Source organism: Homo sapiens, chromosome 3 (assembly GCF_000001405.40).
Source record: "Homo sapiens chromosome 3, GRCh38.p14 Primary Assembly".
NCBI classification, from domain to species: domain Eukaryota; kingdom Metazoa; phylum Chordata; class Mammalia; order Primates; family Hominidae; genus Homo; species Homo sapiens.
The window spans coordinates 46,324,633-46,435,150 of record NC_000003.12 but is presented as its reverse complement, the minus strand read 5'-3'; the positions used below and the strand labels follow the sequence as shown (position 1 = coordinate 46,435,150).

Here is a 110,518-nt window from a genome sequence, read left to right as displayed (position 1 = left end):
GAGAAATGAAGAAGGAATAATTTTCCTGCTTTTCCATTGGTTCTTTGGACATAACAGGCAAAAGTGTCAATCAGGGTGAGACTGTTCCTTCAAGGGCAGAGATCAGACAAGTGTCCTGAAACTCTGCCTCCATTGTGGGGGCAACCATTTGGCCATGTTCCCCACTGTCAGTGAGATGAATAGCTCTGCTGCTGCCTGCAAAAGCCTCTGAAACCTGTCAGGAAAGGACATTAATTAAGGTCCCATAATGCTAGGATGAAGCTCTTTTCCTATTTGCTACTTTGAATTATGGCCTGATATGTTGTCCATCCTCACTAACATGAGAAGATTAGTCAGTGAGCAACATCTGATGGGGTAGCCACAGCAGTGATAATGCCAGCACTCTTAAACATGACATTTGAACAGTATGAACTTTCTTGTCTAAATAAGATACTAAAGTGAAATTGAGGCCCACCTATGAAATTCTCCTGTTCCAGGTTGAAAAGAAATGGAACATCGCTGTGTCTCTCTGTTCACGCTAGGTTATATTGCTGTAGCAAATGGCCTCCAAATCAAAATCTTAGTGGCTAACATGACAAAAATGTGTTTCTCTCTTGTGTCCATCTCCATCATGGGTCAGCAATGGATCTGTGGCTCATGTCTTTATTCTGAGACCCAGGCTGAACCAGCAGCCCCAATTTTGGGCATGTTGGGCTTGAGGCAGAGGGGAAAATATAAGAGACAGAGGCAGCTGCTCTGCCTATGGAGTGCTATTCTTTTATTCCTTTATTTTCTTAATAAACTGCTTTAACTTAAAAAAAAGAGACAAAAGCATCATACAATAATACTTACAGTGTCTGCTTGGCAGAGGCCATATCATCTTTATCATTTCATTGGCCAGAGAATTCACATGGCCACAACATCAGTGAAGTCGCCCAGGAGGAAGGGGCAGTGATAGAGGACTGGGGTTAGTGCAACAGTGCAAGGAAAAATCTTCAGAGCATTTCATAGTGCCCAGCCAGAAGGCCATCACAGGAATGTCCCACCCACCCACAAAGGCTTCTCTGCAGTCCTAGAGAGGTGTCCTTTGCCCAGGTCCCACCCCCTTCCCAGAGCATGGCCTGGTAGGTGTGGCTGGATCTCAGTCCCTGTGTGCCACTCACCAGGATGGTTGGGCCTCTGCCTGCACAGCTGCACAGGCCACCCCAGAAACAGAAGATTGACTAGATGCAGGATGCTTCCTGTGATATTTCACAATTTATCCTGCATTAATGATATTTTCCCATACAGAGAACCATGCAGTAGTTCCCAAGGTTGGGTTCCCTGAGGGGGAATCATTCATATTTGATTTCAGAAACCCTCCCTTCAGGCCATTGCTAACTTTTGCTGTAACACCAGTCACTCTCTGAGGTTCAGTAACAGCTTCATCTTCCTCACCCTGTGCCACAACTTTAAGACTGGTTTGGGCACATCCTCTTATCATTTTTGTGTATGTCTCCTGGGGTCTCTAAGTCCCAAATCTTTCCTTAAAAAGTTATTTCTGTAGAGCACCTGATTCTGTCATTGTTCAGGTTGCCACTATGTAACCCACATGGACCTAGGGAAACTGAACAAAGGGGGCAAACGTGGGAATAAAAGACAAGAGACAAAAGAGTATATTTGGAAGAAGCGGTCAGGGGGCACTTTGCCTCTAGTGGACAAGGGCCCTGAGCTTTACACAACCCTCCGTAGTGATTAGACAAAAGAGATAGTGAGAAGGGGGGTGTGGAAGAAGGGATCAGCTGCTCAGTCCACAGTAGGCTTGCAAGACTGCATTCTCCAGATGTCCCAGTAGATAACCTCAAGGAGCCTGGTGCCAGGAAGTGATTGCCCTCAGCAAACCTTCTGGCAGTGGGAGCAGTCGTGAGTTTGCCCACATCCTGCATTCATGATAAACAGTTTGCTGTTTTATCATATAGCCTCCAGTGGAATGATGAGTTGGTCAGTCCCACGAGCCTTAGGCTCCCTAAATATCCCCCTTTCTGTTTATGAATTAATTGAAAGAATGTAAGGCCAGGGTGGGCAGCTCTCATTTTCCGATTGGTGGTCCATCCAATTTTACAGGCTATGAACAGAAGACAGAGACAAAACAATATTATTCCAAGAACTACATGTAAGATGTTAATGTAGTGCCTTAGATAAGTCCAAGGATTGAGGCTCTCCAGGCCTTGCTGGAATTTGGTCCAGTCTTCTAAAGAAGGCTGAAACTCTTGAATTTGCCTATGTAAATCAAGAATTTTGTTTTGTAATTCACCAATATCAAAGGTGATGTTAGATGTGAAAGCTCCCTGCAAATGGGCTTTCACAACGTCCCACAGATACTCACTTTGGTTATATTCTAAGTTGGTTACACAAATATGAGTGTGATTAAAATGACAATGCAATCAAGCTTTGTGCTTTTCCCCTAACCATAGAACTGTGGATTTCAACATTACCACTTTATTGGGAGAACCCACCCTCAGTATTTCAACATAGGTTCCTTCTATTTTCCATAAGTGTTGGCCAGCTGAGAAATAAAGAGAGACAGTACAAAGAGAGGAATTTTACAGCTGGGCCACCAGGGGTGACATCACATATCGGGGGAACCCACCCCCAATATTTCACGTAGGTTCGTTCTATTTTCCATAAGTGTCGGCTGGCTGAGAAATAAAGAGAAAGAGTACAAAGAGAGGAATTTTACAGCTGGGCCTCCAGGGGTGACATCACATATTGGTAGGACCGTGATGCCCACCTGAGCCGCAAAACCAGCAGGTTTTTATTAAGGATTTCAAAAGGGGAGGGGGTGTAAGAACAGGGAGTAGGTCACAAAGATCACATGCTTCAAAGGGCAAAAAGGAGAACAAAGATCACATGCTCCTGAGGAAACAGGACAGGAGAAAAATCATAAACTCCTGATAAGGGTCTATGTTCAGTGGTGCACGTATTGTCTTGATAAACATCTTAACAGAAAACAGGGTTTGAGAGCAGAAAACTGGTCTGACCAAAAATTTACTACAGCAGAGTTTTTCCCCACTCTAGTAAGCCTGAGGGTTCTGCAGGAGACCAGGGCGTATCTCAGTCCTTATCTCAACTGCACAAGACAGACATTCCCAGAGCGGCCATTTATAGACCTCCCCTCAGGAATGCATTCTTTTCCGAGGGTATTAATATTAATATTCCTTGCTAGGAAAAGAATTTAGCGATATGTTTCCTACTTGCACATCCATTTATAGGCTCTCTGCAAAAAGAAAAATATGGCTCTTTTTGCCCGACCCTGCAGGCAGTCAGACCTTATGGTTGTCTTCCCTTGTTCCATAAAAATCACCGTTATTCTGTTCTTTTTCAAGGTGCACTGATTTCATATTGTTCAAACACACGTTTTACAATCAATTTGTACAGTTAACACAATTATAACAGTGGTCCTGAGGTGATGCACATCCTCAGCTTACGAAGGTAACAGGATTAAGAGATTAAAGACAGGCATAAGAAATTGTAAAAGTATTATTTGAGAACTGATAAATATCCGTATTAAGATGAAATCTTCACAATTTACGTTCCTCTGCTGTGGCTCCAGCTGGTCCCTCTCTTCGGGGTCCCTGACTTCCCATAACACCACTTCAGTTTGTAACTCAGTGTTAATTTTATTCTGAAGTAGCCATGCTTGGTCGGCTGTGTGTGTCCAGTTCTCCATGTACTGAGCTGTTTGAATAGAATTATGCAAAGCTACAGAGGACATCACAACAGAAGTTATTAGTGCGACCAAGGAAACAATAGCTAAAATTATTATGTCTAAGGCTCTACAGACATGATGAGTAAGCTCAGTTAGAAGAAGTTTCACAAAATGCAAAGCAGGTGTGGCAGCCCAAGCCTCGGACAGATTAACAGGAATACATAGCCCAGGGATGTGGCCTAAAATCATCAAAGTAGAGATATTATGTGTTTGCAATGTGCTATGATTAATGCAGTGATATAATTGGTAAGATTTACAGGTCAATTGGGTATTGTTTACCTGGAGCTGGTCCTTCTTAGCTGTCAAAAAGACATAAGGATACACCATGGAATACTATGCAGCCATAAAAAAGGATGAGTTCATGTCCTTTGCAGGGACATGGATGAAGCTGGAAACCATCATTCTCAGCAAACTAATACAGGAACAGAAAATAAAACACTGCATGTTCTCATTCATAGGTGGAAATTGAACAATGAGAACACTTGGACACAGGGCAGGGAACATCACATACCAGGGCCTGTTGGGAGGCGGTGCTGGGGGAGGGAGAGCATTAGGAGAAATACCTAATGTAAATGATGAGTTGATGGGTGCAGCAAACCAACATGGCACATGTATACCTATGTAACAAACCTGCAAGTTGTGCACATGTACCCTAGAACTTAAAGTGTATATCTATCTATATCTATAACTATATCTATATCTATATCCATATCTATATCTATATCTATAAACACAAACTGTAAGTTGAGTAGTGATATTCTTTACAAATATAACATTAGAACTGTGTTGTGACTCCAGTTGGCCTTCTCTCCGTCTTTGCACTCAGGCTCAGCTGGCTCATGGCTCGTACCGGGGGGACCCTGTCCATGGTTGGCCACCCTGGGTTCCTCTAGTCTCCCGTTCCATGGTTGCACACACCTTGAGGGCACCCACACGGCTTGTCCATCTCCTGTAAAAACACAAGCATACTCTCTTCCCCACGTCAGTAAATCCACCAGACCTTTCCATTTTCCTTCTTCCAGGGATTTCCATAACACTTTTGGATAAATTTTCCTCTTTTCTTCTAACACTTGCCAATGTCTTTCTGCTGGAGTCTTACCATCCATACCAGGAGTCAAAAAATTTAAAGTAAATAAGGCTAAATGTAGTTTTTATTGAGGTGGTAGTTGGCCTCCTATACCCGCTTTTTGTCTTTTCAACATGCATTGTAATGTTTGATGTGCCTGCTCTATAATGCCTTGTCCTCTAGGATTATAAGGAATTCCTGTTTTATGGGTTATAGCCCAAAGCTGCAAGAAATTTTTAAAAGCATGACTAGTATAAGCGGGTCCATTGTCAGTTTTTAATTGTTTAGATATCCCCATATGAGCAAATGATGACAGACAGTGTCGCTGTACATGACCAGCTGTCTCACCTGTTTGGCATGTAGCAGGCAGCATATGAGAATAAGTGTCTATAGTCACATGAACATAGCTCAGCTTATCAAAGGTTGCTGTGTGTGTAACATCCATTTGCCAGATTTCATTTGGAGCCAAACCTCGTGGATTACATCCTTCTATAGGTGTGGCTCGAGGGATATACTGCATAATATAATACAAACCTGTAGGAACATGTGAGTAAGGGCGGAAGTATTTTGGTGCAGAAGCACATGAGATGGTTGAGCTTGCTGAAACACAGAGGCAATCAGTTTGTCTGTTTTCTCATTACTTAGAGATAGCGGCCCAGGAAGTTGTGTGTGAGAAGGAATATGAGAAATATGAAAAGGAGCTGCACTAGAACAAATAACTTGTTGAAGTCTTAAAAATAAATTAGCAGTTCTGGGTTTAGTGTACTTTTAATTGTAGCAGTTTCTATGTGACCGGCTACATTTACGACATAAACTGAACACAGACAATGTTGATAGGATCTGAAGCTGTGAGCTGTAAAACCTGAATGACTGCAATTAGCTCTGAGCATTGAGCCTAAACGCCAGAGGTCATTATTGTTTGAGTATGTTTTAGTCCATAGATAGCAGCACGACTTTTGGAAGAGCTTCTAATAGAGCTATGACACTCACTGCATGGCCCAAGGATCCATTCCTTGGAATCTGTGAGGCCAAGAACTCCAGGTCAGAGAACAAAAGGCTTGCCGCCATCTTGGGAGCTCTAAGAACAAAGACCTGCTGGTAACACTGACACATCAGCTCCCGTATCCATAAACCTATAAAATTTATTTCCTTTAATTTGTACTACACAGGTGGGTCTATTAGAGGCTATGGGTCGGGATAGATAGATTTCCCGTGTAGCTGTGCTCCCAAACCCTTTATTTCCTTGTTTCTCCTTTCATGGAGAAGGGTGTAATTTGCAGGGAATAAGTAATAATTGCACTATGTATTCTCTCGGTTCAAAAACCCGAAGATCTCGTGACAATAAAACTACTTGAATTTCTCCTTCATAATCAGAGTCAACAACTTCTGCGACTACAGTAATGCCTTCGCAAGTTAAGGTGGCTTTTGCCTAAAATTAGTCCCATATATCCTGCTGGTAAAGGTCCCCAAATGCCAGTGAGAATCTTGGTGGGTTTGTCTTCCCCACCTTATGTAACCCTTTCTCTGGCTGGGAGATCTAATCCTGCACTTCCTGGAGTTCCTCGGGTGAGGGACTCAATATGCCTCTGGGAACCCATGCCTGAAACAGGGTTGAGGTCTGAATTGGGAATGCCCTCATTGTTTGTGAGGCCCGGGTACAGGCCCCCATCTCATTTCCCAACAGGGGGGTGCCATTCTGATGAAATTTTGAGCAGCACTGATTAGCCGAGTTATTTCCTTTGTCATAGCGAGGACAAAGTCCTGGTGTTCTTTCCGCTGGGGGCCGGGGGGAAAAGCATTGTAAGATCCTTTCTGTCCTGAGATCTGGTGGCATTCCTTTTTAAAATGTCCAGTTTTTCCACAATTATAACATTTTCCCATTTTAGGGTTTGACCCTTGGCTCTTTTTAGATTTGTCAACAGCTAAATTAGCCATTGCTTCAGCTAACATTGCAGATCGATAAAGCTCAGTTGCTACATCTTAACAAGCTCTGAGAAAATTTCCCAAGTTTTTGTACACCTAACCGGTGCCAGTGCACATTTACAATCTGCATTTGCATTCTCAAAAGCTAGAGTAAAGGTTAGCATTTCTGCAGCCAAGGTATGAGGAATCTGATGCCTCACTGCCTCTTGTAATCTTGCAAGAAATTGTGCGTAGGGTTCCTGTGACCCTTGCATGATATGTAAAAATGATAGTACTGGGACTCCCTCTTCAGGAATTATGGCCCAGGCACATTTAGCAGCCTGTGTGCACTGCTGATAAGCAGCATTTGTGAGTGCTAGTTGATGTACCAGGTCAGAATAAGGGCCATTACCCAATAGCCTATCCTCTGTAATGTCTCCATTTCCAGCAGCATGGTTCTGTCTAGCCTGGTCTGCACCCTGTTCTTGCCAGTTTAAATTCCATGTCAGATATGCGCTAGCAGACAAGCAAGTTCATGCCAAGTGTTTCACATCAAAGGGTAAAAGACACATAGCACCAAACATAGATTCTAGCAATCCTAAAGTGAATGGGCTCTGTATGCCATTATTTACCACACTCACTTTTAATTCCTTTAACAACTTAAACTCTAGTGGAATGTGTTCATGATTAAGCTGCTGTGGATTATTTGGATCAGGCCTTACGGAAATAGGAAAAGTGCAAGGTCCTAAGGGCTCTCCAGCCGTGGTGGCAGAGCGTAAAATTCTTTGTATTGGGGTCTCTGTTTCTGCCACCGAAGGAGGCGGTACAGATGTTTCTGCAACTGGAGGGGGCGGTATAGGCCAATTTTTATCCTCCCTCTCCTATTACTTATTTTCAACTGGAGCTGTGGGTGGGACAACAGATTCTTTCAGTTTTTTACATTCAGCCTGCTGTCCCGCAGAATAACAAGGAGATAATGGCAGAAGTACAGTACGAACTAAACTCCAAGTGGAGAAAACTGAAGAATCAACTTGAAAACCTTTTTGATGAGCCTGTTTTCATCCTTCTGCTCTATCCCAATTTTCTACATCAAGAGTCCCTGCCTGTGGAAACCATGGGTTATGCATAATGACTTCCTGTAGCATCGTAGTTAATGTGAGAACTAACCTGAGCACCAGTTTGTTTCAACAAAACTTTAAGCAACTGCACATAATGTTTTTCTTCAACAGACCAATTCTGCCCCATGTTACCCTGATTCAGAAAACTTCCCATTCCCAGTACTACTTTAAGGCACTGCTCCCAGTAGCTCTTTAGGGCACTGACCTTATATCTGCTGCCGGCAGACTTGTCCCGGGATCCCCATTCACCTTGTCAATTTCAATTCCTCTGCTCCAGCAGATCTTCTTCATTCACATCCTCATAGTCCCTGTGTTCGGACGCCACTTGTAGAGCACCTGATTCTGTCGCTGTTCAGGGCGCCACTATGTAACCCACACGGACCTAGGGGGACTGAACAAAGTGGGGTGAAAGCGGGAATAAAAGACATGAGACAAAAGAGCATATTTGGAAGAAGGGGTCAGCGGGCAGTTTGCCTCTAGTGGACAAGGGCCCTGAGCTTTACACAGCCCTCCATATTTATTAGGCAAAAGAGATAGCAGGAAGAGGGGCATGGAAGAAGGGGTCAGCTGCTGGGTCCAGAGTAGGCTTGCAAGACTGCATTCTCCAGATGTCCCAGTAGATAACCTCAAGGAGCTCGGTGCCAGGAAGTGATTGCCCTCAGCAAACCTTCTGGCAGTGGGAGCAGTCGTGAGTTTGCCCACATCCTGCATTCATGATAAATAGCTTGCTATTTGATCATAAAGCCTCCAGTGGAATGCTGAGTTGGTTACGTCCCACAGGCCTTTGGCTCCCTATTTACCCCTTCCAGGTTATTAGCCATGACTTTCCCTCTTTGTTTCTCTTTTCTATACTTTCCATGCATTCTACAGAATAAAGTATCCTGGGGCTTTAAAGTAATCTAATTCCTACTGAATCCAAAATAATCTGATTTAATCCTTGAATTTTCAAACAATTTCAATGAATTTCGTTTTTCACCAGGGTTTGGACCTCCCCCATAATAAAATCCCTTATTTCTTTTTGCCACTTCAGTCATAAAATCCAACCTACCATTTTCCATTGAAAGCTGAGTCTTTCTTATTTACATAAAAATTGTTGGATGTATCTATGGACAAACCAGGGGAAATTAAGTGTGTGGTGGGGAAGTGTTAAGAGGGCCTCAGAGTGGCTGCCGACCAGCTCCATGCATCCCTAGGTGAGTCCCCATCCATTCTCTCCCTCATTCTTAATGTGTTTCCAAACAGGTGAGGAACAATGAAAACCAAGTCGGACATTCTAGTGCTAATTATATAGAGAGAATTTATGTAAAATGTGATAAATGCAAAATATTTCATCAGAAGGAGTATTAATGTTAAATAACCTCAACTCACTAGTAATTAGGCAATCATTTTCATTGATTAGCACAATTTAAAATTCAAGTTGCTAATGATATTCAGTATTGTGAGGATGTAATGAAACAGATAGTCTTATTCAGTATCGGCAGGACCGTATTATTATACATACCCTTAGAAGGACAGTTTAGCAACATCTCTCAACATTTTAGGTGAGAAATTTATCTGCAGCTGGTGCCTCGGTGCTGATGCTGGGGGATACTGGTGAGCATGGCGCAGCATTGGATGGGGGGCTCCAGGCTTCAGGCTCCATGCTTCAGACTGCAGGACCTGGAGCTGCTTCCTGCATCACAGCAGGGCTGCTACAGTGTGCTCTGGTGCAGAACTGGCAGGGGTGCCTGCAGGCCTCTTCCCCAGCATGTGTGTTCACTTTTTTTTTTTTTTTGAGGCAGGATCTCACTCTGTTGCCCAGGATGGAGTGCACCGGAGCGATCACAGTTCACTGCAGGTTCAACTTCCCCGGTTCAGGTGATCCTCCCACCTCAGCCTCCTGATAGCTGGGACTATAGGTGCAGGTCATGCGGTGTCTCATGCCTGTAATCCCAGCACCTTGGGAAGCTGAGGTGGGTGGATTACTTGAGTCCAGGAATTTGAGAGCAGCGTGGGCAACATGGCAAAACTCCATGTCTACAAAAAATACAAAATAATTAGCCATGCATTCACTTCTGAGGGAAAAGTCATGGACTTTGTGGTGCTGTGAACCCCATGTCACTCATACCAGAAAGAACATTGTGTGCTTTGGGGTCTTGGGAAAGCTGACTGACCACCTGAGGTGATGCATACTTATTTTTTTATTTATTTTTATTTTACTATTATTATTTTTTGAGACAGAATCTCACTCTGTTGCCCAGGATGGAATGCAGTGGTGCGACCTCGGCTCACTGCAACCTCCGCCTCCTGGGTTCAAGCGATTCTCCTGCCTCAGTCTCTCCAGTAGCTGGGATTACAGGTGCCTGCCACCATGCCGAGCTTAATATTTGTAGTTTTAGTAGAGACGGGGTTTCACCATGACTGCCAGGCTGGTCTTAAACTCCTGACCTCAAGTGATCCACCTGTCTCCACCTCCCAAAATGCTGGAATTATAGGCTTGAGCCACTGCGCCCAGCCAATGCATACATTTTTCCTCAGGAGATTAGCTTTTACCAGCAAAGGGCGTTCAGAATCAGTTAGCTGACCATTGTTTTCTGAAGTAATCACAGGCCAGTCCCTAGTGGGAGAAAGAAGTGGCCTCTGTAGCAGGACACCTGGAGCTCAGCCCCAGCTCTGCTGTGTGGCTGTGTGACCTTGGGTAAGTCCCTTAACTTTGCTGGGCTCAGCTTTCTTTGTAGGCAAAATCAGGGGCTTGAGCTTGTTCTCTCTACAGCTCTCCTACAGATTGAGTCTGTCTGCAATCACAAGGAGCAGGAGAGGAAGAGACTTAAAATGTGTTATTGTGGTCAGCAGCTATGGGCTGAATGTTTATGTCCCCTCCCAGCCATTCTACTCTTTAGCTTAGAGCTATTCTCCACATGGGACCCAGTGGGTCCATGAGGTCAAACTATTTTAATGATGATACTCAGAAGTTATTTATCTCTCTCCTTATTTTACGAGTAGAATTTTCCAAAGGTTATTTGGCATTTGACAGTCTAACAGATTGGATGGAGAACAAGACAGAGAATCCAGCTTCTGGCCAGAAGTGGTGGCTCACACCTGTAATCTCAGCACTTTGGGAGACCGAGGCAGGAGGATCACTTGAGCTTAGGAGCTCGAGACCACCCTGGCCAGCATGGCAAGATCCCATCTCTACCAAAAAATATAGAAATTAGCTCGCATGGTGATGTGCGCCTGTGGTCTCAGCTACTTGGGAGGCTGAGGTGGGACGATTCCAAGGATCACTGTTGTTGCTAATTTTTTTTCTTTTAAAAAATACAGATATTTTTAATAAAAGTATGTTAATTATGTTAACCTGTAATGGGCTTATTATTTCAAAATCAATTAACAATGTAAATATTTAAAACTTCTGTGTTAAAATTTCTAATAGTATAAATAGCAGTAGATTTAGCCCACTCTAAGGGAGATGGTTGTGCTTTAGTCAGGAGTAGGCCGAGGCAGCCTTCTGGTGCAGCATGACTCAGTGGGTTTGGAGGCAGGCACACAACTCCACACATTATGTAACCATGCCATGTGAGGTGCATTAGGTGACCACTCATATGAGCACGTGCTTGGCTCAAAGCCACTATTGTCTGTAAAAGGTAAAATTACCCTGCTGACACTACATATGGCTTGCACCCAGAGAGAGAATAAAGCCATGTCGAAACCGCCTACTCGAGTGTTTTTCCAGTTACCTGCCACCCACCCACCAACTCCCCTTGGACTTTAGTTTGGGCTAGAACCTGACAATTGGCATCACGAACAGGATCCTAAGGTAAGTGAGCCTTCGGTCCCTGCTGATTCCAGGTTGGCCATGTGACCACAACATGGGTTGTGGTACCCGGTGGTAGCCGTGCTGTGAGGGTGGGCCTGAGTGGAAACCTGGGTGGCAGTAGATGGGTCCCCCATGAGCATGGAGAAGGCGCTGAAGCAGCTGGAAGTGCAGAGCACCAAGAAGGAGAGAGCCTTTGCTGGCAGAGTTGGATGGGCATTTTTAACTGTGCTAAGAAAAGTACACACCCAGTCCCTGAGGGATGCAGACTGGAGGTCTGGCTACACCGATCTGGAAAATAATTAGAGGCTGCCATGAATGGGGACCTCCAGGTGCAGGCAGGATGCCTGGAGGTGTGGCTTCAGAGCTTGGAAAAGGAATTAGAGGCTACCATGAATGCAGGCCTGGGTCCATCATCTTGTCTGGAGATCCCCACTCAGTTTCATACCAAGGAGGAAGAACCCCTGTTGCGGGCTCACCCGGTGGTCTGACAGAAGGTAGATCATGAACAGCCACTGGGGCTCCAAGGGTGGACTCAGGGACTCCCCACCATAATGCAACACATTTCGTATATTGCCTGTACCCCAACTGAGTTGCAGGAATTAGGCAAGCAGTGTTGCCAGTGTCCAGGGGAACCCCTGCCTGCCTGGATGCTTCGTCTGTGGAACAAGGGAGCAGATGGTATCTCCCATTCCACCTCTGAGATGGACAAGCTGGCCTCCACCATGACTCACCCCTCTCTCTGTCAGCGGCTGCAAGTGAGCAGGTGGTTAGTGGCAGCGCAAGGAGACCACACCCTGACTGAGTGGCTACAGGCAGCCATATGAACTGTGTGGAATAATGCTGGTGAAATGCCCAAAACTGTGAGTAAATGGCAGTCATATGCCAATTTGGTGTAAGTCATTCGGGAGATGGGTATGCGGCAGGCTATGTTTGTCCTGAATACCTGAGGGCCAGATGATAAATGTTTCACCTCCCACATGAGGGATCTCATGTTGGGTTTGATGCTCCTGAGCCCCTTTGGCTCCCTAGCTGCTGTCCTCACCCCATACGTAGGGCACCGCATACATGAAGTAACCACTGCCATGGCGGCTCTCAGGGAAGCAGAAGGCCTTCAGGGGGATTGGAGGGTCCACACCATAAAGAAGGGGAAGTTACCCCACCCACAGGGGGCTCCCCCATAAAAAAAGGGGGCCCCAACGAGTGACACGCTCACAGATGTGGATAGATTTGATTTTGGCTGGGGTTGACTGAGAGAAAATTGATAAGCAGCCCAATGAAATACTCCTAACTTTGCGGAGACAGTTGTATGCAGGGCAGCAATTCCGGAAAATGCCCAAAGGGGAGAAAGGCATTGCTGTGTGACCTGGTCCTACCCAGCTCAGAGACTACTTGCTGCAGCCAGGTGGAAATGTAGAGCCTTTTCTGTTCAACTAGGGAACTGGCCAAAGGTGTCTGGCTTGGGGGGACACCAGATGACCAGAGGCCACATGTGGAATTGGCAATCCACTGGTCCCCCACCAATGTACAGTGGGTGCTGGTGCTGGTAGATACTGGCATAGATTGTAGCCTTGTTTATGGGAACCCAGTTAAGTTTTTGGGCAAATCTGCATATATTAAAGGTTACGGAGGCCAGTCAGTGAAAGTGAAACCTGTATCTCTGTACCTTGGCATTGGCCACTTGGCTCCTTGCTTATACACTGTGTATGTCTCTCCCATACCTGAATACATTCTGGAGGTGGATATTTTACATGGCTTGGAAGCTGTGCCATCTATCATGGATTTGATGAACCACTCGACAATGGAATTAGGACAGTACCACTATGTGGTGGACTTGGCCAATGCATTCTTCTCAGTTGACCTTGCTCTAGAGAGCCAGGAACAGTTTGCCTTGATGACAATGGACTTTCACAGTGTTGCTGCAGGGCTATGTGCATAGCTCCACCATATGTCATGGTCTTGTTGCCATGGATTTAACAGCCTGAAAATGTCCAAAGGGAGTCCACTTGTTCCATTACGTTGATGATATTATGTTAACCTCTGATTCTCTTGCAGATTTAGAAGCAGTGGCACCCCTCTTGTGGCAACATTTGGCAGCATGCAGTTGGGCCATCAACAAATCCAAGGTCCGAGGGCCTGGATTACCTGCTAAATTCTTGGGAGTTATCTGGTCGGGTAAGATGAAGGCCATACAAGAGGCTATCATTGACAAAATTTAGGCATATCCCTGGCCCACCACGGTGAGGCAGCTGCAAACTTTTGTGAGCCTCCTGGGATATTGGTGGACATTCCTGCCTCATTTAGCTCAAATGATAAAACCATTGTATCAGTTAACAAAGAAGGGAGCAATCTGGGATTGGGCTGATGTGGCTGAGACTGGCTTCCTGGCAGCCAAGTGGGCTATTCAGCAGGCACGAGCCCTGTGGGTATTTGACAAGGGGTGCCCATTTGAACTGGATATGCATGTGACCACAGATGGTTTTAGTTTGGGCCTGTGGCAGCACACAGAGTGCCTGAGAATGCCAGGAGGCTTTTGGTCCCAACTATGGAAAGGAGCTGAGCTCTGGTATTCCTTGATAGAGAAATAGCTAGCAGCTGTATATGCTGCCCTTCAGGCTTGTGAGAAGTGATAGGATGGGCTACAGTCACAGTGTGGATGACTTACCTGACAGCGGGATGGGTGCATTCATGTGTAATGACCCCCCAGACTGGGATGGTGCAGACATCCACTTTGGCAAAGTGAGGCACTTACTTGGAGCAACAGAGTACGCTGAGCACAAGCCCATTAGCAGCAGAGTTGCAAGAGGTCTTGGGACCTGCAGTCCTAATGCAAGAGAAGGCCATGGGGCCTGAGGCACCCCTTGACCCTGAGCCACTGCCATTTAAGGAAGGGCGTCCCTCTATTCCTGATGGGGCATGGCACACAGATGGGTCTAGTCGAGGTGCTACTCCTGCTTGGACCAGTGTTGCAGTCCAACTTAGTACCAAAACCATATGGTTTGAAACCAGATGTGGACAAAGTAGTCAATGGGCTGAATTTAAAGCAGTATGGATGGTGATCAACAAGGCGGAGACACCTATGGTAATCCGTACCGATAGCTGGGCAGTCTATGGAGGCCTAACTTTGTGTTTAACTACTTGGAAAATACAGAATTGGCTAGTTGGCCACCAACCCATTTGGGGCCACCAACCCATGTAGCAAGACCTCTGGGAAATGGGTCATTGCAAAGATGTAACTATTTATCATTTGTCAGGCCATATGCCTCTGGCCACCCCCAGCAATGACGAGGCAGAAGCCTTGGCCAAGGTCCGATGGTTAGAGTTGGCATCTACATGAGATGTGGCCTTGTAGCTACACCGGAAACTGGGACATGCAGGGGGTAAACTGATGCAACAAGTCAATAAATGTTGGGGTCTGTCTCTGCCCATGCAAGACATTTGGGAGGCTTGTCAGAAATGCCCGGCATGTGCTCAGGCATACCCTAAATGGAGGCAGCTGTCCAGTGCTACACAAGTGACAACAGGGCAAGTGCCCTTGACCAGGTGGCAAGTAGACTACATTGGGCTGCTGCCGAAGTCACAAGGGTATACTCATGCGCTAACAGCTGTGGACACAGCCACAGGCCTGTTGTTTGCCTATCCTTGCAGGGTGGCCAACCAACAGCACACCATCCAGACCCTGCAACACTTATGTGCTCTATATGGTTGCCCTTTGGTCATTGAGAGTGATGGGGGACACATTTTACTGGACAACAGGCACAACAATGGACATAAAGTAGGGATTCCATGTACCGCACAACTTGCAAGCTGTGGGTATGATTGAGTGATATAGCGAGCTCTTGAAGAATGGGTTTTACTTGCATGTCACACTCCTGTCTTTGCAGGGCTGAAGTTCCAGGCTGGACCTGATGCTCCAAACCTTGAATGAATGGCCATGGAAAAGCAGCCCAGCCCAGGTGGAGGCTTTGTTACATGGGCCACCACCCCTATTCAGTTGCAGATACACACCAAGGGTAACCGCCTCTGACCAGGTATGGGGATGAACAGTAACCTGTTGTTGCCTGCCCCAACGTCCCTGAAGGCAGGGGAACAGAAAACCTGGCTGTGGCCATAGCCCCTCCAAGCCCCCGGCTGCTGGTGGTTGTCCATCGTAGCTCCCTGTGGGGAGGGCCTACAGTATGACTTGTATGTCACTCTTTGGGTGTTCAATGAATGGTCCCCGAAGTTAACTGTTTGTAGGAAAACGGCCAGGGAAGAAACTTTCCTCCAGGGTTCAAATGTACTGTCTGTGTGGCCTACTACAAGCTCCCCTGTGACTTTCGCATGAATACAGGACCCAAAGGAACCATGGGGAGCTGAAAAGGTGTGGTACTATTGCCCAGGGCAGAACCCCTTGGGGGCTGCATTGTTATCCAGGGATGAAAGGTTAGCCTGTATTTTACCTGAGGGATGTGATTTTCCTCTGTTAGTACCTATGCCTACTCTGTCATTCCAACTGTAGGTTAACATGCTCCAACTGCATTGTGGACTGGGCCCACACCTACACTGAAGTGACCAATGTTTCCAACTGTTGGATCTGCACCGCCCTTCTAGCAGCTGCAGATGGCTTGCCTTAGCACATACATTCAGCATCTGCAGAGAACCAGACATGGCTGGAGACTTGGGGTCCCATGGCTGATGCCTGGAACGCAACGTGGCAAGTTTTGGACAAAGGATGCCACAAGACCCACAGCACAGCCATTCCCTGGCTGGCCCATAGCATTTATGATGGGTGGGGCTGGCTAGTGAGGTAACGTGCAGTACCCCTGGCCCAGGCACTGTGGTGCATATAGCAACACTGGGGTAATAGCACTGTGGGATGGGTACCCGTCACAGTGTGTGTAAGCATAATACATGTCACCACACCAAAGGTATGGTGGAAGACGCGGCCCCACCAAGGGGCCTCGATGGACTGTGTGCCCCCTGGGAGTTTATGGGTCTGTGGGGACACAGGGTGGCCTTACCTATAAGCAAACTGGACTGGACATTATACCTGAGGGTGGCCTCATGTACCTGCCACTGTTCTCACATTGCCCAGATGCCTGCATAACTGGGAGGTGCTACACTCTCGGTTTTTGCAAGTGTAATGAGCACCCTGGTGGTTTTACCCCTTGACAGGCACTAGCCCTGGAGTGTGTGTCACAACTGTAGAAGCCAAGTTACTGCTCTTGCAGAGCATGCTGCTCAGGCTCTGAATTACACCTGAGTGGCCCTCTTCCCATTAATGGATGAGGTTGATCAGATCAGAAAGGTGGTGTTGCGAAACCGAATGGTCTTAGACATAGTAACTGCTGCCTAAGGAGGCACCTGTGCCCTTTTAGGAACACAATGTTGTACCTTTATCCCTGACAATTGGCAGAACATAACAGCAGCCCTGCAAGGGGTCTCACAGGAGATTAAGGTAGTCAAGAGCCTTACTGATGACCCCCTGCAGAGATGGTAGACATCCCTGGGCTCTGGCCTACGCTGGGCCCTGATAGTCATAAGTAGCATAGCTGGAATCCTAGTCGTGAGCTGTTGCTCTCCGTATTGTTGCTGTGGATTATGGATTCAGGGCTCCACCCTACGGGCACATGTCCCTACCTGGAGGATGCCCCTGGCCTAGGGGTGGAGTGTAAGGAAGATGGCTGCGCTTTAGTCAGGAGCAGGCTGAGGCCACTTTTTGGTGCACCATGACTCAGTGGGTTTGGAGCGTAGGCACACGACTCCGCACATTATGAACCATGCCACTTGAGGTGCATTAGGTGACCACTCACGTGAGCTCGTGATTGCTTCAGAGCCTCTATTGTCTGTAAAAGGTATAATTACCCTGCTGACACTGGACATATGGCTCGTGCCCAGAGAGAGGATAAGGCCATGTTCAAACTGCCTATGATTCCTCGGGTGTTTTTTCAGCTACCCCTCACCCACCCACCAACTCCCTTCGGACTTCAGTTTGGGCTAGAACCTTACACCCACATAAACTAAAGCTGTATGGGGTCCTCAGTTTTCAAGCACATAAAAGTATTCTGTATCCAAAAAGTTTGTGAACCACTGCCCTAGAGAAACTTTCCATGGCGTGCAAGATGTATGTAAGAATGCCCAGTAGAGACATAATAAGAAACCAGAAAAAGTGGAAATCTCAATGCCTGTCATCAAGAGAGATAAATGCAGCGTGGTCTATTTCTGTTCTCCTCACATTGCCCAGATGCCTGCTTAACTGGGAGGCGTTATGTTCTCAGTTTTTGCAAGTGTCATAAAGGAGTGAATGGAGCATTACCTGTCATTATAGACACTGCAAAATGAGCTAGTAGCAGGATTTTTACCACAGGTACCCATAAGCAACATGTGGCATGGTTCACCATGGTTTTACATTGTTGTGTAAATAACTTAAAATTATGTGAATAATGTAAAAGCATGGTGAACAATGCCATGTTTTGCTTATGGGTACCTGCGGTAAAAAGCAAAAATCATGACCCTGAAGGGGTGAGCAGGCCTACAGGTGCTGGGCAGGCACTGTCTTGCAAAGAGCACAAAATGTGCAGGTCCCTCTGGGAGTGTTATAGTGGGTAGCTAGTCAGAAAGAGCAGGGCAGGAGAGGGCTCCCCATACCCCACACACCAGGAGTGTCAGGTGACCATCAGGTGATGGTCTGGCGGTTGTTGACTGTCTTTCTAAAGTAATAATTGGTCACACCCGGCAACAGGGAAAAGCCGGCTCCTAATAGATAGAAAACACTCGAAACTGGTGAGCAGTAGTTTCCCTATAAGATCTCAGGAGTTGAGCCAGTGGGCTCAGGCAGGCACATGGGACAGCCCACCCCAAGGGAAGAACCAGGGGAGAAATAACGCAAGACCCCGAAAGCATGCTGACGTATAAAACCCCAAGTCAAAAGGTCAAACCACGCACTTGCTTTTTAAGTCGTCCACTTGGCCCTCTTCCAAGTGTACTTTCCTTCCTTTTGTTCCTATTCTAAAGCTTTTAAATAAACTTTTACTCCTGTGCTAAAACTTGCCTCAGTCTCTCCTTCTGTCTTATGTCCCTCAATTGAATTCTTTCTTCTGAGGAGGCAGGAATTGAGGTTGTTGCAGACCTGCGTGGATTTGCTGCCAGTAGCAGGAGCAGAGGACTAGGCCTTGGAGACGGTGAGGGGGCCACTCCCTCCCTATCCCCAGGCATCGGTAAGATCTGAGACAGACTGCTCTTCCCTTGGAGTGTATTGCTGACCTTGCCAACTGAAAATAAACAGCTTCTGATAGTCTTTACTAACAGATAATAGAAAAGAAAAATTGCCATCTGCACACCAGGTGCCAGGAGAAGGGTTGATTAGCTGCAGAAATGAAACAACACCTGATCCTGCAGCTGCAGCTGGAGCCCCCGCCTGATTAAGTTTACACTGGTCCACTGTCATTTTCCAACACCTATTTGTCTTCTGCACAAACCAGATAGGTGAGCTGAATGGAGAGAGGTGGACATCATCATCCTTCATCTTTCAAGTTCTTGCTACAATTCCTCCAGACGTGCAGTGTTGTTTTGTTTAGTATCTTGGCAGGTAGAGGGAGTTCCAAAGGCTTCCACTTGGCCTTCACTCTATGGATCAGAGAATCAATATGGGGATTCTTCCCCGATGCAGAGTATCTCTATTCCAATTATGCTTTCTGTTAAGAAGATTGTTTCTTTCTGTTTCTCCAGTTGATGGGGGCACTGGGCTTATAGTTCTCTGTGGGAGGAGTTCTAATTACAGATTGGATTTCTTTAGTAGATGTGAGATTATTCACATTTTATATTATTTTTCCATGTCAATTTTCTTTATTTTTCTTTGTCTTTTTAAAAGATGGGGTCTCACTATATTTCCCAGGCTGGTCTCAAACCGCTTGGCTCAAGTGATCCTCTCACCTTCGCCTCCCAGAGTGTTGGGACTACAAGCATGAGCCACTGCTCTCAGCTCAATTCTGCATTCTGGAACTGGGGGAATAACTATAGGATAAGTTCAGGGACCCTCTAGACTCACAGTGAAACAGACCTGAGCTCAAACTCTAGTGACCCCTGACCTCTATGAAGCCCTACTTTGGCTGGTAGACCACAAAGATATTTTGGGTCTCTTAGAACTGGTGTCAGCGTAGAGCCAGTGTCCTGGAATCTCCAAATAGCCTAATTATTTCCTTTTCCTCCATGGCTTTCCCTGGTAAATGGCCCTAAGTTGCTTTGGGGAAGGCTGGGAAAAAAGATTATCAGAATAAAATGCCGGAAATGTAACAGGGTCCTTCCTCAAGGGGAGCCAGCTTACCTTTCATTCAAGGGGTTCTAGGTCTATAAACTATGTCAAATCTGGGAATTGATTGAATTGACTCTCAGTTCTGGTGACTAAAGTTAGACTTCTGTTCACTAGAGATAGAACTCTTCTGCTTATACAGATCAGGTAAAAATTTAGTAGACCGTCCTTCTATTTCAATTCCAGGGACACCATGATCAACCAGCCAATGCCAAAGACCTCTGGGGGTCAGACTATTCTGAGGACTGCTTTGGCTCCACCGTCCACAGTGGCAACCACACCCACTTGGTCTTTTGTAAGTGTTACCACGTGGCCTGTCCTTCCTCAGAATCCCACCATCCCCCCTGTATTTAGAAACTCCAGTTTTGTAGCATTGCTCACTACAGCTCCTGATCTACAGAGAAGAGCCACCACTTAGAGATTTTTTTTTTTTTTTAAAGATGCGGGACATGGATGAAGCTGGAAACCATCATTCTCAGCAAACTATCACAAGGACAAAAAACCAAACACCCCATGTTCTCACTCATAGGTGGGAATTGAACAATAAGAACACATGGACACAGGAAGGGGGACATCACACACCGGGGGCGGGGGGAGGGATAGCATTAGGAGATATACCTAATGTTAAATGACGAGTTAATGGGTGCAGCACACCAACATGGCACATGTATACATATGTAACAAACCTGCACTTTGTGCACGTGTACCCTAAAACTTAAAGTATAATAAAACAAATAAAAAATAAAAAAAAATAAAGATGCTGGAGCTCATTTACACTTCCCAGTGTGGCAAGGGTGTGTCCTCTAGACCTGCGCTGGGTGGGTGAGTGAGTCTTAATGATCCAGTAGATCCACTAGCACTGCCATCTCCCTAAGCACTTAGATATTTTCTTCTATGTGACACCACTGAAGTTCTGGCATTCCTACTTCAATGAGTGTAGGCCACCTTTGGGTTGATTTTTATTCAACCGACAAGCAAAGTGTTAGAGCCATCCACGGCTCCTCAGGCTAAAGCACTGACTCCTTCCAAACTCTGGAGGGGCTGCTCAGATGGAAACTGGGATTCCCAAGTGTGGCAGTCCTGCTGTGGCAGTTTAGGGAAGAGGAAAGGCCTGGCCGGGGCTGCCACCCACCACACTGTCACACTTCCTGACTGCCTGCTAAACAGAGTCCTGGGATCATTTATCTTTGCTCTAGTTCTGACTGCCGAAAAATATTTAGTTTTTAAAAATGAATAAATACCTTAAAGTTAAGGTGGTCAGATTTCGGGGAAAAAAAAGAAAACAAAGGGAAAAACAAAACAAAACAAAAAACAGGATACTAGGATGCCCAGGTAAGTCTGAATTTCAGATAAATAACAAATACTGCAATTGTCGTATATGGGTTGTACTTATACTAAATAACTATTAGCTGCTTAACTGAAATTTAAATTTAACTGGGCATCTTATTTTGTTTTTTCAACTTCAAATTGTATTGTTTTTCCATTCAGTATATCAACTGTTTCCTGTTTTAAAACTAGTTCCGGGCCAGGTGCAGTGGCTCACGCCTGTAATCCCAGCACTTTGGGAGGCCGAGGTGGGTGGATCACCTGAGGTCAGGAGTTTGAGACCAGCCTGACCAACATGGTGAAACCCTGTCTCTACTAAAAAATACAAACAAAAAAAAAAATTAGTCAGGCATGGTGGCAGGCGCCTGTAATCTCAGCTATTCAGGAGGCTGAGGCAGGAGAATTGCTTGAACCCAGGAGGCAGAGGTTGCAGTGAGCCGAGATCACACCTTTGCACTCCAGCCTGGGCAACAGCGCAAGACTCCATCTCAAAAAACAAACAAACAAACAAAAACTAGTTCCATTTGTACCCACGAGTACACAGAATTGAGATGAAAAGGAGACAGCTCATGAGATTTCAATCTCTCTCTCATATGTCCCTAGTTAGAATTACCTCAATGTAACAGGAATTGTTTTTTGTATTAGAAAGTAATTTACAGACAAAATAGAAACACCAGTTTTTCTTGAATAGACTAGCCATATTTTGCTTTTCATGGTTTGTTAGTTTTCTAATGCAGTCACTTATGGAAAAGTGGAAAAGCATGTGCTATTTTTATCTTTAGGAAACTGTGTTCTTGGTCTGACATGGGAGGAAGACCTTGTTAGCTGTCAATGTTCCAAGTATATTACACTACTTAAGTGTTCAGGCCATTGTGGCTGGTGTCATTCAGCACACACTTTTGCTTTTCATTAACCATTTCAGTCTCAGCCACCATACGAGTTTATGGATCTTTATTCTCTATATGCTCCATGTTTTCATTTGGAAAATCCTGATAAGATTGTTCTTTGAGTTCATTGCTGTGTCTGTAAACATGGGAAGATGATGCCATTTCCTCTGAGATTCCTGTCCTACCTATCGGAGGAGGAGAAGTGGATGGAGAGTCCGGACCTACTTCTGCAAATGTGTGAAGAGAATTTCTGTCCCTTCTTCTCTTTTTCTTCAACCTTTCTCATCCTTTTTTAATATAGACTGGATCACTCTCTTCCCTGGTCTCTCCCTTGACTTGCCCTGGTGATTTTATTTGCCATGGCAGGTCATTCCCGATGAGACTGTGCTCCCTGTGGGGGCACCCCCAGCAGCCTCCTTCTGCTCCCTGTTCGGTGATGGGGGTGACAAGTTGTGCCCATGGGCATCCCGTTTTAGCTGCCAATTCTACTTGGGAGAAGAAACAGAGGCCCAGGCACTGGATCTCCTCCGGCAAATGCTCAAAGTATATTTCCAAGACAAGTCACACCAACGTAATGGAGTGCCTGGAGCCTGAGGGGGATTTTAAAAAATAGCCTTTTTGAGGTATAGTCAACACATAATAAATCACGTATACAACTTGTTACGTTTTTGACATATGTATATACCAATGAAACCATCACCACAGTCAAAATAGCAGACATATCCACTGTCCCCCCGAATTTCCTTGTTCCCCTTTGCAATCTATTCCTCTCCTCTCCCCTCCAACATCTCCAGCAACCACTGATTTGCTGTCGCTATGGATTTGTTTGCATTTTCTAGAATTTTATATAAATAGAATCACAAAATAAGTACTTTTAAAAAATATCTGGCTTCCGGCTGGGCACGGTGACTCATGCCTGTAATCCCAGCACTTTAGGAGGCCGAGGCAGGTGGATCACCTGAGGTCAGGAGTGTGAGAGCAGCTGGCCAACATGGCAAAACCCCGTCTCTACTAAAATTACAAAAATTAGTCAGTTGCTCTTGTGCATGACTGTAGTCACAGCTACTTGGGAGGCTGAGGCATGAGAATTGCTTGAACTCAGGAGGCAGAGGTTGCAGTCAGCCAAGATCACACCATTGCATTCCAGGCTGGGTGACAGAGCGAGACTCTGTCTCAAAAATAAATAAATAAATAAATAATTAAAAATAAAATTAAAATCTGGCCTCCTTCATTCAGCATTTTGAGATTTCGTGCATGCTCCTGTGTGTATCAATAGCTCGTTTCTTTTTGTGGATGAGCAGTATTCCATTAGATACACAGGCCAGTATTTGTTTATCCATTCACCTGTTGATAGACAGACTTTTTCTAGTTTGAGGCTATATAAATAAGGCTGTCATGAACATTTGGGTCCAAATCTTTGTATGGACATACATGCTCATTTCTCTTGGGTAAATACTGAGGAGTGAAATGGATAGTAGGTATAGGCTTTGCTTTTGGTGACACTGCCAATTTTTCCAAAGTGATTATACCATTTTACATTCCCACCAGCAGGGTATGAAAGTTCCAGTTGCTCCACAACCTTTTAGAAGCTAGAAAAATTGCCATTTAAAATGTCACCATCAGTTTCTTTCTTTCTTTTCTTTTATGATAGTGACCGGCATTCGCCTTTGGAATGTAGGGATCCTTTGTTCTAGGAAGGACCCTTGAGTGACTTCTTGCAGTTTTATCTATTACTTGTGCCCATTCCAGCTCACCTTGAGGTCAGACCCATAGCCCTATTATGACTCTGAAAGAGCAGAGCCAGCTACAAGCCCTCAATGAGTGGCATAAGGTGCCAGAGAAGAGTCTGTCATCATGGGCTCAGCAAAACTGAAATCCCTGGCATATATCATTTTATTCCTCTTCCTAATTTCTCTCCAACTGACGCTGCTTCATATTTCCTCTCTGCCTCCCTCCACTGCGCTTCCCACCCTCACATCTCCAAACCTCTCTACTTTCCTGAATAATTCACCCCAACTCTAAATTCCACATTGTCTTCAGCACAAAGCCAAACCCTTACTTAGCTGAGTTTCTTCTCCCTGGAACAGTGGTTCTCAGAAGGAGGGCCTTGGGTCAGCAGTATCTGCATCCCCTGGGGAATTTGTTAGAAATGCATATTCTGAGGTCACACTCCAGACCTCCTGAACCACAAACTCCGGGATGGGGCCCAGAACTCTGTGTTTTAGCACAGGGCTTGTGATGTGAGCTGGCATTTGAGAGCCACTGCCATGGAGTGTGGTTTGGAGCCAGTTATTGTTGTATAAGCATGTCCCTTGGGGGTCTCATCCGCTATCCTAATAGGCTCTTTGAATGTTTCATCTAACACAAATAAGGGGTCTTTGGTTATGGGGTGGCATATGGAGAATTCTCATGTTTGGAAAATCAGATTTTCTCCACCTCATTTCATCAATATAGAGCAAATTTCCTTCCACCACTGTTGAGTAGGACATTAAGGACCCCTTTTAATTGGCCAGAGACTTGGGTTTTAATGAGTCAGACATCTCTATGTGTCCCTATGTGAGATGCTGTGCCCATGGGTATCATCGTTTTTGCCTAGGAAGGAAAGTGCCTCCTGTGAAGGAAAGACAGGGTTCCACTGCTTTCCTGTAAGGTTTAGTGCCGTGAACGTGTGCCTGATGCCAGGAGGGGAGGAGTGTGGGCTGGTGCCCTGCAGTGCGGCAGCAGTGGGCGGCCTGGGTAGGTTTTTAGCAAGCATCAGTGCCAAGCCTCCAGCTCTCTTTAGTGCAAGCAAGATGCTGGGCCAGCAGGAGGAGGCAGCCAGCCCAGGCCCTATGTCTGCAGGACTCAGCCGGGAGTGGTGATTGTCCCCTGGCAGCAAGGCCCTGGTAGCTTTGAGGCCTCAAAGGGCCAGAAGCAAGATTATAAAGAGACCAGTGAGTGTGGAGTCCAATTCTGAACACCAGGAACAGGAAAATGTTTTTAGGATCAAGGATGCATCATCCTTACGGATCTGGGGGGTCTCCGGGGAGGTAGCTCACATGTTGAGGTGACCTTCTGCTGATGTGGCAGGTGGGAGCCTGTGTTCTACTAACTCAGCCACAGAAAGGAAGTGGGACAACCTTTTGTAGTTATGTGCTGGTGAGGCCTGAGGTATGTGTTATACTTAAAAGGACAAAGCATTCATTTTGTTAGACATTTCTAAACATAATTTCTCATTTGCTTTTGTTAAGTCTCCTAAGATTCCATAGTCTTGATAAAGTACGAGAAAATACCAGAAACCTTGGGTTAGGGGAAGCTGGGGGCCTAGGGGTGTGGCAAGTAAGCAAGAGAATTTAGAGAACTTCGACAGAACAAGTTACCTTACCTCTTTTTCCCACAGCTTCCAGCTAGCTAGTTCTTCTCATCACCGGCGAGGCAATGAGCCTGAAAAGTTACTCCCATATAAATGGGCTGTCTATAATTTGGAATGTAGTTAAATTGGTTTTAAAATCAACTTACAAATTATTTTAAAATACATTAAATAGATGTTTTAAAATACATTTATTTCATGTCGTTTGTCCCCAGGGTTTGGAGTTTGATGTTCTGGACCAAGCGTAGGCTCTGAGCAAATGCTACCAGGGCTGGAGAATCAGTTCTGCCACTTCCTAGTTATGTGATCTTAGACAAATTTCCGCGCCTTAGTTTTCTTCTCAGAGAAATGAGACTAGTCCTATCCACACTATGGACAAGTGGTAGGAGGCGAAGGAGCTCACGTTTGTAAAGAGCCTTGCACGGTGCCTGAGACAAATTCAGTGCTTAGCAAATGTTAGCTCACCTCTCCCTTTTCTTCCTGTATCCGATTTTGTATACAAATGTGTAGAAAATTTACATGAAATAATGCAGAAAGATGAAAATCCATGTTTATTCTTCTTGCATTTGGTGGATGCTAGTTTACACTTCGGTGGAATGGTCAGGTTCTTCCCTCGATGTGCCTTGTGCAGACTGCCCCCTGGGTTGAAGTGGGGTGTTACTACGCAGATGGAAACAGCGGCAGAGGTATTTGCTAAATGTCCCATCAAGAAACGCATACAGGAGAGGGTTGATGCAGCAGTGGGTGGTGGCGATGAGTTTAGTGATGTGAACACTTTTGTCCAGATTGTAGCTGCTCTTGCAGTCACTCAGGGAGAAGTGTTCTTTGAAAGTGGACAGGAAAAATGCAATATTGTAGGGCGCCCACATCAGAAGGAAGACTACCATTATGGCAAAAACAAGCTTGAAAAGGCTATACCTCTGCTCCCTGAACCTTAGTGTTTTTCTCATTTGCACATAGAGAAATGTAAAAATAAATAGGGGGAGGACAAGAACCGAAATGTTCATTTTTAAAGTCAGAAAATGCTTCCAGAATGTCTCATCAGCTGGCAGGAAGGGAGTTCTGCTAAATGCACACTTGTATTTCTGGTCTTCCATCTGAGGTTTATAAACCACGAATTCAGGCAAAGTGGCCAGAATGGCTGTTACCCATGCCAGGACACTTGTAATGATGCCACAGGGCACCCTCCTCCTGGCTGAGAAAAAGTTTCCCTTGTGCAAAAACACTAGGTACCTTTGCACAGTCAGAAGGCAATTGAAAAATGTCTCACTGTACAGGCCCACGAAGTACAGTCCAATGAGAATTTTACACATGGGATCGCCCCCAGCATGAGCCCAGAAGGGCAGGGTAAGCAAGAAACACAAGTTAGAAACTGCCAAGTTTAGAAGATAGATATTTTCCACGCGTTTGAGTCCTTTATATTTTACCAGGATAAGCACAACCAGGAGATTGTCCAGGACACCGATCACAAACACAGCAGAGCAGAGTGATGGCACCAGCTGGGCTGAGAGTGCCTGGGCGTCATACTTGTCACATTGCTCTGCCTCATCGCTCTCCAGTTCACCTTCTATGAGGACATCATATTCATCCTCTGGTGCCAGCGTGTAATTGGCCATCTTCAGACTGCCCTGTGGAGAAATGGGAGATGATTTTCCCCTCCGACAGCTGCCTTATCCTGGAGGAAACAACAAACTGGACCTGGATTCATACAGCCCCACTTTCCCTTTCTGGAGCTACATTTTAGCCAGAGTAATTCCCTATTTCAGAAGACTGAAATAAACATTTCTTTAACGTGTGCCCACTTCCCCAGAGCAGCACCATTCCCAATCTAGTTGTTAAGCATGTAAGTGCTTAGCAGTGTGCCAGGTGCCACGGGAAATAAAGCTGGCATGACACCGCCTTGGTAGAACTTACCTTCTTTTAGCAGAAACAGGACTTGCCTACATGAACACAATATGTAAGAAAATATATAATTAAAGAGAACCAAGTACGATGGCTTACTTTTAAGAAACGGGTGTAGATCATAATTTCTGCATTTTAAAAAGTTTGCTCACCCCCCGAAGCAGCTTCCTGTGACAGCTGAGACGTTTTTCTCTCGAAGGGTATAAATAAATGTTTGCAAAAGTGAAACCATGCTCAGCATCAACATGGCCATAAGGGGTTAAATACATAGATGACACACAGATGACTTACCACTGGGCTGAGCTCCTGCAGGGGAAGGGCGCAGCCTCCAGACCCAGCATCCGGGAGCTGTGGGAATGGCCCCGGACAGTGGATGCCCTCCTTTTGATCAGACTGCTCCTGACCCTGAGGGGCACGAGAAACCACTGTTGATTCCCCTGGTGGCTCTACCCGCCCCACTCACCGAGCTCAGGGACCAACTGAAATAAAGTACTCAAAAGCTCCCCCAGGCCTCCAGAGGATCTCTGAAGCGTCTGAAAGCAACCGGGAAGTTGTTTCCTCCTCCCTCTGGCCCTGTACCCCGCCTTTGATTTCCCTGTGACCTTTGACAGCCGTCTTCTGGCCTTCTGAGATAAGGGAACTGTGTCACTGCCGCTCTGAGTGGTAGCAAGGAAGTGATGTCAAGGTGCTGAGAACTGCCAAGACGCTCTGGCTTGTGGCATGTGACACTCTGAGTAGGTAACAGGTACCAGCTACTGTCAGCAGGGAGGAAGGTATGTGGTGACCACGAGTCCAGACCTGAGGGTCCTGACCCTCTAATGCGGCCTCTCACCAGTGTTCGCAGAAACCCACCCGCTGATTCAATACGGGGACCAGGAACCTGCCATGACAGTCACGGTGTGTTTGGGTTTTTATTGTCATTTTTGAGGGGCACTGTGTGCTTTGGTTAAGACTGAGGCCTCAAAAGAGAATTTTAGGAAAATGGAAGCCACAGGGTGATGTCAGCTGGGAAAAGGCCAGGGGCAGAGGTGGGGTCTCAGCGGCAGTGAGCATAGGGCTGCCCTGGGTGTCAACACTGAGGAAAGCAAAGGGGTTTGCAAGCAGCCAGAAGTGATTGGTGCTGTGACTCATGGGGGAGCTGACCCCACTCGGAAAAGGAGAACCCAGAGGAGGAAAATCCCGTGGTGATGACACAGAGGCGACATCAAGTTGGGTGGGAGAGAATGTGAGGAGGACAAGTTTAACCCCAAACTGAGGCTGGGGGCTAGGGTAGGTTTGAGTCCAGAGAGAAGGAAATTGAGAGAACAGCCCAGATTTGGAATGGTGGGAGGAGGCTGTGGGGAGGGGAGGCTGTGGGAAGAGAGTGGGACGGGGAGGGCACGGTCTGGAAGAAGGACGAACCGAGAAGAGGAACTTGAAAATAATGAAAAAATCTAGATGAGCTTCTCTTGGGTCAACGACTCAGCAGCTGTGACTAACCTAATTTGGGGATCAGACCTATTTGCTTAGAATTTATATATTGATTAAATGACATCCTTTTCCCACCAAAGATGTGTCTGAGGTAGGATTGAATACAAAATTTGTACCTGTCAAAATAGAAATAGAAAATTAAGAAACTAGCCTGGCACTGAGGCGCATTCCTACAGCCCCAGCTACTCAGAAGTATGAGGTGGGAGGGTCGCTTGAGCCCAGGAGTTTGAGGCCAGCCTGGGCAACATAGTGAGATCCCGGATCTATAAACAATATAAAAATTAGCCAGATGCAGTGGCAAGTGCCTGTAATCCCAGACATTCCAGAGGCCAAGGTGGGATGTTCACGTGAGCCCAGGAGTTGGAGGCTGCGGTGAGCCATGATCATGCCACTCTGCACTCTGGCCTGGGTGGCAGAGCGAGACACTGTCTCTGGAAAAAAAAAAGAAGAAGGAGGAGGAGGGGCGGGGAGAGGAAGGGAGGAGAGAGAACTATTAAGAGAAAAATAAACACAGAAAGAGCCCAGACAAATATGTGATTGAGCATTAAATTTAACTCCACGTGTGCCGACAGACAAGGCAGAAAGAGAAACACAATGATGTTTGATGGCAGAGGAGTTGGTGCTGGTGGGAACCTAAGCTGTAAGTGCCCTCTCCTCTCTTGTGTGGGTCTCCTGTGAGTGAGTGAGTGGGGGTCATGGTGCCCTGGGACACTCTTCCCACCCCCTACAGCCTGGGATCAGCAGTGGCCCCTCCTCCTGGGTCTCTCCACCTCCTGCAGCTGGGCAGGACACTCAGGATCTTGAATGAGTAGGTGCGGGCAGCTTTACTCTCGATACTCATGGATCAGTTCCAGGAAAAGGAAGGAAAGTCAAGTCAGACTTTGAAACTTGCAAAACGCTGGGAGTACGCACACTCTTCCTCATTAGTAGAGGACAAAAACAGCAGTCAGGCACCTCATGTACCGCATGTCACAGAGTCATGTGAGATGTGAAATTTCCCAAGTAAAAACACAGAATCATGTGAGGTGTGAAATTTCCCAAAGAAAAATGTTTTGTAAATTCAGGATCACCCTGGCTTACTAATATTAGCATGACCTTCACTTTCAGTATTATTTTATTTTTGCCTGATTCCCAGCATTCTGCCTATCCACACTCAGGCCATGAGGTCCTTGAAACTTCTACATAGGAAGGAAGGAAGAGTTTAGAAGGCTGCAGTTGAGGCGAAAGGAAAGTTCTCTTTATTATTCTCATATCTGAAGCCATAATAGGGCCTCCTTGTTTGTGAAACGACATCACATTCTGCAGCCTTGGCAAGTGGTCCACAAAGCTTACCTCTGAAGGTCTGAGTTCCTCTTTATCACTATAATTTGACCCCAGTTTTAGTCGAAGGAACTATCACTGTATACTCTCATTCCCCACTACGTGTAGATCACTCATTTACTTAATTCAATTATTCAGCAAGTATTTCTAGAGTGCCTAGCCTGTGCCTAGCTCTGTTCCAGGTGCTGGGGATGCACCAATGGACAAAATAGGCAAAAATCCTGACCTTCACAGAGCTCAAGTAAATTGTAGATTAGTAGGAGAGAAGTGCTATGGAGAAGGCGAAGCAGGGAAGGACAGCAAGAGAGGCCAAGGTGGCTCAGGGATCACATTTTAAATAGTGTAGTCAGAAAAAGCCTTGCTGAGAGCTGGCTGTGGTGGCTCATGCCTGTAATCCCAGCACTTTGGGAGGCTGAGGTGGGTGGATCACTTGAGGTCAGGAGTTTGAGAACAGCCTGGCCGACATGGCAAAACTTCATCTCTACTAAAAATACAAAAATTAGCCAGGAGGGGTGGCGATGGGTGCCCGTAATCCCAGCTACTCGGGAGGCTGAAGCAGGAGAATCACTCGAACCCAGGAGGTGGAGGTTGCCGTGAGCCAAGATTGTGCCACTGCACTCCGGCCTGGGTGACAGAGTGAGACTCCATCTTAAAAAAAAAAAAAAAAAAAAAAAAAGAGAGAGAGAGAGAGAGAGAGAGAGAGAGAAAGCCTTGCTGAGAAGATGGGCACTAAAGCCACAAATGGTTGGGTCCAATAGTTCATGATCATTGTCTCATTCTTTCTTGTCACTAAGTTCTTATATCAGGGAGGTTGAAAACACACACTGGGTGATAACCTTAGCAATAATTTTACCGAAGACGCAGACATATTCTTCTTAATATATTGACCCTCAATAAAAAAGGCAAAGGATGTGAGGCTCCAGTTACTGATTTATCGCCTTTCAGCTCTTCATTCACTCTTCTGTGTTCTGCTTTGTGAGTCTAGAGCTGGACCCCATAAACATTTCTCCTTTGCCAGTTGCTGTAGAAGGCATAAGAGGGTCGCAGTAAGAGGCAGAGTTTTTTCTTTCTGGTTCTGGGATTTGTTTTTATTTTGTTTTTGTTCTTTTGGCTGATTTGCCAGTGCTGGGTGGAGACCCTGCAGTGCCCACTCCTCAGTGAATTTTGCCGACACCACGACAGTGGCTTCCTGCTGACTTTTGCTGGCACCCTACTGGGTAGCTTCCTAGTAAATTTTGCTGGCACTCCAAGAGCGTCTTCCTCGCCAGAGGCATGCCCACATTCTTGGGAATCTCACTGGTACCCCTTCGGGCAGTTTCCTGCTCAGCAGCCCCAACCTGCCACAACTCTGCAAACTTCTTGGGCATCCATTGGGTTGCAGCCACACCCCCTCCAACAAGGGTGGATCAGCTGGGGAGGGAGGGCATTTTTTGAGTTCGCCCCTTCCTTGGCTGCTGTGCCTTAGCTTAGAGGTTATGGCTGCTCTCTACATCTGCCATTCCTGCATTCTTCAGCATTCTCCTTACCCCCTTTAGTAGTTCATACCCTTTTATAAGTTAATAACTCATTATATTTAATGTTCATGTGTGGTTTCTGTCTTGACTGTATGCTGATTGATACACACAACATTAAATTTAGTTCAGGGAAGGGATGGGGAAATGCTAGGATGATGCCTTTTTTAGAGATCTAACTTGATCTTGAGAAATAGGTATTAGATCAAAGAGCTAAAAACAGAAATCCCATTACTGGGTATACACCCAGAGGAATATAAATCATTCTACCATGAAGACACACGCATGTGAATGTTCATTGCAGCACTATTCACAGTAGCAAAGACATGGAATAAACCTAAATGCCCATCAATGACAGATTAGATAAAGAAAGTGTGGTACATATACACCATGGAATACTATGCAGCCATGAAAAGAACGAGATCATGTTTTTTTGTGGAAACACGAATGGAGCTGGAGGCTATTACCCTTAGCAAACTAACACAGGAACAGAAAACCAAATACCTTGTATTCTCACTTATAAGTGGGAGCTAAATGATGAGAACACATGAACTCAAAGAAGGGAACAACAGACACCGGGGTCTACTTGAGACTGGAGGGCGGGAGGAGGGAGAGGAGCAGAAAAGATACCTATTGAGTACTGGGCTTGATAGCTGAGTGATGAAATAATTTGTACAACAAACCCTCATGACAAAAGGTTACCTACGTAACAAGCTTTCACATGTACCCCAGAACCTAAAATAAAAGTTCAAAAAATTATTGTTTAAATGCATAATAACAAATTTGGAAAATTTCAAAAAAAGAGAAATAGGTATTAGAATGTTTAGACTGATGATAATTTAATCTGTCCCTTACTATGGCTTCTTCAAATATAATCTTTCTTAGATTATCAATTAGTCAATCCATCTATCTAATTTTTATTAGCAAATAAAATGTTACAGAAAATTTGTATAGAGAAAAACTATGATAGTGATAATCTCACATAATAGCCATTATAAGTTTTAAATACCACTGCTTCTTAATGGGAAATGTAGAAAAACTACTTTTAGAAAACAATCAATTTTCTTCTGAATTAGTTGTTTGATATTGAGTAGTAGATCAAAGAGGTAAATAATGGCATATAATTTTAAGGCTTCGGAGACCATCTTATCCTGCCCCCAGATTTTCTTTCCCATAATTGGCTGATCCCTAAAATTCCACCTCAGTACCCAATAATTAGTAGCTGTGATACCTGGGAGGGCAGATAATATTTCTAAAATACAGCTGTGTTGATAATCCACCCTGGAAATACAGATTTTATATGTACTTACTGGGAGTGAAATAGTGTTGACTATTCCCTAAAGCAGTCTTTCTCAATGCATGTTGAGTTTATTCCGCAGTATGCTAAAAAGTGTAAAAAAAAGGATGGGAGGCTATTGCTCATTTAAGTTTGAAAAATTGCTGGACTAAAAAACTAAAGCAAGTTTCTTTACTACAGGACTTCTCAGAGCCCTTCATATACTAATAGGCATTATGATCCTTCATGAGGAAGAAAGGGTATGGAGTGTTTCCCAAAATGTTTTGATCATGAAACCCCTTTTAAAATTTTCATACAGGTACTTATAGGCTAAAAGTTCAGTGAGTATATTCTGAGAAATGCTTCCTTAGACATACAAATACTACTGTGTGGTCTAGTAATAATAAATAAATAAATATATTATTAATTAAATTAATAAATTAATATTATTAATTAAATTAATAATAAATAAATATTACTGTGTGGTCTAGTGCACCTCCTGCCCCAGCTCTGAGGGAGCCTAATTGACTGAGGGGCCCAGCTGCTGCACTCTGAGACCCATGTCTGCGTTCATGCCAAGGCTGTGCCCTCCGTGGGCTGCTCCCACTCCATGACACTATTAGGGACACTATGATAGGCCCATCCCTTGGAGAGGGACTCCTCTGATGGGTGCCTTTGGCACATGCTTCAGCCAAACCTTGCGTCATTCCCCATCTCCTTCACTTGGAGTCAGACCTGCTTGTGATCTCATGGCTTTCCCAGCTTCTCCTGGCTCCCTTTGCAGTCCTGCAAATGTCACAGACATTTCCTCTATTATACTTCTTGTATGCCAGACCCCACCTTGGGTTCTGTATCTTGAAAGATTTGGACTAACATAGTCTTGGAAGGAAGGGCATCATTTTCTAGAGTCTTGAGTCCTTTGCTTACCATGAAGTAATACACTTTGCAGCATTTCGATCCCTTTCTTCTTACCTCCCATTTTCCTGTGGCCTGCGTGGACCAATCCTTTTGGAACACATAAAGCCACTTAATTCCATCATATTCCCATTCTGTCATGTTTGGCCAACTCCTCAGCTCATATGACTTTTTCTATTCCTCGTTCTTTGATTTGTGCTTCCTCTGCCCTAATCTCACCTCCCAATATTCCACTTTCTCCCACGCTTTTCCTCTGTGTCTCTGGAACCTGAATTCTGACAATTTCCCTGACATCTTTGATTTATGCCAAAAACATTCGCACCATCTCCTGTCCCTTGAGGATACTCCTTCCCTCTCACATCTGTCTCAGATTTGGGAGTCAGAAGGTGACATCCTTGGCCTCGGTGCCATTTTTTGGCTATTAATTCCCTTCTAGATATAAAGGAGACTGCTGTGGGCTCCACTTCTCCAACTACATTGCTCTCTGCTCCACCTCACTGCTATCATCCACTGACTGCCTGGTTGCCCCTATTTTATTCAAGACTTGTGCACATGGATAAGGGGCTTCTATTCACCCCAGTTTCCCACATCATCCTGGTGGCTTAGTTGTCCATGTGGACCCCCATCTGGTGCCCAAGTCTCAGCTCATTAACTCAACTCCCTGGCCTTCGGTTTCACTCCACTAGTGCCCAGCTGAGGTTTGTTAACATTGATTTACCACTGAATTCTCACAATAAAATTTCTCACTTTTCTGATGACAACTTTTACTCCTTTGGTTTCTCTCACTCCATTTATTCTTTGTGTAATATGTGTTGTTCATCAAGCCTTCCAGCCTCTGACTATCAGCCCCTCCCACGATCACATCCCTCTTTATCTAGCTGAGATCCAGTAGTCTGCCACTTAGTCATTCTCTTGTCAACACCCTGACCTCTCTTGAAGCCCCAGCCTTAGATAAATTATCCTCTACATTTTTTCTTTGAGTGTGTGTTTCCGAGAACAGCTGTTTAAAACCACTTAGCAGCCGGGCTCAAGCTTGTAATCCCAGCACTTTGGGAGGCCGAGGTGGGCAGATTACTTGAGCCCAGGAGTTCAAGACCAGCTTGGGCAACATGGCGAGACCCTGTCTCTACAAATGTACAAAATATAGCTGGGAGTGGTGGTGTGTGTCTGTAGTCCCAGGCCCGGGAGGCTGGGGTGGGAGGATTGCTTGAGCCCGGGAGGCAGAGATTGCATTGAGCTGTGATTGTGCTACTACTACTACACTCCAGCCTGTGTGACAGAGTGAGACCCTGTTTCAAAAAAATAAAAATAAGTAAAACCGCTTAGCTATGTGGACAAGATACATTGGTAATTTAAGATCTTCAACTAGCTTCCAGAGATTCTTCTAGATTCCCTGATAGCTGTTCTGAGTGTGACAAATTGTCACTTTATCCAATTTTTCCATCAACTATTTCAAGCTACCTAAAGCTTCCAGTCTCTTCACCCCCGTTCTAATGACTCCCATTTACTCTCAGGAAATGATCTCATCTTCTGCTTTTCTCAGAACTCCTCAACTCCTCAGGCCCCAACTTCAAATGCAACTGTGGTATGTCTACATTTTTCCTCTCTCCATGGACAGAGTTGCTCCTCTAACACCAAAGGCTAATCTCTCCCCCTGCACTCTGGATCTCATTCCGTTTAACCTTCATCATTTTTTCCCACATTTTCTTTGAGTCCCAACTTTTTCCTCTCTATTAGATTATTCAGAATTTTTAAATGCTCAGATCTGTCCCTTAAATAAAGATTACAAACCCACTTTGACCTCAAACATTGGTCAGACCATTTACTGTCTCTTCTCCCCCTCTTCCAGGCAGTTTCACTAGTTGTCCAAACTCTGTTTCTACTTCATCACTGCTCATTCCCTACTCTACACCCTGCAGCCTGGCTTCTGCCCCCACCATTCCACTGAGATTGGTCTCCCTGGGTTCACCCACACATCCTTGTTTAAATGTAATCAGCTGCTGGGGCAGCTAATGCATCAAGTGCCCATGAACAGGAAGTGTCCAGGATCTCCCGGCTCTCCATTACTACAGACAATAACAACAACAAGACGCAGACATCAGTCCAGCCCACAAACACCATTACATTTAGAGATTCCCAAGCTGAAGTGGTGCTTAAGATTTTTTGACACCTGTTAAAATGTTATAGAATCTAAAAACATTAATACAGGACTTTGCAGTGAAGATGACAGTGTAGTGTAGATGAAGATGAGTAAAGCAGGATAGCAGACTCTTCCCTCCTCTAATATCTCAATGACCAAAAACTAGTTTTAAAACTATAACATCTGCTGGCAGCAACTGAACAAGAAATAGGGCACAATCTTACATCAAAACGTTGAAACATGGTGCTTTAGAGATATGCCTAAACCCAATCCTACTGGGTTTCCCAATCCTATGGAATAAAGAAGGAAAATAAAGAAATCCTGAGAATTGTCTAATACTCTCCAATCAGGAGACAAGTGGCCTTGGGGGGTGAATATGCATTCCTAGAAAGAAAAGAAAAATATTTCTTCAGTTTGACTTGAAAAAATGGAAAAAATTAAAAAAGAAAAAAAGACAAGAAAAAAGAATTTAAAAAACCCTATTGAGTTAAAGCTCCTACATTACAGAGGGTAGAAGGGTTTCTAGGACTTTTCATAGACCAGGACAATGTGCTGAGTTAGGACAATAAGACAAATTCCAAAAGAGTAAGACACCCTTGTATATACCGAATTGGCTCTGGTATAAAATTTGTTGCTTTTTTTGGATTTTGATTTTTTATAAAAACAATTTTAATAAAGTAATGATTTCATCAAATCTTTAAGGGTTATACTAGTGCGTGGAGCTTCTTAGAGGTATACAGAGGTTTATTAGCTCTGCCAGCTATCACTCAAGGTGATCCATTTCCTTGTGTGCCTTGCAGTTTCAATGTGAGTGTGTCTTGACTGGGGATTATTTTCTCTGCAGTAGCTTTTCATGGCTTGAAGTGGGAGCACTCCTTTCCAGAGGAGTTTTGAGTTTGTTTCAGCCGGGAACATTGAGGGCATCAATGGCCTGATATGAATTTTCCGCGCCTGGGTTTTGGGGTCTTCCATTTTGAGGGTATTATAAACCTGTGCATGAAGCACAGGATTTGTAGTCTCAGAGATTTTTCCCATACCACTTAAAGCCTAGGCAAAAATAGATAAGTGTTTGTGTTTTCCTCTGCCTGTGGGTGAATTTCTTCTAGTCCCCCTTTTCCCAAGTGCTAGATTTACATCAGGATCTCTCAGTTCCGGCTCCACATACCCCATAGGCTTCAGCCTTGCTGTCTGCCCCGTGTCGGAGTTACACGGACATGGCCTTTTTGATGCATGTGGGCTTTGATTTGTCTGCACCAGACAGTGACCGAAATGATCTCTTTCCATTGAGTAGCGTTTCAATGACCGTTTGTTGTAAAATGTGGTTCCTTTATTCATCTCATAGATATTTAGTGCCCACTGTCTTATAAATCTTCCTTTTGCCCTTCCATATCCATTCTCCACTCTCTACCCAGCTTTATTCTGGGGGATGCTCACCTTATTAACAGCAGGCTCCCCTGTCTTTCAGTTTTCAGTTGTGTTTGGCTGATGGGGAATTTTAGGCAGAAGATTGGAGAGCAAGGTCAGGGGAGTCAGGCCCTGGCTCCCTCCTGATGGGGTCTAGTGGGCTGATGTGTCCCTTGACGTAAGGGCAGCTCTTGTCAGGCAGCTCCCTCCCCTTGCCCTGTCTGGCCTTGCAGTGGGAATAGTGCCCTGCTCTCACTGGCACCAGGCACTGCACTGTGTATTGTGGCCTCCCTATACCTTGTCCAAATTTTTGTATAGAATCCTTCATTAAACTCACCTCAGTTGCCCTACTTAAGTGTGCCGTTTGGCTTCTGCCAAGCTCCTGAAGGACACCTCTCCCAAGTCCCAGGAACTTTGCCAGACCCTGGGGAGAAAATAGTGAACAAAGTGGAACCGTCCTCTGTCCTCGTGGCACTGGCATTCTAGAGGGAGATTCAGGTACGGAACTGACTATAATTCAGGGAGTCATGTGCCAAGCTGGGGGAGCACACAGGAGCAGTGGGAGCTGTCCCAAGAGCACCCGGCCTGGCTCACGAGAGGCAGGGGAAGGATTCCCAGGGTAGGTGTTACCTCAGTCAAGGGCGCATGGATGGGAGCCGGCCAGGTGAGGTGTGGGCCTCTTGCCCCCACTCCTCCTTTCCTCCTAATGTCTGCTTTTCAGGTTCTTGAGGGACCACCTACTTGTCAGAGATGGGGCAAGAAAAGAGAGAGTGATAGAATTCAAGGTGGTGACATTTTATTATTTATTAGCACCTGTGACTGAGTCTTAGTGAAAGAGAAAATTGAAACCAAATGCCAGACTATTTTAGGCTGGATTCCTGGGAATCCAGGGCTCAGGCTCTCTGAGAAGGAGAGTTGTATGCAGCAGACTTGTGGGGAGGGCTTCCAGGAGACACAATTGGAAAGGAGAGAACAAGACAGGACCAGGCAGAGGGAGAAGCTGCCCACGTGGTCACAGAGGAGGCCTCAGTTATTCCTACAAGGAATTAGGAATTGAGGGGAGGGCGCTAGGCCTCTGCAATCCAACATTAGCCAGTCATTGGCTCAGCCATCCCTGGGAAGGGGGCATTGCCTGGGCAGGCAGCTCCAGTTCCCAGAAAGGGGAGTAGATCTGAGTTCCAGCACCTCTGTTCCCATCTATGGGAGTGGGAGCATGGAGAGATGCATTGGCTTGAAAAGGGCATCTGGGCAGAGTCTCACAGTATCCACTGTACAGGTGGAAGGTTCTGAATTTCCTGCAAATTTCATTTACTCTGAATGATAGAAAATGGAAACAGAAATTTCTAAAGCCACAATGTCACAAGACCGTGGAACCCACATGTGGGCACACTGAAGGAGGAAGTCACGTGCACAGGAGGCCACACTGCCCACTCACTCCCTTAAACTATGCTGCTGGGGACTCATCCATCATCATTGGAGTGTGAAGTGCCCAGTTTTCACAGGGTCAGTCGAGTTGGGCAGACACTGGTCTGATATGAATCATCTTAAATAGATAAGAAACGTTTCTTTTATGAATAGAGGTAAAAATTAATACACAAAGTAGCATCCTCATTTAAAAAATATTCCCTTTAGTAAAATTAAATGACACATTGTAACTGTGCAGGAAAGGGTTTGGTCCTGGTCTTCAGTCTGGGTGGTGAGGCCCCTAAGCTGGGGACTGTGAAGGCCCTGCTTCTTCCTGCTCACGTCTCCCCCAAGGACAGTCCCAGAGTCTCCACAGAGGCTCCAGAGCCTCTTCCTTCCCAGGACCCACAACCTCCTAGCACTTGACTGGAGCCAGCTCCTACATCTGCACAGAGTCCACGGTTCCCATCTCAGCCACACCTTCTGGAAAGGGTCTTGGAAAGGGCCCCTTCCCTATCTGGTAAACCAGGACCTTCAACTTCAGAGGCTGGTCCTGTCCTCTCAGGAGAGCCCAGGGCTTGGGGGCAGAACCAGGACCTTCAACTTCAGAGGCTGGTCCTGTCCTCTCAGGAGAGCCCAGGGCTTGGGGGCAGAAGTTGTGCTTTTCTAGGCGGAAGGAGGGAACATTACTTTGTATTCCTTTGCCATGAGTGGGCAGAGGAGGAGACCAGGCAGGAGTTACAAAGTCTTTCTGCATTCCGATTGCATCACAGGGTTCCATGGATGTTTTTTCCACTCTTACCTTACTCTATGTCTCTGCAACATTTGACGTTGCTGACACTTCCTCTTACTCCCACAGCCCTCTCTCCCACAGCCAATCCCCCGGATTTGGCTCTTTCTTGGCACATCTCCTCACTGTTCTTTAGGGCTCCCTTTGCTGCCTGCATTCCTCCGGGTTCTGCTTGAGCTATTGAGTCCACCCCTACGGCATCCACTGCCTGTGACCCCAGATGTCGATCTCTACTCAGTCACTCTGCTGAGTTCAGTGTCAGCACATCCAGCTTCCCCTGACACTGCCACCTGGAGGTCCCCCAGGATATCCAACTCAGCCTGTCCTGAAAACCAAACTAATTGACCCACATCCTAAAACCAGTGCTCCCCATTTCAATGGGCCAAGACCCAAGCCTTGATCATATGCCTCCCTAAAAGTCCTGATAATCCAAGTCCTCCCTTGAGCCCTCAGAGCCATTAACTTCTCTCCAGTCAGGGCTTTCCTACCTTGGAAGAGGCCTCTGCTATATTCTGGAGAGAGCATTGCCAAACCTCCACCTAGGGGCTCTCCTCCATTCTTGCCTTCTTCCAATACAGTCTCCACATCGCCAGGGGCAATCCGAAGTTCAAAATAGGAATCTACTCCCTATCTTGAAACTCCTCTCCACCCATGCCATGGGCCCACACTCCTCAGTGCCCACGGTGTGCAAGGCCATCCCCACCTGTCCTCTCCTTCCCAGGTTCCAGCCCCATTTCTTTCTGCTCCCTTCTCACTTTCTGCTCTCAAGATGCCACTTACCATTTCCTGAAGTTTCTTTCTTCCTACATTTTCTCACACACCGTTTCCACAGAAATTCCTCCATTCCTGTCACGTACACTTTTCCTTGTAATTTCTCCTGTGTGAGAGACCCCACCCCATTCCAGATACAAACAAGCTGGGAAAGACACTGAGAAGTGCTGGAATCTCAGGACGTCTCGCTGGCTGGGGGATGTGAGACATGTTCTCCAGGTGTGCACGCGCCACTGGGGAGGCTTGAGAGAGTGGTGTTCTGGCCCCTGGTGGGACTCACGATGGGCATTTGGGAAGGCAGTGGAAATGGTAGAGTGACAGGAATGAGTGGGTGAAGAAAGAGAGAGTGCTTGTGGACAGCCTGACTCTCCTGTGGCCATGCTAAGAATCCTGAATGTTCCACAAGTCTGGAGTAAGTCGCCGAAATCTGCCAGGAGCCTGTAGCAGCCCCTGACATGCCCCAGAGCCCTCCTTGATGAGGATACAGTAAGGAGGAAGCACTAGAGCAGGGCTCCTCAGCCACAGCCCTGTTGATGTTCTGGATGGGTAGGTTTTTGTTGCTGGGGATTGTCCTGAGTGTTCCAGGATGTTGAGGTGCATTCCTGACCTTCACCCACTAGATGCCAGCAGCACTGTGCCCTCAGCTGGGACAACTAAAATGTCTCCAGATAACACTGATGTCTCCTGGTGGAACTGTCATCCTCTGCTGAGAACTGAAACGCTGGAATTAGTAACTGTGGGGTGGGAGAAGGGAAAAAGATTGGCTGGGGAGCACTGAACAGAAAAGGAATCCTACGCATCTTGCATTTGACTGAAAAATCACGGGGCTGGATTGAACATGTTAGGAAGGATTAAATGGGTTCTAGAAAAAGTGCAGTTCAGGAGGGAAAATGTTGTTTGGTTATAAAATGGTTTCATTTGTGCCGATTTAACCCTGAGATATCAGAAGGCTCATTCTTGGTTCTCAGGTTTTAGCTGAGCCACACCACCTGCAGGAAGCCAGCTCTGATAGCCCAGCATGGGGCCTGGAAGCCCTCCTATGTGTTCTGGAGCACGTGTCACTCTATGTTGCAATTGCCTCTTGACCTCTCTGGCTCCTATCTGCATACTCTTACCTCATTCCTTGAATACAAGAATTTGTGCGCTGTTGTAACCCTAGCACCAGCATACTTGCTTCTCAATAAATATCTGTTGAATGAATGAATAATTTTCAGTGCAATTCCCTTGAATTAGTGACACTTTTCCCTATAATTTTTTACTAAATTCTTGGTGGAAAAAAAATTTTTTTTTCTTCTTCTTTTTTTTTCTTTTCTTTTCTTTTCTTTTTTTTTTGTGGCTCTGTTGCCCAGGCAGGAGTGCAGTAGTGTGATCTTGGCTCACTGCAGCAACCTGTCAGGCCTCTGAGTCCAAGCTAAGCCATCATATCCTCTGTGACCTGCACATATACATCCAGATTGCCTGAAGCAACTGAAGAACCACAAAAGAAGTGAAAATAGGCCGCTCCTGCCTTAACTGATGACATTCCACCATTGTAATTTGTTCCTGCCCCACCCCAACTGATCAATTGACCTTGTGACATTCCTTCTGGACAGTGAGTCTCAGGAACTCCCCACCGAGCACCTTGTGACCCCTGCCCTTGCCTGCAAGAGGACAACCCCCTTTAACTGTAATTTTCCATTACCTACCCAAATCCTATAGAACCACCCCAACCCTAACTCCCATTGCTGACTCCTTTTTCAGACTCAGTCTGCCTGCACCTACATGATTAAAAAGCTTTATTGCTCACACAAAGCCTGTTTGGTGGTCTCTTCATATGGATGCGCATAACATTTGGTGCCGAAGACCCCGGACAGGGTGACTCCTTCGGGAGATTGGTCCCCTCTCCTCACCCTCACTCCATGAGAAGATCCACCTACGACCTCAGGTCCTCAGACCAGCCCAAGGAACATCTCACCAATTTCAAACCGGGTAAGCGGTCTCCTCACTCTCTTCTTCAGCCTCTCTCCCTACCCTTCAATCTCCCTGTCCTTCAAATTCCAGTTCTTTTTCCTCTCTAGTAGAGACAAAGGAGACACATTTTATCCATGAACTCAAAAACTCCAACATGGATCATGGATTTGGGAAGACAGCCTTCCTTTGGTGTCTGATCATCATGGGGACACCTACCTTGATCTTTCACCCACATTCCATTTGGTGTCTGATCACCGGGGGGATGCCTGCCTTGGTCATTCACCCACATTCCCTTGGTGGTAAGTCAATTGCTGGGACACCAGCTTTGGCTGCTAACCCACATGACAGCCCAGGGCTGCTCACCTCCCCCCTTCTCCATGTCTCTACCTTTCTCTTTAAACTTACCTCTTTCACTATGGGCAACCTTCCACGCTTCATTCCCCCTTCTTCTCCCTTAGCCTGTGTTCTTAAAACTTAAAACACCTTTGACTAACACCTGACCTCTCCAAGTTGGCACCAGAGTGGGGTAATTTTAAGGGGCTTATAAGCCTGGCCATCAATACCCACAACAGTTATGGAGGCAAGGGAAACAGGCCCTTGAAAAGAAGGTAATGTGGAGTGGGTAGCTCCCATATTGATTAAGAAGGGCATGGACTTGGACAACATTCTTTTATGCACTCTTTTAAAAACCTAAACATCTTATTTTCTTCTGTAATACTGCTTGGCCCCAATACAAACTTGACAATAGTTCCAAGTGGCCAGAGAATGACACTTTCGATTTATCCATCCTACAAGATCTAGATAATTTTTGTCGTAAAATGGGCAAATGGTCTGAGGTGCCTGACGTCCAGGCATTCTTTACACATCAGTCCCTCTCTAGTCTCTGCTCCCAATGTGACTCATCCCAAATCTTTCCTCTTTCTCTCCTGTCTGTTCCTTCAGTCTCCACCCCAAGCTCTGAGTCCTTTGAATCCTCCTTTTCTACGGACCCATCTGATTTCTCCCCTCCTCCCCAGGCTGTTCCTCGCTAGGCCTAGCCAGGTCCCAATTCTTCCCCAGCCTCTGCTCCCCTACCCTATAAACCTTTGGTCACCTTCTCTCCTCACACCTGGTCTGGCTTACAGTTTCGTTCCACAACTAGCCCTCCCCCACCGGCCCAACAATTTCCTCTTAGAGAGGTGGCTAGAGCTAAAGGCATAGTCAAGGTTAATGCTCCTTTTTCTTTAGCTGACCTCTCCCAAATCAGTTAGCGTTTAGGCTCTTTTTCATCAAATATGAAAACCCAGCTGAGTCCATGGCCTGTTTGGCAACAACCCTTAGACACTTTACCTCTCTAGACCCAGAGGTGCCAGAAGGCCGTCTTATTCTCAATATGCATTTTATTACCCAATCTGCTCCTGACATTAGAAAAAGCTCCAAAAATTAGATTCCAGCCCTCAAACCCCACAACAGGATTTAATTACCCTCGCCTTAAGGTGTACAATAATAGAAAAGAGGCAGCCAAGTGACAACATATTTCTGAGTTGCAATTACTTGCCTCCGCTGTAAGAGAAACCCCAGCCACATCTCCAGCACACAAGAACTTCAAAACACCTAAACTGCAGGGGCCAGGCATTTCTCCAGGACCTCCTCCCCCAGGATCTTCCTTCAAGTGCCGGAAATCTGGCCACTGGGCCAAGGAATGTCCCATCTGTGCGAGACCCCACTGGAAATCAGACTGTTCAACTTGCCTGGCAACCACTCCCAGAGCCCCTGGAACTCTGGCCCAAGGCTCTCTGACTGACTCCTTCCCAGATCTTCTCAGCTTAGCAGCTGAAGACTGACACTGCCTGATCACCTCAGAAGCCTCCTGGACCATCACAGATGCTTTGGGTAACTCTTACAGTGGAGGGTAAGTCTGTCCCCTTCTTAATCAATACGGAGGCTACCCACTCCACATTACTTTCTTTTCAAGGGCCTGTTTCCCTTGCCTCCATAACTGTTGTGGGTATTGTCGGCGAGGCTTCTAAACCGCTTAAAACTCCCCCACTCTGGTGCCAACTTGGACAACATTCTTTTATGCACTTTTTTAGTTATCCCCACCTGTCCAGCTTCCTTAATAGGCTGAGACATTTTAACCAAATTATCTGCTTCCCTGAGTATTCCTGGGCTGCAGCCACATCTCTTTGCTGCACTTTTACCCAACTCAAGACCTGTTTCACATCCTCCCCTTGTATCTCCCCACCTTAATCCACAAGTATAAGATACCTCTACTCCTACCTTGGCAACCGATCATGCACCCCTTATCATCCCATTAAAATGTAATCACCCTTACCCCGCTCAATGCCAATATCCCATCCCACAGCAGGCTTTAAAAGGGTTAAAGCCTGTTATCACCTGCCTGTTTCAACATGGCCTCTTAAAGCCTACAAATTCTCCTTACAACTCCCCTATCCTACCCGTCCAGAAACCGGACAAGTCTTACAGGTTTGTTCAGGATCTTCGTCTTGTTGATCAAATCGTCCTTCCCATCCATCCTATAGTGCCAAACCCGTACACCCTCCTATCTTCAATACACCCTTCCACAACTCTATTCTGTTATCGACCTCAAAGATGCCTTCTTTACTATCCCCTTGCATCCCTCCTCCCAGCCTCTTTTTGCCTTACTTGGACTGACTCTGACACCCACCAGTCCCAACAACTCACCTGGATTTTTCTACCCCAAGGCTTCAGGGACAGCCCACATTACTTTGGCCAGGCCCTTTCTCATGATCTGCTTTCTTTTCACCCATCTACCTCCCACCTTATTCAATATGTTGATGATCTTCTTCTTTGCAGCCCCTCTTACCAATCTTCCCAGCAGGACACTAGCCTGCTTCTTCAACATCTTTACTCAAAGGGGTACAAAGTATTGCCCTCTGAGGCACAAATTTCTTCCCCTAGCATTACCTATCTTGGTATAATGCTCCATCAACATACACATACCCTTCCTGCAGACTCTGTTCAGTTAATCTCCCAGACCCCAACCCCCACCACCAAACAACAACTCCCTTCCTTCTTAGGCATTGTTGGATATTTCCAACTTTGGATACCGGGCTTTGCTATCCTAATCAAACCACTTTACTAGCTCACAAAGGGTAATTTAACTAATCCCATAGACCATAAGTCTTTTCCCCATTCTTCCTTTCACTCTCTCAAAAAGGACCTGGAGACAGCTCCCACACTAGCACTCCCCGACTCGTCCCATCCTTTTTCCTTACACACAGCTGAAATACAAGGCTGTGCTGCTAGAGTCCTCACACAGGATCCAGGCCCACGACCTGTTGCCTTTATCTTCCAGTCCTCCAGCAGGCTAGACAGGAAATTCGCCAGGCTGCTAATCTTCTCTTGCCTCCTCCAAACTCCCAGCCATGTGAAGATACCTTAGCTGGGCAATCAGTCCTTGTCAAGTCTGACCCCTCACACTCTACAGCTTTGATGGACTGGACCCTACCTGGTCATTTATAGCACCCCAACTGCCATCCGTCTGCACGACCCTCCCCATTGGATTCACTGTTCCAGAATAAAGCTGTGCCCATCAGACAGCCAGCCTGATCTCTCCTCTTCCTTCTGGAAGTCGCAAGTACTCACCCCTACTTCCCTTAAACTCACTCGCATTTCTGAAGAACAATAATAACCCTTATGAGCCTAATACATCTCTTCATTCTATTAAGTCTATTTATCCTTACCCTACTTTTTGCAACAGAGCTCTACGCAGTCACCCCCACTATTTGGACTGTGCCCCCAAAATTTGTCATCTCCACTATCTTCTGTCTAGTCATACTCCTATTCACCATTCTCAATGACTCATAAATGCCCTGCCCCTGTTTACACTGCCAGTTTACACTTTTCCTCCAAACCATCATAGTGGATATCTCCTGGTACTATCCCCAATCCGCCACTCTTGACTCCCTCTTGGAGTGGACAGATGATCTTTGCTGACAGGGCACCCTCCAATACTTTCACCCTGATGAAGTTCTATTCTTTACTTTTATACTCACTCTTATTCTCGTTCCCATTCTTATGCCACCCTCTACCTCTCCTCAGCTATCTCCACCACACTATCAATCTCACTCACTCTCTCCTAGCCATTTCTAATCCTTCTTAACAAACAATTGCTTCCTTTGCATTTCTCTTTCCTCCAAAACTGCTGAGGCCTTGACTTACTCACTGCTGAGAAAGGAGAACTCTGTATATTTTTAAATGAAGAGTGTTGTTTTTACCTAAATCAATCTGGCCTGGCATATGACAACATAAAAAAAACTCAAGGATGGAGACCAAAAACTCACCAACCAAGCAAATAATTATGCTGAACCCCCTTGGGCACTCTCTAATTGGATGTCCTGGGTCCTCCCAGTTCTTAGTCCTTTAATGCCTGTTTTTCTCCTTCTCTTATTCAGACCTTGTGTCTTCCGTTTAGTTTCTCAATTCATACAAAACTGCATCCAGGCCATTACCAATCATTCTATATGAGAATTGCTCTTTCTAACAACCCCACAATATCACCCCTTACCACAAAATCTTTCTTCAGTTTAATCTCTCCCACTCTCTAGGTTCCTGTGTCACCCCTAATCCTGCTTGAAGCAGCCCTGAGAAACATCACCCATTATCTCTCCATACCACCCCCAAAAATTTTCGCTGCCCCAACATTTCATCACTATTTTGTTTTGTTTTTCTTATTAATATAAGAAGACAGGAATGTCAGGCCTCTGAGCCCGAGCTAAGCCATCATATCCCCTGTGACCTGCGCTTATACATCCAGATGGCCTGAAGCAACTGAAGAACCACAAAGAAGTGAAAATACCCAGTTCCTGCCTTAACTGATGACATTCCACCATTGTAATTTGTTCCTGCCCCACCCTAACTGATCAGTTGACCTTGTGACATTCCTTCTCCTGGACAATAAATCTCAGGAGCTCCCCACTGAGCACCTTGTGACCCCCGCCTGTACCCGCAAGAGGACAACCCCCTTTAACTGTAATTTTCCACTACCTACACAAATCCTATAAAACCGCCCCATCCCTATCTCCCTTTGCTGACTCTTTTTTCAGACTCAGTCTGCCTGCACCCACATGATTAAAAAGCTTAATTGCTCACACAAAGCCTGTTTGGTGGTCTCTTAACATGAATGCACGTAACACAACCACCTTCAGGGCTCAAGAAATCCTCCTTCTCTGCCTCCTGAGTAGCTGGGACTGCAGGTGCACACCACCACCCCCAGTTAATTTTTGTATTTTTTGTAGAGACGGGGTTTTGCCATGTTGCTCAGGCTGGTCTTGAACTCTTGAGCTCAAGCAATCCACTTGCCTCTAGCACCTAAAGTGTGGAGGGAGAACTACTTCATTCTGAGAATGTGGGAAAAGTGGGGACTTTGTGTCCATGTTACTTCAGGCACAAGTTGCAAGAAGAAGAGGATGGCTCAGGTTTGCCTAGCAATAAAGGACAGTGCTGGAAGACTGGTGGCATTGGTCATAGGAAAGAAGGAACTACCGGACATGTGGACTTGGAAAACACATGACCCAGGGCAGTTCTGTGATGGGACATCTTCCTTGGATGGTCATGGGTCTCCTTTCCAGGGCACTGCGTCTGTAGGGCTGCATCATGCTCACGATTTCTGGAAGCTAGGATCCGATTGACTCATCTTGGGTAGTACACACTTAGAATTCATAGTAGGAAGGGGGTATCTTTCATTTGTGTCCACCACAATGGTCCTTGAAGAAAGCTCTTTTTCCTCCACTTCCCTTATCTCTTCTCTCTTCTCTTCTTTTCTCTTTTCTTTCTTTATCTCTCTCTCAATTTTATTATGAAAATATTCAAATATTACATGGGCAGAAAATAGTATTAATATGTTAAATCTCCATATTCCCATCACTCAGTTTTAACAATTACAAACATATGACCAACACTGTTTCCTCTATGCTCCTCTCCCTTCCCTCTGCCTCTCACCCCACTGGATTATTTTAAAAAGAGTCTAAACATCATATAACTTAATCCACTAGTATTTTAGAGTGTATCCTTAAGAGATAAGGACTCTTTAGAAATAGCTACAAAAGCATTATTGTACCCCAAATTAAAGCATAATTAACATAATATTATATCTAGTCAGTGTTCAAATTTCTCCAGTTTTCTCAAAGATGTGCTTTCTCATTGGTTTGTTCTAACCTGGACATAAACAAGACCAGTGCTCTGCATTGCACTGTTAATGTGCAACAATTCCTTTCCCCCTGTCCCACCTTGGCCCCACCTTTTCCTGTAGAACTTTCTATATTCTGGATTTGGCTGGCTGTCTACCCTTGCTTTCTCACCATCTCACTGTCTCTGCCATAGTCCAGGCCTGGTCAGGCAGGGAGCTTGTGATTCCTCCTGCCCCTTCTCTGAGTCACTTCCCTTTGGTCTATGGACAGAAGGCTTTTTCTGAAAAAGCAAGTCTGATCATGCTGATACCAGTGGATTAGGGGAGGTCCCTAAACACTGGTGAGACGTTGACTGCACCTGGTGTCCAGGCTGTTGACGCTGTCACAAGAAGGAATTCAAGGACGAGTCAGAGAAAAGTGAAAGTAGAGAGATTTATTGCAGAGCAAAATGCACACACTCAAGAAATGGGAGTGTGGTCGGGTGGGGTGGCTCATTCCTGTAATCCTAGCACTTTGGAAGGTGGAGGCAGGCTGATCACCTGAGTCCAGGAGTTCAAGACCAGCCTGGGGAACATGGCAAGACCCTGTCTCTACAAAAAAAAATACAAAATATTAGCCAGGTGTGGTGGTGCACGTCTGTCCTCCCAGCTACTTGGGGGGCTGAGGTTGGAGGATTGCTTGAGCCTGGGAGGCAGAGGTTGCAGCGAGCCAACAAAGTGAGACCCTGTCTCAAAAATAAAATAAAATATGGTGAAACCCCATCTCTACTGAAAATACAAAAAATTAGCTAGGCGTTGTGGTGGGCGCCTGTAGTCCCTGCTGCTCAGGAGGCTGAGGCAGGAGAATGGCCTGAACCCTGGAGGCAGAGCTTGCAGTGAGCTGAGACTGCGCCACTGCACTCCAGCCTGGGTGACAGAACCAGACTCCATCTAAAAAATAAATAAATAAATAATAAATAAATAAATAAATAATAAAGGGAAGTGCAGGCATACTCAAGAGAGAGAGAGTTGCGCCCAGTAGGGTTTGGGGCTTCTACATTATGGGTTTCTTTAACCAAAGGATGGAATATTCATGAAGTTTCCTGAAAAAGGTAAAGATTTCTCAGAGCTGTGGTGCCACCCATTTTTACACCAAACATGAGTGTTCCAGGAAATGGAATGGCCCTGGTGGGTGTGTGATTTGGTATGTTATTGAGCATATAATGAGGTTCCAGGCAAAACCTAGGAGAAACTCAGCACCATATTGGATCCAGTTGCTTTTAACCAGCCTTGGCTCACACCCTGGTTCTCAGGTTCTTATTGACCCCTGGATTATGCAGCTATTTCAACAGTTTCCTTTTTTACTAGTCAAACTGCTGCCTGGAATCTTCCATTCTCCTGTGACCACCCTTATTATTCCTGTCTCAATACTACCATCTTGTTTAACACAGTTAGGGGGTGCCTGTGGCCTGTAGAATAAAAACTACACTTGACAGCTTGACATAGACATTGCAAACAGTAAGCATTCAATAAATGCTGAATTAACACGTGAATGGGGACTGTGGAGTGATAAATAGCTAATGCACTCGGGTACTGTGCTGGGGAGACTCCTTGTTCCCCTTCACCATATGCTTTGCTTCTGCTCCAGTGGAGGGCAGAGCAGAGGGGAGGGCTAGAAGGAGTACCTCCCAATCTTCTTGTCACTCCATACTGCCCACTGCTCCTGATCTCCTGCAGGAGGAATGCATGCACGCAGCCAGACACACACACCCACACTCACACCAGTGTCTGTCTGTCTGTCTATCTATCTATCTATCTATCTATCTATCTATCTATCTATCTATCTATCTATCTATCATCTATGTACCCTATCCATCTATCTACCTATCTATCATCTATCTCAAGTCAGCTGTGCTACTTTAGGCACCTGGACTATACCTTGCTTTATTTCACCTCTGCACATTTGCATAAGAGTTCCTACTCCTATGCTCCACTCAGTAGCTTCTAACTAATCCTTATTCAACTGCAGCAATGCTCTCTAGGATTTTTTCCTCCAGACCCCCATCCTTGGATTGGATAACTCATCCTCATCTGGCTCTCAGAGCCTTATCCCGACACTGTTCACAGTAACATAGGCATTAAAAAGAAATTTTTTTCTTTTTAACCTTGGTAAGGTTTTCCTTTTAATGAAAAGCAGCCCCCAAATCATTTCTTTTCTAGCAAAGAGCAACCTGTAAAATTGGGCTGCAGACATAGATAAGCAATCTGGAAGCTTGCAAGAGTGAATGCCGGCAGCTGTGCCAATAGGAAAAGACTATCTGGGGGCCAGGCATGTTCAACATGGATTCTTCATCTTCCCTTTTCTTTGTCAACCACGTGTACAGTAAGGAACAGACAACATGGCACCAGCCAGGTATAGACCCCGTCTGCGTAATAAAAGATTAGGATGGGATGGCCAGCTTCTTTGTATGCTATGTAAACATCACACCTGGTCTGACCAATCTCTCGGGTCCTAAGTAAATCAGACACCACTTCCTCAAGCTCGTCTATAAAATGCCTTGCATTTCACCACAAAACAGGAAGATCCACTCAGGTGCCCCTCTCTCTGTGCAGGCAAGAGAGCTATTCTTTTTTCTCTTTCTTTTGCCTATTAAACCTCTGCTCTTAAACTCACTTCTTGTGTGCCTGAGTCCTTGATTCCCTTGGCGTGAGACCACAAACCTCAGGTATTCACCCCAGACAATGATGCCACTTCAACAGTACTTTTCAAACTTTGCCTTTTTGCTTGCTTTTCTCTCTAAATAGTGAATTTCATAAGGACAGGGACTCTCTTTCATGGCATGAGTTGGCATCTGGCACATAGCTGGCCCTCCTTCAATGTTTGCTGAATCAATGAATGAATGCTGAATGTTGAGCTGCAGATGGTTAGTGCACAACTGAACTAGAGGGGAAGTAAGAACCCCCTTAGGGGTTTCTTTTGTTTCTGTTTCTGCTTGAAGGAGGACAGAAGCTCTGCCCAGTTTCCTCTCCTTCTCAGAGGACGGCTGGAGGAAACACTTCCCATCCCTCTCTTACCCCTGGCCATCCCTGGCCTCCACAGTAGGAGAGTGGCGGTGGGGTTTATTGGTTGCTCTCCTTTGCATAGGCACAGCTGAGGATGAGGGCCCCGGAAGTAGACTGAGGCGCGTGGTATGAAATCCTACTTGTTTCCTGTGCCTAAGCCACCCCTGCCCATGGGGCTTTGCCAGAACTTCTCATTGGGTTTTGCTTACCTAGCTCTTAACACGTTAATTCCTACTTGCTCTTCCTTGAGTGTAAGCTTCTGTCAGAGTCCAGAAGGAAGGGGTGGGGAATTGGCCTGCTGCCCTCACTCTCTCAGTTTGCTTTGAGCTATGGAGTCTACATCTGACCAGAATTATTGGTAGCAGGTTAATCCACCCTAAAAGGCTTTCAAAAGGAGCTACAGAAGACCAAGCAAATTGAACACAGTGCCATAAAGTTGTGAGGCCCTTTCCATCCATTACTTACAAAATCATGCTGTTGATTTCATACCCATGAGCCCCTGGCTGACTCTGGTCGGCCAGTGCTTCTCTCTCACTGCAGAGAGTGAGCTGGATTGCCCGCTATGTCTAAGTGCACTGTTTGGGGGAGCACATCCTAATCTGAAGAAGAAATAGCCATTATTAGCAAATTATTAAAGTGGCTAACTGTTACCAGAGCTTTTATGTGCCAGGCACTGTGTTAAGCCCTCAACATGCAATTTCTCATTTATCCTCTGAACAAACCTGTAAGGCAGATACTATTATTAGCCCCAATTACAGATTAGAAAGCTGAGGCTTGGAAACAGTAAGCAACTTGCATAGTAATTCAAATCTAGGAAACACTGATGCCAAAGTTCAAATTATATTAATATTTATTATTTATAATATGCCAGACTCACACTGTCTCCTACAGTAGCCATTGGCCACATTTAAATTAAATCATGGAAAACATTCAGTTCCTCAGTCACACTGGCCACATTTCACCCTGGCCTGGTGGCTACCATTTTGGATGATGCAGATACAAAGCATTCCCGTCATTACAAAAAAATTATATTGGATCTCCCTGGTCTAGATAATTTATACCCCAACACAACCCTGTCAGGTTGCTATTAGTAATGAAGCAGCATCATTTGTATGGGGTAATACACAAGGTTCGTTGCCTCATGCCAAGGAAATCAAGGATGCTAACACATGAGCAGTGAGTTTAAGAGCGGAAGTGTAATAGGCAAAAGAGAAAAGGTCTCTCGTGCAGGAGGGGGTTCCGAGTGGATCTCCCAGTTTCACGGTAAAATGCATGGGGTTTTATAGACTAACTTGAGGAGGCGGTGTCTGATTTACACAGGGCCCAAAAGACTGGTTGGACCAGGTATGCCATTTACATAGCACGGGAAGAAGCTGGCCATCTCACCCTAATCTTTTATTATGCAGAAGGGTTCTCTACCTGGCCCGTGCCATGTTGCCTGTTCCTTTACTGTACACTTGGTTGACAAAGAAAAGGGAAGATGGAGAATCCATGTTGAACATGCCTGGCCCCCAGATAGCCTTTTCCTATTGGCACAGCTGCCGGCATTCACCCGTGCAAGCTTCCAGCTTGCTTATCTATGTCTGCAGCTCAATTTTACAGGCTTCTCTTTGTTAGCAAACAAATGATTTTGGGGCTGCTTTTTGTTAAAAGGCAAATCTTACCGAGGACTCTCTGACCCTCACTAACCACCTAAATAATTTCTTTTTAGCTCCTGTATCAGTAACACCCCAAATTACTACTGGAAATCCTTTTAGATCCTGAGAGCCAGAGACGTTAAGTCACTTGCCCAAGCTCCCACAGCCCCAAGGCTGGAACTCGAGTCAGTCTGACTTTCAAGTCCCTGCCCTCTTCTCTGCTGGGCTCTGCTTTTTGGCACAGGAAGATTGAGTTAGCCAATCAACAGAGTCCTTATTTGATTATATGTCAGGAAACCATTAGGATTCTCCTAAAAAGGATTTTTGAATAGTCTTTGGTAATGGCAGTAAACCTAAGTAGAGGAATTTTAAAGTGAACATAGACAATATTGAAATTCTCCCATTAGTTTCTTATTTTTAATCTTAATTACATTTTATTATATTCAGCGGTATGCAGTTTCAAAAGGAGGAATTGTCTTGACTCAAAACCAAAAAGATTAAGTTATCAGATATCTGCTCTTCAGTAAATAGTAGGAGGTGTTTGTGTGTGTGTACATGTGTTTAAACCATATGCCAGGATGTATAAGAGTTGACAATTTAAATCTAAATTCTAATTCTCTGCAGAATTATCATTGCCTGATCAGGGCTGGCATGAGTTCCCAGTTCTTCAGGAATAATGCTTTCATGGAAAGAGTTAAGAAGGATGGCTCACTGCAGGGATAAGGAAATGGGGGGAGAAGAATCCTTTAGCCACATAAGCAAAATCTATATTTATTTGAGAAACATCTCAGACAGGCCCTTTTCTATACAAGAGACTTCTTCTCTATTGAATTTGAAGTTGCCAAGCTCAGCATGGGCGCCAGACATCCCACTTCTGTTTACTTTTCACTTGGAAAGGAAGGGTGAAAACATAACCCAAAACCAAAAATGAAAGTGAAATACTTGGAGCCTCAAATACAGATCTTTGGTATTGCCAATGAAGTCTAGATTCACATGCTTTAAAAAAACCAGCTTGGGGAATGTTCTGTTATGAAAGTTGAGACTCTTCCTGGTGCACATGCCACCCCAGGCCAGGCAAAGTCTTGCTCAGACAACAGCCCTTGCTGTCAGTCCAACAGGCTTTAGGCAGTATTTCTCAGACTTGGCTACACTTAGAATCACCTGGGGAGCTTCTACAGTGGGGAACCACAGGGCAGCAATGCAGGCAGATCGAATCAGAACTATTTGAGGTTGGATTTAACCTCACTATTTGTAAAACTCCCTGAGTGACTCCAATATGTTGGCTTTTGTGAATTTATTAGCACACAGGTGCTGATCGTGAAGGGAGTCACGAGTGCTCCTACTTTCCCTACTCAAAGGCTCATCGCTGGCGTGCCACTGGGAAGCACCATCAAAACATGCCGCTGTTGGAGCCCACTCCAGACCCACGACATCAGAGTCTCTGGGGCTTAGGGCAGGCAATGCTCTTCATTTATAAAGCAAAGGGGTTGGGCTCACTGGTCCTCAACAACCTTTTTGTTTTCAAACCATAGGATTCCATAAGAGGGTTTGATGTAAACGAGGTGATAATGTAACTGAGTATTCCCTTTTTTCTAAGTAAAAGGGAATAAGTTACAATTATTTTTTAAATTATTTTCTCTTTTCTCCTTTCCTCTTGTACCCCACTTTCTACTTAGCCCTTTAGAAATGCAAATCTCACCTTTTACTTCCCCTTCACCAGACATTCTTTACAGGGCAAGTTCATCTAACTATATGCTCCAAGACAGAACTTTCTAGAGAGTTAACAGCTGATTTACAGACCAAAGCATGATCTCCATGGAACTCTCACCCTTCAGGGGGTTGCCATGGAACTCACCCTCCAGAAAGGCAGGTTGAAGGCATGCCCACTATCCACTCCCACCTAGAGAGTTTTAGGCCACTTTTTCAACTTATTTCTGCCTATGAAAGTGCCAATTCAACTGCCTGGATAGATCAGGCACCATGCCAGTGTGCAGACCCCCTGCCCTTGCTCACTTCCTCCCCTGCCTTTTCAAAGTGCCTGCTTTCTGCTCCAAAAGCAAAGCAGTGCATTTACTATTTATTTATTTATTTATTTATTTATTTATTTATTTATTTTGAGACAGAGTCTCACTCTGTCACCCAGGCTGGAGTGCAGTGGCTAGATGTCAGCTCACTGCAACTTCCACCTCCCAGGTTCAAGCGATTCTCCTGCCTCAGCCTCCCGAGTAGCTGGGATTACAAGCACCCGCCACCACGTCTGGCTAATTTTTTGTATTTTTAGTAGAGGCAGGGGTTTCACTATATTGGCCAGGCCGGTCTTGAACTCCTGACCTTAAGTGATCTGCCCTCCTCGGTCTCCCAAAGTGCTGGGATTACAGGTGTGAGCCACCACGCCTGGCGAAGCAGTGCATTTAGAGGCAGGAGGCTGCACCTCTTCCCTGAAGGAGGTTTGGAATAAATCATTTTCTTTATATCTGACCTCGCTCTTGTTAATTGGATTCTGCAAGCAATGAGTGACTAATCTGCGGTTCAGTTACAATAACAATAATAGAGAAAGGAGAGTGCGAATGATAAAGAAATTTACCATGGTGTATATGTGCCACATTTTCTTAATCCAGTCTATCATTGTTGGACATTTGGGTTGGTTCCAAGTCTTTGCTATGTTCATGTCCTTTGTAGGGACATGGATGAAATTGGAAACCATCATTCTCAGTAAACTATCGCAAGAACAAAAAACCAAACACCGCATATTCTCACTCATAGGTGGGAATTGAACAATGAGATCACATGGACATAGGAAGGGGAATATCACACTTTGGGGACTGTGGTGGGGTGGGGGGAGGGGGGAGGGATAGCATTGGGAGATATACCTAATGCTAGATGACGAGTTAGTGGGTGCAGCGCACCAGCATGGCACATGTATACATATGTAACTAACCTGCACAATGTGCACATGTACCCTAAAACTTAAAGTATAATAAAAAAAATAGAAGTAAAAAAAAAAAAAAAAAGAAATTTACCAACATCAAATCACATTTGATTATTTCAAACACTTGGTACCCACAATCATCAGATATACAGGATTATAGAGAGAAACAAGGGAGGAGCTTGAAGCATTTTATGCAATATGAAAAATGCTTAGTCACAAAACATTTTCTGATCTTGTTGCAAGCTCATGAGAGCAGCACACTGCAGAGATTGGTCTGGGTGTTGGAACCTTCATTCCACGACAGGCATCAACCTGTACCCCGAATGGAGACTCCTCTCGGTTTTCAGAAATGATGAATGTGAGCTGTGCACTACCTACCCTGAGCCGCTGTGGAAATACCTCTTTTTCACAACTGGGATGGTGCCGGCAGAGACAAACATTAAAGAGCTGAATGTGAAAAGCCTCCTCGTGTGTCTTCTCCATGGCCAAGTCTGGAAGTTGAACACCCTTGCTGGTTTGCCAATGTGGCCTCGCGGGGGCAGTATGACCCAAGGCTTGCCATGGCTTCCTAGCTTGTAAAAGATTCACACTCTTCCATGAATGCTTTAAAAAAACTAGTGACCACCCAGAGAAACAAAAATAAGTCCCCAAAACATGACAGAATCACAATGACACAAAACGGATTATCAAACCACGTAGTAACAATAAGGAGGCAAATAGAAGTCAGTCTTGTAAAATTGCTTATAGAAAATTAGGAAGGAAATATATATTATATGCATGCATATTAATATAAAGATATATGTCATATGACAATATATATTAATTATATAAAAATATGTATTTGTATACAGAATCTTAAATATTAAGGGTTGACTCTGTTTTGGAAAAATACAAGCAACTTTTACAGTGAATTTTATTTCAAAGTATAGGAGCTATCGAAATGTTTTCACGTTTTTGCCTCTTCTGTTCAGCCTTATCCCCGAGGGTTGTGGAAAATCTCCACGTACTCTGACAATAAGTAAGTGGATGTGTTAACAAGCTACAAGGAACTGCAGTTAGAAAGTTCATGATTTGTTGGCCGGGCACAGTGGCTCATGCCTGTAATCCCAGCACTTCGGTGGGAGGCCGAGGCGGGCAGATCACGAGGTCAGGAGATCGAGAGCATCCTGGCTAATACGGTGAAACCCTGTCTCTACTAAAAATACAAAAAATTACCCAGGCGTGGTGGTGCATGCCTGTAGTCCCAGCTACTCAGGAGGCTGAGGCAGGAGAATTGCTTGAACCCGGGAGGCAGTGGTTGCAGTGAGCCGAGATCGCACCATTGCACTCCAGCCTGGGCAACAGAGCGAGACTCCATCTCAAAAAAAAAAAGGAAAGTTCATGATTTGTTTTCTGGTTCACATTTCTGCTTCTAGCCCCCAGGGTAGTTGGTGGTAATTCTTATGTTTTCATTATAAGTGTTAACACTTGAGCAGTTATGTTTGCATTTGGAGCTCTATCTCTCCCCGTGATAGAAAATAAATGATTTGTAAATTTAATCATAACAGTTGAAATGCCATTGCATCTTAATTTATTCAGAGCGATTTAAACTAAGAACCCCTGGAGTACAAAATGTAAACAGAATCCCAGTTTATGAATTTTCACATTACTCTTCCTAAGGACAGTCACCTCTACTTTGACTTTATCCATGGCATGCAATCTCCTCTTTGATAGAGACCTCTGGGTGGAGACAGAAGGTACGTTCACCCCAGAGTTGGTGAATAAAGTCAGATCCTGAAGGTCGTGAGTTGAAACTCCAAGGAGTAAAGGCATGGGCCTGGGGAGGTAATGGGGACGGGCTCTGGAAAGGCTGGCAACACTGCAAATAGCTTTTCTTCGTGCTAACGTTGGAAGACATTTAATAAGATGGAAAAGGAAAAACGAGCAATTGACATGACTGCATGTATGTCAGCCACAAAAGCTGATACCTTCAAACCTCCCTGCCGCACTGCCTTCCTCCTATGGGATGGATCTCCCTTCTCCATGGCCCCTTCCTTCTACCCTAACCCCAGCCCCCTCCTGCCCTTCCTTGGTTCATTCTACCTTTTACCCTAACAGATGAAAGGCAATCCTTCAAGTCTTGGTAGGGACAAGCTGCCCTTCTAGTCAGATCAAGCTGTTCTGTCTTCTGCTCATTTCATGCACCTCCAAATAGGACCACGGGCAGCTTTTGCATCTGCTGCCCATGACCTGTGCTGGGAGATGAGTGTGCAGTGACTGAAAACCAGCATGTTCAAAATGTGAACGTGACCCAGACGGGTCCCCTCCACCTGTAGCACCTGTCCTCTCTCAGGGTAAGAGACTCGTGCACATAAATCCAAATGTACATGATTGTCATGACTGCAATTAGAGCCAAGTTTTGGGGAGGGATTTTAAATGAAAGAAAAGCATCCTCATTCTCACATATGATGTGCCTACAACTCAGGGCTGCGGGTAAGTGACCAGGCCATGACGTTGCATATCTTCTTCATTTTCAAACATAGACAACTAACTTATGGCACCAATTCTCTTTTTTAAAACATGGCAATTCTTTTGAGTAGTGGAATTAAAATTTGAATTTTAAAAGTTTTCAAGTCAATTGCTCAGCAACCAGCAACCTTACTCTTAGAGGTACCATCTCTAAATACAAACTATTCTGGCAATTTGTCTCAGGAAAAGGGTCAATTTTAAAAATTATTTAAAAGAAAATACAAAAATACAATTATCTCTCTCTTTGTATACATCACACACACATGCACACACACTAAGGAAGAAAACAGCTGCTTATAAAATGCTCTGGCAGTTTTATGTGCTATTCTCTAAATGTACACTTGACTGAAAGAGCAAGAATATAATGAATTATTTTAGAAGGTGTTTTTTATTAGATGCATATTTTCTTTCAAGCAATTTGTAACTTTCACATACATAAGAATATGCAAATACTAAGATGTCAGAATGTCTTTGACTTGGCCCAGAGGGTAGGGTCCTATGCTACTGTTGCACTCTCCACAACTTAAGAGCAAAAGGAAAGACATTTCCCTTCGTTGCTTCCTGCTGACAGCCACAATGCTCACCGTTCATATTCAGAGGCTGAGAAAGTCAGTAGCACCTCTTATTATTCTGACACCTTCATTCCCTGAGTAGTTCTCACCACTTACTATTCCCTCACCTTACCTGTACTATGATGGTTTTAGCCATCCCCCAAATTCAAAACAGTCTCAAGTATGTGCACAATCATATGAGACAGAACAGAAAAAAACCTCTCTCTCTCCCTTTGAAATGAATATACCCAAACACTAAGGGGTATATTCATTTCAAAGGGAGGGAGAGACGATTTTTTCTGTTGCTTCTGGTTTGTCTGGAGAAGGCATCTGGAATAAGTACCTAAGGCGCCCCCCCCACCCCCATTCAGTCTGAAATACGGAGGCTGGTAAATTGTACTTTTGTGGGTTTTAAGGCTCAAGGCAGCTTATTTCCAAATGAATATGTCCCTTCCCCCCTTTGCCTATTGACGGTTAAATGCAGAAAATGATACCTACACTTGTGTGCACTGGGCAGGCAGCATCTTAGTTTTTCAGGCTTCCCTCACCTCTATGGGACCCCTTTGCTCAATGCTTTGCTCAGTGCTATCCCTGAATGAGTAACTAAGAGTTTGATGCTTATTGAATGTGTAGTATGTGCTAAATGCTGCCTGTGGTTGCCTCATAGAATCCTCCCAACAACCCATGAAATGACTACTAGGTAATCAATCCTCACCTAGATCTCATGTGTGAGCTGAAGTATGTTCCTAGACCTCATACCTCGTGTATTCATAAATCTAGTCTCCTCCTGGAGACCCCTCAGTATTTCAGCTGGGATGGGAAGGAAATCTATGAAGTCAGAAGCATTCAGTGAAAGACAGCCTGGAGTCTGGGTGAGACTGTGTTCAAGCTCTGCAAACCAGACCCATCCTTTTACACCAATCCATCTTCTTCTTGACCTAAACCTCCTCCTCCTCCTTCTGTGCTTGATGTCTTTTCAAGGGTTTCTCCAATCTGCTTGAAGACTAGGGATTCTCTCTGACTCCTCTCTGACCCTCACTTCCAACCCAAATCCACCCCAGTTCTGCTGACTCTGCATCCTCATATGCTGCACGAATACCTCCCTCCTTCCCATCCTTACGAATACCTCCCTCCTTCCCATCCTCACGCCTTGAGCTTAGCAGAGGCCATCCTCACCCTGACCTGAGGGCTGTTGGTGGTCTCCTTGCCCTAAATGCTCATCCTTCCTGACCCTCCTTTGGCCACAGAGTAAACCTTCTGCAACACCAACCAGGATCTCCCTGCTCAGCTCATGACTTAGACGGAGCAATGCCGTCAAGGTTCTTCATGATCTAGCCTTGTCCTTCCTCCCCATGTCTTCCCAACCAGCTCTGTCTCCTTCTACAGCCAAGCTTGCCCATGCAGTGCTTGCAGTGAGGCTTCTGTCTTTGCCAGCAATAGATGATCCAACTCAAATTCCTTCTCATTTAAGAAGCTTCCCCAGCTCTCCCAGGCCACAAGTCTCTCGCCTGGTTCTAAGTCAGTGAAACTTATTAACCATACCTTGGAGGGGAAATCACACATGAAAAGTGTCATTTCTTTACTAATCATATTCATGTCTTTTCTCCCCATAGCAAGACAAAGACCTGTTTTAAACACATTTACAACCTATATGTTGCCTTGTACTAGGTAAAAAGTTGTACATTTCTGAAATAATTTTGGTATTTCTGTTCAGATCACTAAACTCAAGAATCAGCAATTCTCTGAGGCTTTCTTTTAAATATACATAAGGAACTTTCGGAGTGAAGGGAGAGTTTGTCAATAACTTGATGCATGTGAAGGGGAGATAAAAAGGTTGCTATTTTTCATCAACATATTTTGATTTGGCTTTCTATAATTGATGGGCTTAAAAGATCTAATCTACTTTAAACAGATGCCAAATAAATGGATGAATCTTAGACCCTCTATAACAGTAACTTCCTTTTAAAAAAGACCTCTCCCACCCCACCCCCAGCCCAGGCTGTGTATGAAAACTAAGCCATGTGCACAACTCTGACTGGGTCACCAGCCCACTTGAGTCCGTGTCACAAGCCCACAGATATTTCCTGCTCCCCAGTGGATCGGGTGTAAACTGAGCTTGCTCGCTCGGGAGCCTCTTGCTGGAAAATAGAACAGCATTTGCAGAAGCGTTTGGCAATGTGCTTTTGGAAGAAGACTAAGAGGTAGTTTCTGAACTTCTCCCCGACAAAGGCATAGATGATGGGGTTGATGCAGCAGTGCGTCATCCCAAGAGTCTCTGTCACCTGCATAGCTTGGTCCAACCTGTTAGAGCTACTGCAATTATTCAGGCCAAAGAATTCCTGGAAGGTGTTCAGGAGAAGGACAATGTTGTAGGGAGCCCAGAAGAGAAAATAAACAATCATGATGGTGAAGATAAGCCTCACAGCCCTGTGCCTCTTCTTCTCATTTCGACACCGAAGCAGAGTTTTTAGGATTCCCGAGTAGCAGATGACCATGACAAGCAGCGGCAGGACCAGCCCCAAGATGACTATCTTTAATGTCTGGAAATTCTTCCAGAATTGATACTGACTGTATGGAAAATGAGAGCTGCAGGTGTAATGAAGACCTTCTTTTTGAGATCTGGTAAAGATGATTCCTGGGAGAGACGCAAACACAGCCACCACCCAAGTGATCACACTTGTCACCACCCCAAAGGTGACCGTCCTGGCTTTTAAAGCAAACACAGCATGGACGACAGCCAGGTACCTATCGATTGTCAGGAGGATGATGAAGAAGATTCCAGAGAAGAAGCCTATAAAATAGAGCCCTGTCAAGAGTTGACACATTGTATTTCCAAAGTCCCACTGGGCGGCAGCATAGTGAGCCCAGAAGGGGACAGTAAGAAGGAAAAACAGGTCAGAGATGGCCAGGTTGAGCAGGTAGATGTCAGTCATGCTCTTCAGCCTTTTGCAGTTTATCAGGATGAGGATGACCAGCATGTTGCCCACAAAACCAAAGATGAACACCAGTGAGTAGAGCGGAGGCAGGAGGCGGGCTGCGATTTGCTTCACATTGATTTTTTGGCAGGGCTCCGATGTATAATAATTGATGTCATAGATTGGACTTGACACTTGATAATCCATCTTGTTCCACCCTGTGCATAAATAAAAAGTGATCTTTTATAAAGTCCTAGAATGTATTTAGTTGCCCTCCATGAATGCAAACTGTTTTATACATCAATAGGTTTTTAATTGCCTACATAGATGTCTACATTGAATTAACTCTCTTTTTGGCCAAGCAATGAAGTTTTGTAGTGAAGGGAAGGTTTGCTGCTAGCTTCCCTGTCCACTAGATGGAGAGCTTGGCTCTGTTGGGGGAATTCATGAAAGCACCATCTCACCAAATAAAATCTTGTGCTCTATAGCACCATGGAGTGAATGAAGCTTTGACAACAATTTTAAGAAACTGGGTCAAGCATGGTGCAGCTCAGCCTTTTTGTTGTTGTTGTTGTTGTTGTGAGACAGGGTCTCACTCTGTCGCCCAGGCTGGAGTGCAGTGGCACGATCATGGCTCACTGCAGCCTGGACCATCCCGGGCTCAAGCAATCCTCTCACCTCACCCCTCCAAGTGGCTGGGGACTACAGGCGCCACCACACCAAGCTAATTTTGTTTATTTTTATAGATACAAGATCACACTATGTTGCCCAGGCTGGTCTCGAACTCCTGGGCTCAAGCGATCCTCCTGCCTCAGCCTCCTAGAATGCTGGGATTACAGGCATGAGCCACCATGCCCGGCTGCAACTCAGTCTTAACATTTTTATTGACGCTAGAGTTAGCCCACAAAGAACATGCACTATGAGCAAGCCAGTAATAATTAAGAGGCCTCGAGGGCACATACTGGATGCCAATCACTGTTCTAAGCATCATACCCATTCATTCATTTAATCCTTAGGGCAACCTTATGAGGCAGGAAATATTTTTCACATTTTGCAGACAAGGACCTTGAAGCACAGAGAGGGTGAGTAACTTGCTCAAAGCCACACAGCTAGTAAGCAACCGATTTTGAATGCGGGAAGCCTGCACTCTTAACTACCATGCTACCCTCCCTCTCAGTCCTCGAAAAGAGAATTAAAAGGCAAGACCATCAGATGTTTGGTGACATGATGTAGTCAGAGTGAAATGGCCGGGTGCCCAAGTCCCAGGGAAGGTCATAGATGACAACAGCCAATTGTAAAATCCTCACATTTTCTGTGAAGTTTGTGTTTGTAGTTTCTGAGTTGCCACAATTAAGAGTTGTCATACATACCCAAGAAATAATATAATAAAAAATGTTTCGTCTGCCACCACAGATGAATGTCATGCATTCTGGGTAGTTTAGTCTTATAACCAGCTGTCTTGCCTAGTCTATTTAAGTTCAGCTGCTCTAGCTGAGAATTTTCTCTTATTAAACCCTGTGAGTCTCAAACTCCCTGCACCTTAGACTAGGCAGCTGAGAGAAGCCCCTAGAAAAGCTCATTTTTAATTTTGAACCATAAAGAATTATATACTAACTGTGCCATGAAACTGATATATTAGAGGAAAATTTTATTTGGCGTTTGTAATTTAATATTAATTTTGACCATTTTTAGGCTTCCCTCTTGTCTGGAGGAAAAAGAAAAAAGAGAACCAGACTTAGACACAACTTCTTGTGGGCACATATTCAGAAGGCATCTCACTGGAGAGGGTTTAGTTCTCCTTAGCAGAAGATAAGATTTCAAGATTTCAGCTAAGACTCATCTCTCTGCAAATCTTTCTTTTGAGAGGTAAGGATTGTTAGTTATTAAAATACTATTGCTCCCTTTAAAGTCTTTCACTCACAATCATGTTTTGTATCTTTGATGTTATAACCGTCTGAAACTCATTCCAAACTGTGACCCTTTCCTTATCTTAAAGATTATATTTTAAGATAATTGTATGAGCACTTGGTGTTTGCCAAATGTCTTCTATGGGTTTCCTGTAAAGTCTTTTACTCATCTCAGAAGCTAACTAACAGGCCAAGCAGCTGAGAGGTTACTTACCGGGGAGAGTTTCTTGTAGGGGAACGGATGTCTCAGCTCTTCTGGCCAGATGAGCTGTGCAAATCAATCATATAGACAGTATAAAAGTAGGAAATGCTGTTTCTTTTGAAGGAGGGTGGAGTTAAATCATTAAGTGTATTGAAGGCGAAAAGAATCAGAGAACAGTTCTTCTTTTTAAGTTGAGCTTAAAATAAGCTAGAGAATAGATCTCTGGTCTGAAGGTTTATTTACGGGCTTTTCTCACTGGATTATTTTGTTTTTGTTCTCTGCTCATCCCACTACACAGAATCTGTTAGAAAATATAAAGAATAAAGGATATCAGAGCTAGAAGAACATTTACATTCATCTAGTCAAAAGCCCACATTTTAGTAAAAGAAATTACTATCCAAGAAGCAAATGATTTGTACAAGATCACAGGGCTTTTCAACAGTAAGGCTAAAAGGTTAAGAAAATTCTGATTATCTTAAGAGTTGCTATTAATTAAAGCCAACTTAAACCAACTTTAAATGTAGAGGGGGATCCTGGACTTCACATTAACCCTGTGTCCCCTTTTTCTCCACTCTCCCCGTATCCCCTATCCCACCCCAACCCCCACACAGATGCTCACCACCCAATATTATTGTTCTCTGTAAACGGAAACAACCTGTTGTCTAAAGAGTTTTAACTATGGGCTCACGGGTGAGCTAAACAGGTTTCCCATCTTTTTCTGGACCCAGGATCTTAGTGGGGATTTTCACTCTGTTCACTATTTTGTTGCCCTTCAAACCAGTAAGCATTTATGAGGACTCACACTATGCCAGATACATAGGTGGCAGGATTCTTCACTCCAGATATAATCTATCTGAAGCTATGAGAAATTTTCCACATGACATAAGTATATGGTCAAGTTCAGGTTCTTTATGACTATACTATATACAGTCATATCAAGCTCTCTTGGCGGTTGGTGACATCTGAAAATCTCAAGTATTGTCAGCAGAGCTGAGAAGACAGCAGAGAGCTACTCCCGAGCCACAAGATGCCCTCTGGGCTTCCGTGACCTTGGCTCTAGAATAAAAAGCTTTGGCTTGTGATCTCTAAGAAGGCAAATGAGACCCCAAACAGCAAAATTACGTGCCCCCAATCCTACAGAGGCAGACTAACCCAGGGGCTAAGCCAGTGGCCTCTGTAGTCAGACTGCCAAGCTTGAAACCTGTCTTACCCTCAGCTTTCTCGTCTGGGTATTGGGCTGAATGACAGTAGTCATTTCATGAGTTGTTGGGAGGATTCTATGAGGCATCCACGGCCAGCATCTAGCACATACTATGCACTCAGTAAACATCAAACTCTTAGTTACTCTTTCAGCAGTCCTTTGTCAGAGAGAGTTTATTTGATCAAATCCTAATAAAATTGGTTCACCGGAGTCTCTGTCTATAGCAGATTAGTTTCAGCAAACTAGAAGCTGAAAAGGTAAAGCTAATTGCTGGTGCTTGGAGAATAGAAAGAAATGACTGCTTGGGAAAAGCCAGAACAGTATAGAAATAGCCCAGCGATCAAGACACCCCCACCCCCGCCCCATATAGGGACATATGTCTGTGCTACAACAGAGCTCAGTAACATAATCATAACAAGGACAGCGAATCATCGAGAAAATGTTCTAGTTCATCCCATATGTGCAATTCAAAAGGCATTGATTAAGAACTGCAGTCATGCTGCTGGGTTTAACCTCCAGCTTCATTACTGCTACTTGGCTCTGACCAAATTATTGAAGCTCTGTGCCTTAGTTTTCTTAACTGTAGAGTGGAGGTTTTAAAAAAACCCAAATACAAACTTACTCAATATGCCTGTGGTGGAGAGGGAATGATAACAAGTGTAGAGCCTTTTGGGCACCCACCCTCGGGGGACTGTTTAAGCAGGGAAATATAAAGTGTGCTTTTGAAAGAGTTCAAAAATAGGTAACAAATAAATTAATATAAAATTTTATAGAAAATAGATAGCATAAATACAACTTTGGTTTTTCGAAAGATAGATAGCCTTGTATTCACTGGTAATCCACTTGTGCAGAACCCCCGGAGGCTGCCGGACCAACACTGTATTTCTGTTTGTGGCAATTGCTGGTTCTTACTTTCACCATGCAGAGCTGAGGCTTTGCCATGTTCTGTTTGTCTGTCATTAGGGTATTGGAGGATGTGAAGACATACTCACCCCCAGAGGGCAATGTGGGCTAGCGGAGCAGGCTCGGAGTCACACACGCTGTGCTGCTGACTTGCTGTGTGACCTCGGCAAGATACTTCCACTGCCCAAGCTTCCATTTCCTCATCTGTTAAATGACGTGCTAGACCTGGGGCAGCTTCCACCCTAAATACTACATGATTCTATGGCCAAGTTAGTTTGAAAAATATAGGCTAGATGGGAAACAAGGTGAGGATTCACAGGCTGAAACAAGGAAGCACAGCTTTGCAGTGTGCGTTACTCCACTTTTGTGTTTCTGGTCCAGAGGTGTGTTCTAGTAACCACTCAGGACAGGGGGGTTCAGCCCAAGGATTCACAAGAAAGTGGGGACCCATGGGAAATTCTTCAGCATTTAAATGAAATGTTGTTCTGGATACAATAATGACAACAAGCTAGCAGCTTATCATGCTGTGACTTAGTTGCTTGGTGTCTGCTACTCTTTCTACTTTGTCCCTCTCAGTTTGCATGGCTCTTGTTCTCTTTTTATTATTAAGTACATTCGGACACCCCATAGGAAATGAACTTTTGATCACTTTGTCACTCTAGACTCCATGCCCATATTGGAGGGTGTTTCGTGCCATCCCTCCTTTTTGGGGCCTTTTTGTCTTTAAACAGCTGCCCCATGTCTAGTCACTGCACCTATGTTCCAAGCATTGCTTTGCTGTCTCCTTGCTCACACCATTTCTGGACCATATTTTCAGAGCATCGTCAACAGGATGGGGAGAATGTTAATTATTCACTTTGGGTGCAAGGGCCAACTACATGAGCACAGTGAGCAGAAACCCTGCCATACAGCAGCTGTTGTGAAAATCCCTGGGGCCTGAGTTGACTCCTGGTCAATATCAGTCAACAGTGAGACGGGCTGTAAAAAGAGCAAATGAATCTTTTATTTTTAAAAACAAATGTCTAGGCCAAGTGCGGTGGCTCATGCCTATAATCCCAGCACTTTGGGAAGCCAAGGCGAGTGGATAACTTGAGGTCAGGAGTTTGAGACCAACCTGGCCAGCATGGTGAAACCCCATCTCTACTAAAAATACACAAAATTAGCTGGATGTGGTGGTGCGCCCCTATAGTCCCAGCTACTCAGGAGGCTGAAGTGGGAGAATCTCTTGAACCCAGGAGATGGAGGTTGCAGTGAACCAAGATTGGGCCATTGCACTCCAACCTGGGTGACAGCAAGCTGTGTCTCAAAACCAAACCAAACAAACAAAATGTCTAATTATAAAACCAACACATGCTCATTGTATAAAATTGGGAAAAACAGAAAAAAGGAAAAACTTAGGTACATTCTCACAGTATCAAAACAATGTCTTTTAAAACATGATGTTTCAATCCTGACTTTTCCCATGCACTTTTCGATTAATTGTTCTCATGCATATACCATTCTGTAGGCGGCTTCTTTTTTTTTTTTTTTTAGCTAAAGATTATAGTGTAGACATTTTCCTATATTATTAAAAAATTCTTTATAAGTGTAGTTCTTTATTATTTTTATTGAGGAAGAACACACTTAGTGGTACAGCTTGGTGAGTTTTGATATGCACACATGCATGTAACTACCACTCCGGATCAAGATGATAAGGAACATCCCTATCACTTCAGAAGGTGCCTTTTGCTCCACCCAGAGGTAAGGGCCACTCTGTCTTCATAGAGATTAAATAAGCCTGTCTTTAACTTCTATAAATGGATTAAAGATACTGTCCTCTTTCCTGTCTGGCTTCATTCATTCAACAAAATAGCCTTAACTATATTTAACAGAGCTCCGTCATTGACAGTCGGGCTCTTCCCGTTGTTCAGTAGACAGTCGGGCTCTTCTCGGTTGTTCAGTCATGTGAGCAGTGTCACACTGATTGTCACCATCAGTGCTCTGACATCCCTGTCAAGAAGTACACTCTTCCTGTCCCTAGAGCCACCTTTAGCAGGAGAGCCAGGGAGTCCCCCTGATCCTCACAGAAATAGGAAGAATCTACCCCCATCCAGTGCCACGCTTTGTTACCCATGTGCCTCAACAATGACACTTGAGTCTTATGACACCCACCAGGTGACAGCCTCTTTACCTTCTGCCTCAGACACCTATCATCGTGGGTGGGTTGGGAACTCACCATGCTGTTGTCTCCATCCCTGCCTCTGTCCTGTAGACCTTTCCCAGGGTAACCCACTTCCCAGCCCATGAACCACATCCCCCATAGGGATTTGTGCAATTCATCAAACCAAGTGGACATGTGCAGGCTGTCTACCTCATGGATTCATTAGATAGGCTCAAACCTGGTGGGAGCCCCTTAGCTCAGCTGAGAAGTCTTCTCTATGCATTTAGGGGATTTCTTTCAGATCGGTGTCTAGGCGTGAGGCTAGTGCCATGTAGGTACAGTAACAGATGTCTAAGCTAACAGTTCAACAATACAATAGACTCACTGTGATCTTAAGTGAGTCAGATCATACCTGGAGCTCTATACTCAGCTCTGCACATAACACGAGATTATGTAGGGCTTTTCTGGTTGTCCCAGAACTAGCAACTATGGCCTAAGGCTGAAGGCAAAGAAGTGTTATGCACTCACAGTTCCAAAGAAAACCACTGACACCTGGGCTCAGACACCTCTCCCAGGGCTTACTAGAAGATGACAGCACCAGCCCTGTATCCACACCCATCACATCAACTCCTCTCACTCCAGTCTGTATACGGAGGCAATTAGGATAATGAATGGATTGTAGAAGTGGGCAGGATTGGTGGGGAAGCGAGTGAGGGCATCTCTCCTCAAAGCCAAAGAAAGGGGCTCTGAAGAAACCATATGAGGAATGGGGACTTGCAAAAGGAGAGGCCAGCATGGGTGGGGCCCCCACTGGGCAGCAGACAAGCTGAGCAGGGGGAGTGGGGATTGGAGAGAGTTAATAGGGGTAGAGATAGGGTGTGTAAGTGAGGCTGCAAGGATCAAGAGTGCCCCTGGGTCAAGTGGCTACCACAGGAGGGAACTGGGCAGGAACTGTCACATTGGGTCCTACTTTCTGGGTGAGATGAGCCCAGCACCCAGAAAATGGTGGGTTGGAAGAAGTCAAATCAAAGAGAGATCTCACATATCTAGATCCATTTGGAGCCCCCACCATATCTAGGCCCTTGGATGTGACCACACAGTGTGCCTGCCACTCTGGGGCATCTTGACCAACACAGAGTGGACTGTGGCAGTGGCCAGTTAGCTAAAGAGGTTCAGGCACACCTTGGTGAGATTGTGAGTTCAGCTTCAGACCACCACAGTAAAGCAAATATCTCAAAAATAACCTTTTTGGTTTCCCAGTGCATATAAAAGTTGTGTTTATCCTATACTGTAGTCTATTAAGTATGCAATAGTATTATGTCAGAAAAACCAATGTGCATACCTTAATTAAAAATATTGTATTGCTAAAAATGCTAACCATCATCTGAGCCTTCAGCAAGTCATAGTGTTTTTGCTGAAGAGGATGGCGGTCTTGTTTTGATGTTGATGGCTGCTTACTGATCAGGGTGGTGGTTGCTAAAGCTGGGGGTGGCTGTGGCAATTTCTTAAAATAAGATGACAATGCAATTTGCCACCTTGGTCGACTCTTCCCTTCACAAAAGATTTCTCCATACCATGTGATGCTATTTGATAGCATTTTACCCACTTCTTTCAAAATTGGAGTCAATCCTCTCAAACCCTGCCACTGCTTTATTAACTAAATTTATGTAATATTCTAAATCGATTGTTGTCATTTTAACCGTGTTCACAGCATCTTCACCAGGAGGAGATTCCATCTCAAGAGACCACTTTCACTGCTCATATGTAAGAAGCAACTCTTCATCTGTTCAAGTTTGATCATGAGAGTGCGGCAATTCAGTCACAACTTCAGGCTCCACTTCTAGTTCTAGTTCTCTTGCTGTTTCCACCACATCTACAGCGACTTCCTCCACTGAAGACGTGAACCCCTGAAAGTCATCTATGGGGGTTGGAATCAATGTCTTTCACACTCCTGTTAATGTTGGTATTTTGACCTCCTCCCATGAATTACAAATGTTCCTAATGGCATCTAGAATAATGACTACTTTCCAGAAGCTTTTCAATTTGCTTTGCTCAGATCCATCAATGGAATCACTATCAATGGTAGCTATATAAACTATATAAGGCTATATATATATATATAGCTATTTCTTAATAGCCTTATGAAATATATTTCTTAATAAGACTTGAAAGTCTTGGTCCATGGACTGCAGAATGGATGTTTGTGTTAGCAGGGATGAAAACAACATGAATATTCTCGTACATCTCCAACACAGCTCTTGATCGACATGGTGCAGAGCAGTAATATTTTGAAAGGAATCTTTTTTTCTGAGCAATAGTTCTCAATAGTGGGCTTGAAATATTCAGTAAACCATGCTGTAAACAGATGTGTTGTCATCCAGGCTTTATTGTTCCATTTATGGAGCACAGATAGAGTAGATTTCGCATAATTCTTAATGACACCAGGATTTACAAAATAGTAAATGAACATTTACTTCAACTTAAAGTCATCAGCTGCATTCACCTCTAAAAAGAGAGTCAGCCTGTCCTGTGGAGCTTTGCAGCTTGCCTTGACATCTCCTCTCTAGCTGTGAAAGTCCTGGATGGCATCTTCTTCCAACATAAGACTGTTTTGTCTACACTGAAAATCTGTTGTTTCGTGTAGACACTTTCATCAATTATCTTATCTAGATTTTCTGGATAACTTGCCACAGCTTCTCCCTTTGCACTTGCTGCTTCATCTTGCATTTTTATGTTATGGAGATGTTGTCTTTCATTAAACCTCACAAACCAACCTCCGCTAGCTTCAAACTTTTCTTCTGCAGCTTCCTCACCTCTCTCCGCCTTCATAGCATTGAAGAGAGTTAGAGTCTTGCTCTGGATTAGGCTTTGACTTAAGGAAATGTTGTGGCTGGTTGGATCTTTTCTCCAGACCACTCAAACTTTCTCCATATTAGCAATATGGCTGCTTTGTTTTCTCTTCATTTGCATGTTCCCTGGAGTAGAGCTTAAATATCCTTCAAGAACTTTTCCTGTGAAGTCGCAATTTGGCTAACTGGTGCAGAGGTGAGCTTTTGGCCTTGACTTTCAATATGTCCTCCTTACTAAGCTTAATCATTTCTAGATTTTGATTTAAAGTGAGAGACGTGGGACTTTTCCCTTCACTTGAACACTTAGAGGCCATTGTAGGGTTATTAATTGGCTTAATTTCAATATTATTGTGTCTTGGGCTGGGCACAGTGGCTCATGCCTGTAATCCCAGCCCTTTGGGAAGCTGAGGCAGGTGGATTGTTTGAGTCTAGGAGTTTAAGGCCAGCCTGGGCAACATGGCAAAACCCTGTCTCTCCTAAAAATACAAAAAAAAAATTAGCCGGGTGTGATGGTGCACACCTGTAGTCCCAGCTTGGGAGGCTGAAGTGGGAGAATCACCTGAGCCTGGGGAGGCAGAGGTTGCAGTGAGCTGAAATCACATCATTGCACTCCAGCCTGGGCAATCAGAGTGCGACTCTGCCTCAAAAAAAAAATATATATATATATATATATAATTGTTATAAATATATATATATATAATTGTTATATATACATTATTGTGTCTCAGGAACAGGCAGTCCATGGAGCAGTCAGAACACACACAACATTTATTGATTGTTTGCCATCTTACATGGGTGCACTTCATGGTGCCCCAAAACAACTACAATAGTGACATCAAAGATCACTGATCACAGATTACCATAACAGATATAGAAATAATGACAAAGTTTGAAATATTGGGAGAATTACCAAAATGTGACACAGAGATGTAAAACAAGCACATGCTGTTGGAAAAACAGCACCAATAGACTTGCTCGAGGCAGGGTTGCCACAAACCTTCAATTTGTAAACAACAACAACAACAACAAAAACAATATCTGTAAAGCACAATAAGACAAGGTATGTCTATATTTGCCCTTTTTCCTAACACTCCTCTCCCACTTCTCAATGCTAGTCCATGCCTAGAAGAGGGAGGTACAAGAATTCCCCACAAGGTAGACCACTAGGCACGTGCTGTGGAGGATGGAGCAGGAGGGGACATAGGGACAGAATGCACCCCCTCCTCTAGGCAGGGCCCTCCAGAATCCAGTCAACCCTAAGGCCCCATTGAAACAATGACTGGAGAGAAATGAAATAATTTCATATTGTGAGCTGATTACATTAGGATGTGTTATAAGGGATAGTATGAAATAAGATGTTAGTCCATGCCCTTACCCTTGCTTGCTGAGCTGCTGGGCCTGCAGAGCCTTTCAGGTGCTGGGAGGGAGAGGTTTTTCCCAGCATAACCCTCGGCTCACATCTCACTGTGGCTCCAGGCTGGGGCTGCCAAGGCCGGACCTTGCATTACAGGACTCTGTTTACACACACACACACACACACACACACACACACACACACACACACACAGAGTGCCGAAGTGGCAATGTCTGAAGAAATTTCCAGCCTCATTCCTCCCATGCCTGGAACCAATCTCTTCTCCTCAATTCATGCACTGTCTTCCAGAGGTCAGCTCACCAGCCCATACTCCTTCTGTCACAGTGTGGCCCCTCTGGGTGGCCCTTGGTGGTTTTTCCTGTGGGCTAATCTCACCTGAAGCCTTTTCAATTTGTCAGGGAAGTTTTCATAATGAGCAAAAACAAAAGAGGAAGGAAGGATGGGCTCTTGAAGGTTTACTTTCTGGAGGCTTCGGGGCCTCTTTGCAAAATGCTCCAACCTCCCCAGCTGCTGGGGATATCACAGATCAAGGGAGGTGGCATGGGGTGGGCTATGCCAAGACCCTTCCTTACCAAAAAGTCTTCAGACACTCATCCCTCAGAATGATGATGAGGGATCATCATCTTCCACCTGCTTAACTCGAACAGCCTACTCAAATGTCCCCAGAATAAACGAGACTTGAGGATTCCACTTTAGAAAGAGAGATGGTTGGCATTTTTTTTTTTTTTGAGATGGAGTCTGGCTCTGTTGCCCAGGCTGGAGTGCAGTGGCCCGATCTCGGCTCACTGCAAGCTCCGCCTCCTGGATTCATGCCATTCTCCTGCCTCAGCCTCCCGGATGGCTGGCAATTTTTAAATGGCAGTTTCTTTGGCAGCAATAAAATCCTGCTGTGGCTGTTATTCCTATGATGCAAGACTGTCATTGCATTAGTCACTCTGTCCTCCAGGCTCTCAGCACTTTTCACAGATGCCTCTGTTCCTGCTCTGCACAGCGCACTGTGACTGTGCACAGGACCTTCTCTACCCCTCCCACTCCACAGCTGGCCCTGGACTTGGAGGTGTAAAGGACACTGGCATTAACATCTGTCTTTCTGTTTCCAACCCAGTCTGGCATAGGTAGACCCTCCGGGATGCTTGTCATATTGAATTCCATGATTGAAAATAAATGGATAGTTTTCCAGATTCTATATATGAAGTCACTATATACCACATGTCTTAATCGGTTTTTGTGCTTCTTAACAAACAACCCCTAAAACTCAGTGGCTTATCACAGCAAACACAGACTTCTTGCTCATGTTATATGTGGCTGCAGCTCCCTGTGTCTTCTCATTCACCAGGGCGCACGGGCTGACGGGTGTGATCTGGAATGGGCCTTCCTGTGGCTGAGCAAGAGGCTCCGCTTGGATGAGGCAGATGTCACTTCTGCTCACATTCCAGCAGCAGAGCCAGTGGTGGAGGGCGTGGGGTGTGTGGCCTGTAGGGCGCACTGCAAGTCACACCACAAGGGCAGGTGTGTGTAATCACACAGGGGAAGAAGTGAAAAGTTGTGAACACAACACAATCTTCCACACCACAGTGTAAAAAAACAGCCAGTTGTTTTTAAATCTTTTATCAACATAGTTATAGCATTGATTTATTTTCCAAATCATAGTTGTTAAAAACAGTATTTACATTTCATCACCATCAACTTAACATTTTATGCATTCATTAGGATCATACAAATATATGAAGGTGAAAGTTCTGCTCTGTCCCCACTTCTTTCTGAAACCTTCTTTAGCCATGTGGCCTGAAAGTAGAGCCATAGTCCAGCTTGGGAGTCTAGTTCCCAAGTTGCCTGGTTCTAGAAGCCCAGTGTTTCTTGCTTGCATCAGATCAGAAACACACTGGGCAACATAAGAACATTCTTAACTTGGCTCGACTAAGAGGAAAGTCTTTGCTTACTTCAGGGAGCTTCTCCACCTTCCATTCTTTACCAATAGGGTTTAAAAGCTTTGATTAGAAGCCAACTTGATTTAGGAGTTCCCACTGGCAAAATAGGGAACAATATGAGCATCAAGGACATCTGCGAAGCACTGAAACACTCGAATGTGATTAAACGCATGACTTCATAATGATACAAAACAAAACACAAAAGGCTTTTGGCAGCAAGCCTGAGAGAATGGAGATCCAGCTGAGATGACAGCGATGGAGCGTATACTGTGATTCAAACGACATCATTACTTAGATGCTGCATGCACATAGGCTAATGTGCCCACAGATCACACACTTCCAACTCCTGCCAATCAACAACTATTGGGTTGACTCAGCAGTCTCCCAAACATACCACCTGCTCAAAATTCTTAAGCTCAAAGCTAGAATTATCTCTGTGACTAATACAGCATTTTCACGTTTGACATGATAGTAACTCAAACTAACTCTTTACCACATTTACAAGTTGCAGTTTTCAGCTTTAATTTTATTTTTACTATTTAAAAAAAGTCTGAACTCTATGCCTGTATTCAAAAATGAGGAACTGGAAGGTAGTTTGGAAAATACTGTTTTCCAACCCAGCTGGAGTCTCTCTCCTCTCAGCCTTCCTGCCTGGTAACGTAGACACCAAGATTCACACTGTGAATCACACATCTGTGAAGCCAGACGTGTGATTTCCAAAGCAGAGATCTGTCATTTCTGTCTCTAGGCTCCTTCTTTGTCCTGAAGACTGGCTTCAGGGGCTCTGCCAATTGACTTTCCTTTTCCACGACCATCGAGGAGTCCTTGTGTAGTCACTTTCACATTCTTTCCTGGTCTCACTCCTGGACCTCCACACACTGGTTTTTGGAGTGGGGCAATCCTACAGCCAAGAGCTATGTGAAAAAGGCTGTGGGGAAAAGAGAAGAGTGAGGGGAGTGGCAAGGCAGGGAAAAGCAAGCACAAAACAAACCAGCTCAGATCCAGACAAGAAGCTTTACTGGGTTCTGATGCAGCCTTCCTGGCTCTCTCCACTTAGTTGATTTCGGAAATAGTTCTGCAGTGGTTCCACACGATCCCCGTCCTTTGCTCCTGGTGAAGGAACTCATCATTCTCCACCCCCTTCTCATAATCACTACCTCCTGGAGAGATCAAGCAAGAGCCTATATATATTGCATATACATATATTAGCATATCATAGATAATGCATCTTTTATAAACAAAAATTTTCTGAATTTTTAGACAGGGGGATGTGGCCTAAGAAGCATCTGAACAATGGAGCATGATATTTCATAGATTTCAAATGTAAGGTGCATGGGTGCCATAGATAAACTGTAATAAAGCAAAAATATGTCATGCACTTATGCAAAAGAGAATCATCGGACTCCACCAAAACTCCCAGGTTATTGCAGTTCCCAAACTCTCCCTGACCTGGTGAACCCTTCAAGGTTAAATACACGTGGCAGATGGGGCTAAGGACCAGTATCATCTCCTGGCTGAATGCGTGAGCCCTTTGCTCACCTTTGTCTTTGTCCAGGCTCAGCCATGCTCATGTCTCCCTCCTTCTCCTCTCAGCCCTGACCCCACTATCCCTCACTCCCATTCATCTGTGCCTGTCACATTCTCTTCTTCACCTCCAGCTGGCCCTTGATTTCAAGACATTGACAGAATCAGAGATTGAGTGAAGAAATTATGAAGACTAGAAAAAGAGGATTAGCACAAGGTAATGAGGCATTTTTCAGGAGCTGAGATGAGCTTTCTGGAGAGTCAAAGTCTCTACCCACAGTTTTTCTGGATTATTCCCTGAGCACATGTTGGATATGCATTGGGTGACATAGTCTGTATTAGTACACACAGCCCTGAGGTTCCTGGGCACCTGCTTTACAGGTTTCTATTGTTCAACAAACCCTTGAAGTTTGTTGTTATATACAGATTGTTATCTCCCTTTATAAACAACAATCAAACTGCTCCTCGTTTTATAAACCAGCCGAGACTTCCTGCTCCCCAGTGGAAGGCGTGTTTGTTGAAGTCACTCCATCCACTGTCTCCCTGTAGAAAACTGGACATTGTTTGCAGAAGCGCTTGGTGATGTGCTTTCGGAAGAACACCGAGAGATACCTTCTGAACTTCTCCCCAACGAAGGCATAGATGATGGGATTGATGCAGCAGTGAGTCATCCCAAGAGTCTCTGTCACCTGCGTGGCTTGGTCCAGTTGACTGGTGCTTTCACAGTTACTCAGGCCGAAGAATTCCTGGAAGGTGTTCAGGAGAATGACAATATTATAGGGAGTCCAGAAGAGAAAGTAAACAATCATGATGGTGAAGATGACTCTCACTGCCCTATGCCTCTTCTTCTCGTTTCGACACCGAAGCAGGGTTTTCAGGATTCCCGAGTAGCAGATGACCATGATGAGCAGCGGCAGGACCAGCCCCAAAATGTTCCTCATTATTGTGTGGAAATTATTCCATCCTCGTGGAAAATAAGGGCCACAGACATAAACAGAATCTTCTTTCTGGCATTTAGTAAAGATGATTCCTGGGACAGAAGCAAACACAGCCACCAACCAGGTGATCACACTTGTCACCACCCCAAAGGTGACCGTCCTGGCTTTTAAAGCAAACACAGCATGGACAATAGCCAGGTATCTATCGATTGTCAGGAGGATGATGAAGAAGATTCCGCCAAAATAACCGATGTGATACAGCCCTGTGAATAATTTGCACATTGCATTCCCAAAGACCCACTCATTTGCAGCAGAGTGAGCCCACAATGGGAGAGTAATAAGAAAAAGCAGATCAGAGATGGCCAGGTTGAGCAGGTAAATGTCAGTCAAGCACTTCAGCTTTTTGCAGTTTATTAAGATGAGGACGACCAGCATGTTGCCCACAAAACCAAAGATGAACACCAGCGAGTAGAGCGGAGGCAGGAGTTGGGCCCCAATTTGCTTCACGTCAAATTTATGACAGGGAGCACCGTAATCATAATCAAAAAAGGTGGTGACTTCTTCACCGCTCTCGTTGGTATTTCTGATAAACCGAGAACGAGATGTGGACAGCATGTTGTGGATGTACTGGGGAAATGCGTCCTTGTTCAATCCACTTTCTCTGTTCTGTAAACAAAGAACAAAATGATGACCACACAACACAAACACCGCAATCCATGATCTTCCAAATAGTCTGGCACCACATAAGCAACTTCCCAGTCTTTGCCCTCTCCCTTGCAGCCATCTCCCTGAAAGCATGTGTGCCAGTTCCTGATTTGCCTTTCATTCCTAGTGGCAGACATCAATGATTTACCCAACAGCCATTTTCCGACACCCTTTATCTTCCCCAGCAAACCAGATTCTCATTTTCAGGCTAAAAGCGCTGGGCGTTTGTTTTCTCTGGCTCCTTTGCAGGTGGTGCATAGGTCTGTGACTCATTGCTGGACCATAATATGAAAAGGGAGTCTGCTGGGGGCTTCTGAGAAAGCTCTTCTTCCCTGATAAGACAGACACAAGAGAACCCTCCACCTGCCCCTCCTGCTCTGGCAGCATGCCTAGTGAGGGCATGGTGCCATGAATGGAAGACCTAGAGAACCATGAGAAGCCAGGCAGAATCCTATTATCACTGAGTCCTAAACCCACCCTTGAACTATTCACCTTCTGCCTTCTTTTTTTTTTTTTTTTGGAGACGGAGTCTCGCTGTGTCTCCAGGCTATAGTGCAGTGGCCATGATCTCAGCTCACTGCAACCTCCACCTCCTGGGTTCAAGTGATTCTCCTGCCTCAGCCTCCTGAGTAGATGGGACTATAGGCGTGCACCACCATGCCCCGCTAATTTTTGTATTTTTAGTAGAGATGGGGATTCACCATGTTGGCCAGGATGGTCTCGGTCTCTTGACCTCCTGATGCACCCGCCTTGGCCTCTCAAATTGCTGGGAGAAAAACAAGCCCCTGTTTTAAAGCCATTATGAACTGCATTTTCTGTTCTCTGAAGTCAAAAACGTTCTAACTGATGATTCTCTCAGCTTTCTGCCTCCATCATCCTGCCAAAACTTCTCTTGTTAAGATTGCAGTGACAACCCAATTTTTCAAATGCCCTGGTTTTATTCCAATTCCACCCTCTTCAAGTATTTGATCCTTCTGCTAACTTCCTCCATTTACAATTCTTTTTGGCTTCCAGATGGGAGGGGCTGTGCTACCGCTTTTTATTCATGTTCTTTGCTGGCATCTCCTCCCCGTGCCCACACCTTAAGATTCCCCAGGCACCACACTTAGCTCTCACCTCTTTAATTTTTTGCCTCTTTATCCTTGCTACAAAGTTCTTCCTGAATTGTATTGTCTAAACTCATGGTTCCTACTCCCTTCTATGCTACTGTTTTCTAAAGCTCTGTCTTCAAGCTCCAGCTTTCCCCTAAGCCTTAGAGTTGAATTTCCCATTGCCTGATGCATATCTCCCCATGCATGTATTCACTGCATCAACACTTATTGAACACCTACTATGAACCATACTCAGTTTTAGGCACTGAAGTGAGCAAAGTGGGTATCATGCAGGGACCTCAAATTCAACCCACCCCAAATGGGGCACTGCTGAAAACTCCTTCCGATTGTGGATTCCTCCATTGCCTAAGAAGCAAAATTGGGCATTGCCCTGGGTTGCTTCTCCTTCTGAAAATTAGGAGCCAGTTTTTGGAGCCAAACAAACCTGGATTTGAATCCTTATAGGCAGTGTAATCTGGGGCCAATTACTCCTTCAAGTGCCGATTTCTTTATGCATAAAATATTAACTATGCTGAGTTGCTGTGAAGATCAATGGAGTAAGGACTTAGGACAGCATCTGACACAGAGAAATGCCCTGTATTATTATCATGTCATTTGAGTTCCACCTCATAGATGCCTCTCAGATTCATCCCCTCTGCACTGCTTTCAACTGTCACTTTCTTGCTTCACACACTCCTCACTCCTGGCTTTGTTGTAGTCTTTCCTTTGCTCATGGCTCATCTCAAGCCATGTTCCCTCTCAACCTATCTTCTCTTAAGTTGAAATTGAATAGTCACTCTTAGCTTAAAACCTCCAGTAGCCCTATGACTTATATGTGGTGGGCTTCAAAGATAATGTCCAGACTGCCCAGCACAACATCTTTTCTGAGTTTGCCTCTTTTCAGCCTCACCTCCAGTCCCTTCTCCAATCCCAAATCCTGTGCTTCAGTCACAGCCATCTTCTCTTCATTTTCCCTAAACTCACCATTTCCTTCATGCTTCAGTGGTTTTGCAGGTCCTTGCCCCTCTGCCCAAAATGATTGGTGAGCTTCTATTCACCCTTCAATACCTCCTGCTCAAATCCCCCTTCTCTGTGAAGCCTAATCTGTATCCTCTGTCATATTACTCTTATCACATAACACTGCATGCATCTAGATAAGCACTTATTATGTTATCTGCTACACACAGCATGTTCCTCAAGATCAAGGACTGGATTATGCTTCTATTTTCAGCTCTTATGATAGTACCTGGCTAAAGGAGGCACCAATAAATGTTCACTGAATGAGTACATAAAACTCTTTATAATAAGAACTATAAGCCCTAACATCATCAGGACTTGATTCTCAAGAATTTTTTTTCTGGCAGTGACTGTGAATTTCTTTTCCACCCACCTGTATACTTTATCCTTCCATTTCTCTTGCAATTGACACTTTTCACAAGTCTTGTATTTCATATCACTGAGCCAGATTCTTGAAATCTGGAGAAGCTAAATAAGACCTCTGATCAAAGTTGGAAAAAAATGCATCTGCCTAAAGAATCACAACTGTGGTCATTAATTGAGTGCTCCTGAAGCTCAGATGCTATGTTAAATGCTGTGCACACATTACTTAATTTCATTTTTACAACTGGCTAGCATGTAGCTTCTACTACAGTGAACAATGAGCAAGATGCCTGAAATGTGCTGTCCTAGGTGTCATTTCAAGTGTCAGAACATGTCACCCAGAACTGATAGAAATCTATCTTTCAGAAAATAAATTCCTTACTTCTGCCTCTGTGGATCTCCTGAGTTGAGGCAAGGGACACATTTTGGTTCAGAGCTTGGATGGTCCTATATTTAGACTAACAGTTCCAGCTCTTTAACGTCCTTGGGTGCTCAGAGGGGCAGAGTGAGCCCCTGGGTGTGTGGACTGGTGACTGAGCAGAGTGGCTGTCCTGGCCTCGCTTGCTGCCCACTCTCCCCCATCACCTGCTGCACGCTGCTCTTCCTCAGGGTTTCTCTAACATCTCCTGGTGCACATGCCATCCCCACCCCTGCCTCTCATCTTGATCATTCCCCCCAAGTGTGCAGGCTTTGCAGTTCCCCAGGGTGTACCCAGACCCGGCATTTCCAGCTTTGAGGTGCGTTGAGCCTATGAATCAGAAAGTAATGGAAAAAATGCCTACAACTCACCAGCTTGTGGCTTGTCTCAGGCAGTCCTGGTATGTCAGGCTTCTCAGCAACTGAACCAAACAGATCTAGAGGTAGAAACTTGGCATGCAGAAGTAGGAAATAAAGTTTCCTGCAGAAAGTGAAGGCGGAGATACAGGGCAACTAATGGTAAAGATTTGAAAAAAAAAATCAGAAAAATATAGTTCTTCTTTTCCAGTCAGGAACATTGTACATTGGGTTGAGGTCTCCAGAATAGGATTAATTTTGAAATCTTGCTTATGCAACCTTGAGTGTGAGTCAGGCAAACCCTGTACATCTGCTCCTGTTTCTAACGACTCTGAGCTTCTTTATCTTGTGGGTCTTTATACCTGGAACATTTCCACTCTCTGCTCTCCTACTAGTGATAATTTGCATGATATGAGCACAACAGAATGTTTCATGTTCCAGAGAATAAAGGGTATTGGTGATAGTGGAGGAAGTATAATGAGGTTTTACTGCGATCATGTGTGCTGGTTTCAGTGGTATCATGGATTCAGAATCTGGTTAGAAATTTCATTTAGATAAGACTTTAAAATTTTTTTTTATTTAATTCACATAATAATTGTATATATTTATGGGACACAATGTGATGTTTTGCTACATGTATACATTGTGCAATGATCAAATCAGGGTAATTACATATCCATCCTCTGAAACATTTATCATTTCTTTTGAAATAATAATGATATTGAAAACCCTCTCTTCTAGCTATTTATATATACAGAATTCATTATTAACTACCGTCACCCTACTTGGAGCAGAGCACCAGCACTTGTTTCTCCTATCTCATGGTAACTTTGTACCCGTTGATCAACTGCTGCCCATTCTCACCTCCTCTCTTTCCTCCCCAGTCTCTGGTAACCACTGCTCTACTGTCTTTTTCTAAGATAGCAACTTTTTTTTTTTTTTTAAATTGGGTTTCATTCTGTCACCCAGACCGGAGTGCACTGGCACAGTCTCAGCTCACTGCTACCTCCACCTTCTGAGTTCAAGCCATCCTCCCACCTCAGCCTCCTGAGTAGCTAGGATTACAGGTGTGTGCCATCATGCCCGGCTAAGCAACTTATTTAAAAAAAAATTCCACATAAGAGTGAGATCACGTGGTATTTGTCTATCTGTGTGTGGCTTATTTCACTTAACATCCTCTAGGTTCATCCACATTATCACAAATTACAGGATTTCAAACTTTTTAATGAAAAGGAAATGCTAAATTATCTCTTGTGTCAGGAACGTCCTTAGCAAGAAGAACCTCAGTTATTTTAAATGCCCCTCCTTGGAAAGACGTTTTGTTAAAAGATAATGTAAATTTTGCAATGGGGACATCAGACTAGGAGCATTCCTAAGATTGTGCAGAGAACATGGTGTCATCTAAGTTGGCCCCTGGCACTTTCTGGAATCCAGCAGACACCGGAGGCAGGATCTCATGCTGTGGACTTGGCAAGTTTCTAAGTTTCCATTTCCCAAATATGAAATATGAATAACAAGACTGGGGGTCTATGAGGGTAAATGGACCTAAAGCAGCTAGAGCAGGGTCTGGCAGGCACTCCACAGGTAACAAACAGAACAGAACAGTCTGAGCCCTGCAGAGTGCCAGAGGTTGAAGGATGCATCCACTGCTAGAGCCAACAACAATCAAATGCTCAGGGCAGTCCAGGTGTCCTTTCCAGATTTCAAGAAGTTGGCTTTTTTGCTGTTGTTGTTGTTGTTGTTGTTGTTGTGTTATGTTGTGTTTTTGCTTTCTTTTGCGACAAGATCTTGCTCTGTTGCCTAGGCTGGAGTGCGGTGGCATGATCATGCTTCACTGCAGTCTCAACCTCAAGCAATCCTCTCATCTCAGCCTCCCAAGTAGCTGAGACTACAGGTGCATGCCACCATGCCTGACTATTTTTTGTAGAGATGGGGTTTTGTCATGTTGCCCGGGCTGGTCTCGAACTCCTGGGCTCAGGCAATCTGCCTGCCTCAGCCTCCTGAAGGGCTGGGATTACAGGTGTGAGCTCCTACACCCAGCCCAGATTTCAGTCAGTTGTAACCATGTGTCCTGTGTAAGACCTGGTATATGTGCTAAGTAAGACCTGAGACTTGAAGGGTCTCAGGTTTTTTCTTGGAAGACAGCTCATTGCCTGTTCAGGAACATAGCAAGTTCCCCAGTTGTCTCTCAATGTGTCTCTGGGCCGGAATTGGAGCATATCTCTGAGATTTCAATAATAAGACAGGTCATCCCTGACCTGGTAACACTGAGCTTGCTGCCACTTCTGGAATCTCCTGACCCTGGCATCTTGCCACCTGTTCCTATGATTCAACCCAGGATGGGGAAGAGCAAGAGCCAGAAATTTTGCTCTGGCTGATTAGGACCGCTCTCCAATTTTGTCTTCACATTGTGATCTTTGTCTCCAGCCCTGTAATTTCATAAACAAGGAGAGGCACAGAGGTAGATAGTTGCAGAGCCAGGATTCAAACCTTTGGCTTATACTGACACAGAGGGCAGGATAACAGAGGGCACCCTCCGCTGAGATTTTGAAGAGACAGTATAGAATGAAAATATTTTTGGAGGGGTGAGCAGGCTTAAAAGAAGCAACAGGGATGGTGAGGTGGTCTGTCATCCCTATGCTTTGTGGGAGACCAGAATTTGACACCCTAAAATGTACCTCTTTTGCATAAGGATTGTTGAGCTGAAGGCAATTAAGAAGCAGATGAAGGAAAGCTCTTTTCCCTCCCTTTATTTGTCTAAAAGCAGGATATAGACTTACAAAGACAAAACGGATCTGCACCCCCCTCCACACCTTCTGCCAGGGTGAACAAAGGTTCACCACTGAAGACAAATTTAAATCCTTGTGGACCTGGAGATGGCACCAGAGGAATCTTCATTAACAAGTATTACTAACCAGCCTTTACCTCCATTTATTCCTTTTGCCTTCCTACAAGTCACTGTCCCTAGAGGCTCAAAGTTCATTTTCTTTGTCTTGTCATATCTCTAAAATGTTACTGAACTTTGTTGAAGATGCTATATGAGCTGGAATTCAAAGTCACCTTTTTAAGAATTATTCATTCCCTGGATAGCTCCTATGTACGTATAAAATATGTACGTTAATAAACTTTTCTCGTGTTAATCTGTCTTTTGTTACAGGGGTCCATTCCAAGAACTTATGAGCATTGAGGAAAAAATTATTTTTTTCTTCCTTAACAGCTAGAAGGATCAAAAGAATAAACAATACCACTTGAGTGCTACAGACAGCTGGAATTGAGAGCTGCAGGTTGATGGCTCAGCCACTGCTAGAAGTTCAGCAAAGCAGTAGGACAGCAGGGGCAGAAAGTATCCTAACCTCCTTCTCCCACTCTGACCTCCTACCAGTGCTTCCCAGTGACTGAACCAGATGGGAAGAGGGAATAATGGACAGTCTAGGCAATGTAGCCCCTAAAATCAGCATCCTGGGACTCAGAGTGGATCTGGGGGAGTGTGGCAAATAACCACACAACCGTCAAGTCAAACAAATTTTTTTCTTGCAACTTTCTTCTTACCTCGTCCATATATTAATAGATAGTTAGAAAATTGGGAATCTTGATCAGTACATCTTAGAATTCTTTATGCACACGGAGAGAGTTAAAAAGGATGTTTTTTCATGAGTTTGAGAATTCTGTATCTACCCATTGGCACTGGGTTCATGGTTTCTAAGGTTCCCAGTCTCAATGATGAGTATGGCCCTTCGAGCAGGCTTGAAGGAAAGTATGTCACAAGCCACTGAGCTCTGATGTGCCTGCTGACCAAGCAGGATTACATAGAAGGCAGGGCTGTGGTCACCTCAAGGTGACATGGGGCAAGGAAGAGGAGAAGCTCAATTTTTCTGCAAGCCAATGATATGAGAATAGTTTATGCTCCCCAAATAACAAAAGAAGACCCAGAATGCTGGCCCTAAGATGTTTAAGATCTTGTTTATTTTTACACTCAAGGTCAGCAGTTGAGTTGGGGATTAGGCCATTGAAACTGAAAGTTAGAGTTGTACTCAGAACCTCTCTGCCACTCCATGGATGGCAAGAACATGTGAGAGAAAGCATAGCTAGAGAGAATTGGTGGTGGGGCAAGAAGACAGAAAAGGTTTTTCAACAGCCTGAAGTACTTTAACGATGCCCTTAGCAATTTCCTAAGTAATGGGCAATAGATTTGTTCAGTTAGTGCCTTTAGAAAATAGAGAAATTCTTGCCTCTTGTCAACACAGATGCTTTTGGTTCATTGCGGTTTTTATGGTTTGCATGCTTCCTGTGACCTACTAAAATAGATTAGTGAGTTCTAGGATTTTACATCTTCAATTCTGGTTAAACATGATCTGGACCAATATGATGCCCACAGAAAAAGCAGTAATTATGTTCCTACCTATCCTGGTCAAGTCTTCATAATAAAAATGAAGCAAACTATTACCACTGTTTTTGTCACAAATGAAAAAGTAACACAACAGGGCATAGAGTCACAGCAAGAAAGCCCAGCAACTGCAAATGATTCTTGGAAAGGAAGTGTCAACTAGCAGAGGGCAGATAAGAATTTCTCCTCCATCTTCTAAGTTCAACTTTGTCTCCAGATGAACCAGGAGTAGACAAGAATGTATGATTAGAAATAGAAATTAAAAGAACAAAATGGTAATTTTGACTTAGAGTGTAAATGCAGCAGATTAGATGTCATACCTTTAGGCCAAACAAACTGTAGGAGAAAAAAGGGGAAATCAGAATCTTTAATACATGTACTTGCTAAAAAGCTGTCTCAAGTGACGGAAAGAAATTCATTTGAACCCTATAGTAGGAATTCTTTTGTAGCCTAGATGTTTTAAATGTCTCTGTGATTAAGATCTCAGTATAGATGCCTCAGAGGTAGCCTGCTCTAGGGAGGAATCTGTGGCTGGGGATAGGCCAAGACAGGTATTTAGAAGGCATTTATAGATGTCCCCAAGACTTGGCAACAGCAGGTTGGGAGCCGAGTCTGGGAGTGAGAAGCTAAGATTCATACTCCCCACCAGCATATTCCCTGACACTAAGCTTGGTGAGTAGAAGGAGCAATAGAGGGAGTACTTGCAGGAAGAAGTTTAATGAATATCATTGTGGCTTCTGAGGTGTCCCAGGGAGGGGCACCATGCTATAGAAAACATCAGGAAACCCAGACTGTGCTCATTGTTGGTACAGATGGCATGAGAGGAAACCCACAGAGCTGATGTGGCAGAGGTTCTGATTGGTGAACATGATTAGACTTACCCTGGGTGGGCATGAGTGATGGAGACAATGAGATGGACCCTGACCTACCATGACTGATTGGAGTTGAGCCCAACTGATGGTGACTTTTGCGGGGACCATAAACCTCTGATGGTGGGAAAGAATAAGTGTGTGGAGGACAACTCCTTTGTAATGCAACTTAGGTGTATATATTTCTATTTAAAAAGTAATGCATGCTGAAAGCAAAAGTTGACTCTTTAAAAGATCAACAAAGTTGACAAACCTTTAGCTATGCTAAGACAGAAGAAGAAGACAAAAAGAATACAGAGAAGACACAAATAACTAAGATCAGGTAAGGTGGGGACATTATCAACTTTACAAAAATTAAAAGATTATAAGATAATACTATGAAAAAATGCACACCAATAAATTAAATAACCTAGATTAAATGAACAAATTTCTAAAATACATAAATTGCTAAAAAGTTACTCAAGAAGAAATAGAAAATCTGAAAAGATCTGTAAAAATTAAAGAGATCAAATTGGTAATCAGAAACCTCCCAACACAGAAAAATGTTAAGAACCAGACGGCTTCACTGGTAAGTTCTACCAAACATTTAAAGAAAAATTAATATCACTCCTTCTCAAACGTTTAAAAAATGAAAGAGGAGAAAACACTCCCTCATTCATTCTAAGAAGACAGCATTACCATTATAGCAAAGCCAGACAAATAAACCACAAAAAACCTGTGGACTGATATTGCTTATGAATATAGATGCAAAAACTCTAAACAAAATACTAGCAAACTAAATCCAATGGCATATTAAAAGGGTTATACACCATGACCAAGTGAAATTTATATAAAGAATGCAAATGTAGTACAACATAAAAAATCAACCAATGTAACATCAACACTAATAGAATGAAGGAAAAAAAATCTCACATGATAATCTCAACTGACACAGAAAAAGCATTTGACAAATTAAATACCCTTTATATCAAAAACACTCCAAGAAGTAGGAGTAGGAAGGAACTTCCTCAACATGATAAAAGATATTTGTAAAAAACCCACAGCTAACATTATACTCAATGGTTAAAGACTGAAAAATTTCTCTCTAACATCAGGAAAAAGACAAGAATGCCCATTTCACCATGGTTATTCAACATCATACTGGAAGTTCTAGCCAGGGAAATTAGGCAAGAAAAGGAAATAAAAGGCATCCAAATGAGAAAGAAAGAAGCAAAACTATCTTTATTCACAGATGACATGATATGTAGAAAATCCCAAATAATCCTCAAAAAAACTATCAAAGTTAACAAGCAAATTCAGCAAAATTGCAAGGTATAAGATTGTTGGGAACAGGCCCCCCAAAATCTGGCCATAAACTGGCCCCAAAACTGGCCATAAAAACCGCTGCAGCACCGTGACATGTTCATGATGGCCATAATGCCCACGCTGGAAGGTTGTGGGCTTACCGGAATGAGGGCAAGGAACACCTGTCCCACACAGGGCAGAAAACCGCTTAAAGGCATTCTTAAACCACAAACAATAGCATGAGTGATCTATGACTTAAGGACATGCTCCTGCTGCAGATAACTAGCCCAACCCATCCCTTTATTTCAGCCCTTCCCTTCGTTTCCCATAAGGGATACTTTTAGTTAATCTAATATCTATAGAAACAATGCTAATGACTGGCTTGCTGTTAATAAATATGTGGGTAAATCTCTGTTTGAAGCTCTCAGCTCTGAAGGCTGTGAGACGCCTGATTTCCCACTTTACACCTCTATATTTCTGTGTTTGTGTCTTTAATTCCTCTAGTGCTTCTAGGTTAGGGTCTCCCCAACTGAGCTGGTCTCAGCATAAGATCAACACAAAGAATCAGTTGAGTTTCTATACACCTGCAATGAACATCCAACAGGAAATTGAGAAAATAATTTTATTTACAATAGCATAAAAAAATGCAATACCTAGGAATAAATTTCACCAAAATTTAAAGGTGAAAGACTTGTACCCCAAAACTACAAAACACTGCTGAAAGAAATTAAAGAAGACCTAAATAAAGAGAAAGAAAGCTCATATTCATGTATTAGAATACTTAAAATTGTTGAGATGGCAATGTTACTGAAAGCTACCTACAGTGTCAATGCAATCTCTAACAAAATTTTAATTTTGTAGAATAGAAAAGTCAATCCTCATATCCCTATTAAATTGCAAGAGGCCCTGACAATCTTTAAAAAAGAAAAAGAAGAATATTGCAGTACTCACACTTTCTAGTTTCAAAACTTACTACAAATCTACAGTAATCAAGATAGTGTGATACTGATACAAGGATAGACATGTAGATCAATGGAATAGAATTTAGATTCCAGAAATAAACTCATACATTTATTATCAATTGACTTTCAACAAAGGTGTCAATACTATTATTAAATGAGGAGATGATAGACTCTTCACAAATGGTGCTGGCACAGCTGAATATCCACATGCAAATGAGTAAAGTTGGACCTCTTCCTCACATCATATGCAAAAATTAACTAAAAATGAATCAGCGACCTAAGTAAATGAGTCAAAACTATAAAACTCTTAGAAGAAAATAGAGGGGTAAACCTTCATTACCTCTGATTTGGTTATAAATTCTTAGAGGTGACATCAAAAGCATGAGCAATAAAAGAAATAAATTGATAAATATGCTTCATCAAAATAAACAACTTTTGGGCATCAAAGGACATTATCAATAAAGTGAAAAGACAGCCAGTAAAATGAGAAAAAACATTTGCAAATCATATATCTGATAAGGGCCTAGTATGCAGAATATTTAAAGAATGCATGCATGTCAACAACAAAGACAATCTAGTTTTAAAATGGGCAAAACATACACGAAGAGGCATTTCTCCAAAGATGATATATAAATGACCAAAAAGTACATGAAAAGGTACTCAACATCAATGTTCATAAGGAAAATGCAAAGAAAACCACAATGATATATCACTTTACACTCATTAGAATGGCTATAACAAAAATAGAAAATAACAAGTGTTGTTGAGGATATGGAGAAATTGGAACTTGCTTACATTGCTAGTAGGAATATAAAATGGGGCATCAGATTTGGAAAACAGTTTAATGGTTCCTAAAAAAAAATGCTAAACATAGGATTAGCATATAACCCTGCAATTTCATCTTAGATATATACATAAAAGAATTGAAAATAGGTAACCAAATTCTTGTACACAAATATACATAGCAGCACTATTCACAATAGTTGAGAGATGGAAACAACCCAAATGTCCATAAACCAAAAAATGGATAACAAATTGTGGTCTGTATACAGTTATTCATAAAAAGAAATGAAGTACTGATACATGCTGCAATGTGGATTAGCCTCAAAAACATGCTTGGTGAAAGAAGCCAGACATAAAAGGTACATATTGTGCCTCCATTTTTATGGAATATCCAGAATAAATAAATCCCTAGAGACAGAAAGCAGGTTGGTGGTTGCTAGGAGCTAAGAGAGGAAATAATGGGGAGTAACTGCTTAATGGGTACAAGGTTTTATTTTGGAGTGATGAAAATGTTTTGGAAGTAGAGCTAGTGGTTGTACAATATTGTGAATATAATAAATGCCACTAAATTTTTCATTTCATGTTATGTGAATTCCACCTCAATAAAAATGCATTTACCATAGAAAAATCAAACATAGAAAGTAAAAATTAAGGGGTGCATAATCATTTATAATTTCATGACCCCAAAACAACATGTTAGTATTTTAGGTTACTTCTATCTGCCCCATCTTCCCCCAATTTATAGGTTTGTTTTTGCTGTTAGTATTGTTTATATGGCATTGTAGGCTTATTATATATATCCTTTTGTACCTTTTTGTTTTTCTACTAGCAACCCCAAATTTTTCCATGCTGTAAATTATTCATAAACATAATTTTAATGGCTGCTGCATACTGGTCAAATGGTTCATAGATTTGTCATTCAACAAATGAGTACTCAGGAGTCTATACCATTTTACATCCATTGTTTGTCCAGAAGACATGACAATGGGTATAAAAAGGTGAATAAAACATACCCAGCTGATATGGTTTGACTGTGTCCCCACCCAAATTTCATCTTGAATTGTAGTTCCCATAATTACCACATGTCATGGGAGGAATCTGGTGGGAGGTAATTGAATCATGGAGGCAGATTTTTCCCGTGCTGTTCTTTTGATAGTGAATAAGTATCACAAGATCTGATGGTTTTATAAAGGGCAGTTCCCCTGCACACGTTCTCTTGCCTACCACCATGTAAGACGTGCCTTTGCTCCTCCTTTGCCTCCCTCATGATTGTGAGGCCTCCAGCCATGTGGAATTGTGAGTCCATTAAACCTCTTTTCTCTTTATAAATTACCCAGTCTCAGGTATGTCTTTACTAGCAGCATGAAAACAGACTAATACGCCAGCCTTGGCCCCAAGAAACTTTTGTGTTCCAAGGTGTTAGTCCAAACTACACCATTTTGTAAGCCCCCTGCTATTTCGCAGACCCTGGTCAAAGTGAAACATTCCATGGGGGTTCAGGCTGTGAGAAACATCCTGTCTAACTACCTGATTCCAAGGCACAGGAACATCCTTATCATACCCTGCCAGGCAAAGGCCCACCTGAAGGAACATCCCTACCACATTCTGCTGGGAAAAAGTGCAAGAAGCATCACACTCTATGGAAGCAAGGACCAAACTGCCTCATCATGGGAACGTCTTATCAACATCTTCTTGGGCAGCAAGCCATACTGCTCAGACCCCACCCACCCAGGCCTATAAGTACCCCCAGACCTATAAGTACCCCAGCCTATAAGCAGTGGGGGGCTCTGGCATTAAGCTGGTCCCCACCTTTGCAGGTTTTTCTAATATACCTGTATTGCTGTAGAACCGCTCTCTCTCTCTCTCTGTCTCTCTTTCTCTCTCTATGTCTCTCTTTAACCCTTACCTTCTCTTTAAAAAACTTAACACAATGTAGGAGAGAGATGTTAAACAAACAAAACACATTAAATATAGAACTACAAATTTTTATAAGTATTTGGACAAAATGATAGGATCTTATTAAATCAAATTTGTACTGAAGAATCAGAGTAGACATCTTTGAAAAAATATTTTAACAGGTATCTAAAATACGAAGAACAAATATGAATTGACTAGACAAAGGGAGTTAATGATGATGGTGGTGGTGATGATGATGATGGTGACAGTGATGGTAATGTAGTGGATGGTGACATGACATGCCATGATAATGATGAATTTGGTAATGCAGACACTTATAAATACTATAGGCACTGTTAGATTGCTTTACATATATAGGTCACATTTAATGCTTATGAAAACTTTATGAGCTCAAAACTATTATATCATATTTTCTCTTGGGATTAAGAGATTAAGTTATTCTCCCTAAATCAACTCAGTGCTGGGATCCAAGCTCAAGCAGTCTTGCTCTACACCTTTGCTCTTAATTACTGCATAAAGAATTCCAGGTAAAGTTAACAGTGCATGCGAAGGCCAGGAAATAGAAAAAACTAATCTTAAAAATTATGTGTGTATTTTATTTTTTTAATGGACAACTTAAATCTACAGAAATATTCAAAGGATAATGATAGAATATCTGTGTACCTGCTGCCCAACTTTAACAAATCTTATTTTGCCATATTCGCTTCATTGTGTAAAAAGTAAAAATTTGGAGCTGCAACTAAAATTTCCTTGTGTACCCGCTCCCACTCCCCATTTCTCCTTCTTTCTCTCTCTTTCCCTCTCCACTGTCAACACTTGTTCTAAATTGGGTGTTTATTATTCACATGTTTTATTTATTTATTTTTTACTATATGTGTAATATTGTTAATGTGCTTTAAATAAAAATAAGACATACTGCTTGTACCATTTACAACTTACTTTATGATTCAAAGATTTATCCCAGTAGTATAATTGTCCCTTTTGGGCAAATTCCTAAAAGTAGGAGTACTAGGTCAAAGAACATGTTCACTTAAAATTTTTATGCATAATAGAGAAGCCCAGTGATAAGACTACTTTTGAAATAGTCCTAGTGAAAAATGTTTTCATCTGGTGAGATGGAGCATACTTTATGCAATATTCCATTTCATGAATAAACCAAAACTTTTAAAAAGCCATCTTCTGCTGCTGGTAGACATAGTAATTGATTCCAATTTTCCAGTACCTAACAATGCAACAATGGCCTCTCTTTAGATATTTATGCAGAATTTCTCTAGGGCATACTCCTAGGAGTAGAAATGTTGGGCTATAGGGTAGGTGCTATAGTTTGAAAATGTCTCCCAAAAAGTATGTATTAGAAACTTAATTACCATTGCAATAGTATTAAGAGGTGTGACCTTTTAGAGGTGATTAGGCCATGAGGGTCTTGCCCTCATTAATAGAGTAATGCTGATTATAAAAGGGATTGATGCTGTGAATTTGCTTTTGCTCTCTCTTGCCCTCTCTTTGCCCTTCTGCCATGGCATGACACAGCAAGAAGGCTCTCTGCAGAGGCTGGCCCTTCAATCTTGGACTTCTCAGCCTCTAGAACCATTAGAAATACATTTCTATTATTTATAAATTACCTAGTCTCAGGTATTCTTTGGTAGCAGCACAGAACAGATGAAAATGGAAGGTGTATCACTAACTTTTACTAGATACTGACTAATTTCTCTCCAAAGTGATGACCAACTAACTGTCCCATTAGCAGTTTCTATTACTCCAACTCAGTACTAGGTATTATCAGACTTGAATGGATTTTAGTCTAATGAGTGGAAAGTAGTATTTTACTTTGATTTTAATTTGCAGTTCCCTGACTACTAATGAAATTTGTTGGAGAAGATTATTAATTCTGGATGCTACCTTTAAAAAAATATTCATGGTAGGCCAGGCACGGTGGCTCATGCCTGTAATCCCAGCACTTTGGGAGGCTGAGGAAGGTGGATCACGAGGTCAGGGGTTTGAGCTCAGCCTGACCAACATGGTGAAACCCCGTGTCTACTAAAAATACAAAAATTAGCCAGGCATGGTGGCACACACCTGTAATCCCAGCTACTCAGGAGGCTGAGGCAGGAGAATTGCTTGAACCTGGGAGGTGAAGTTTGCAGTAAGCCGAGATTGCACCACTGCACTCCAGCCTGGGTGACAGAGCAAGACTCCATCTCAAAAAAAAAGAAAAAATTCATGGCAAATATATTCTCATTGTGGCCTATTTTAACTTTATTCATGGTGTCTTTGATGGATAGTTTTTTATTTTAATGCACCTTATTAAAATCTCTCTTTATTTTTATTTATTTATTTTTTTGAGGTGGAGTCTCTCTCTGTCACCCAGGCTGGAGTGCAGTGGCACAATCTCAGCTCACTGCAACCTCTGCCTCCTGGGTTCGAGCGATTTCCAGCTAATTTTTGTATTTTTAGTAGAGACATGTTTCACCCTATTGGCCAGGCTTGTCTTGAACTCCTGACCTCAAGTGATCCACCTGCCTCAGCTTCCCAAAGTACTAGGATTACAGGTGTGAGCCACCATGCTTGGCCTAAAATATCTCTTTATGATTAGTGTTTTTGCATCCTGTTTTTAAAAATCATTTTCTAACTTAAGGTCATAAAAATTGTCTTCTAAAATATTAAAATTTTGCTTTTCATATTTGGTCTATAATTCACCTGGAATTTATTGTTATGTTATAGTGTGAGGTAAGGATCTAATTTTTAAAATATGATATTCAATTAACTGTGTCATTATTGAATAGTCCATCCTTTCACTATTGATTTCAGCAGTTTTTAAAAATTAATTAATTTCAATAGGTTTTTGAGAAACAGGTGGTATTTGGTTATGTAAATAAGTTCTTTAGTGGTGATTTCTGAGATTTTGGTGCAGCCATCACTTGAACAGTGTACACTGTACCCAATGGGTAGCCTTTTATTCCTCACCCCTCTCTCACCCTTTCCCTGAGTTCCCAAAGTCCATTATATCATTCTTATGCCTTTGCATCCTCATAGCTTAGCTCCCACTTATGAGTGAGAATGTATGATATTCGGTTTTCCATTACTGAGTTATTTCACTTAGAATAATGGTCTCCAATTCCATCCAGGTTGCTGAGAATGCCATTGTTTTATTCCCTTTTATGGCTGAGTAGTATTCCATGGTGTGTGTGTGTGTGTGTATATATATATATATATATATATATATATATATATATATATATATATATATATATATATACCACAGTTCCTTTATCCACTCATTGATGGGCATTTGGACTGGTTCCATATTTTTGCAATTGCAAATTGTGCATTTTTTGCAGTTTTATTGAGATATAATTCACATACCATAAGATTCACCCATTTAAAATGGAAATGGAAAATTCAATATATTTTTAGGATATTCAAGAGTTATACAACTATAACCACAATCTAATTTTATAATATTTTCATCACCCCAAAAAGAAACCCTGTACCTATCACTCCATTGCCTCTTTTACTCACACCCTCCTGTCACGTCCAGCACTAGGCAAGCACCAATCTATTTTATGTCTCTATAGATTTATCTATTGTGGACATTTCATATAAATGGGATTGATATGGTTTGGAGTTGTGTCCCTACCCAAATCTCATGTCAAATCATAATCCCCAATGTTGGAGGAGGAGCCTGGTAGGAGGTGATTGGATCATGGAGGCAGACCTCTCCCTTGCTGTTCTCATGATAGTGAGTGAGTTCTCACAAGATCTGGTTGTTTAAAAGTGTGTAACACCTCCCCCTTCACTCTCTTCCTCCTACTCCAGCCACGTAAGACGTGCCTTCTTTCTCTTCGCCTTCCTCCATGATTGTAAGTTTCCTGTGGCCTTCTGAACCATGCTTCCTATACAGCTTGTGGAACTGTGAGTCAATTAAACCTCTTTTCTTTATAAATTACCCAGTCTCAGGTAGTTCTTTACAGGAGTGCGAGAAGAGACTAATACAGAAAATTGGTATCAGGAATGGAGCATTGCTATAAAGATACCGAAAATGTGGAAGCAGCTTTGGAACCCGGGTAATGGGCAGAGGTTGGAGCAGTTTGGAGGGCTCAGAAGAAGATAGGAAGATAAGGGAAAGTTTGGAACTTCTTAGAGACTTGTTAAATTATTGTGATGAAAATGCTGATACTGATATGGACAATGAAGTCCAGGCTAAGGAGACCTCAGATGAAGATGGGGAACTTATTGGGAACTGGAGCAAAGGTCAATTTTCTTATGCATTAGCAAAGGTCTTGGAGGCATTGTGCCCTTGCCCTAGAGATATGTAGAATTTTGAACCTGATAGCAATGATTTAGGGTATCTGGTGGAAGCAGTTTCTAAGCAGCAAAACATTCAAGATGTGGCCTGGCTGATTCTACAAATATATGCTTATATTTGTGATCAAAGAAATGACCTGCAACTGGAACTTACATTTCAAAGGGAAGCGTAAAAGTTTGGAAAATTTGTGACCTGACCATGTAGTAGAAAAGAAAACCCCATTTTTTTGGAAAGGAATTAATCAGGCTGTAGAAATTTGCATAAGTAAAGAGGAGCCAAATATTAATAGCCAAGACAATGAGGAATATGCCTCAAACACATTCTAGAGACCGTCGAGGCAGACCCTCCCATCACAGGTCTGGAGGCCTAGGAGGAAAGAAGGTTTCATGGGCCAGGCCCATGGCCCCGCTGCCCTGTGCCACTTCAGGACACTGTTCCCTGCATCCCAGCCATGGCCAAAAGGGCCCAGATATGTCTCAGACTACTGCTTCATAGGGTGCAAGCCATAAGCATTGGTGGTTTCCATGTGGTATTAAGCCTGCGGATGTGCAGAGGGCAAGAGTTAAGGCTTGGGAGCCCCTACCTAGATTTTAGAGGATGTATGAAAACACCTGGATGTCCAGGTAGAAGTATGCTACAGGAATGGAGCCCTCATGGAGAACCTCTATTGGGCAGTGCAGAGGAGAAATGTGGGGTTGCAGCCCCCATACAGATTCCCCACTGGGGCACTGTCTACTGGAGCTATGAGAAGAGGGCCACAATCTTCCAGACCCTAGAATGGTAGATCCACTAACAGCTTGCACTGTGTACCTGGAAAAGCTGGAGGCACTCAATGCCAGCCTGTGAAAGCAGCCATGGGGGCTATACCCTGTAGAGCAACAGGGTAGAGCTGCCCAAGGCCTTGGGAGCACACTCCTTGCATTGGTGTGGCCTGGATGTGAGACATGGAGTCAAAGGATATCATTTTGAAGCTTTAAGATTTAATGATTTCCCTGCTTGATTTTGGACTTGCGTGGGGCCTGTGGCCCCTTTGTTTTGGCTAATTTTTCCCTTTTGGAATGGATATATTTGCCCAATGCCTGTACCTCCATTGTATCTTGGAAGTAACTAACTTCTTTTTGATCTTATAGGCTCATAGGTGGAAGGGACTTGTCTTGTCTCAGATGAGACTTTGGATTTTTGAGTTAATACTGAAATGAAACTGTTGAGAAGGGATGATTGTATCTTCCAATGTGAGAAGGACACAGGATTTGGGAGGGGCTGGGGCAGAATGATATTGTTTGGATTAGTGTCCCCACCCAAATCTCATGTGGAATTGTAATCCCCAATATTGGAGTTGGGGCCTGGCTGGGGCTGACTGGATCATGGGGGTGGACTTCTCCCTTGCTGTTCTCATGATAGTGAGTGACTTCTCACAAGATCTGGTGGTTTAAAAGTATGTAGCACCTCCTCCTTCACTCTCTTCCTTCCATCATAACTGTGTTTCCTGAGGTCTCCTGGGCCATGATCCCTGTGCAGCCTGTGGAACTGTGACTCAATTAAGCCTTTTTCTTTATAAGTTACCCAGTCTCAGGTAGTTCTTTATAGCAATACAAGAGCTGACTAATACAGAGATCATAGTGCTTCCAAGGTTCATTTGTGTTATGACATGTATCAGTACTTCCTTTTATGGCCAAATAATATGTATAGATACACCATATTTTAATTAGTTGATGGGTATTTGGGTTGTTTCTACTTTTTGGCTATTATTATAAGGCTAATATGAAGATTCATATGTAAGTTTTTGTGTCAGTATATGTTTTCAACTTTCTTGGGTACATATCTAGGAGATGGATTGCTGGCTTATATGGTACCCTATGTTTAACTCTCTTCTTTTTGGTAGAAAAGAGGTCTCACTGTGTTACTCAGGCTGGTCTCCAACTCCTGGGCTCAAGCAATCCTCTCACCTCAGCTCCCTAAAGCACTGGGATTGTAGGCATGAGCCACCATGCCCAGGCTTTTTGAGAAACTGCTAAACTGTTTTCCAAACCTGCTGCAAATTTTATATTCCTACCAGCAATGTATGAAGGTTACAATTTCCCCAAATCCTTGCCAATACTTGTTATCTGTCTTTTTGATAACAGCCATCCTGGTGAGTGTAAATTGATATCTTGTGTTTTATATTTTGTGTTTTAATTTGTATTTTCCTAATAGATATTGATATTGAGCATCTTTTCATGTGCATATTGACCATTTTTGTATCTTCTTTAGAGAAATGTTTATTCATATCCTTGGCCCATTTTTAAATTGGGCTGTCTTTTTGGTATTGAGTTGTAGGTATTTATGTATTCTGGATGTCAGCCTATTATTAAATATATTATGTGCAAAAATGTTCTCCCATTTTGTGACTTGTCTTTTCACTTTCTTAATAGTATTGCTTGCAGGACAAAAGTTCTCTTAATTTGGAGGAAGTCCAATTTATCCATTTTTTTCTTTTGTCCTTGATGCTTTTGGTGTCATATCTAAAAAACAATTGCCAACTCTCATGTCATTAAGATTTGCTCCTATGCTTTCTTCTAACAGTTTTGTAGTTTTAGCTCTTACATTTAGTTCTATTAGGGTGGTGCAAAAGTAACTGCATTTTTGCCATTAAAAGTAATGGTAGGCCAGGCGTGGTGGCTCATGCCTGTAATCCCAGCACTTTGGGAGGCTGAGGTGGGCAGATCACGAGGTCAAGAGATTGAGACCATCCTGGCTAACATGGTGAAACTCCATCTCCACTAAAAATACAAAAAAATTACCCAGATGCCTGTAGTCCCAGCTACTCAGGAGGCTGAGGAAGGAGAATGGCGTGAACTCAGGAAGTGGAGCTTGCAGTGAGCTGAGATCATGCCACTGCACTCTGGTCTGGGTGACAGAGCAAGACTCTGTCTCAAAAAAAAAAACCAAAAAAAAAAAACAAGTAATGGTGGTAAACTGCAATTACTGTTGCACTGACCTAATATAGTCCATTTGAGTTAATTTTTGTATATGGTAGCCATTCAAACTCATTATTTTGCATATAAATACTTAGTTGTCTCAGCAAAATTTCTTGAAAAGACTATTATTTCCTCCATTGATTGGTCTTGGCACCCTTGTTGGTATTGTTGTTATTGAGTTGAAGGTGTTCTTTATGTATTCTGGATGACAGAATACATAAAGAAATAAATTGACCATATATATAAGGTTTTATTTCTAGACTGTCAATTCTACTCCATTCATCCATTGTCTATATTGATCAATATGTCTATCATTATGTCAGTAACACATTGTCTTGATTATTATAGCTTTGTAAAAAGCCTTAAAATCAACAAGTGTAAGTCCTCCAACTTTCTTCTTTTCAAAGTTTTGACTATTCTGTGTCTCTTGCATTTTCATATAAATTTTATGATCAGCATATCAAATTCTGCAAAAACATAGCTGAAATTTAATAGAGATGAAGTTCAACCTATAGACCAATTGGGGGAATTTTTCCATCTTAATACTGAGGTTTATTATTTTTTTCTTTATGAGTCCTTCTGTTTTTTCTTTCCCACCACCTCTAGTATAAGGCTTCTATCCTCAAGGTCACTTGGTGGTCTAAAATGACTCTTGCCCTCATGCCCATATTCAGACAGCAGAAAAGAGCAAGTGAGGAAGAAAAAATGTCAATGTATCCCCTTGCAGGGTTTAACCTGTCTTTCCAGTTATTGATATCAGGTTAGAATTTTCCCTTGTCAGAATTTTCCCTAAACCTTTTTCACTCTGATATCCCGTGTTCTTCAACATTTAAAATCCTGGGTTATCAAAGTCTCATTTGTAAGCCTCATATCCCATGCTGTAAGTAAGTCTTGACCCCATAAATTGATGGCTACATTTGCCACATAAGGCTGGAAAGTCCAGAGTGAGCTTAAGGTTGTAAAAATTCTTTAATAAATAAACAGAGTAACCTTAGCTCTCTGAGTGCTAGTGAACTCAGATCGAGTGATTGAATTATGTGGTCTCTACTAGACTGCAGCTTTTCCATGTTTACCAGACCCATCAGTAAACAGTGTTAAAGCATTAGGTATGGGGGAGTGCAATACCGCTTTGAATTGCCTTTTACTTAAAGGAATCCTGATGATATCACAGTCATAACTGAGCAATTGACTGCATTAATTATCAATATGGAAAGCTGAAATAAGTAACAAGAAGTTTAAAAAGAAAATCTGAAAGCATATCTAGAAGGAGAGACTTAAATAATATACTTTAACCATGTGCTTAAAGCCACAGGCAGAATAGCTTAGATCTTGTAATTGAGTTTTCGGGCTGACCAAGTTTATGGACTTCAATCTGGCAAACAGTCTTGAAAACAGTGACTCACTAGCTGAGGAACTCAATTTAGGACTCTTTTAGCAAGTACAAATCAAAGACTATCTAATCAGTGGGTTAAGACAGTGATTCATGCTTATGTTTTCACTACACTTACATACAACTCTTTTTCACTTTCTGAGAAGGGCACTGCCAAGACCAGCGTGGTTGTGGAGACCATAACCCAGAGGCGCTAGAGGAATTCAAGACACACACACAGAAATAAAGGGTGGGAAGTGGGAAATCAGGGGGCTTATGGCTTTCTGAGCTGAAAGCCCTGAACAGAGTTTTACTCCCATATTTATTGACAGCAAGCCAGTGATAAGCATCGTTTCTATAGATCATAGATTAACTGAAAGCATTCCTTATGGGAAACAAAGGGATGGGCCAAAACAAAGGGATGGGCTCTGGCTAGCTGTCTGCAGCAGGAACATGTCCTTAAGGCACAGATTGCTCATGCTATCATTAGTGGTTTGGGAATGCCTTTAAGGAATTTTCTGCCCTGGGTGGGCCAGGTGTTCCTTGCCCTCATTCCAGTAAACCAACAACCTTCAAGGTGGGCATCATGGCCATCACAAACATGTCATGGTGCTGCAGAGATTTTGTTTATGGCCTGTTTTGGGGCCAGTTTATGGCCAGATTTGGGGGCCTGTTCCCAACAGGGCACAACATTTTTACCTTCTAATTTAACAAATATCATTTAATTAGGTTTAAATTTCTTCTTTAAAGCGTAATGTGTGGTTTTACATGCCTAGCTTTTAATTACTCTTCAACTAATTCATGGGCCCTCTGTAATCTCTTTCCCTTCAAAGGTTACTGTTTTACTTAAATTGAATTTGGAAAGCTACATCAGGGATAGGAGAGAGATGACAATAGTGGCCATTATTAGAAAAGATGCTTTTCAAATTCTTACATTTTACTTACATCTTAGCAGAGAATCATAGCCTGAGATGTAACACATGAAATTTTGCAATGGGCTGCCCACAGAGCCAGAGGGCAGTGGTGCAGGTCCTGGGAGGTGGCCACATTGTACTTGTTTAGGCTTTGCCTGTGTCTGTGCTGCTCCCTTGCTCCTTTGCCAGAGGGATGCTGCCGTCCTGGGCAGACCTTGTTGGCTTTGTCGCTGTGAGCTTTTCTGCCTCTGAGCATTTTCTCCTGCCCACTGCCTGCTTGGCCACGTGGTTTTGGCTTCTAATGCCTTTTTCTTATCTTTTTATAAACATACACCTGATTGCCTTGCCGATTTTGCATTACTGAGCAGGTTAAGAGCTCTCCTTCTTCTTCTTTTTTTAGATGGAGTCTTGCTCTGTTGCCCAGGCTGTAGTGCAGTGGTGCAATCTCAGGTCACTGAAAGCTCCAAGCTCCACCTCCTGGGTTCATGCCATTCTCCTGCCTCAGCCTCCCAAGTAGCTGGGGCTACAGGTGCCCACCAACATGCCTGGCTAATTTTTTGTATTTTTAGTGGAGACGGGGTTTCACCATGTTAGCTAGGATGGTCTGGATCTCCTGACCTCATGATCTGCCTGCCTCGGCCTCCCAAAGTGCTGGGATTATAGGCATGAGCCACTGCACCCGGCTAAGAGCTCTCCTTCTAATGCTGCCTGCTTAAGACAGGGACTGATAGCTGTAGCGTATCCTCTGTCCTTCTTCCTATCTATTGGAGGAGGAAGCTTAGGTAAGACCTCCATTTCCTCTTTGTTATTTTGGCCCAGTGATATTGGCACTGAGGGAAGGGGAGGTGATAAGGCAGGTGACATTTCCTCCTCCTTTCCCTTTTTAGGCTCTTTTGTGTGTAACAACCAGGGCTGCTCTACTCAAAGCCCCTAACATAAAAGATTTTACTGGGACCTGATGCCTTTGTGCCTGGTGTTGTTTAAGATTTCTCCCCACTTGCTCCCAAAGTTCTATGTCTAGCATTCCTTCCTCCAGGAACCATTGGCTTTGTACTCCATTATTGACCACACTAGTTTTTAATTCCTTCAACAACTTAAATTCTAGTGGAGAGTGTTCATGAATAAACTGCTGTGGATTATTTGGATCAGGCCTTACAGAAATAGGAAAAGCACAAGGTCCTAAGGGCTCTCCAGCTATGACAGCAGAGCATAAAATTCTTTGTACTGGGATCTCTATTTCTGCCACTGAAGGAGATGGTACAGATGTTTCTGCATCTGGAGGAGGCGGTATAGGCCAATTTTTATCCTCCCTCTCCTGTTTTTTATATTCAATTGGAGCTGTGAGTAGGACAACAAATTCTTTCCAATTTTTAGATTCAGCCTGCTGTTCCGCAGAATAATAAGGAGATAATGGCAGAAGTACAGTATGAACTAAACTCCAAGTGGAGAAAACTGAAGAATCAACTTTAAGACCTTTTTGATGAGCTTGTTTTAATCCTGCTCTATCCCAATTTTCCACATCAAGAGTGCCTGCCTGTGGAAACCATGGTTTATGTGTAATAACCTTTTGTGGCTTCTGCAGGAGGTTAGTGTCAGGCCTCTGAGCCCAAGCTAAGCCATCATATATCCCCGTAACCTTCACGTGTACATCCAGATGGCCTGAAGAAACTGAAGAACCACAAAAGAAGTGAAATAGTGAGTTCCTGCCTTAACTGATGACATTCCACCATGCGATTTGTTCCTGCCCCACCCCAACTGATCAATCGACCTTGTGACACTCCTTCCCTGGATGATAAGTCTCAGGATTTCCCCACCCAGCACCTTGTGACCCCCACCTCTGCCCTCAAGAGATAACCACCTCTAACTGTAACTTTCCACTACCTACCCAAATCTTATAAAACTGACCCACCCCTATCTCTCTTTGCTGACTCCTTTTTCAGACTCAGCCCACCTGCACCAAGGTGATTAAAAAGCTTTATTGATAACACAAAGCCTGTTGGTGGACTCTCTTCACATGGATGCACATGACATTTGGTGCTGAAGATCCAGGACTCGGGAACTCCTTCTGGAGACCAGTCCCCTGTCCTCACCCTCATTCCGTGAGGAGATCCACCTACAACCTTGGGTCCTCAGATCAGCCCAAGGAACATCTCACCAATTTTAAATTGAGTAAGTGGCCTCTTTTTATTCTCTTTTCCAACTCTCTTGCTATCTCTCCACCCTTCAATCTCTCCCTTCCTTAATTTCAGTTCCTTTCCCTTTCTGGTAGAGACAGAGGAGATGTGTTTTATCTGTGAACTCAAAACTCCAGCACCGGTCACGGACTCGGGAAGACAGTCTCCCCTTGGTGTCTAATCACTGCAGGGACACCTGCCTGATTATTCACCCACATTTCAGAGGTGTCTGATCACCGTGGGGATGACTGCCTTGATCCATCACCTTGGTGGCAAGTACCACCTCCCCTGGCTGATGAGTACCACCACCCCCTCTCTCTGTGTCTCTATCCTCTCTTTTCTCTAAACTTACCTTTTTATTATGGGCAGCCTTCCACCCTCCATTCCTCCTTCTTCTGCCTTAGCCTGTGTTCTAAAAAACCTAAAACCTCTTCAACTCTCACCTGACCTAAAACCTAAGCATCTTATTTTCTTCTGCAACACCATTTGGCCCCAATACAAACTCGATAATTGTTCCAAATGGCCAGAAAATGGCACTTTTGATTTCTCCACCCTACAAGACTTAGATAATTTTTGTCATAAAATGGGCAAATGGTCTGAGGTGCCTGATGTCCAGGCATTCTTTACACATCACTCCCTTCCTAGTCTCTGCTCCCAATGCGACTTGTCCCAAATCTTTCTTCTTTCTCTCCTGTCTGTTCCTTCAGTCTCCTCACCAAGCTCCGAGTCCTTTGAATCCTTCTTTTCTACGAACCCATCTAACCTCTCTCCTCCTCCCCAGGCTGCTCCTCACCAGGCCACTCCTCACCAGGCTGAGCCAGGTCCCAATTCTTCCTCAGCCTCTACTCCCCTACGCTGTAATCCTTCTATCACCTCCCCTCCTCACACCCAGTCCAGCTTATGGTTTCATTCCACGACTAGCACTCCTCCACTTGCCCAACAATTTCCTCTTAGAGAGGTGGCAAGAGCTGAAGGCATAGTCAAGATTAATGTTCCTTTTACTTTATCTGACCTCTCCCAAATTAGTTAGCATTTAGGCTCTTTTTTTTTCATCAAATATGAAAACGCAGCCCAGTCCATGGTCCCTTTGGCAACAACTCTTAGACATTTTACTGCCCTAGGTTCAGAGGGGCCAGAAGGCTGTCTTACTCTCAATATGCATTTTATTACCCAATCCACTCCCAACATTAAAAAAGCTTCAAAAATTAGATTATGGCCCTCAAACCCCACAACAGGACTTAATTAACCTCACCTTCAAGGTGTACAATAATAGAGAAGAGACAGCCAAGTGGCAATGTATTTCTGAGTTGCAATTACTTGCCTCTGCTGTGAGAAAAACCTCAGCCACATCTCCAGCACACAAGAACTTCAAAACACCTAAACCACTGTGGTCAGGCATTCCTCCAGGATCTTGCTTCAAGTGCTAGAAATCTGGCCACTGGGCCAAGGAATGCCTACAGCCCAGGATTCCTCCTAAACTGTATCCCATCTGTGTGGGACCGCATTGGAAATCGGACTGTCCAACTTGCCCGTCAGCCACTCCCAGAGCCCCTGGAACTCTGGCCCAGGGCTCTCTGACTGACTCCTTCCCAGATCTTCTCAGCTTAGCAGCTGAAGACTGACACTGCCTGATCACCTCAGAAGCCTCCTGGATCATCACAGACACTTTGGGTAACTCTTACAGTGGAGGGTAAGTCTGTCCCTTTCTTAATCAATATGGAGGCTACCCACTCCATATTACTTTCCTTTCAAGGGCCTGTTTCCCTTGCCTCCATAACTGTTGTGGTTATTGATGGTCAGGCTGCTAAACCTCTTAAAACTCCCCAACTCTGGTGCCAACTTGGACAACATTCTTTTATGCACTCCTTTTTAGTTATTCCCACCTGCCCAGCTCCCTTATTAAATTGAGACATTTTAACTAAATTATCTGCTTCCCTGACTATTCCTGGGCTACAGCCACACCTCATTGCCACCCTTTTCCCCAGTTCAAAGCCTCCTTCACAACCTCCCCTCCTGACTCCCTATCTTAACCCACAAGTATGGGATACCTCTACTCCCTCCTTGGTGACCGATCACGCAACCCTACCATCCCATTAAAACCTAATTACCCTTATCCTGCTCAATGCCAGTATCCCATCCCACAACAGGCTTTGAAGGGACTAAAGCCTGTCCAGGATCTTCAGCTTATCAACCAAATTGTCTTGCCTATCCACTCTGTGGTGCCAAACCCATATACTCTCCTATCCTCAATACCTCCCTCCACAACCCATTATTCTGTTCTGGATCTTGAAGATGCTTTCTTTACTATTCCTTTGCACTCTTCACCCCAGCCTCTCTTCACTTACACTTGGACTGACCCTGACACCCATCAGTCTCAGCAACTTACCTGGGCTGTACTGCCACAAGGCTTCAGGGACAGCCTCCATTACTTCAGTCAAGCCCTTTCTCATAATTTACTTTTCTGTCCATCTGCTTGTCACCTTATTCAATATTTTGATGGCCTTCTACTTTATAGCCCCTCCTATGAATCTTCCCAACAGGACACCCTCCTGCTCCTCCAACATCTATTCTCAAGGGAATATCGTGTATCCCCCTCCAAAGCCCAAATTTCTTCCTCATCCGTTACCTATCGGCATAATTCTTCATAAAAATACAAGTGCTCTCCCTCCTGATCTGTGTCCGGCTAATCTCCCAAACCCCAATCCCTTCTACAAAGCAACAAATCCTTTCCTTCCTAGACATGGTTGGGTACTTTCACCTTTGGATACCTGGTTTTGCCATCCTGACTAAACCATTACATAAACTCACAAAAGGAAACCTAGCTGACCCCATAGATCCTAAATCCTTTCCCCACTCCTCTTTATGTTCCTTAAAAACAGCCCTAGAAGCTACTCCCACACTAGCTCTCCCTAACTCATCCCAACCCTTTTCATTACACACAGCCAAAGTACAAGGCTGTGCGGTCAGAATCCTTACACAAGAGCTTGGACAGTGCCCTGCAGCCTTTCTGTCTAAACAGATTGACCTTACTGTTTTAGGCTGGCTCTCATGTCTGTGTGTGGCAGCTGCCACTGCTTTAATACTTTTAAAGGCCCTCAAAATCACAAACTATGATCAACTCACTCTCTACAGTTCTCATAACTTTCAAAATGTATTTTCTTCCTCACACCTGATGCATATACTTTCTGCCGCTCTCCCCCTCCCCCGGCTCCTTCAGTTGAACTCACTCTTTGTTGAGTCTCCCACAATTACCATTGTTCCTGGCCTGGACTTCAATCTGGCCTCCCACATTATTCCTGATACCACACCTGATCCCCATGACTGTATCTCTCTGATCCACCTAGCATTCACTCCATTTTCCCATATTTCCTTCTTTCCTGTTCCTCACTCTGATCACACTTGGTTTATTGATGGCAGTTCCACTAGGCCTAATCACCACTCACCAGCAAAGGCAGGCTACGCTATAGTATCTTTCACATCTATCATTGAGGCTACCACTCTGCCCCACTCCACTCCCTCTCAGCAAGCCGAACTCATTGCCTTAACTCGAGCCCTCACTCTTGCAAAAGGATTGTGTGTCAGTATTTATACTGACTCTAAATATGCCTTCCATATTCTCCACCTCCATTCTGTTATATGGCCTGAAAGAGGTTTCCTCACTATACGAGGGTCCTCCATTATTAATGCCTTCTTCATAAAAACTCTTCTTAAAGCTGCTCTACTTCCAAGGAAGCTAGGGTCATTCACTGCAAGCGCCATCAAAAGGCATCAGATCCCATCACTCAGGGCAAAGCTTATGCTGATAAGGTAGCTAAAGGAGCAGCTAGCATTCCAACTTCTGTCCCTTATGGCCAGTTTTTCTCCTTCTCATCAGTCACTCCCGCCTACCCTCCCACTGAAACTTCCACCTATCAAACTCTTCCCACACAAGGCAAATGGTTCTTGGACCAAGGAAAATTCCTCCTTCCAGCCTCACAGGCTCATTCCATTCTATCATCCTTTCGTAACCTCTTCCATGTGGGTTACAAGCCACTAGCCCTCCTCTTAGAACCTCTCATTTCCTTTAAGACATTTGCCCTACATTTCACTCCATCCTTGGCTACCTTCCCCTTGTTCTTCAGACTCTCCTCCTAGCCCCCCCTTCTTGTTTACTTATACCCAATCCTATGAATAGCAATGAAAGGTTGCTTGTAGACACTATGCGCTTTCTCATACACCATAAAAGTTGAACCTCCCCCTCTACCCAGTAGCCCCATTAATCCCCATTACAACCTCTAACAGCTGCTGCTCTCACTAGATCCCTGAGTCTGGGTGCAAGACACCTCTTTTGGTGCTCCCTCTCATCTTTTCCCTTTACATTTCCAGTTTTGCCTTACAAAGTTCTCTTCTTCCTCTGTGGCTCCTCCATCTACATGTGTCTACTTATTAATTGGACAGGCAAAGGTACACTAGTTTTCTTTACCCCCCCAAAATCAATTTGCAAATAGGACCGAACTGCTTCCTGTTCCCCTCATGACACCAACACTTCACCTCTATTTTGCTTTATTTTACTTATTAATATAAGAAGACAGGAATAGGTCTCAACTTACTCACTGCTAAAAAAGGAGGACTCTGTATATTTTAAATGAAGAGTGTTGTTTTTACCTAAATCAATCTGGCCTGGTATATGACAACCTAATAGAGCCCCAAAACTCATTGTCCAGGCAAATAATTACACTGGACCCCCTTGGGCACTCTCTAATTGGATGTCCTGTGTCCTCCCAATTCTTAATCCTTTAATGCCTGTTTTTCTCCTTCTCTTATTTGGACCTTGTGTCTTCCGTTTAGTTTCTCAATTCATACAAAACCACATCCAGGCCATCATCATTCTATATGACAAATGCTCCTTCTAACAACCCCAGAATATCACCCCTTTCCCCAAAATTTTTCTTCAGCTTAATCTCTCCCACTCTAGATTCCCACACCACCGTGATCGTGCTTGAAGCAGCCCTGAGAAACATTGCCCCTTATCTCTACATACCACCCCAAAAAATTTTTGCTGCCCCAACACTTAACCACTATTTTGTTTTGTTTTTCTTATTAATATAAAAAGATAGGAATGTCAGGTCTCTGAGCCCAACCTAAGCCATCATATCCCCTGTGAGCTGCACTATACATCCAGATGGCCCGAAACAACTGAAGAACCACAAAAGAAGTGAAATAGTCAGTTCCTGCCTTAAGTGATGACATTCCACCATTGCGATTTGTTCCTGCCCCACCCCAACTGATCAATTGACCTTGTGACACTCCTGTCCCAGAAAAAGAGTCTCATGATTTCCCCACCCAGCACCTTGTGACCCCTGCCTCTGCCCACAAGAGATAACCACTTTTAACTGTAACTTTCCACTACCTACCCAAATCCTATAAAACTGCCCCACCTCTATCTCCCTTTGCTGACTCCTTTTTTGGACTCAGCCCACCTGCACCAAGGTGATTAAAAAGCTTTATTGCCCACACAAAGCCTGTTGGTGGACTCTCTTCACACGGACGCATGTGATAGTTAGTGTCTGCAAATTAACCTAAGCTCCAGACTGTTCCAATACAACTTTAAGCAACTGCACATAATGTTTTTCTTTAATAGACAAATTCTTCCCCTTGTTACCCTGATTCAGAAAATTTCCCATTCCCAGTACTTCTTTAAAGCACTGCTCCCAGTATCTCTTTAGGGCACTGATCAGTACCTCTTTAGGTAACTGACCTTATATCCGCTGCTGGCAGACTCGTCCCAGGGTCCCTGTTCACCTTGTCAATTTCTGTTCCTCTGCTCCAGCAGACCTTCTTCGTTCATGTCCTCAAAGTCCCATGTTCGGATGACACTTGTTGAGAGCCTGATTCTGTTGCTGCTCAGGGCACCAGTATATAACCCGCACGGACCTAGTGGAACTGAACAAAGGGGGCAAATGTGAGAATAAAAGACAAGAGACAAAAGAGTATATTTGGAAGAAGGGGTCAGGGGGCAACTTGCCTCTAGTGGACAAGGGCCCTGAGCTTTACACAGCCCTCTGTATTTATTAGGCAAAAAAAGATAGTGAGAAGGGGGATGGAATAAGGTGCCAGCTGCCCTGTCCAGAGTAGGCTTGCAAGACTGCATTCTCTAGATGTTGCAGTAGATTACCTCAGGCACCAGGGAGTGATTGCCTCCAACAAACCTTCTGTTGGCAGGACCAGTTGTGAGTTTGCTCACATCCTGCATTCGTGATAAACAGTTTGCTGTTTGATCATATAGCCTCCAGTGGAATGCTGAGTTGGTCATGTCCCATGGGACTTTGGCTCCCTACACCTTATGGCTTGGTGCTGTCCTCATGAAAGTAAGTGAGTTCTCAAGAGATCTGGCTGTGGTAACTTGTGGCACCTCACCCTGCACTCTCTCTCTAGCTTCCTTTCTCACCATGTGATGTGCCAGCTCTCCCTTAACCTTCTGCCTTGAGCAAATCTTCTTGGGGCCTCTCCAGAAGCTGAGCAGATGCCAGCACCATGCTTCCTGTGAAGCCTGCAGAATTATGAGCCAATTAAACTTCTTTTCTTTATAAATTACCCAATCTCAGGTATTTCTCTATAGCAATGCAAGAACCACCTAACACATACCATTTGATTTCTTCATGAATCATGGAATTTTGGATTGTATTTTCATTTTGAATAAAATAGTATTTTTGGTCTTTCTCTCCCCACTTAGCTATTTTGTGGTTTCTTCATCTAGCCCACTTGCCCAGACTAGTCCTTGTGTGAGTGGTTCAAAACACTTGTCCTGAGAGGATATTGGGGGTATAACAGATGGCCTGTTTTAGTGCTTGGTTTCCAAACGATGTCCGGGTCCTCCTGCCTCTTTAGGTCTCCTGCTCTGTAAAAGATATAGCCCTGGTAAGGAGCCAGCAGCAACTCCTTCTTTCAGGAGTGTTAGAGCCTCATCCTAGCTTTTGAGTTTAAGCACTGAGGCTGACTCCAATCCCCTTCTCTCAAGCATGTACTTTTAATAACTGCTATCATTGGAATATTTGTCTCATCAAAAACTCATGCTGAAATTTAATCCCCCATGTGGCAGTATTGAGAGGTGGAGTCTTTAAGAGGTGTTTGGGTCAGGAAGGCTCTGCCCTCATGAATGAATTAATCCATTCATGGATTAATTGGCTAATCAGTTAATGGATTAATGGGTTATCATAAGAGTGGGACTGATAGCTTTATAAAAGGAGGAAGAAAGACCTGACCTAGTATGCTCAGTCCCCTCACTGAGAGTGGTATGCCCGATACCACCTCAAGACTCTTCAGAGTATCCCCACCAGCAAGAAGGCACTTGTCAATTGCAGCCCTCAACTTTTGACTTCTCAGTTTCCCTAACTGCAAGACATAAATTCCTTTTCTTTATAAAGCACCCAGTTTCAGATATTCTGTTATAAGCAACAGAAAGTAAATGAAAACAGTACCTATTACCCATCAGAAACCACATTCCTACCTGCCATTGTCTTCTTCCAAACCTGGGCTCAACAGGCATGTGGTTTAGCCCTGCTTACCACCTTAATTTTCTATTCCACTTCTGGTTCCTTAAGGTATTGTTTTAGAGCCTGAATTTGTCTTTTTGGAGAAAATTTGTCTTTTGGAGCTCAGAAG

General features: G+C 43.9%; 3 protein-coding genes and 2 long non-coding RNA genes across 13 annotated transcripts, besides 7 other annotated features; 2 read left to right on the top strand and 3 right to left on the bottom strand.

The window, feature by feature from the left end:
- Positions 1,619-1,913: a silencer, noted in NCBI's record as "tiled region #12992; K562 Repressive DNase matched - State 8:EnhW". NCBI's record gives its function as "represses a minimal TATA promoter and a strong SV40 promoter by Sharpr-MPRA in K562 cells {active_cell/tissue: K562}" and the evidence as "EXISTENCE:reporter gene assay evidence [ECO:0000049][PMID:27701403]".
- LINC02009 (long intergenic non-protein coding RNA 2009) lies at positions 11,484-18,635 on the top strand. The gene is made up of 5 exons (NR_151704.1): positions 11,484-11,606; positions 12,353-12,466; positions 13,659-13,778; positions 15,488-15,634; positions 16,105-18,635. It is a non-coding gene; the product is annotated as a long intergenic non-protein coding RNA 2009 (long non-coding RNA).
- Positions 18,636-25,627: 6,992 nt separating this feature from the next.
- On the bottom strand, positions 25,628-27,892 carry CCRL2 (C-C motif chemokine receptor like 2). 3 transcript variants are annotated; one of them, XM_011534208.2, is made up of 3 exons: positions 27,851-27,892; positions 27,649-27,762; positions 25,628-27,083 (listed from the first exon to the last, which is right to left on the bottom strand). In XM_011534208.2, the coding sequence occupies exon 3, from the start codon at positions 27,069-27,071 to the stop codon at positions 26,037-26,039; it is 1,035 nt and encodes a 344-aa protein (XP_011532510.1). In that variant the 5' UTR covers positions 27,072-27,083; positions 27,649-27,762; positions 27,851-27,892; the 3' UTR covers positions 25,628-26,036. The 3 variants fall into 3 exon arrangements, with proteins under 3 accessions (XP_011532510.1, NP_003956.2, NP_001124382.1); NM_003965.5 differs by having other exon boundaries at positions 27,649-27,892; NM_001130910.2 differs by lacking the exons at positions 27,649-27,762; positions 27,851-27,892 and adding an exon at positions 27,457-27,536.
- A 192-nt stretch (positions 27,893-28,084) lies between these two features.
- CCR5AS (CCR5 antisense RNA) lies at positions 28,085-71,167 on the top strand. Of its 4 annotated transcripts, NR_125406.2 has the most exons (4): positions 28,085-28,254; positions 42,099-42,326; positions 63,734-63,907; positions 70,106-71,167. It is a non-coding gene; the product is annotated as a CCR5 antisense RNA (long non-coding RNA). The 4 variants fall into 4 exon arrangements; NR_185891.1 differs by lacking the exon at positions 42,099-42,326; NR_185893.1 differs by lacking the exons at positions 63,734-63,907; positions 70,106-71,167 and adding an exon at positions 47,019-47,428.
- Positions 41,418-41,467: a silencer, noted in NCBI's record as "silent region_14289". NCBI's record gives its function as "represses an Ori minimal core promoter by ATAC-STARR-seq in GM12878 lymphoblastoid cells {active_cell/tissue: GM12878}" and the evidence as "EXISTENCE:reporter gene assay evidence [ECO:0000049][PMID:35858748]".
- Positions 41,790-42,289: an enhancer, noted in NCBI's record as "H3K27ac hESC enhancer chr3:46434353-46434852 (GRCh37/hg19 assembly coordinates)". NCBI's record gives its function as "activates a minimal SCP1, AML or CMV promoter by ChIP-STARR-seq in primed H9 embryonic stem cells {active_cell/tissue: H9 hESC(primed)}" and the evidence as "EXISTENCE:reporter gene assay evidence [ECO:0000049][PMID:30033119]".
- Positions 54,423-54,924: an enhancer, noted in NCBI's record as "NANOG hESC enhancer chr3:46421718-46422219 (GRCh37/hg19 assembly coordinates)". NCBI's record gives its function as "activates a minimal SCP1, AML or CMV promoter by ChIP-STARR-seq in primed H9 embryonic stem cells {active_cell/tissue: H9 hESC(primed)}" and the evidence as "EXISTENCE:reporter gene assay evidence [ECO:0000049][PMID:30033119]".
- Positions 56,536-56,645: a silencer, noted in NCBI's record as "silent region_14288". NCBI's record gives its function as "represses an Ori minimal core promoter by ATAC-STARR-seq in GM12878 lymphoblastoid cells {active_cell/tissue: GM12878}" and the evidence as "EXISTENCE:reporter gene assay evidence [ECO:0000049][PMID:35858748]".
- CCR5 (C-C motif chemokine receptor 5) lies at positions 58,945-65,009 on the bottom strand. Of its 3 annotated transcripts, none has more exons than NM_000579.4 (3): positions 64,953-65,009; positions 64,163-64,451; positions 58,945-62,259 (listed from the first exon to the last, which is right to left on the bottom strand). In NM_000579.4, the coding sequence occupies exon 3, from the start codon at positions 62,246-62,248 to the stop codon at positions 61,190-61,192; it is 1,059 nt and encodes a 352-aa protein (NP_000570.1). In that variant the 5' UTR covers positions 62,249-62,259; positions 64,163-64,451; positions 64,953-65,009; the 3' UTR covers positions 58,945-61,189. The 3 variants fall into 3 exon arrangements, with proteins under 3 accessions (NP_000570.1, NP_001093638.1, NP_001381712.1); NM_001100168.2 differs by having other exon boundaries at positions 64,163-64,216; NM_001394783.1 differs by lacking the exon at positions 64,953-65,009 and having other exon boundaries at positions 64,163-64,205.
- On the bottom strand, positions 74,211-81,040 carry CCR2 (C-C motif chemokine receptor 2). Of its 2 annotated transcripts, NM_001123041.3 has the most exons (3): positions 80,974-81,040; positions 76,683-77,674; positions 74,211-75,474 (listed from the first exon to the last, which is right to left on the bottom strand). In NM_001123041.3, exons 2-3 carry the CDS (start codon positions 77,621-77,623, stop codon positions 75,291-75,293), a joined length of 1,125 nt encoding a protein of 374 aa, NP_001116513.2. In that variant the 5' UTR covers positions 77,624-77,674; positions 80,974-81,040; the 3' UTR covers positions 74,211-75,290. The 2 variants fall into 2 exon arrangements, with proteins under 2 accessions (NP_001116513.2, NP_001116868.1); NM_001123396.4 differs by having other exon boundaries at positions 74,211-77,674.
- Positions 84,774-84,923: an enhancer, noted in NCBI's record as "active region_19796". NCBI's record gives its function as "activates an Ori minimal core promoter by ATAC-STARR-seq in GM12878 lymphoblastoid cells {active_cell/tissue: GM12878}" and the evidence as "EXISTENCE:reporter gene assay evidence [ECO:0000049][PMID:35858748]".
- Positions 90,416-90,622: a silencer, noted in NCBI's record as "fragment chr3:46386020-46386226 (GRCh37/hg19 assembly coordinates)". NCBI's record gives its function as "represses an EF-1alpha promoter that drives an FKBP-Casp9 reporter gene in an ReSE screen in K562 erythroleukemia cells {active_cell/tissue: K562}" and the evidence as "EXISTENCE:reporter gene assay evidence [ECO:0000049][PMID:32094911]".

Bases quoted from the DNA above. Each gene is read 5' to 3' on its own strand.
- CCRL2 (NM_001130910.2), bottom strand. From the start codon at position 27,480: ATGATCTACACCCGTTTCTTAAAA. The intron at 27,084-27,456 runs GTAAGCCATCGT...ATTTCTCCACAG, and splicing joins TCTACACCCGTTTCTTAAAA to GGCAGTCTGAAGATGGCCAA.
- CCR5 (NM_000579.4), bottom strand. From the start codon at position 62,248: ATGGATTATCAAGTGTCAAGTCCAATCTATGACATCAATTATTATACA.
- CCR2 (NM_001123041.3), bottom strand. From the start codon at position 77,623: ATGCTGTCCACATCTCGTTCTCGGTTTATCAGAAATACCAACGAGAGC. The intron at 75,475-76,682 runs GTATCTCTCGGT...TTTTCCCCACAG, and splicing joins GTTGGGGAGAAGTTCAGAAG to CCTTTTTCACATAGCTCTTG.